This window comes from Oryza brachyantha, chromosome 12 (assembly GCF_000231095.2).
Source record: "Oryza brachyantha chromosome 12, ObraRS2, whole genome shotgun sequence".
Lineage (NCBI taxonomy): Eukaryota > Viridiplantae > Streptophyta > Magnoliopsida > Poales > Poaceae > Oryza > Oryza brachyantha.
Window position 1 is genome coordinate 450,067 of NC_023174.2, and position 135,911 is coordinate 585,977.

At 41.3% G+C, this 135,911-nt stretch overlaps 22 protein-coding genes and 2 non-coding genes across 43 annotated transcripts; 14 read left to right on the forward strand and 10 right to left on the reverse strand.

Annotated features, from left to right (window-relative positions):
- The first annotated feature begins 10,282 nt into the window (after positions 1 to 10,282).
- Positions 10,283 to 14,235, forward strand: LOC102710162 (F-box/LRR-repeat protein 3-like). The gene is made up of 7 exons (XM_040529709.1): positions 10,283 to 10,979; positions 11,475 to 11,603; positions 12,188 to 12,292; positions 12,367 to 12,890; positions 13,005 to 13,299; positions 13,383 to 13,631; positions 13,798 to 14,235. Exons 1-7 carry the CDS (start codon positions 10,320 to 10,322, stop codon positions 13,855 to 13,857), a joined length of 2,022 nt encoding a protein of 673 aa, XP_040385643.1. The 5' UTR covers positions 10,283 to 10,319; the 3' UTR covers positions 13,858 to 14,235.
- Positions 14,236 to 14,937: 702 nt separating this feature from the next.
- On the forward strand, positions 14,938 to 17,785 carry LOC121056072 (probable protein phosphatase 2C 73). Its single transcript, XM_040529911.1, has 5 exons — positions 14,938 to 15,248; positions 15,706 to 16,047; positions 16,246 to 16,363; positions 16,451 to 16,674; positions 16,944 to 17,785. The coding sequence occupies exons 1-5, from the start codon at positions 15,087 to 15,089 to the stop codon at positions 17,358 to 17,360; spliced, it is 1,263 nt and encodes a 420-aa protein (XP_040385845.1). The 5' UTR covers positions 14,938 to 15,086; the 3' UTR covers positions 17,361 to 17,785.
- Positions 17,786 to 18,367: 582 nt separating this feature from the next.
- On the forward strand, positions 18,368 to 21,260 carry LOC102701318 (cation/H(+) antiporter 15-like). The gene has a single exon (XM_040529642.1). The coding sequence runs from the start codon at positions 18,603 to 18,605 to the stop codon at positions 21,015 to 21,017; it is 2,415 nt and encodes an 804-aa protein (XP_040385576.1). The 5' UTR covers positions 18,368 to 18,602; the 3' UTR covers positions 21,018 to 21,260.
- A 1,386-nt stretch (positions 21,261 to 22,646) lies between these two features.
- Positions 22,647 to 27,135, forward strand: LOC102701039 (probable staphylococcal-like nuclease CAN3). Its single transcript, XM_006663671.3, has 9 exons — positions 22,647 to 22,922; positions 23,873 to 23,928; positions 24,732 to 24,846; positions 25,048 to 25,158; positions 25,278 to 25,465; positions 25,902 to 25,958; positions 26,039 to 26,198; positions 26,297 to 26,365; positions 26,636 to 27,135. The coding sequence occupies exons 1-9, from the start codon at positions 22,710 to 22,712 to the stop codon at positions 26,753 to 26,755; spliced, it is 1,089 nt and encodes a 362-aa protein (XP_006663734.2). The 5' UTR covers positions 22,647 to 22,709; the 3' UTR covers positions 26,756 to 27,135.
- A 1,049-nt stretch (positions 27,136 to 28,184) lies between these two features.
- On the reverse strand, positions 28,185 to 29,972 carry LOC121056071. Its single transcript, XM_040529909.1, has one exon. The coding sequence runs from the start codon at positions 29,970 to 29,972 to the stop codon at positions 28,524 to 28,526; it is 1,449 nt and encodes a 482-aa protein (XP_040385843.1). The 3' UTR covers positions 28,185 to 28,523.
- Positions 29,973 to 31,005: 1,033 nt separating this feature from the next.
- On the reverse strand, positions 31,006 to 33,775 carry LOC107305529. The gene is made up of 2 exons (XM_015843572.2): positions 33,477 to 33,775; positions 31,006 to 33,285 (listed from the first exon to the last, which is right to left on the reverse strand). The coding sequence occupies exon 2, from the start codon at positions 33,254 to 33,256 to the stop codon at positions 31,694 to 31,696; it is 1,563 nt and encodes a 520-aa protein (XP_015699058.2). The 5' UTR covers positions 33,257 to 33,285; positions 33,477 to 33,775; the 3' UTR covers positions 31,006 to 31,693.
- Positions 33,749 to 36,123, forward strand: LOC102699838 (pentatricopeptide repeat-containing protein At3g09040, mitochondrial-like). The gene has a single exon (XM_006665089.2). It carries the CDS (start codon positions 33,770 to 33,772, stop codon positions 36,098 to 36,100), a length of 2,331 nt encoding a protein of 776 aa, XP_006665152.2. The 5' UTR covers positions 33,749 to 33,769; the 3' UTR covers positions 36,101 to 36,123.
- A 362-nt stretch (positions 36,124 to 36,485) lies between these two features.
- On the reverse strand, positions 36,486 to 42,382 carry LOC102703546 (double-stranded RNA-binding protein 7-like). Of its 5 annotated transcripts, none has more exons than XM_040529496.1 (5): positions 41,734 to 42,336; positions 41,121 to 41,490; positions 39,945 to 40,204; positions 37,552 to 37,765; positions 36,486 to 37,433 (listed from the first exon to the last, which is right to left on the reverse strand). In XM_040529496.1, the coding sequence occupies exons 3-5, from the start codon at positions 39,990 to 39,992 to the stop codon at positions 36,607 to 36,609; spliced, it is 1,089 nt and encodes a 362-aa protein (XP_040385430.1). In that variant the 5' UTR covers positions 39,993 to 40,204; positions 41,121 to 41,490; positions 41,734 to 42,336; the 3' UTR covers positions 36,486 to 36,606. The 5 variants fall into 5 exon arrangements, with proteins under 5 accessions (XP_040385430.1, XP_040385429.1, XP_040385427.1 ...); XM_040529495.1 differs by having other exon boundaries at positions 41,121 to 41,493; XM_040529493.1 differs by lacking the exon at positions 41,121 to 41,490 and having other exon boundaries at positions 41,734 to 42,341.
- Positions 42,383 to 47,911: 5,529 nt separating this feature from the next.
- LOC102700397 (regulatory-associated protein of TOR 1) lies at positions 47,912 to 57,893 on the reverse strand. Of its 2 annotated transcripts, none has more exons than XM_040529264.1 (23): positions 57,222 to 57,892; positions 55,419 to 55,521; positions 54,727 to 54,809; positions 54,494 to 54,652; positions 54,288 to 54,404; positions 53,961 to 54,118; positions 53,700 to 53,854; positions 53,459 to 53,603; positions 53,304 to 53,382; positions 52,836 to 52,937; positions 52,440 to 52,523; positions 52,230 to 52,340; positions 51,788 to 52,141; positions 51,531 to 51,711; positions 50,801 to 51,418; positions 50,363 to 50,689; positions 50,139 to 50,259; positions 49,917 to 50,041; positions 49,692 to 49,831; positions 49,502 to 49,603; positions 49,336 to 49,421; positions 49,076 to 49,160; positions 47,912 to 48,968 (listed from the first exon to the last, which is right to left on the reverse strand). In XM_040529264.1, the coding sequence occupies exons 1-23, from the start codon at positions 57,510 to 57,512 to the stop codon at positions 48,627 to 48,629; spliced, it is 4,068 nt and encodes a 1,355-aa protein (XP_040385198.1). In that variant the 5' UTR covers positions 57,513 to 57,892; the 3' UTR covers positions 47,912 to 48,626. The 2 variants fall into 2 exon arrangements, with proteins under 2 accessions (XP_040385198.1, XP_040385197.1); XM_040529263.1 differs by having other exon boundaries at positions 47,956 to 48,968; positions 50,139 to 50,262; positions 57,222 to 57,893.
- Positions 57,894 to 60,308: 2,415 nt separating this feature from the next.
- LOC102700676 lies at positions 60,309 to 67,055 on the reverse strand. 6 transcript variants are annotated; one of them, XM_040529684.1, is made up of 11 exons: positions 66,859 to 67,055; positions 66,389 to 66,471; positions 66,065 to 66,203; positions 65,467 to 65,665; positions 64,939 to 65,067; positions 64,787 to 64,836; positions 64,609 to 64,706; positions 64,244 to 64,531; positions 63,118 to 64,161; positions 62,832 to 63,013; positions 60,309 to 60,766 (listed from the first exon to the last, which is right to left on the reverse strand). In XM_040529684.1, exons 2-9 carry the CDS (start codon positions 66,446 to 66,448, stop codon positions 63,679 to 63,681), a joined length of 1,446 nt encoding a protein of 481 aa, XP_040385618.1. In that variant the 5' UTR covers positions 66,449 to 66,471; positions 66,859 to 67,055; the 3' UTR covers positions 60,309 to 60,766; positions 62,832 to 63,013; positions 63,118 to 63,678. The 6 variants fall into 6 exon arrangements, with proteins under 6 accessions (XP_040385618.1, XP_040385617.1, XP_040385619.1 ...); XM_040529683.1 differs by lacking the exon at positions 60,309 to 60,766 and adding an exon at positions 62,273 to 62,349; XM_040529685.1 differs by lacking the exon at positions 60,309 to 60,766 and adding an exon at positions 62,323 to 62,339.
- Positions 67,056 to 67,698: 643 nt separating this feature from the next.
- LOC102701135 (RNA-directed DNA methylation 4-like) lies at positions 67,699 to 72,209 on the reverse strand. Its single transcript, XM_006664800.3, has 10 exons — positions 72,023 to 72,209; positions 71,820 to 71,909; positions 71,490 to 71,584; positions 71,095 to 71,166; positions 70,350 to 70,391; positions 69,210 to 69,358; positions 69,005 to 69,123; positions 68,360 to 68,441; positions 68,220 to 68,290; positions 67,699 to 68,133 (listed from the first exon to the last, which is right to left on the reverse strand). The coding sequence occupies exons 1-10, from the start codon at positions 72,111 to 72,113 to the stop codon at positions 67,979 to 67,981; spliced, it is 966 nt and encodes a 321-aa protein (XP_006664863.2). The 5' UTR covers positions 72,114 to 72,209; the 3' UTR covers positions 67,699 to 67,978.
- On the forward strand, positions 71,903 to 75,199 carry LOC102701411 (PLASTID TRANSCRIPTIONALLY ACTIVE protein 6, chloroplastic-like). Its single transcript, XM_006664801.3, has 6 exons — positions 71,903 to 72,842; positions 73,064 to 73,132; positions 73,222 to 73,326; positions 74,039 to 74,158; positions 74,679 to 74,768; positions 74,846 to 75,199. Exons 1-6 carry the CDS (start codon positions 72,273 to 72,275, stop codon positions 74,960 to 74,962), a joined length of 1,071 nt encoding a protein of 356 aa, XP_006664864.2. The 5' UTR covers positions 71,903 to 72,272; the 3' UTR covers positions 74,963 to 75,199.
- Positions 75,200 to 80,355: 5,156 nt separating this feature from the next.
- TRNAP-CGG lies at positions 80,356 to 80,427 on the reverse strand. Its single transcript has one exon. It is a non-coding gene; the product is annotated as a tRNA-Pro (tRNA).
- A 2,634-nt stretch (positions 80,428 to 83,061) lies between these two features.
- LOC102701688 lies at positions 83,062 to 85,726 on the forward strand. 2 transcript variants are annotated; one of them, XM_006664802.2, is made up of 4 exons: positions 83,062 to 83,250; positions 84,232 to 84,354; positions 85,084 to 85,287; positions 85,360 to 85,726. In XM_006664802.2, exons 1-4 carry the CDS (start codon positions 83,158 to 83,160, stop codon positions 85,453 to 85,455), a joined length of 516 nt encoding a protein of 171 aa, XP_006664865.1. In that variant the 5' UTR covers positions 83,062 to 83,157; the 3' UTR covers positions 85,456 to 85,726. The 2 variants fall into 2 exon arrangements, with proteins under 2 accessions (XP_006664865.1, XP_006664866.1); XM_006664803.1 differs by having other exon boundaries at positions 83,195 to 83,250; positions 84,222 to 84,354.
- Positions 85,727 to 86,656: 930 nt separating this feature from the next.
- On the reverse strand, positions 86,657 to 88,359 carry LOC102703832 (BTB/POZ domain-containing protein At3g56230-like). The gene is made up of 3 exons (XM_006664810.3): positions 88,007 to 88,359; positions 87,405 to 87,572; positions 86,657 to 87,323 (listed from the first exon to the last, which is right to left on the reverse strand). The coding sequence occupies exons 1-3, from the start codon at positions 88,190 to 88,192 to the stop codon at positions 86,880 to 86,882; spliced, it is 798 nt and encodes a 265-aa protein (XP_006664873.1). The 5' UTR covers positions 88,193 to 88,359; the 3' UTR covers positions 86,657 to 86,879.
- A 3,276-nt stretch (positions 88,360 to 91,635) lies between these two features.
- On the reverse strand, positions 91,636 to 92,376 carry LOC102702156. Its single transcript, XM_006664804.2, has 2 exons — positions 92,185 to 92,376; positions 91,636 to 92,055 (listed from the first exon to the last, which is right to left on the reverse strand). The coding sequence occupies exons 1-2, from the start codon at positions 92,243 to 92,245 to the stop codon at positions 91,802 to 91,804; spliced, it is 315 nt and encodes a 104-aa protein (XP_006664867.1). The 5' UTR covers positions 92,246 to 92,376; the 3' UTR covers positions 91,636 to 91,801.
- A 1,144-nt stretch (positions 92,377 to 93,520) lies between these two features.
- LOC102702436 (uncharacterized protein PB18E9.04c-like) lies at positions 93,521 to 96,333 on the forward strand. Of its 2 annotated transcripts, none has more exons than XM_015843432.2 (4): positions 93,521 to 93,808; positions 93,939 to 94,080; positions 95,149 to 95,218; positions 95,896 to 96,333. In XM_015843432.2, exons 1-4 carry the CDS (start codon positions 93,592 to 93,594, stop codon positions 96,037 to 96,039), a joined length of 573 nt encoding a protein of 190 aa, XP_015698918.1. In that variant the 5' UTR covers positions 93,521 to 93,591; the 3' UTR covers positions 96,040 to 96,333. The 2 variants fall into 2 exon arrangements, with proteins under 2 accessions (XP_015698918.1, XP_006664868.1); XM_006664805.3 differs by having other exon boundaries at positions 95,152 to 95,218.
- A 2,269-nt stretch (positions 96,334 to 98,602) lies between these two features.
- Positions 98,603 to 100,353, forward strand: LOC102702716 (cationic peroxidase 1-like). Its single transcript, XM_006664806.3, has 4 exons — positions 98,603 to 98,827; positions 98,911 to 99,102; positions 99,412 to 99,577; positions 99,781 to 100,353. Exons 1-4 carry the CDS (start codon positions 98,618 to 98,620, stop codon positions 100,164 to 100,166), a joined length of 954 nt encoding a protein of 317 aa, XP_006664869.3. The 5' UTR covers positions 98,603 to 98,617; the 3' UTR covers positions 100,167 to 100,353.
- Positions 100,354 to 100,717: 364 nt separating this feature from the next.
- LOC102704113 (biogenesis of lysosome-related organelles complex 1 subunit 1-like) lies at positions 100,718 to 101,956 on the reverse strand. Its single transcript, XM_006664811.3, has 3 exons — positions 101,705 to 101,956; positions 101,390 to 101,595; positions 100,718 to 101,152 (listed from the first exon to the last, which is right to left on the reverse strand). The coding sequence occupies exons 1-3, from the start codon at positions 101,805 to 101,807 to the stop codon at positions 101,063 to 101,065; spliced, it is 399 nt and encodes a 132-aa protein (XP_006664874.2). The 5' UTR covers positions 101,808 to 101,956; the 3' UTR covers positions 100,718 to 101,062.
- Positions 101,957 to 109,821: 7,865 nt separating this feature from the next.
- LOC102702998 (peroxidase 4-like) lies at positions 109,822 to 112,258 on the forward strand. The gene is made up of 4 exons (XM_006664807.3): positions 109,822 to 110,135; positions 110,205 to 110,396; positions 110,478 to 110,643; positions 111,705 to 112,258. Exons 1-4 carry the CDS (start codon positions 109,914 to 109,916, stop codon positions 112,094 to 112,096), a joined length of 972 nt encoding a protein of 323 aa, XP_006664870.2. The 5' UTR covers positions 109,822 to 109,913; the 3' UTR covers positions 112,097 to 112,258.
- A 373-nt stretch (positions 112,259 to 112,631) lies between these two features.
- On the forward strand, positions 112,632 to 112,713 carry TRNAS-UGA. The gene has a single exon. It is a non-coding gene; the product is annotated as a tRNA-Ser (tRNA).
- A 1,826-nt stretch (positions 112,714 to 114,539) lies between these two features.
- LOC102703271 lies at positions 114,540 to 117,013 on the forward strand. Its single transcript, XM_015843430.2, has 6 exons — positions 114,540 to 114,766; positions 114,966 to 115,082; positions 115,785 to 116,014; positions 116,208 to 116,405; positions 116,487 to 116,546; positions 116,668 to 117,013. Exons 2-6 carry the CDS (start codon positions 114,995 to 114,997, stop codon positions 116,824 to 116,826), a joined length of 735 nt encoding a protein of 244 aa, XP_015698916.2. The 5' UTR covers positions 114,540 to 114,766; positions 114,966 to 114,994; the 3' UTR covers positions 116,827 to 117,013.
- A 9,563-nt stretch (positions 117,014 to 126,576) lies between these two features.
- On the forward strand, positions 126,577 to 133,652 carry LOC102711575. Of its 8 annotated transcripts, none has more exons than XM_040529752.1 (15): positions 126,577 to 127,867; positions 128,216 to 128,459; positions 128,541 to 128,705; positions 129,375 to 129,473; positions 129,670 to 129,756; positions 129,836 to 129,904; positions 129,994 to 130,090; positions 130,177 to 130,282; positions 130,604 to 130,820; positions 130,954 to 131,067; positions 131,698 to 131,829; positions 132,164 to 132,244; positions 132,820 to 132,936; positions 133,085 to 133,153; positions 133,237 to 133,652. In XM_040529752.1, exons 2-15 carry the CDS (start codon positions 128,343 to 128,345, stop codon positions 133,243 to 133,245), a joined length of 1,479 nt encoding a protein of 492 aa, XP_040385686.1. In that variant the 5' UTR covers positions 126,577 to 127,867; positions 128,216 to 128,342; the 3' UTR covers positions 133,246 to 133,652. The 8 variants fall into 8 exon arrangements, with proteins under 8 accessions (XP_040385686.1, XP_040385687.1, XP_040385683.1 ...); XM_040529753.1 differs by having other exon boundaries at positions 133,085 to 133,147; XM_040529749.1 differs by having other exon boundaries at positions 133,085 to 133,652.
- Positions 133,653 to 133,985: 333 nt separating this feature from the next.
- Positions 133,986 to 135,447, forward strand: LOC121056037. The gene is made up of 3 exons (XM_040529758.1): positions 133,986 to 134,760; positions 134,885 to 134,947; positions 135,042 to 135,447. Exons 1-3 carry the CDS (start codon positions 134,112 to 134,114, stop codon positions 135,053 to 135,055), a joined length of 726 nt encoding a protein of 241 aa, XP_040385692.1. The 5' UTR covers positions 133,986 to 134,111; the 3' UTR covers positions 135,056 to 135,447.
- The last annotated feature ends 464 nt before the right edge of the window (positions 135,448 to 135,911 follow it).

Genomic DNA, 135,911 nt, shown 5'->3' on the forward strand with positions numbered 1-135,911 from the left:
CTATACAAAACCATGCAATTTTAGCCCCATGGCAGTATGTATTCCTGGTTTCGCTAATGTGGCATCCTAGTCAGCAAAAATAATTTTAAAAAGGTATGCAGAGCGGACGCCGGTGGACGTGGCCGGCTGGTTCACGGCTAGGCGGTCTCGTTCTCCCGTGACATCTCCTCGAGCGACTTGCCCTTGGGCTCTGGCACTAGGAAGGTGAGCAGGAAGTCGAGCAGGCTACAGCCGGCAAGCGCGAACAGCGAGTTGCGCACGCCGATGCCCGGTAGGTAGCCGTGCACAGCCTTGGCCGGCCTGAAGTTGGCGAAGAAGAAGGTGAGCACCTGCACGGCGAGCACTGAGGCTGGCAGGTGCTCCACATCGAGCTCTGGCACGAGCTCCATGAAGCCTTCACGTTGCGGCTCGACGTCGCCTGCGAGGCAGCGCATGCCGTCGAACGCGCTCTCGTCATCGTCGACGTGGTAGTACTTGGCCTCAGGCCTCGACGAACTTGATGCCCGGACTGCTACGCCGCGCGCCCCGCCGACACGCTCGCCACCGTCGTCGACGACGTCTTCACGGGGCTCGTCTTCGCCGACCAGATCCGCAACGCCCTCGCCTCCGCGGACCCTTGCGCGCCGCTCGACCCCAGCCAGAAGCTCGTCATCTTGCTGCCCTGCGTCTGCTTCAACTCCTCCGACAACAACAATTTTACCACAAACTACAGAGTAACCAAGTCTGTAACGAGCTTGCTCAATCAGATTAGTCATACGTTTTATTGCATTGAGTTGATTTGCTTTGAGCTCTGTCCGTCGCCGCCACCCTAACCCACCGCCCGCCGCCGTGCACCGGACGAGCTGCATGCCGAAGAATGTTGCATGCTGAATAACGCTGTGCATCGGACACCGTGCATGGCGCCCGTGGCGGCGAGCAGCAGCTGGCTATGGCACGTCATCACGACCGGCCTGAGCAGCTCCACCGTGACGAGTGACATGGCGAGCGGGTCCGCGCTGAGCTGCTCCACGAACCACCCGCCGGGGACGACGAGCGCGTCGTAGCACCACGGGTTGGCTGCGGTGAAATCAGCCGGAGCTAGGCAGTCGGACGCTGCCGGTCATCGACGTGACGCTGGAGTTAAGAAGAAGAGAGAGGAGACGAAGGGAGAGAAAGAGAGAGAGAAAATTTAAAAAAATCTGACACGTGGGTTCCACCGGATGCCACGTCAGCAAAACCGGTCAAGAAATAGGTTAATACTGCTGAGGGACCTATTTTAAACAGATTTTATAAGTTTAGGATACACATTTCTGGTATTGCGAGTAAGAGACGAAAAACAAACTCGTATTTAAGTTTAGGGACATCTGGTGGACTTTTTCCAAGCCATTAACCACCCTCTATCTACCCCAGTCCAGTTGGCCTCCCTCTACCCTTTGGGCGGAATTTATATTACTTTTTAACAATTCTTTTCTTAGGAAATTTATATCTCCTCAACCATAAGTTCGTTTTGGTCAGTTCAACTTTTAAATCCCTTCCAAAAATATTTCCTATCCTAGCGAACTATTAGTTAACTATAATAGTATTTATTTTACGTCTTGTTGCGTTGTTTCTTATTTGGGATTAGCGATTGTCGTTAGGTTTTTTCATTTCATACCCCGAGACTCATAATCCTCGTCAACCAAAGACCAAGGCAAGTTACCCTTTAATCATGTTGCTCCTACTTTTTTTTTTCTTTTAAATGCTTTTAAAGACCAAGTGGCCCATGATGGCCGGTTGTGTGTCGGTGATGGCTGAGTTTTGGAGTTGGCAAAGTGAGATGGTCGGACCTGGAGCTGAAATAACTAGTTAATCATGAGACTTGGTTAATGTTTTATTTTTGAGAAAAAAAGTTGGTTTATGTTTCTTAAAAGTAAGAAGAAATTAATGTGAAGAGTTGTTTATAATTATATGGAACATATTTCATCTACCGTAGTTGTTGAAAGCAATTCGTAGACGGATTAATTGTGATTTATTAAACATATTGGTTTATTTTATTAGCTATAACCTTATATTGCCTCAGTTCAGTCCGATCTATCGAGGTTATTCTTAATAAAATAGATTAGATACTTAACGGATAGATCACTTACTAACCGGTTATATCTTGTTAATTTGTTCATATTTATCATCATTATTATCTAGAGTTGATTGTCCATTACTATGTTCTTGGATTGAATCGGCTAATTACCAAATCAACCATCGTCCCAAAGGCCGAATGACTGATTAGATTTAACTTGGTTTATTCGTTATTCATTGCAAGGTCAATTCAACTAGCACGTCTTGAACCCAAACTTTTAGGACCTGCACTAAAATCAAGCAAATCTTTTAGATCTATCGTGTGTGAAGTATAAATTTTGCATCAATACCCCCATATGGGAGCTGGTAAGCTCTAGCTCCATCATCGTTGCTGAGACGGGAAGAAAGGTGAAAGGTAGAGAAAGAAGAGATACAATATGTAGTAGGGATCACTATTTTTTATATTTTCTATCCCATATAAGTAACTCGCCACGTCAAGTGAAAACATAGCTAATCTACCGTACGATATGTTACCGAGAACCACCTTATAAATTGCTGAGAGGGAGGAAAAGTGAATAAATTTTCGTAGTCGAGGGAGCCTCTTTATCTGGTTTTATAGTTAAGAGATAAGATCTTTTAGGTCTCTCTAAATTATTTTGTTGTTGATGTTCTAATTTTTTATTTAGAAATCCAACGGTATCACCTATCAACTGCAACTGATTACTAAAAATAACGACCCTCAGTTTCATCTCGGATGCAAATTTGAAGCGCTGGTTTGCTACTCTCCATGTAATATACTATGTACAGATGACAGCTAAAGTTGACCGGTACTCCAATCGATGTTTAAGTACTAGAGCTTGTACAAAAAGTCAACTTAACATGTTCAACGCCGTAGCATGTTCGTACGTACGGCATGACTGAATGATGGACCGACAAATGAAAAGTCAATATACTTATATGATGATATGCTCAGCATATGACCATTCATCTCATTTAAAAATTTTGGACAAATTTGCACAAATACAAGTTAGCATTAAAATACATTTGGTAATAATTTAGTTAAAAAATATAGTGATACTTATGTATTTTTTCTACTAAAGGGGTAACGACATTATAGTGAATATATAATCTAGCTTCTATACTACTCGTTGAATAAGAGAGGGAGAAAGCAATATGTACTCGCCATCTTTTTCTCTTTCGACTGAATGTGCTTGTCTTGCATACATCATCTAATTATAACACTATATATGTATCATGTTTATTTTTTTTTACATTTGACTATATGTTTTATCTAAAAACTTATATAATTATCATTTATTTTATTGTAATTAGATTTATTACTAAATATATTTTAATTATAACTTAAATTTTTATATGCTGTATTATTTTTAATGAGACGGATGGTTAAATATGTGATACAGCTATGCGTACAAAATCGTACGACAAGATGTTTTTTCCTCTCACGCCGTCTGATCAGATCGTACAGTAATAGTACGATAAAAATCATATGCATAGCAGTTGTGGTTCCGAAATGCGGTAATCTGTTCAAACTCACGACCCATTCCGTCCAGGATGCATCTAATTGTAGATAAGTATAAGATTGACCAAATTGTTTAAACTACCAATTAAAACTTGCAATCATGGCGTTATCAACGACGTCAATTACGTACTAGTGTTCTACCTTGGTTCGTACGGCCCGGACGAGCCTCGCTACTGTCTACCGCTGATTATTGAATTATTAATTACTAAAAGTAAGTCCAGCTAGCTTGCATAAAAAATGACGTTTAAAGCTATCTGGGGAAGGCATTATGTCTGCACGGAACTCCACTGTAATTGCTATGCACACCTCACCACTAATCAATTAATCGTCATTTGCGACTCTCTCTCTCTCTATCTATCTATATACTCAATATGGTGTCAACTGGAGTAGTATAGATTACAGGTAGGTAGGTAATATCTGAAAGCAATGTCCCAGTTGGAGTACCCTCAGTCGCACATGGCCTAGAAAATCCGCTGCTGCATGCATTTATATATAAATATATTTTGTACATGCTACTGTACTTTTTAACATGAAATACAGTGAAGTTACAAGTCTGCCATTAGCCTTCGTCTTTCCTCGCTACACAACCAGACATCCGTAACGTTATATACGTGTATATTTTATATTTTTACGACTAAATACTCCCCCTGTTTTTCGTTGACTTTTCAACCTATCTTCATCTTATTTAAAAATTTTATATAATTATTGATTATTTTGTTATGATTTGATTTAGTACTAAAGTAACATTAAGTATGATTTGTAATTTTGCATCTTTAGACAAAAATTTTGAATAAGACTATGAATCAAACGTAAATTTAAAAGTTGATGGAGTCAATAAAAAAATCGGAGGAATATATAATTGAGCTGAAGGGCTCGTAATTCCATTTTTAATTTTCTAAAGTTGAAACTAGCAAAATTTGTTGATTTCCCATACAATGAAGTAAACGAAACCTTGATGAAATTCTGACATCAAACCAATATATGCAGATCAAAACTAGTCAAATTCATTAGACTAAATTAGAGGGATGATTGTTTGGAAAAAGCTAAAGGCATATATGCAAACCAAAAATAATTTACGAATAAAACTTTTATATATGTATTCTTAGTGATCTAAAAGCTAATGCTAAAAATAAACTTTGTTTTAAAACCTCAAAATCAACTCCAAATTTAAAGTTAAAATTTTAAATTTTGGCGTATTAGCATAAGCGAAAAGACGAGGCAAGAGTATACATAGGGCACGTCCTCAAGTAACCGACGAGACAATTTTTTTCCATTTTCATGCGCACGCTTACTGAACTGCTAAACAGTGTATTTTTTAGCATGTGAAAGTTGATTAAAAAAATAAAATTAATTCATTTTTAAAGTTTGTATAAAAGTTAATACATAATTAATCATATGCTAATGACCGTGTTTTACATGCACCGATGTGACTAATTAGCACCCGTAGGTGCGAACGAGCCTGTAGTAATTACAGTAGATTAGGATCCAAGTAGGCAGTCATTAGGCAGAAGCAGCCTTCCCAGGGAGAGAGCGGTACGGGAGGATTTTTTTTTTTTTTTTGGGAAACAAACAAAAGCAATCAGCTTTGAGGTTCTCTACCTCTTTTCTTTCTTTTTTTGGTTTTGGGGTTTACTTCCATTCCATCATTCCATGTGCTTCCTTGCTTGCTATCTCCCCCAGTGCAGACGGTGGTTCCGTTCAGGGACGGGTGTATCCGGTACTAAACGGAACGGAATCATGTCCTTTCTAGGTACGGTATGCCACTAACAACCTAACCTGCTCTATCAATTAGTTTTTCTTTCTTTCCCTGACCGGCTAGTGCTTTTATCTTTCGCTAGGTGTCCCACTAAGTGTCTTTTTTTTTTAATGTCCCGATCTTATTACTTATTCCATAAGATCGTGGGCCGGTGGACACATCTCTTTTTCTCGACTTCAACTTATGTAAAACCAAAATTATAATAAACGGTACAAATTCTCTATTTTTTGGAGCATAGTTGTAAAAAAGGATAATTGAGCATAATTACTTCTTAAAAAATAAATAGTGGCGTGGAGATGGTTTTTTGTTGCTCCACTACTTCACTCCACGTTAAAAGACCCATTAACCTTTAATTTTTTTTAATATAATTACGTAAAACTAACATTGACCTATCCCTAACACACCTCCATGTCTTTTCCCTCCGGTAACTCAGCTAATCCCCACCCACCCAAAATTGAGAGCACTGGGGCGGACAGTAGCACACACAGGGTGAGGGCGAGCGACACGCGAGCAATGACTCGTAGATTGTACGGCATGCATGCGGTGGCCATGTGACGCGTCAATGAGCAATGCGTCGGACGGCCAGGCGGTTCGCATGGTGGCAGAGGTGACACCCACCGGCAAAGGCAACGTCAATCAGCTAGATCTATAGGAGTACTATTGTCCACCTCCTTACAAATCCTTTCTCATAGGAGTTCTGAAGCGTATAAAGCTAGACAAAACCTTGTGAGTTAACCTCTAACTCTCACATGAGTTAACGCACACTGGAGTGGGAGTTTGGAGCTACAAGTTGGAATTTGAAGTCCTACCAAATGAGCCGTATTTAGTACTATGTATCCATAGTACTTACACTTAAATTTTAAATAAATCAATTAAATTTATGAAAACCATAATTTTATCAATTAAATTTGAAAACACCTAAAAATTTGTCAATATCACATCATATATAGATAATGAAATAAAGACGATGGCAACATGAGCAAGGACAAAGCTATGGAACATCAAAATTCACACTGAGCATCCAAATCCATCATCCAAGGGTAGAGACATATATGGTAGAGTGGAGTCGTCATGGTGTTATAGCATGTGATTCGCTCACTTATTTATGTGATTGTCAGTGGTTCAAATAAGAGAGCTTTTATGAAAGGGCAGTAACCCATTGATTGCATTGCCTGAGTAGTATTTTCTACATACTGAGTTTATATATTTGGTTCGATACAGAGATCAGATAAAAAAATATTTTTAATTTTTTAAGTAAAAGAGAGGACTTTTGGTGCAAGCAATAAGATTCTCCTCCACTGATCACTATAACGTACGCCCGCTGCGTTGTGCTCCACTTGAAACGCCTTCACTTTCATGTCCTCTGCCTTTTCTTTTTCTTTCTTAATAATTTATGATATGCAGATGGTATCTCCCCTAGTGGAGTAGAGAGACCACAGTAGCTAGAGATTAAGTGGTGGTGGCATGTGAGCGAGTGCTTATCAGGACAGGTGTGTACCGAGGAGGAGGAGGAGCATCCAGTACCAAACGGAACGGAATCATGTCCTTTCTATAGGTACGGTATGCCACTAAACCTAACCTACTTTATCAGTTTATTTTTATTACATCCCGCATGCCTGACCCGCCGGCCGGTTAGACTGTGTTTAATTTTTTTTAAATAATGTAGATTGTGTTTAAGTACTTTTGCGACATCTCCTCTCTCGTTTTTAAGTGCTAAACAGTCCGATTTTTACAAGAAAAATATATAAAAGTTACTTTACAAAATCACGTTAATTCATTTTCTGAGATTATTTTGTAGCTGCTTTCTTCAGTTCTATAATTCTTGTTATTTTAAATAATGATGTGATTAAACTTTTAAAACTTTGACTACTAATAACTTAAAATATTTAGTTTCAAAATAGTAGGACAGTATATATATATATATATATATATGAGTAATTTAATGATTTTTTTAGAAAATCACAGTTACAAATAGATTTAGAGAAAAAGTGTCAGAACAAAAAAAAATCGAAAGGAGTAATACTTATTTAACATGCGCTAGTTCATGGTGCTTTTTTGGAAGGTATGGTTTCCTACCCTACCCTCCGTGAACGAACACAACCAATTTCACTTCCACCGTGACATTCATAATTTGGTATGGCACAGATCTACCCATTTCATCTTTAAAGCCTTTTATTACAGCCCTTCAACTATGACCTAAAAAAGAAAATTTTCACGTTGATCTTTTTATTGCTTTAATAACTAATAGCCACTGGTAGTTCACAATGATACTTTCTTGTTAATATTTTATAATTCTACACTACTAATTTACTAACTTTTCTAAAGATATAGTCTTAGTAGGAACGGAGCGAGTAAAATGGATGGATGAGTTTAGGTATGAGCATACATACCAAAGGTACAAGTATCGCTTTTCAAGATGCTCGGGCTAGTGGCTACCTGCATGATCGGCTTATTCCTTGTTGTCACATTCATGCTTTCTATCGAAGTGGAGAGACAAATACCTAATATGCTGAGACTCTTTTCACCTCCATGATTAATTGGATACCTGTCTAAAATTAATTTTGAAGCAAACTATCTCAACACCTATGACTAGTGATGAAATTCAGACAAACAATTATCTTGACTTTAAGTTGCGTATCACCAAATTCATAAATCACAACCAATTTTGTATTTTACAGTTAATATTTACAAGTTTTTTTTGTCTTCCAATATTGTTTTCGACTGACGAGAGAAGACCACAAATTCTTAAAAAAAAAATTCGCAGCTTGGATAGCGAGCCAAGTTAGGCCTACTGTGGTCTAAATATACCCCAAATCACCTTTTTTTAAAAAAAAAGAATTTTTAGACTCGGTATGGGCATGAGCGTCATATGAATGTGTATGCAGAAATGAATATCTATAATGTAAAAAGTGGCACGAAATTAAAATGGACTCAGTTAAAAATAGTCTGAACAAACATCAAATAACACGTATATTTATGAATAATAAAATAAATTTAAGACTCTCTCTATTTTTTTATTTGGCGTAATTAACTTTTGGACATATATTTAACAATGCATCTTATTTAAAAATTTGACGTCATTAACTTTGGATATATGTTTAACAGTGCATCTTATTCAAATATTATATAATTATTCATTAATTTGTTATGATTTGATTTATTACGAAAAGAACTTTAAGAATAAATTATTATTTTTATATTTGCATAAAAATTTTGAATAAGATAATGATCAAATGTTTATCGAAAACCAACAAAGTTAAATTTTAAAAACCGAAGAGGGTATATAAATTAACGATGAATAAAAAGACTAATATGCCTTAGTTAAATAAGAGGTGTCTGCAGGAGAAAAAAAGAAAAAAACAAAAATGAGATTATTCTTACTTGTGCACCAGTGAAAAATGTCGAGATCCATTAGGGGTGTAAGGAGTACTTCCTCTCCCTCCGTCCAAGATATAAGAATATGTAGAATTTAAATTATGCTCAATAATATAAGAATGTCCCAGTCTAACTACTCATCTTAACTAATCATAACTTTTAATTTTTCCTAACTACTACTACATCTCAACTAATAATAACTCTCTATTCTCTCATACTTAATCTCTTAAAAAACAATTTTACACTGGCTGACGAAATTTGAGGCGTATAACCGTATAAGTATAGTATTAGATGAATACATGTAAGTAGAGCACCCAGTGAAATCATGACATGGAGGAGTACTGGAGTATCTATGTTTTTCTTTTCTTTTTTTATAAAAAAGAAAAGATTGGTGAGAGTAGTCCGAAAAATGAATGATGCGTCTCCATCTCCACCGAACCGAACCGTCCCCGGGGTGCACGGGACCAGTCAACAACTCAAGCAAAAGGGCAAAAACTTTTGTTACCATTATTTGTCAATAGAGGCAGGTTGGGGCCCAGGCGTCGGTGGGTGGGTTGAAAAGATGGATGGGTAAGTTTAGCAAGGAGAGGCGTTTCGTACGAGTCCGCACTGGCAAGCTGTACGATCCGTTCCTTGATCATCTCCTCCCCCGCATCACCCCCTCCCCACTTGACTCGTCTCCTCTGACCTGTACTCCCTCCGTACCGTACCTTCCCCTGATCACAATGACCATTTCACCCCCCACTTGCCCACCTATATTTCTCCGTCCTTTTTGTTAAGGGTAGCGTTATATAGATGTTCAGTATTTATAGCTGATTAACATTAATAAGGATTATACCATCTAATTATTATAAATCTTTAAGTTGTCTAGTATATATTTTTCCGAATAATGTTGTTGGTACAAACTTTCTGAACAAATCTACAAGATTATCACATGATTTTATTTACAGTAAAATACATGGTCGGTCCTTAAATTTATGCTACGGTTACCACTTAGATCCATAAACTTAAAAAATTGTATGTTTAAGCCTATGAACTTGTTTCAATGTGCCATCCAGGTCCATAAACTTATTTTAAATGTATCATCTAAGTTCATGATTTTAGACGATAAAACGAGTTCACAGATCTATACATGTATTTTCTAAGTTTATGGACCTAAGTGGTACCGTATAATTTACTCTCTTATTTATAATATCTATATTTCTCTACTTTGGTGTAAATCGTGTGGGAACAATAATTTAGAAGAAATATGTTTTGCTATGTTGCTCTTTATATGATATGTATTTATTTGTGCAATCCAAGCAAAATTATCTTCGTAGATAAAAGTTGGTTTTGTGACAGTATCAATATCACGTGACTGTTATATATAATTTATAATTCTGTTCACGTGGAACTTTTTATAATATAATTATTTCGACACTTTTTAGAACGCCATTTGCTTGTACCGTACCTCTGACTCTGAGTGAGGAAGGGAGGGGCAAATGCGGTAACTCACCCAGATTCTTCCCCGGGACACTCTCGTTTCTCCTGCTCCTCCTCCTTCCTCTTCCATCTCCATCTCCATCCATACAGCGCCCACCGTTACTAGACTCCCCTTCCCTTCCCTTCCCTTGTTGCATGGCCGCCCGCGACGCCAAGCGCCGCCGCCTCAACCTCGCCCTCTCCCCGCCCCCGCCCCTCCACGACCTCGCCGACGAGCTCCTCTTCCTCATCCTCGACAGCCTCGCTGCCGACGACCCACGCGCCCTCAAGTCCTTCGCCCTCGTATCCCGCGCCTGCCACGCCGCCGAGTCGCGCCACCGCCGCCTCCTCCGCCCCTTCCGCCCCGACCTCCTCCCCTCCGCGCTCGCTCGCTACCCTCATGTCTCCCGCCTCGATCTCTCCCTCTGCCCACGCGTCCCCGACGCCGCCCTCGCCGCGCTCTCCGCCGCGCCCTCCCTCTCCACCGTTGACCTCTCCCGCTCCAGGGGCTTCGGCGCCGCCGGCCTCGCCGCGCTCGTCGCCGCATGCCCGAATCTCACGGACCTCGACCTGTCCAATGGCCTCGACCTCGGCGACGCCGCGGCGGCGGAGGTGGCCAAGGCGCGCCGCCTTCATAGGCTCTCGCTCTCGCGATGCAAGCGCCTCACGGACATGGGGCTCGGCTGCATCGCCGTCGGCTGCCCGGACCTGAGGGACCTCTCTCTCAGGTGGTGCATCGGGGTCACACATCTCGGCCTCGACCTCCTCGCCCTCAAGTGCAAGAAGCTCAACGTCCTGGATCTCTCCTACACCATGGTATTCCTTTACTTCTCCATTTCTCCGCTCCATTTTTTTCTATTTTTATTTCTTCCTGTACCTAGACGACAGAGAAACGTCCTCTACTCCCATCTATATATATGTTCTCTTGACTTGAAAGGTCATTTTTTTGTGAAACATTACAGTTTTTTTGGTCTTGGTTGTTGTTACTTTGTGAATCTACGGAGTAGCTGTTTCGTGATCCCTGGAGCTGACATGAATTTTACCTCAAAAATAAATTTGGCATACGACGGTACAAGCGCTTAGGAAATTGGACTGTTCTTGATCTGCAGATGCTCTTATCTGTAACAAAAATGATATTTGCCTCACCTTTTCAACTGTCAGACTCTGTAGTAGTAGTATTAGCTAGTACTCCTGCTTCTAGCTCCAGTTATTTTTTTTAACAGCATTTTTTTGGTTATAGGGTAATTATTTCCCTTAATTTTGCTGACATGCCAACCACACTCGTCCGACTAATAAAAAATGGCCGTGCAGATCGTAAAAAAGTGCTTCCCAGCCATCATGAAGCTACAGAATCTACAAGTGTTACTACTGGTGGGATGTAACGGAATCGATGATGATGCCCTTTCTAGTCTTGATCAACAGTGCAGCAGATCACTACAGGTAATCATCAAGTCTTATCTTTTTCACCGTGAGCGCTTTGTTATATCACCTAAATTTGATTCTAATTACTATCCTTGTTTAATATCTCCTGCTTGAGTATTTTCAGTTAGCTTCTTCAACTATGTAGTGTTATGTGAATGTTGTAGTTTTCCAAGCATGTATGTGCCTAATATATTGTTTTATACATGCCAATACTATAAGGATATTGCTACTGAAACAAGTTGGACTATAGGTTCAGATCCTTTCTCTCTGGCATGGAAAACGGGGTGGCTCATTACTTCATGATCAATTAAATGTTAGCTATAAAAAACTTGAAAAATGGATTAATATAATTCTTCATAGCAAATTTCCTATAGAATTTTTTTTCCGAAAAACACACCGTTTAGTAGCTTGGAAAGCGTGCACTCGGAAAACGAGGGAGTTAGTAGCTTGGGAAGCGTGCACTCGGAAAACGAGGGAGTAGACATAGAGATGGGAACCATGGCTGCCAAACGTATCTGAAATGTGATATCCTTCAATAATCAACAGTAAGAGTATCGGAGGTTCTGGTCACTGAGATTGAAATTATATATGTACTCTTTCAGGTGCTTGATATGTCAAACTCTTGCAATATTACTCATGTTGGTATTATGTCCGTTGTGAAGGCAATGCCAAATCTGTTGGAACTGAATCTATCATACTGCTCTCCTGTAAGTATCCACTGTTTATTTGCATCACCTGGATATTGCTTGAGTGCAGTTTATTCATACTGTTCTTGCGGCAGGTTACTCCTCCTATGTCGAGCAGCTTCGAACTGATCTGTAAATTGCGGACCTTGAAGCTTGATGGTTGCCAATTCATGGCTGATGGACTAAAATTGATTGGAAAATCCTGTATTTCTTTGAGGGAGTTAAGTTTGAGCAAATGTTCTGGAGTGACAGATACAGATCTGTCTTTTGTTGTGTCAAGACTGAAAAATTTGCTGAAGCTGGATGTTACTTGTTGTCACAAAATCACTGATGTTTCATTAGCTGCCATCACAACCTCATGCCCCTCCCTCATCTCTCTGAGAATGGAGTCCTGTAGCCTTCTTTCTAGCAAAGGATTACAACTGATTGGAAAACGATGTACTCGCTTGGAGGAGTTGGACCTTACTGATACCGATTTGGATGATGAAGGTTTGAAAGCTCTCTCTCGATGCAGCAAACTTTCAAGCCTAAAAATTGGCATATGCTTGAGGATAACTGATGAGGGCCTTAGCCATATTAGCAAGTCCTGTCCAGATCTCCGAGATATCGATTTGTACAGGTTATTACTTGCACATCGTGTTGTTGTTTCTCTTCCCTTTTGTGCTAGGACTAACTAATAGCTTTTGTTTCCCTTCCCTTTTGTGCTAGGACTAACTAATAGCTTTTGTTTCAGGTCTGGGGCCATCAGTGATGAAGGGGTTACTTGTATGGCTCAAGGATGCCCAATGTTAGAGTCTATCAATTTGTCCTACTGCACAAAAATAACAGACTGCTCATTGAGATCACTTTCAAAATGCATAAAGCTGAATACATTGGAGATTCGTGGCTGCCCCATGGTTTCCTCTGCTGGTCTCGCAGAAATAGCGACAGGATGCAGGCTACTTTCCAAGCTTGATATCAAGAAATGCTTTAAGATCAATGACTTGGGAATGATATTCCTTTCCCAATTCTCTCACAACCTCCGGCAGGTATTAGCCCTTTCTGATGTAAATGAAACAATTGCGATACCATGTTTCACAATTGTGTTAATAACATCTCCTCGTAACCACAGATAAACTTATCGTATTGTTCGGTCACCGACATTGGACTTATCTCCCTTTCAAGCATATGTGGCCTGCAGAACGTGACCATTGTGCATTTATCGGGTGTTACACCAAATGGACTCATAGCTGCTCTTATGGTCTTTGGTTTGAGAAAAGTGAAGCTTCATGAAGCATTCAAAGCCATGGTTCCTCTGCAAATGCTCAAAGTTGTTGAGGCCCGTGGTTGTATTTTCCAGTGGGTTAATAAGCCCTACCAGGTATTATACTATATTTCTTTTCTGGTTATACAAAGTAAGAAGCTAGGTTTACTTGTGTAGAAGAATTAAAATACAAAGCGGTTTACTAGTATATTTTGGCCATCTTCATTAGCTAGGATGCTGTTTATTAGAAAGCAGTGTCTGATAACAGGCATGGTCTTGGCAGGTTGCGCTAGAACCGTGTGACGTATGGAAGCAGCAATCACAAGATTTGCTTGTACAATGAAAGGTTTCAAAGATATAAGTTGTGGAGAACCAGGGCATGTTTTGTGGTTCAATGCAAGGCTACTATCCTGCAATCCTACAGAATGAGCTTCAGAGTTTCTGTGCCATTAGATGATACAGACTGAGTAGCGGATCGAATTACTGACGGTAGCTTGGACAGAAAACTGATGTACATTGTTATTTTGCATTTTTGCTTGTTTGCCGGTGAACAAGAGAGAGGTTATATTTGTGTTGTTGTATAGCACAAGCATGAATGGAAGTGATCATTTTTGGGTCTTGTAGCATATGTGCTATGCCTTGTAGTGCCTTTTTGATACACAAGTTGATTATTGGAACATTGCATTTTCAATATAATTGGTGATATAGCATTTTTCATCTCCTTAGTGTTTATGTGCAATCATGGAATTGAAGTGGTGGGTCAAAATCTCAATACTTCCTTGCCTGACTTTACCACTTTATATTAGTTTGCTCTGAAGGTTAACTAGTAGTTGAGACATGGTAGCGGCCTGGGATGGCTCTTCAGCCATGGTCAGGCAACACTGGTTGTTACTACTCCAGCAGAAAGATGAAGTGATTTATATCATGGCCAAATGCATAAAATGGTTATTGTCTTTTGGGCGATGTCGCCGCTGTGACAAACGGCAAGTGTTCCCAAGGACAGATGAGAGTTGCTCTTCAAAGTCATTGAAGAGGGAGAATGGGAGCTAGGGCTAAGGAGGCGACTCATCATCAACTGTGCCTGTGAGCTGAGCTGAGAAAATAATTGCAAGTAACCAACGTCCCAATCGAACAGTTGCCATAATGAGCAGCGTCCCTCCAACCCGTCGTGGCCTTTGCGTTGGCTTCAGTTCAGGGATCCCTCCATGCTCTCTCTCTCTCTCTCTTTGCCCTCCCTCCATCACTGGATGTGCATGTGTGTGATCAGAGTCTACAAACTCGATCTTCAGAGAGAAACTTGGCATTCTATATGAGTTACCTGTACTGTACGACAGGCATGCATGTTACTCCTATCCTATATGAGCCACCACACCAAGAAGATGCAGCGGCATGTCCATCCGTCCCCATTAATGGAGATGGGGTGCCTGATCCCCAACGCACAACATCACCATCAATGATAAAAACAAAGCTACTTCAACCAGCGGCATTAAACTCCCTCTCAGATGCAGCTACTCACCATACTAATCCTAGTCCTAGTCGAGGAAGGAGGAGGAGCTACCTCTCGCACCAGCAATGGGGATCTGCTGTAGCAAGGCCAAGGACGAGCTTGAGGACGAGGGCTTCCCATGGAAGCACGACGCCTTCTTCCACGACCAGCTTTGGACCGCTGGCGTCTCCATGCACACCAAGCAAGGCTGGAAGGGCGCCAACCAGGACGCCATGACTACCTGCCAGGTAAACTAGCTCTCCACTGCTTGGATTCATCGGAAGAACAACTCCTCTACTCTGCTTGCATCTTCACTCTCTCTCTCTCAATGCTTCTTCTGCTTAGCTTCTTGTCTGTACAATGTTTTTTTTCCATTTCTGTACTATAATGTATACGAGCTGTCCATGGAAGGAATACGACTACAAAAAGTTCTCATTTTTGTTTTCCACTACAAACTGATTTTTCAGAACATGATATGGGCATCATACACTAGATCCATCTCTGCTTTGCTGAAACTGAAATTTTCCAATACGAACTGTACCTGCATTTCTGTAATAACCTGTATTTAGTTCAGATGTACCTCAATTTCCCTAGCCTAGCACCTCCAATGCAAGTACATTACCCTTTTCCTCTTGATGTGCATCATTCACTTAGGATATAAGATAATCTTCAATCTTGATGTGCTACCTGTGTCAAGTTGCTTAGGACTTTGCTGGGCGAAAGGGCCAGATCTTTTGTGGAGTTTTTGATGGACATGGACCTCTTGGAAGGGAAGTTGCACGCCATGTCCGCGACACACTTCCAATGAAACTGTCCTCCTCTTTGGCACTGAAAACTGAACAAGATCCCTCCAGCAACATAGATAAGGATTCCCTGGATAAGTCAAATTGCACCTCATTCAGTGATACAAGCGATGAAAAACAATTGTTACACACCTGGAAGAACATATTTGTCAAGACATTTGAGGATGTGGATGAGGATCTGAGGCAACATTCTAGAATTGACTGCATTTGTAGTGGCACAACTGCTGTCACTGTCGTTAGACAGGTACGGACGCAGTTTTTTAGCATTAGGCTTTTTAATGTTCTATAACTACACTGTTCTTGCTAAGCTTCTGAAACCATCAGATGCAGTAAACTAAACTTGCCGAATTTTCTGTGTATGTTACTGTTGTGCATTTCATGGCCGAAGACAGAATTCTTAAATAATTCTGTTTAAATTCACAAATACTCTTCTTATTCATAGGGTGATCACCTGATGATTGCAAATTTGGGCGATTCGCGTGCTGTTCTATGCACCCGGGACAGCAAGGACCGCCCAATTCCAGTCCAACTCACCACTGACTTGAAACCAGATCTTCCAAGTAAGCCTCCCTGAATTTTTCTCATATCCAGAAATGTCTGAATTCACACATTCATTTGTCATTTATATGGGCTTGTGAATGTTACAGGTGAAGCTGAGAGGATCCTAAATTGCAAAGGCCGGGTTTTCGCAATGGATGACGAGCCGGACGTACCTAGGCTGTGGCTACCAGACCAAGACGCGCCAGGCCTCGCCATGGCAAGGGCCTTTGGTGACTTCTGCTTGAAGAGCCATGGGCTGATTTGTACACCAGAAGTCTATTACAGGAAGCTATCTGACAAAGATGAATTCTTGGTGCTTGCTACTGATGGCGTAAGAAAGATTTTTATCTGACATATCATTTCTACCAAAAGTAGCGACCGCCATCAAAATTGTCTTTGATTTAACCTCCAAGCATTCATTCACTGCCATTATCAAGAGTAACAAAACATTCTTTTTCTTGTATCACTAGTACAGCTACTACAAATGAAATGAGCACAAAATTAATAGCACAAAGCTATATGGTTGCAGCCAGAAAAAGCGACTGTTAACTGAAAAATGAATCCTTTTGCCTCAAATCGATCGAATTGTTGTTGGTGCAGATATGGGACGTTCTATCCAACAAGGAGGTGATCAAGATCGTGTCATCGGCCACTGACCATTCCAAGGCGGCCAAGCAGCTCGTGGAGCGGGCGGTGCGCGCGTGGCGGCGCAAGTTCCCGACGTCGATGGTCGACGACTGCGCCGTCGTCTGCCTCTTCCTGAAGCCATCTTCGTCGGAGGAGAGCACGCCGGGGGACGGCAAGCCTCAGGCCGTGTCGTTCACGGGCAGCTTCCGCAAGGTCCTGGGAGGCGGCGCCGGCGGCGAGGCGGATGATGGGACGAACAACGTGTGGAGAGCTCTGGAGGGGGTGGCCAGGGTGAACTCGGTGGTGAGGCTGCCGCGGATGGGCGCCGTGCTGAGCTGGCGGCGGCGGTCGACGTCGCTGGAGGAAGATGACGAGACGAGGATCGATTGATTGGTGACAGTCGCTTTCGTTGCTGGAAATGAAAACGTCATCCAGTTCCAGTGGATTTGGTTGCATGCTTTAAATGGCTAAATTTAGAATGGCGCTTTAGACGTTGATTGACGTATAAATGTATGTCGCATTCAGGTTATTGAATAGTAGTGGTGATTACTGAATAGGGACCGATACTGCTGCTGCTGCTGCTGGGTTAGTTTCTTGCTTAACATGATTGCATTTGTTCTTGTGTGATTGTGGCATGCATGCAGACCCAAGAATGATTGGCTAGCTGCTTCTGTTTGATGGATGTGGTGGCTTGTTTGGTTTAATTTATTGTGATTCTCCCTTCCTTCCTTAATGGTGTACTCTACCAAGAATTAAATGGATATAAACTGAACTGTTGGTTCATAACGTCATATGATAGCAGATACCCATGAGTTGATGGCCTGAAAAAAAATCATGGATGTGATCAGATATATATTTTCAATTTTTTTTTGAGCGCCATATATTTTGTATATTGGAAACTAATCCTATCTTGACCAATCCAAACAGCCCCATAATTTAAGTTTCATTCCATTTTTTCTAAGATAATAGCTTTTTTAACATCCTTGAAAAAATATCTTGAGATATCATATTTTTCAGTGTAAAATTTAGTAACTTAAGAGCTTAAAGATACAATACTACAATATACCTTGAGATACTAAAATTTTTGGTACTGCAAAAAAGCTCTTTTTAGAATTAGGTTTGATCCCTTTCGATGGAACTGATAGCGTCCAAGTGACGTGCATGCGGCCGGCCCATAATAGTTGGGCTGGAACACAAAGATAGGAGTAGGTTGCATGCGGCCCATATAGCATACGTGAGACCCACAGTTATTGAGCCTACAATTGGTTTGTATGGAATGTCACAAACATGGCATGCTGAGCGGTGGGCCCAATTGCTCAAACGCGTCTCTTCCTCTTCCACGCGATGCGATGCGATGGAGGGAGCCATTAACAATGGCGGTCTTCGTTTCCCGGACAACCAACGAACGAGTTCATACTTCTCTACTTGCCCTCTCATCCGCACAGCTAAATATAGCCATGTCCTCCTCATCGTCTCCATCTCCATGCACCAACATGCATGCACGCCTGCACTGCAATGGCTTCCCTCATGCTGCACCCTGCAATGCTCCTCTGCTAGATTATGGCGCCAACAATTAATGCCACCACCAACAATTAATTAACAAGAATTGAACAGTAGTACCGAGGTTGATCCATGGAGACGGCTGCAAACATGTCGGCGGGGGCGGCGACGGTGAAGCCGCTGGCGGCGGCGTGCTACGACAACAACCTCGTGAACTCGCAGGGCATGTTCCTCGGAGACCAGCCGCTGCGCTTCTCCCTCCCGCTCCTCCTCGTCCAGGTCTCCCTCATCCTCACCCTCTCCGCCGCCGCCCACCACGTCCTCCGCCGCCTCGGCCAGTGCCGCTTCGTCACCCACATGCTCGTCGGCATCTTCCTCGGCCCCTCCGTCCTCGGCCGCAACCCCCAGCTCCGCGGCGCGCTCTTCTCCGAGCGCGGCACCTACATCCTCGAGAGCGTCTCCCTCGTTGCCCTCATCCTCTTCCTCTTCTCCATGGCCGTCAAGACCGATCTCACGCTGCTCCGCCGCCCCACCGCACGCGCACTCGCCGTCGGCCTCGCAGGCTGCCTCGTCCCGCTCGCCGTCACCCTCCCCGTCTTCCACGCGCTCAGCCCCTCCCTCCCCGCTGACCTGCGCGGCTCCTCGCTCCTCACCGAGCTCGCCGTCCGCCTCTCGCTCTCCTCCTTCCCCGTCGTCGCCGATGCGCTCTCGGAGCTCGACCTCCTCAACTCTGAGCTCGGCCGCGTCGCGCTCACCGCCTCGCTCATCACCGACGTCACCTCGTGGTTCCTCCGCGCCTGCTTCGCCGCCGCATTCCTCATCACGGAGGCCAAGTCGCCGGTTTTCACGGCCAAGGTGCTCGCCTCCTTCGCCACTTTCGTCCTCTTCGTCGCCTTCGTCGCGCGCCCCGCCGGCCGCTACATCGCGCAAAAGCGCACGCCGGCGGGGGACCTCCTCTCGGAGGGCTCCTTCGTGGTGGTGGTCATCGCGGCGCTGCTGTCAGCGCTGGTCACCGACGTGATTGGGTTCAAGTTCATGATCGGGCCCATGATGCTCGGCCTGGCGCTCCCCGGCGGCATGCCCATCGGCGCCACCATGACGGAGCGCCTCGACTCCTTCTTCATCGCGCTCTTCCTGCCTGTCTACATGGCGCTGGCCGGGTACCGCACCGACCTGGCGGAGCTGGGCCTGGCCGGCGGCGAGCACGAGGAGAAGTTCTGCGCGCTGGAGCTGTTCGTGGCGCTCTGCGTCGCCGGCAAGATGGTGGGGTGCGTCGCCGCGGGGCTCTTCTTCGCCATGCCGTTCCGGGAGGCCACGGTGCTGGCGCTGATGCTCAACATCCGCGGCATCGTGGAGGTGGCCGCCATCAATAATTGGGGGGACACCATGAAGGCGACGGCGGAGCACTACTCGACGCTGACTCTGTCCATGGTGGTCATCACGGCGGTGGTGACGCCGCTGATCAAGCTGCTGTACGACCCGTCGGGGAGGTTCGCGCGCGCGAAGCGGCGGACGCTGGAGGGCGCGCCGCCCAACGCGGAGATACGCGTGCTGCCCTGCCTCTTCCTCGAGGACCACGCTGCGCCGCTGCTCGACCTCCTCGAGGCGTCGGGGTCCTCGCATGACGCCCCCATGTCGCTCATCGTGCTCCACCTCACCGAGCTCATCGGCCACGCCGCGTCCGTGCTCAAGCCCCACAAGAAGTCACGGAGCGGCAGCGGCGGCAACCCGACGCCGTCCGACCGCATCGTGAACGCGTTCCGGTACTTCGAGCAGCAGGCGACGCCCGGGGCGGTGACGGTGAGCCCGTACGTGGCGGCGTCGCCGTACAGCAGCATGCACCACGACGTGTGCCTCCTGGCGCACAGCCGGAAGGCCAACCTCATCCTGCTTCCGTTCCACAAGTCGTCGGACGGCGCGCGGAGCACGGCGAACAACGCGATCCGCGCCGTCAACCGGTCGGTGCTGCAGTACGCGCCGTGCTCGGTGGCCATCCTGGTGGACCACGGGCTGGCGGCCGGGTCAGCGTGCGCGACGGCGTCGAACAGCACGCTGCAGAGGGTGGCCATGTACTTCCTGGGCGGGGCGGACGACCGCGAGGCGCTGGCGTACGTGGCGCGGATGGTGGAGGGCGGCGGCGTGGCGGTGACGGTGGTGCGGCTGAAGCTGCGGAACTGGGTGGGGATGGGAGGGCGCGACGAGGTGAGGGACGAGGAGGCGCTGCAGGCGTTCTGGCTGAGGTACAGCAGCAGGGACGGCGGCGAGCGGGTGGCGTACGTGGAGCAGACGGTGGAGGACGGGGAGGGGACGGCGTCGGTGGTGCGCGCCATGAGCGACAAGTTCGACCTGGTGGTGGTGGGGCGGCGAGGCGGAGGGGAGGGCGACGACCTGGAGGGGTCGGCGCTGACGAGCGGGCTGTCGGAGTGGAGCGAGTGCCCGGAGCTGGGAGTGCTGGGCGACATGCTGGCCTCCGCCGAGTTCGCCTCCAAGGTCTCCATCCTCGTCGTCCAGCAGCAGCAGCACGCCGGCACCGCCGTCGATCCCTGACCCTCTCTCTCACTTACTCTGCTGCACTGCTGCACTCATCTTCTTTGCTTTGCATCATCTTGCTTAATTTGATACAGGATAGTCTCTATGTCAATCACTTTGACTCCTAATTAGGTATTTGTACAAGTAAGCATGTAATCAAAAATCAATGTTCGTGTATAGTGAAGTGTATCACTCAACTTCTCATTTTGACGTTCAGATTCTTTATAATTTTATCTCAATAGAAAAAATCCTATACAAAGGGCTTCCTGATTGGTTACCAGTTGGCATTGCCCACTGCTGCATTAACGTTCCAAAATGAACGGTCCTTCAGTTTTATTCTAAATAAAATCCTAAGTGAAAGTTCTCTTAACTTTGATTAAATTATATAAAAAAGTTAACATCTATAATACTAAATAAATATTATGTTTCATTATGTATTTTAATGAAACTAATTTAATGAAAATGTAGCTTACATTTCATTTTGGGAAAGGGACTGCAGGTGCAAAAGAAGACGTCGGAAATGCACAAAGCAACCTGTAACCTGCCTAACCCCCAAGTCCTAATCCTGATCAGTCCGTGACGTACGTGCTAGAGACAAAGATGACGATATATGACATTTGGAACCATCGACAACTTGGACCTTAATCATGGGGAAAGGAGGTCCATTACATTTCATAATAAGTGGCTACAGAGAATGGGGCTACCTGCATCAACAAGCTAACAACCTTATATTTTCCCTTCAACTTATACTTCTCAGCTAAAATTTAATATTTTACTTTTATATTTAAAGTTAAATTTTAATATTTTATTGCTCTTAAATCGATATATATATAAAAGTTTTACTTATAAATTATTTTTTATCGTAAATATAGTGTTCCGTATTTTTCTTTAAAAAACCAAATGATAACCACGTGAAAACTGATTGCAATTTTGACATTTTGGTCATTTTTAAAACTTATTTTATAAATAGACATCTGAAAAAAACTTATGGCACAAATTGACTTTTTGACCGCACCAACGTAGCAATCGTGGAATAGGACGTCGCTGGTATGGTTGGCACTATCCTCGGGCCACGCGAGCATAACATAATAACTTGGAGGACAGTGCCAACGATATCGACACCATCCTATTCAACGCTGGGATGGTTAAAATGATTCATTCGTACAATAAGTTTTCATATAATTTATTCACAGAATAAGTTTTAAAAAGACCAAAATATTAAAATTCCGGTGAAAACCGAAGCCTACTTCAACTGAGAAGGAAGCAATTGAGTTTTTTCTTATGCTCATCAGAGATGGAGGATTATGGAGGTGTATGTATCATAAACATATCCAATGGTGAACATTCTCATTGAAGTACGCAATATGTTAATACTAGCGAGTATTTGAAAGCTGATGGTTAATATTTATCTTTATTGAATCCATGCACACACAGATAGGTGGTCAATGAGTCAATCCTATACTATAATATTATTATTTTTTTGACAGCTATACTATAATATTATGGATAATCTATCTGAATCAAAGCCTAGTTCTCCTCCTTTTCTTCCCACTTGTAGCAGGTCGGTGGGACCCTCACCACCTTTCTCTTTGCTTGCCTTTTTTCAGTCCGAAACTTCCCCCGTGTCATACTGTCACAGCTCAAGAGAGAGAAGTGAAGCAGGTGCTATAGCTGCAACTGAGCAAGAAGAAAGCAGCAGCAGCAGCAGCCATGGGAAACATCCTCCGTTGCTTCAAGGGAGAAGACAGCGGCGGCGATCACTACCCCTACTACAAGCCGACCTCCAGGCCCCACTACCCGCCTCCTCCTCCTGCAGCCCCAGCTCGACACCAGCAGCCTCTCGGCCCCCATGGCGTCACCCCGTCCACCGTCGGCGTCGCCGCCCTGGCTCACGACCTCCTCAACTTCGAATCCACATCCATGGTAACATATATTTGCATACATGCAGCTAGCGACGACTCTCTCTCTCTCTCTCTCTCTTAAATTTCCTCTTTGGGGTTTAGGATGCAACTGTTCTACTGTAGGTCTGTGCATCATGCATTGGCATCCTAATTAGAGGTTATCCAATTACTTCCTTTGGTGTCTTCGATGACAAAATCTGGGTTTGGTATATGAAACTCATATTTGTAGAATTATAGGTGTTAACAGCATCACTCATGTAACTTTTCTCAGCCTTGAACCTTTCTGCAATTGAAAGCTTAATTCTTTCCCAAATAGAAATTAGAAGGAGATGCACAGAAATCTCCCCCTGTTGCCTCCAGCAAATTCCCTTTGATCTTGAGTTAACCTGTTTTTCTAAGCCCCCCTGGACCAACATGTTGTTAGTGAAGCTAGAAAAACACTTGCAACATTCTTTCTTTTATTGGATATATTCTGTTATATGTGATTGGTTCAGTCATTTTTGTAGAGGGTGTAGTGTATTGTAAATCGACCTGATTATGAGCACATTTTTGTCTTTTTGCCCTCTGTTTGTTTTGGCACAATAATGAATATTTGGATTGAGAAAAATATGCCGCATTGCAACAGTACCATTCTACTCCCTCCGATTTTTAATAGTTGATGCCATCTTTTAGATATATGTTTAACCATATTCTAAAAATAATCATGTAATTATCATTTATTTTTTTATAATTTGGTTTATCATTAAAGATACTTTAAACATGACTTAAATGTTTACAAATTTGCACAAATTCTTTAAATAAGACGAATGATCAAACACACACCTAAAAGTCAATGACACTAGTTATTAAAAACCAGAGGGAATAATAAGCACCTGCAAATATTCTCGTTGCACATCATGCGAAGTTCAATCATTCGTTTTATCTTTTTTACACTAACATGTATAAAGTAAGTTTTCCTTGTCCACACTATAGGTTCCTGATGGCCTCAGCCAGCACGTTGCATCATCCAGGAAAGCACAGGTTAAATGGTAGGGATCGGCTCTAAAAGTCTTTGTAGAGTTGATGTTTTTTAAAGATTTAGTACATTTGGTATACCTACTGATATCACGATTGCTTTGGGCCCTCTAACAGTAAAATTAACTGAATCAAGGTTCATGACTGTAAAATAAATGATTGGGTACTGTTGTACTAGCTTAAGTTGGGGTTTGTTCCCAAAAATAAATTTATGAATGTAAGATTGAATGATCTTGATTTGCTATCCTAGGATAGGTTGTTCCATACTTGTTCATATACAGACAAATCCTTGTTTAAAGATAAAAAAGAACAATTAACATATGCAACCAATTTGATGTCCTAGTAAGGTATTTTTTTTTAAGAAAGTTAGTAAGGTATATTTCTCCAGGTTACCTTAGGTGTCCAGGCTTGCTTGAAACAGACAGTAGGATAAGAGTACTCAATGGTTGGAAATTGTAACTCTGAAAAATCTTTACCAAACGAAATGTACAGTTACACATTTTTACATGGCAGTTAAAATTGATTGAGATACACTCTATTCTTGGCTACATTTCTGTGACATTCTTCAGAAGACTGAGGTTAAATTGAAAACCAGCCATGTTGGGGTAGTGGAAGAGATATTTTTTTAGTAGGAGAGTTTCAAGTAACATATAATTATTTATAATCTACTGGTAGTAATAACCAGTTTGTCACAAGAAAAAGCATTTGGAAAATCTTTAAATTGGCAGCTGGTAAATGATACTAATGCAACTTGAATTTCCAGTAAACAAACTTCCAAGGGAAAGTTTGATATGATATTTTAATTGCACAATAATAGGTACAAAAATATGTTGGAGGCGTATAAGAATACAACGCCACCACCAAAAACACCAGTCGATGCTGCTCACCTAATTGCAAGGGCCCTTCATATGATCCAGAGATCTGATTTGGAGGTAACTCTGTATTTCGATTTGTAGATTTTAAACAGTTCAATCTGAGAGGGAACTCAGAACAGTTCATTGATCAACGGTCATTTTTTACAAACTGATATTATCAGACAAAGAAATTTCTCTGCAATTTGCATTATATTTCTATTGCTTAAATTGGCTACAGACACTCTACTCACTCAATCTAGAAACTATGTTTCTCCGCAGGGTATTCTTGAATTTTACAACTTCCCAATCCCATCGCTCCCCACAGCATCGTCAAACCACCAGCCATCCTCACTACCAGAGGGTGTGCAATTTGTGCTAAATACTTTGCCGGTACATTGTGATAAACTATTACAACTATTCTGAATAATAGGCAAAGAATTGGACATCACACATTGAATAAAGACTTACATCATCGTTGGCAAATGCTCACATATCACTGATGCTATCAGGTTTATGACAAGTGCATTGGAGATGGTGATGGATTTACTGCATATGTTTCGACAACAGGTCCAAGGGAATCTGCAAATGTGCCGCTAGAAGTGCATGAGATGGTGATAGCAAGAACTCAAGCACGCCAATGTAGGGATTACCAGAGTGCTGATGCTCTTCTAAGCAGCCTGGATGAAGCTGGATACAAGTAAGGAATGCTCAGTAGTTAATATCATAAAATCCACATATCAATTCAACAGGGAATGTTTGTGTGTGTCATATTTTCTAATTTTCCATACAAGAGTTATTATCATATTGTGTGAACATTGTCTTATCATTGACTAATTAGCAGGAATAGTTAGTATAACAGGCACAGAAAAACAACACAACTTAAAAATGAAGTTGTTTTTTGATAATTAAAAAAAAGAGCAATCCTTGACATGTGAAAACACCCTCATTATCCCCACTCAGACAATTAAGCATTTACACATTTCCCAAACAAAAGCGTGAAGGATTTTTATAGCAACTAATCATGATTAAATGCAACAATAATTATCAGTTTGATTTGGTTTAATCATATATATGTAGTAGTTTTGTTTGGAGGTCACAGGAAAACATAGCTTAGTGATAACTTTGATGAGCAGGATAATATCTTGTTCAGATGATGAGGTCCTTGCGAGGAAATACAGAATCAGAATGAGGTATCTACATTGCACCTCTATATTGAATAAAAATTTGTTGCACTACTATGAGTTCGTGATCTTTCATATATTAATTAAAGGGGAATCGATGCACCGGAGCTTAAGATGCCATATGGGAAGGAATCACGGAATGCATTGGTAAAACTAATTGGTGGGAAGAGCGTCAAAATTTATGTATATGACCTGGACCAGTTTGGACGCTATGTTGGTGACATATATTACAATAACGTGTTCATTCAGGTGAAACATAACCTGCTCAGTGTTCAGTAGCTCCACATGTATGATGATTTTACTGCTTCAACTCTGATGATAGAAATTGTGCGCCTTGAGTATTTCAGGAGCAAATGCTGAAGAATGGCCATGCATGGCACTTCAAGACTTATGATAAACGACCAGAGTTTGCAAGAGTAAGAGATTCTACTATATTCTGTTGTTACTTGTTTCACTCTTTAATTAAACTAGAATACATTTTTTTGACATGAACTTTGTCGAATCATGCTTCCATAGTTCCTAAAAAAACAATAGCTTTATATTTGTGAACATAGCCTTTTTGTTGTTGAAAAGGATATATATATAGATATATAGATATACTATCTAAATTCTATGTTGCAACTTATGTTGTTAAATATTATGGGTAATAAAGAGCTGTTCACATGGCTCCTTGCTATAATGTGCAGTGGGAGAGAGAGGCAAGAGGTGCAAACCGAGGCCTTTGGGCGTCAGGGAATCCTGAGAAGCCATGGGATTGGAGAAGAGACCAACGCAATGCAAGGCAGGAAGCCATTCAGGTGTACTGAAGGTCTATTGAGACTCCAGCTCTCATTTCCCTAGAAATGGCCCCGTAAAAAATCCCTAGAAATGTGCATATATATATATATATATATATATATATATATATAGTCCTGTAATGTGGTTAAAATGTTGAGTAGTTTGTTGGCAATATAATGAATGTGTGTCAAAAAAAAGTGTATGTATGGTTTATGTTGCACTTAAGAGATTATCCAGGAGTCAGTTTGTTGTGTGTATTAACCTGAGAATGTAGAGATGAAACGTGGTCAATGGAAGACGTTTGCTCAGATATAAGAACAAGGTGTAATCTCTGCCGCGGACAGTGCGCAGTGGCAGCGAAACTTGCTCATATCCGAGGGTAAGACAACCCGTACAAAAATTATACCATATGCATTTTGTCTCACCAAATTTTCTATATTAATATGAATTTCAACTAGATAATTATTGATAATAAATTTTACTAATTACAAAGAGTGTATTTATCTGAAATATTATTAAAACTTTTATATCTAAATACATTTTTTCTCATTTCTCTTATATTGCAAACATTAAAGTCAAGTCATTTCTTTTTTATATGCACAAGGTTAACAAAATGTAGTATTAATCATTTGCATAACTAGAATACTAGAAAACACCACTAATTAACCAAACATTTTATAAGCATAAAAAATCACATCTATTGTCTCAGCAGGTGCTTCCTAATCCAAGTCGAATATTGTACTAACCAACCTCAACGTCAGCAACTATTTTTCTGGAAGGTTAATTCGCTAGACTACAAGTGTGTTCCAAGGATTTGTCACAAAACGAGCTACAAATAGCTGACTTAGTAGTTCCGGACTTGTTATTTCACCGCAGAAAAATATACTCTTTTACTCTAGAGAGATTACATGGTGGCATCACAATACCAAATTCAGATCTAACATGTAAGCTTCATCTAAACCTATCCCTTGAAGCACAGATCAAAAAATACAGCAAACTCAAAAACAACTGATATGAGAGAATTCCTGTACCGAACATCACACATTTTCACTGCAGTGCATATCAGAGTTATACCTAACATTATTTGCTTAACTTTCAAGGATAACTATGTTTTTTTGGTCTTTTACATGATACTGTCACGATTCTATTGTATGGGGACGAGAAGCAGTTTGTTAATATCATTGTATGTTGTCAAGCCGACACCGCGGACCCACGCTCGTCGGACCCCGCTACCACCCAGATCTTGATTTGGAGGGGAGGGAAAAAAATAAGGGGAGGGTAAAGGGGAAAGTGAAAAGGGAGGGGGGAGGGAGTGGATATTAGTTTTCTGTAGCCGAGGAGTTAGATATAAAAGTTTGGTTTTATATGTAAATATATGAAATACAGAGACTGACTTAAAAAATTGAGGACTACTCCATGAGACTTTATGCATCGTGAAACAACAACTTTTTGGTGGATAAGTGGTCCAATCCTAAGCGAGCACAAGGCTACTCGCTTAAGTTACACTGCATTGTTCAGTTCATGCCCTAAGTTGACATGTCTAGGCCCAAACTAACTCCGTGCACGTTTGCTTTGTATTATAGGGTCCAAAACAAATGGGAAAGAAAACGCTAAAAAGGAGATTAACAATTGGGCTGACAGATTTTACCGCTCACTTGACGCGCCAACTGTGGGCGTAAAAAACCTTTCCGGTGAACGGCATGACATGAGGCTGGATGATTCTAAATGTTGAGTAAAGTATGCACTAAACTTATTGGATTAATTCAGTCAATAATGAGGATGCATGCGCGATGATCTCTAATTCTCTATATCGACGAGGAGCCCATCGCCACAACAATATTCATCGTTTCCCTCGATTCTGATCGGCAGCGGCGGTGCATCAACGGCGACGACGCAGCCTTCTCTCTCCAGAGGTGCCATTGCCGCCGGTTTGGAAGACACCTCCTCCTCCTTGCCGTTGCCGCCTTTCACCTCCCTCAGGTACAACACATTCTCCTCCACGTCGTACAGGTTCGCCGTCCTCACCTCCTGCGCCAGCGCGCACGGCGCGCAGCATAGCCACTTGCCGTAGTCCGCCGCCGTGGCCCGTCCGCCGCACATGGACCAGCGATCGGCCGGCAGCCTGAAGCGCCTCCGCATCTGGGCGCGCCAGAACCCGCCGTACATGAGGCCTAGCACGGAAAGCAACGCGCCCGTGGCGCCGACGACGAACCGCAGCGTGTCGTCGTGGACGTTCAGCGCCGCGACCGCGAACACCAGCACCGGCGCCGCGCAGAGCAGCGCGAACGTGAAGACGTGCACGTACATGTTGCCGAGACCCAGCCGCTCCATGTTCCACCCGAACACGCAGAACGTGCACGACAGCGACAGCGCCGTCACCGTCGGGTCGTCGCCGAGGTCGAACAGCCCGCCGGCCCACGCCGGCTTCGCGACCGCCACCCCGTTGTTGTCACATTTCGCCGTCATCGCCATCTCGTTCATCTCCTCAGCCTGCAGCTCCGCAGCCTCGTCGTCGGTGCTCGTCGGGATCAGCACAATCTTTCGGCCGAGCGGACCGTAGACCATGTACAAGCCGGCGACGATGGGGGCGCCGAGGCCCAGCGCCATGCAGAGATTGACGGCCAAGTCCGGGCGCGTGTCGGTGCGGAAGAACCAGAAGAGCGCGCAGTAGCCGTACTGCGCGAAGCACGTGGCGTGGAGCAGCATCACGACGAACGCCACGTGGAGGCGCTCGCTCTGCAAGCCGGCGGCGCCGTTCTTGCAGTACAGGGACCGGAGCTCGGCGACGTCGGCGGCGCGCCATCGGAGGAGGATCGCGAGATGGTGGCAGAGCCTGGGGTGCTGGTAGATGCACATGATGGTGAAGAGCGCGTTGAGCACCTGGTTGGCCACCTCGGTCCAGCGGCGGCGGCGCGAGGCGTCGGGCACGGCGGAGTTGAGCGCCCCGGTCATGAGCAGGAAGACGAAGGCGACGCCACCGGCGACGAATGCGAGCCAGACGAGCAGAGCCGCGTTCATAGGGTGTCTGGCCCATGCGACGCACTTGGCGCGAAGGGCGCGCCAGTCCACAGAGCGGGCGAACTCCGGTAAGCGGCGGGAAGCTGCAGGTTTTGTGGCGCGGAGGGAGGCGAGCCGGGTGAGGAACCATGGTGGCGCCGCCTTGAAGGGCGCGGCCCGGAGGAAGTCAAGGAGCCTCTCCTTCTCCTTGAGCTGCTCATCACCCTCTTCACGTTCTTGTGATTCCATGTTGAATTTGCAGTTTCTCTTGTGCACTGAAGAGTTGCAGAAAATATGGTACTCTACTGTAATAGCTAGTTACAGTTGCAGCAGAGGGAGATTGATCGAGTAGCAGAATAAGAACAGTATGTAGCAAGCTCGAAATCAGAATCTTGCAGCTGATCGACAATATATGTGCTTATGCAACAATAGGCAGCTGATCGACAATATATGTGCATATGCAACATATGCATATTTTTTTTGCAACAATATGCATATGTTGAGTAGTGTATCCATCAGCTCTTGTCAAAATTGGCAGGTCGGGTTGCTGCTATCTGCTGACTCTCCTGTTTCTTCTGTAGTATGTGCCTACCCGCTGGATTGGACTGACCGAGGTGGCTTAGTGATCAGTCAAAACAGTTTAGCTTTGGTGCTTTATATTGATACAGTGGACAAAAAACGACTACATGATATCGTTTGAAAATGACTGGAAGAATTAGTCCAACAGTATGGGCGTCCAGCCGTCCACAATATGTTTTTTCCTCGACCATTTTTCAGGAAACAACAACTAAGCGTTGGCTCGCCATGACTGAATAGAGGGAACTATGGCTGTATCATGATCGCGAATTCTCACAAGTCACAACTGAATATAACAGAACAACTGAACTGGTCATCTGTTGGCGTGCTCCGGTTAACACTCTCACGATGACATGATCCCATCTGTATTGTTCAAAGCGAAATGTGCTATACTAGTGGAGTTCGTCCGTTCCACGTCATCAGTGCAGATTTTACTCCATTTGTCTAGAAAGAATTTTTTTTTGCTTAATCTGCCAGGTCCAAAGCAACAGACTATAAACAGTTCTGATCCGTTAAGTAACCATACATGACAAGATGCCATAGCTGAATTTCATGAACTCTATTTTTAAGATAATAAATTTCATAAACTCTTGTTTCTCAAACATAGCACATCTTACTTTTGGCTGTAAAAACACCAAAAGTCTCCTTGAGGTTACCAAAAGTTCATCTAGTGAAGAAATTGTGCAGTCTCAAGCTTGCTGTGACAGCAAATACTATCACTGTACACATGGTCAATAACGATGTTCTGCTATTCATTGTTGGTGCTATACAACATCAGAGGAACAAGTAGCTCATATCTTAGTTCACCAAATTACAATTACACAAGCTACAGTGGAGAAACAGAAACTCTGAAACAGGCCTGATTAGATTTCGTAAGTGCAGTTGCAGTCGCAAATTTGCAAAGGTCCTCTGCAGCGGCAATTATTGTCTCAAGAAAGAAGCACTACCATTTGCATATCATATCTCCCCTGTACTTGCAAACTGAAACTTCAGTAAGTCATACTGAACATTACAGATGGATTCTAACTGAAACCACAAGATGCTTGTAGCACCATGGCAAGTTAGTTTTGCTGAAACACAAGCTACACTGAAAAACTGAAACAAGCAGATATAGGGGCATTAGAACTTCACTTCACTTCACTTTTTCCAAGTTGCAATTGCATCTGGGGAAGTATTACAAGTACACAAATCCTTTGAATCCTGTATACCAGTATGTATGCCTATGTACACCCAAATTCCAAAGAATGAGCTTCCTCTCAATCAGAACCGACAAAAAATGGAGAAAGAAGAGGAATTCAGTGATCTATCTATGGCATCTACATCCTTTTGTATGTATTTGCAGTGCCTCTCTAACGAATGAATCCCCTGGAGTAGAGAAGAATGAGCAGGGAAACCTAAGTGACAACATTTATCAGTCTCTTCACCCTGTCCACTGTCCAGCTTCCTTCAGACAAACTGGGCAGCCTATCCTCCTCCTGCTCCGTCACCGCAAGAAGCGAACCCTTCATCTCGTCATGAAAGACACTGAATTCGTCAGATTTATCAGCTTCAACGACTTGCTCCACCACAACCTGCACAGCCGGTGGAACCATCTCCTCACGAACAATCACCACATGATCACCTGATCCGTCTGATGCCGCCATGATCATTGCCTCTGGTGGTGCATGGAATTGGACATGGTGTGACGCCAACAACAATGGATGCCTCTTCTCCTGTTCAACATCATCAGCAACAACAGGGAGCTTCTTGTAGAAGGTCTCGCCGTCGATGTGGTAGAGGCTCGCCGTGCGCACCTCCTGCGCCAGCGCACACGGCCAGCAGAATAGCCACCGAGCGTAGTCCGTCACCGACGGCGAGCCGCAGCACGTCCTGCTGGCCGGAAGCCCAAACCTCTCCCTCATCTGGATCCTCCAGTAGCCACCGTAGAGCAGCCCGCATACGCAGAGCAGCGCCCCGGCGCCGCCGACCATGTCGCCAATGACCACGTCGTGGATGTGGAGCGCCGACACGCCGAGCACCCACAGCGGCGCGAAGCATAGCAGCACGAACGTGGCGGTGTGCACGAACATGCTGCCGAAGCCGAGCCGCTCCATGTTCCACCCGAAGACGCAGAAGGTGCACGAGAGGGAGAGACACCCTGCCGTCGCGTCGCCGCCGCAGTCGAACATGCCGCCGGCCCACTCCGGCTCGACCACCGCGTTCCCTGTATCGGTGAGGTGTTGGGTCACCGAGCCGGCCTCGGGGCACGCGAGGTCGCATAGGTTGTTTTTCCCGAGCGGGCTGCACACGGTGTACACGACGGCGACGACCGGCGCGACGACGCCGAGCGCAAAAAACCCGTTCTCCAGGAGCTCCGGCCGCGTCTTCTTGGTGTATCCCCAGTACAGGCCGCAGAGCACGTACTGGCAGGCGACGGTGAGGTGAAGCAGCGCGACCACGACGGCCATGTGGGCGCGCTCCCGGGGGTGCGGGCCGGCGCCGTCCTTGCAGTAGGCGGCGCGGAGCTCGGAGGCGTCGGCGGGGCGCCAGCGGCAGAGCAGGAAGAGGTGGTGGCAGAGTACGGGGTGCTGGTAGAGGCTCATGAGCGTGAAGAGCGCGTTGAGCACCTGGTTGTTGATCTCGATCCAGTGGTTCCTCGACGCCGGCGTGGGGAATGCCCCGTCGAGCAGGCCGAGGAGGAGGAGCACGAGCATGGCGCCGGAGACGCCGACGCAGAGAAGCCACAGAAGCAGCGCGATGTTCATTGGGTTGGTGATCCACTCCTTGCACGTCGAACGCACAGAGCTCCAGTCGATGGCGATTCCGTAGTCGGCATTGCGGCGCCACAGTTTGAGCTGGCTGAGCCAGTGCGGGGTGTCGGCGAGCGCCGGTGCCAGGGCGTTGTAGTTGCTGAGCATCGGGGCTCCGCCATTTTCTGCGGTTTGTTCATCATCGTCATCACAGGCAACAAGAACCATTGCAGATTTGCAATGTCCCTCCCCTCCACCTGAATTTCAAGAGAAAAAGAAAGAGGAAAATTTCAGCAAGATTCAACATATATAATGCAAGAATCTGGATATGGGAAAAGAAAGAGAGGATCTTTTTTTCATAGGAAACGAAAAGAGACGATTTTCTCCATGGGATTGGGATGGCAGGAAAGAAGGGGAGGAGTAGAGAATTCAGAAAGCGAAGGCTTACCAGAAAGAAAGCAGACGAAGGCTTACCAGAAGGTCTGTTTTTCAGTTGAAAAGAGGGATCTTGTAGTTGTTTGTTGTTTGGTCAGTGATGATAGGAAGCAAGCAACAAAATGAAATCAAAGGTGTATGTGGATCTCCGAAAGGTTTGGGTCTTTTTTTTCTTTTAACTGGACTTTTGAGTCCGTCGTCCTGGGTTGGCTTGACTTGAGAGAGACGGTCAGACCTGGGCGATTGATGTCTTCCAGTTAATTAGGAAGGCAACAAGCAACACTGGTCCTGTGTTAGCAAGCATGCATGTTTCCTCCGATCCTCCTCCGCCGCCACCTCCTCCTCCATTCTCCACGCCGCCTCCACCTGTTCATCACCCGCGCGCTCTCCATAGCCACCAACACTACGGTGGGATCACATCTCCACGCGCAACCCATCAAACTACCCATGTCCATGTCCGCTACTCACATCTCCACCATGAACCACCTCCTCATCTTCTACTCCCGCCGCGGCCTTCTTCACCCTGCGCTCCAGCTGTTCGACGAAATGCCGCACAGGAACCTCGTTTCCTGGACAGTCATCATCTCCGCCTCCGAGCGCAATGGCGCGCCTCACCTGGGGCTCCGTCTCTTCGTCTCCATGATCAGGAGCGGCCTCTGTCCCAACGAGTTCGCGCTCGCTACCACGCTCACTGCCTGTTGTCACTCCATGCCCCATGCCTCCAATAAGCTCCTTTTTGGCCTTTCTCTCCATGGCATTGCCGTCAAAGCTGGCGTGGATGGGAATCCTTTCGTAGGGAGTTCGTTGCTGCTCATGTATGCAAAGCATGGCCATATTGTTGCTGCGGAGCGTGCATTCTTACATATCCAGAACAGAGATTTGACGTGTTGGAATGCCATGCTGGAGGGCTATGTTCTGAATGATTTTGCGCATCATGCCATGAGGACAATGCTTCTGATGCATCATTCTGGGCTCAAAGCTGATCGGTTCACCTATATCTCTGTCATAAAGTCTTGTTCGATCAGCGGGGAGAGGGATTTTGGGCGACAACTTCATGGTCTTGTCATCCAAAGAATGTTGAACTCAGATACCTCAGTTATGAATTCGCTTGTTGATATGTATTTCACAGCCGGACAGAAGGAAGTTGCTGTTGCCGTCTTTCATAAGATTCAACAAAAGGACACTGTTTCTTGGAATACAATGATTTCAGGTTTTGCGCATGATGAAGACGAGCAGGCAGCCATTCGTTACTTGATCGATATGTCACGATCTGGATGTAAACCAAATCAGGTTACTTACTCTGTCCTGTTGAGGCTGACTGGTGCTAAAGAGAATGTCTCATTGGGCCTTCAGTTCTTTGCCCTTGCCTACCGCCATGGCTATACTGACAATGTTCTTGTAGCAAATGCAGCAATCAACATGCTGTCCAGATGTGGATTGCTCAATTGTGCGTATGGCTTCTTTTGTGGTCTCACTTTCAGGAACATTGTGACATGGAACGAGATGATTGCAGGTTATGGTCTTTTCGGTTGCTCTGAAGATGCAATAAGTCTCTTCCGCAGTTTGGTTTGTTTTGGACCAAGACCTGATGAGTTCACCTATTCAGCTGTTTTGTCTTCTTTCCAAGAAGCTCAAGGTGCAAGGGACCATGAGTTAATCCACACACTTATTCTGAAACAAGGTTTTACTTCCTGTCAGTTCGTGTCTACTTCGCTGATCAAGGCATATGCAGCAGCACTTGGGTCAGTTCAGAGTTCACAGAAAATCATCGAAGACGCCGGCAAGATGGATCTAGTGTCATGGGGGGTCATCATCTCTGCATTCCTGAAGCATGGCCTGAACGATGAGGTCCTTTTCTTTTTCAACTTGTTTAGAGGTGACTCCACGAACAAGCCTGATGAGTTCATCCTGGCAACCGTCCTAAATGCCTGTGCAAATGCTGCATTGATCAGGCACTGCAGTTGCATCCATTCTCTTGTTCTCCGAACAGGTCATGCCAAGCACTTTTGTGTCGCCAGTGCTGTTGTTGATGCCTACGCAAAGTGCGGTGAGATTACCTCTGCAGAAAAAGCTTTCAACGCTGTTTCATCAACAAGTGAGGATGCCATCCTGTACAACACCATGCTGACAGCTTATGCCAACCATGGTTTGATCCAAGAAGCCCTTAGCCTCTACGAAGGGATGACTAAAGCTCAACTGAATCCAACACCAGCCACATCCGTCGCCATTCTTTCAGCTTGCAGCCATCTGGGGCTAGTCGAGCAGGGGAAGCTTGTGTTCAGCTCAATGTTGTCTGCGCATCCAGCAAGAGCCAACTACGCCTGCCTGGTTGATCTCCTGGCACGAAAGGGTCTCCTCGACGAAGCGAAGAATGTGATCGAGGCAATGCCTTTCCAGCCTTGGCCTGCAGTTTGGAGGTCGCTGGTGAACGGCTGCCGGATACATGGGAACAAACAGCTCGGCGTGGTTGCGGCGGAGAAGATCCTGAGAATGGCGCCGAGCAGCGATGGCGCGTATGTTTCGCTGTCAAACGTGTACGCTGATGATGGCGAATGGCAGCTTGCAGAGGAGACGAGGAGGAAGATGGTCCAGAATCAGGTTCAGAAGGTGCAAGGTTACAGCAGGATTGAGATATAGGAATATCCTACTTGTAAATAGATCTACTACTGTCTTTTGAAAATTAACAGCCACGTTAGACTGGTAGAGGTAACACAAACTTGTGGACTATGGTGTTGTATGAATATGAATTTCTTCCAGAATGTTTGGGGGAAGGCAAGTAATCCTGGAAAGAGGTTTAGACATGCCGTAGTTCAGAATGCTAGTGTTGTCCACACAGGAAACTGATGTATTTTTAGACACAACTGGAGACTTTCTTGACATGAGATACTGACATCAATTAGTAACTATAGTGATCAGGAAATACGGATCAGAAACCTCAAATCATTACTTTCCAAAGCAGGCTCTCTAAAGTGATAGGCAAGAAGTTTCATCCATTTATATAATCGAGCATGCAATTGCCTACTGTAGCTACCAATGGCAAATATGAATGAACTAACTATTCTCAGCCACATACATCTTCCTATTCTTCAGATGTCTCTATACTGGTAGGCCATTGCATTTTGATTCAGCAACTTATTCTTCGCTCATATTAATTGAGGATCTGAATCCATTCCTGTCATATCTCCAAATACCTTGTTTGTCTCCGGAGAAGCAACATCTGAACTTTGGCTCTTGTGTTCATACAAAGATTCACTATCCTCAAATTTAAGCTCCTTTATGCTTGCAGCTTCCCCATTAGGTTGTGCCCTCAGTGTCTCCTTAACGATCCTAGCATCCTCGTCAGGTTTTATCATTGCAGTGTCACTATCTGGCTCATGCTTTACACTTCTATCTTGGTTATTATGTTGAGCAATTGCAGCATCTCTGGCTGGCTCCAATTCTACTCTTCCAGCTTTTTTATAAGGTTGCAACATTGTAGAGTCGATGGATGGCTCCAGCTTTACACTTATGGCTTCCTCATTAGGTTGCACCGTTGAAGTATCTCTGGAAGAATCCTGTTCTACTCTTCTAGCTTTCTCTTCAGGTTGCAGCATTGCAGCGTCACTGGGTTCCTTACTAGGTTGCACAATTTCAATATCTCTAGGTGGCTCCAGTTCTACTCTTTTAGCGTCCTCATAAGGTTGCAGGAACAGAGTGTCGCTGGATGGCTCCTGTGTTATTACTGTTGCCTGCATTAGGACATCAGGATCATGAGCATCTCCAGCCAATATAGTTTCATCCTTTTCCACATCAACAGCTTGGCCATTCTTCTTCATGAACTTCCTCTTGTTCCATTTCTTCTTGAAACCACCTTTCTTGGCTTTAAGTGGTTTTGGGGTTTCACTTGGCCTTTTCTCTGCCTCCTTACCTTGCCTTTTACCAGGAACTACAACATGTTTTGTATCACCATTTGCACAACTCTCTGATTGACCTGCACCAAGCAATGACCAAGCAATGCTCATTCATAACACCCAAAAGGAACATTTTAAAAAGTGAATAGCCTGGATTGGTTGAGAAAAATGGGTCCTTAGTAAAGAATAGAATGATACCTTGGATTGCAAGAAGAGCAGTTCGGGCAGCTTTTATCTCTGCCTCTTTCTTTGTTCTGGCTGCAGCACCAATATATTGTATTCCACCAATCTCTACAGTGCATATGAAAGGAGCTAAGCCTGAGGCTTGTTTGGTGCAAATATAAGATGGAATAGCATAATTCATCTTCTGGGCATACTCCTGAAGAAGATTCTTGCAGAGCCCAGTTTCTTGCTGGAAACATAGTAAGATGTGTCAAAAACGCAGAGAGATCTGGGTAAGAGATTATAAAACTATTCTAAATTTTAGTCAGCTTAATCCTAAGAACTAAAGAACATCCAAATTTTCTAACTTACCAGGTGCACTTTGAGGTTTGGATGGGCCACAAACTGGGGTAGTATGAGTTCAAAATCTCTTAAAAGGACTAATTTTCGTTATATCCATAAAAACACCTCTGTGGAATCACAAACTTGAAAAGAATACAAAAAAATTGTAACAGGAGACAACAATAAAACCGTCTGCAATCTCTTCTTGCTCACTAGGTCTTAACTATAGCCAACAATCTACAAACCTGAAAGCTCTGAGTATTTCTGGAGTTATCAGGTAACTCATCCCATTTATCCCCAGTTTATAGTCCATAGTTTTGCCACTGTTTTTATAATTCTTATGCTGTTTTTCATATTCCTGAGAACTCAAAACTAATCACTGTATTGAAACGAAAAAAAGGAACATTCCAACGCTTTCTACTAAACATCTATTGCAGCAGCAGGTCCCAATAGCCCTTGCTTGCACAATGCTCCAATCAGCTGCCTCAACACCGGTGCGTCACGCATGAATAGTGGCTCGAACAGCAACTCTTGTGCCTGTGTGGCACCAACACCAGCCCACAGCAAGTCTACAAGCTCTGACAATGCTGCTGGATCCCACCGCAGGCCACGCCTTACCGCGTCCTGCAATACCTCCCTCACCGTGACCATGTCCCTAACAGACATGCATCCGGCGACTACCACACTAAATGTTTTTACATCCGGTGGGCACCCGGCGTGCTCCATGCAGGCCATCATCCTCCGTGCTCCGGCAAGGTCACCTTTCCTGCATAGTGCGCTGATGTACACGTTGTACACACCAACATCCGGCACCAGCCCTCTCAGGAGCATCTCATCAAACACCTCCTCCACGGAATCGAACTCTGCGCTCTCGCTGAAAGCTTGCATTATCAACTTGAAGTACGCAAGTGAAGGCGCCACCCTGTCAGAACCCATCTTATTCTTCACGACTTCATATGCCTCCACTATCATTCCCTCTCGCAGAAGAGCGCCAAAGATGCCATGGTAGTCAGATCTGCTTGGGTAAATGCCCCAATGGCACATCTTCTCCAAGAATGCTTCCGCATCCTGAGCAGGAGCGTACTGGCACAGGGAGGAAAGGACAGCACGGCAACTGGCTGGGTCAGGGTCAAGGAGGAGGGAGGGCATGCAGCAAAGGATGTCGGCAGCGGCAGCGGGACAACGGGCTCTGCAGAGTGTGGAGGTGAGGATGCGGAAGGTAGTGACATCAGGGGAGACTGACGGGGCAGCGAGCAGGACGACTTTGGAAGCAATGCGGAGGAACACCGGGGAAGAACAGATAGCAGCAAGGAGGGAGTTGAGGGCACAGACAGTGCGGAGGGTGGAGAAGAGGGTGGTCGCAGCAGCAAGACGGCGGTGGCGTGCAAGCATTGCCAGGAGGCGGTGGTGGTCATCTTCTCGGCGCATTTCCCTCAGATTTAGTTGCTGACTTCCTGTGTTGCACAGGCCAGTCTCTTGCTGGAAAACATATTAAGATGTGTCAAGAAAGCACAGAATTCCAGGTAAGAGATTATAACACTATGCTAATTTAGTCGGCCTAATTCCTAGAGACTCGACTAAAAGAGCATCCAAATTATCTAAATCTTGGGCTTGGAAATGATTACGGAACTTATTATGTGTACTTTGATGTATGCATTATTCATGGTTCACAAACCAGAGAAGCGTGAGTTCAGAAGTTCTTTAATGCTTAATTTCCTGCTATAAGATTTATGAGCTTGAAAAGATACCAACAGATCATGATGGTAGATAATAATAATAAGACTCTGGTGACTGACAGCAAAGCTTTCACAATCCCTTCTATGTGAATACTCTCTCTTCTTGCTCTCTAGGACCTAACTGGCTAACTTGATCCAACCAAACAGAAAATTGAAAGCCCCAAATAGTTCTGGAGTTATCCGGTGACTATCTCATTCTTGAAATTCGCAAGAATTGAGCACTGTATTGAAATAAGAAGACTATTCTAACGTTTTTACTAATCTTCTACTACACTGGCAGGCCCCCCAGGCCCCAGCTAGTCCATTATGTTGAGTTAAACAAAAACACCGATAGATCATAGAGTGACTTACAACTGCTGGAATGTTTGCATTGGTTGGTATGGACTTGACGATTTCCATGAGGGCAACTTCAGCAGCAGACTGTTCGGCAGCCTTTCTGTTGAAGAATCCGGGCAGGGAGTCATACTTGGTGTTGTTAATCACCACTGTGGACTTGAAGATGGGCTCATGGGAAGGTCCCTCCTTGAGAGTATGATACTCTGGAGTCTGGAGACCGGCCTTCTGCGCATATTCTTGCAGACGGCTCTTGAAGACGTAGCAGTTCTCAACCCCTGGGCCAAACCAAGCATACCACAACTCAAAAGCAGCATCATTACAGTGCCAGGAAGAGCTCCCTATCACACAAGTAAGTTTTGGTAACAAATGTATAAATAGTAATTTTATCCCAGGTGCATCGTCTATGATCTATGACCCATGAAAAAAAAAACCGGGGGGGGGGGGGGGGGGGGGGGGGAGGGGGGGAATAGTTGAGGAATCAAATCAAACCTGTGGTTAGCATTCCAACAAGAATGAACAGTGGAGAGAGGGTGGGGAGGAAAGTAACTTAGGGTCTGTTTGGTTACATGTATATCCCTAGCCTGGTCCGTAGGTTACATCCAGGTTGCTCTCAGCCTGGCTGAAGTGATCCAAGTTGCTCTGTTTGGTTGTTTGTATGGGTTTATCCTGGATGGCCTGGGATAATGTTTGGTTGGTTGTATCTATGAATGCTGTAGCTAAGAGATGGTGTTTGGTTACATGTCTGGATCAAGAGTGCACTTACCTCTTCTTAGAAATGATGAGGTTGCCACGTGATTCACTCCATATTTAAAAAAAAAGCGTGATTGTTTGTCAAATATATTATTTTTTAAAACTTTAACATGCATTTCCCATATAATCTTGGGCATATCATATCTAAGTTTTTATGACAGCTAGGCTAAGTCTTTGACATGGGTAGGTCTACCCAGTAATTTTTTCTCTATATATCTTTTCTTTTTTGAGATGAATAGTACATGGTGTTTAGACAATTTGAATATGCACCAGGAGATGAGGGAGCTTCAGAAAGATGCCGTAAACATCAAAAGTATCACATCTGACAATTAGGTGAAATTAGCTAATTGGCAAAGTTCGTGAGGTAATTGCTTAGTTTTAGAGCATTCTAAATATATGGTTTTCTATTGTTAATGCCTAGAATTGTCAATGAGTTTGTACCATGTTTTACTGTAGGCTGTGCAGCTGCCTCTTATATGGATGCTGCATGGCTAAATTTGTGAAGTATCTGAAAATTCTTATGGCATCTTCACCTTTTAAGGGAACATACTGCAAATTACAGTTACCCATTACAGCTACAGTTACCCATTACAGCTGATGAAATTGTTGACTTCTCATAAGAAAGCACTTTCTGCTAGCGTTGTTGACTTCTGTTTGCCTACTGTACCAATGAACTCCACTGCCACTTTGAGTGCATTAATAGATGCCAGCTTCATCAGGCTTGTCGACGACCATGTTGGCTCCCCTCCAGCCAAATCAGAAACTCCCCGGAATACAAATCTCACCATAACCACTGCTGCACTCTCCTCATCTACTGTTGACACACCAAATTTATTAATTGACTAGCTGAATGTTCATTCATTTGCTAAATATTTAAATGAATTATGCATGTCCCAATGTTATCAGTGAATGTATATATAAAATTTTTGATGCAACATGACTAGTTTTGTGTTCTTGCTGGAATACTGGATTTACTGACAATCAGATTCCAACTGCTTTGAATTGTTACTTCTTGAGGTGAGAAACAGGAGCAGATAATATAGTTGGATGATACCTTCCATTTCCAAGCCCCCGTATAAGCAACAAATTAGGTGGGAAACAGTCGCAGCTATGATTGCGATGAAGATCCAGTTGCTGATGCAGCTATGGCGGCGACGGCTGGCCGAGTCACGGGCTGCAGCAGGAGCAGGTCCAAGGAGACGCCGATGGCAACAACTTCGTGAGGAGGTTGGAGGCGAAGGCGGCGGCCGGCCGACTCAGGCGGCAGCAGGGGCAGGATGGATCTAGCGCCGGCGGGAGGAGATTCGAGGCGGAGCTGGCCCAGCCGAGCCACAGGCGAGGGCGGCGGGACGAGCTTGGACGAGGCGGCGGGGGGAGGAGGTTGGTGGCGATGGCGGCTGCCGGCCGACTCACAGGCGGCAGCGGGGGCAGGCTGGATCCGGCGCCGGCGGGAGGATATTCGAGGCGGCGCTGGCCCGGGCGACCCGCAGGCGATGGCGACGGCGACGGGACGAGCTTGGCCGAGGCGGCGTGTCCGGAGGAGGTTCGAGGCGACGGCGTCCCGGCCCGAGCCGTGGTGGAGGATGGCTGAGTCGGCGGCGCCCCGGGCTCCCGGCTGGAGGAGGAAACTGCCGTGGCAGGAGGCGGCGGCGCCCCGGCTAGAGGGTTGGGGTTGGGTTGGGGTGCTGGGGAAAATGGCGAAATTTAACTATTTACCACGGTTAAAAATACAACCTCTCTAGATGTTATTATTATGTCAGCTCTTACTTACTAATTACTATTGGAGAGAAACTTCCTCAATAATTTGCCACTATCAACTCACATGGCCAGCGTGGATAAGGGCAAAAAAAGTCCGTCTTACCTCCTATGAGCCCCATAAGTCAGAGAGTGCTTAGATTAGCATTTATTTTATCTGATTAGTTGCTTAGTTTGTGTTTGGTTTTAGGAATAAGATGCTTTGGGATAGAGTCAACCCATCTATAACCCTATTTGTTTGGTGGATGGGTGGGATGGATTGAATCCAGGAGAGAAATATTCCTCTTAGAGCCAGGTCCAACCTATCTCACTGAAACGGTGGGACGGATCTCTCCCAGGACGACCATGACGTACAGAGGGGGTGTATATTTTATTTATTAAATTTATTTAAAATATATTATTTGTATAAATATACATCCAATTACTTTAGGTTATTCATATATTAATCATAGTATTTAATACTTTATTTTGGATATGATTGGTAACCTTTATCCCATCTCATTCCTTCGACCAAACAAAAAACAGGTCCAACACATCCCATCTCATCCCGACCACCAAACAAGAAACAGGATCCAACTCATCCATCCAACCAAACAAGAAAATGAAACCAACTCATCATATAATCTAGGGATGGATCCAACCCAACCCACCTCGTCCACGAACCAAACGCATCCTTAAGTTAGATGCATATCCGTTGTGTGATCATTGATGTATCTGTCAGCCTGATTGAAGGCTACAATTTCTTTCCTGGTAATCACATATTTAAGTAATGCAATAGTATGGAAAAGCTGCCAAGTTTGCACCACCAAACAAGATAGTGATTAGTGTTCATTCCTCTGTTTCGCGTGAGTTTTTGTGTGTATGTGTTGGCTGTAATCCCGCCCGACGTTATCTGCGTTATCTCTCCGGCGTAATTCTAACAAGGATGAGGCGCGCAAGCTGCTCAGCTCCAAGCACCTCTTCTTCCACGAGATGTGTGCCTACCACAACTCCGACACCGTTTCAGCCAACGCTGCACATGCGCCGCACGACGCCGCCCCCGGCGAGGCGATCGCCTGCTTCCACCACACGCTGCCCGCATCGATGGCCACTGCCTCATCCGCCGCCCACCAGGCCGCAGTGGCAGCGATGACTCCTTTCCCTGGCATGAAGGACTCCTCCGCTCAGCGGAGGATGGCGATGAGACAACAACGTCCTAGTAGCAACGAGGTCAACGACGATGACATTGAGGTGGGCCCAGCGATGAAATCCGTCATATCTACAGCGGCAACCGCATGCACCACCACCAGTAGCATCACAACGGCCAGCACAAGCGTCACCATGGCGACGACGTCTCATCAGTGGCCGCGGGGGACGACGAGAATGGCGACGGGAAGCGCGCGAGGGAGTCTTCAGCAGCAGTATCATGCAACGACGAGGGCCCCTCCACGGTGCAGCAACTCCAGAGCGAGCTACCGGTGAACTTGTTATTTCAAACTCTAGACCGCGGCGGCGACGGGAAGAGGGAGAAGCAACGGCCTTCTTAGCGGCGAGGAGAAAGAGAGACGGGAAACTTGTGGGGCCCACAAGGGGTAAAACGGACTTTCTGTGCCCTTATCCACGCTGGCCATGTGAGTTGGCATGTCACGTGTGCGATAATAGCAAATTGTTAAGAAAGTTTCTCTCCAATGGCAATTACGTAAGAGCTAAGATAAGAATGACATTTGAAGAGGTTGCATTTTTAATAGTGGCAAATAGTTAAATTCCTTGGGAAAAGGGATGAGGAGGCAGGGCACCTCCACACACGGGTGCAAGGCTTGCATTAGCGGATGCAGTCGCGATGCATCATTCGTACCAGGCCGAGGCGAGATGCTCGAACCCACTGTTTCCGCTCAGCCTGGCCACGCGAGGTAATTTGCATGAGTCCAACCTGATTCTGACCCTCTACAGATAACCAAATAATTGATTTTCTGTATATCTTATGCGAGCCAGGATGGTATAGGCTACCAAACACACCCTTAGAGCATCCCTAATAACTCATCCATCTCATCCTCCATCCTAGAAATAGAGGATGAAGAGTAAAAATTGAGCTCCAGCAGAACATCTATCTCATCATCTATTTTTGAATGTCATCCATATTAGGAGAGAGAAACTCAATATTTAGATGTTCTCTCTCCAATCCTCCAAATAGATATAGAGAATGTCATATATAGATGATCTGCTGGAGTACAAAGGGATATGAAGGATGAAAATGTTTTATATGATCATCCAAATGAAGATATGGATGACCAAATTTAGATGAGCTGTTGAGGATGCTCTTAGGGTCTGTTTGGTTGTCTGTACATCCGTATCTTTCATCCAGGTTGCTCTCAGCCTGGCTAGAGTAATACAATTGGCTCTATTTGGTTGCTTGTATCAGTAAGTCTTGGCTGATCTAAGATATTGTTTAGTTGGTTGTATCTCTAAATGTTGTATCCAAAAGATGGTGTTTGGTTGGATGTTTTGGATCTGGGTTGACTAACCTCTTGTCATGAATGGTAAGGTTACCTCAATGAAAAATTGTTCAAGTCCTCACTACTGTGCAGTGAACAAATTGCCAAATCAAATTTAATTTACCATGGCGTGCTGGGGGGAGTGATTTGTATGTAGAACAATCACATAAGCATGTAGCAATAGCATTCATATGCAAAGCACACGTGTAGAATAGAACAATACCACAATGTGCGGGGGAGTGGTCTCGGTTTGCTGGCAATGAGACGAGGTGGCGCGGGGTTCTTCCGACGACAGGGGCATAGTGTCTTCCATATCCGGGGGCGGCGGCAGCGGGGGCATGGCGATAGGAGGAGGGAGGCAGCAGGGGGAGAAATGAGGCGTCGTGGATGGTGGACGGAGGAGGTCTGTGGAGGCAGCTCTGTGGCGCTGGGTGATGCGCGAGGACAGAGGAGGTGCCGACAGCTGCAGGAGGAAGGAGTCGACGCCGGGTAAGGACAGTGGACGAACCCTAGCTCTCTTGGAGAAAAAGAAATTTATGATTATACCATTGTCAACACTAGGCTTCGCCACTATGTCATTACCAATATAGAACACGCCAAAATACCATCGTAATCGCATCGAAATTGTTCTTCTACCATTATGATAGTTCTGGCCTATTAACCTCTCTCTAGCCACAAGTAAAGATATACACCTTAATTTTCATTGAGGAGTGGTGCATTTAGCATATTTATTTTTTTTCTAACCGGCATGTGGCAATCTACTGCTATTACAATAATTAAAAAACAACTTTACAATACAGCAAGAACATGGATCATCGAGTTTGATTAACTTTAGCAAGATGCATAATAATAATAATAATAATAATAATAATAATAATAATAATAATAATAATAATAATAATAATAATAATAATAATAATAATAATAATAATAATAATAAGGATAAGTCTGCCCAGTCTGTCGCCTTCCGGCCACGTCAGAGGGAAGGAGCGATGTGAGAGACAAACATGCAAAGAAAAGAAAGAATAAAGAAACAAATAGATGGATGGACTAGTGATTGATCGATATCTATTGAATAAAATGTGAATGTGGGTAGTTTGGTCTTTTCACATGGCTAGAGGTGCAAAAGTAATTGGATTAAAAGAAACAACTTCTTGATGGTAAAAAAATAATTCTGATATGATTACTATGGTATTTTGGTGTGTTCTATGTCACCAATGGCATAGTCACGAAGCTTAATGTTGACAATGGTATAATCTCAAATTTTTCCTTGGAGAAACGAGGGACATGGGCGAAATGAGGAGTGGTAAGTCTAGAAAATAAACTCAGGAAAAAAACCTTAAATCCTGGTTTAAAATTTAATTAAATTTTAGCTTATAAACATAAGCATAAACGAAAATGATAGGATTGTTTGGCTTTTTCATGAAATCAAACAACATATTTACAAATAAAAAATAATTTATAAATAAAATATTTATATGCATATTCTTTGCGGTCTAATAGTCAATGCTGAAAAATAAATGTGAAAAGCCTTAAAATCAATTCTAAATTTAAGGTGAAAATTTATATTTTGGCTGGTAAGCATAAACACTGACAAAAAAATAGGACGAGCTTATATAGTAACATACGCATAACTCCTATTAAATGATCACTTCATTTTGTTTGATAGCTTGAAAGAAATAACTAGTCTTTGGAATTGTGCCGCTTGGAATTTCGTGAAAAAGTTTACCTTTGAAATTATACCACTTAAGAATTTCAGGAAAAATCTGAAACGTTTAGAGAGGTTGAGATTACGAAGGGAAACTACCGCCCCATGAGCATCCCTAATCTCCTTTGCCGACTATTATCAAGAACCTAATATAGTTGTCGACAAAAAAACATAAAGGCAAAATTAGCTACAGGGCATCGAAAAAATACGTAATTAGCCAGTGGACACTGTAAGATCAGTAATTTGCTGCAGAAATTAGCCGGTAGACACTCTGACCATTATTTTATTTATTTCTAAATCAAAAAAATTTAAAAATAACAAGATTGTCCTCAATGGCCGGGTCGCCGCTGCTGCCACCGGTTCACTGGCCCTGTAGACTAAGGTTCGAGTGTGGTATGACGCCTAGACCGACCGGGTCTAATTCGATCAGACTCAGTCGGCATAACGGGTTGGCCACCGAGAGCAATCTCATCATTTTTAAAATTTTTAACTTAGAAATAAATAAAATAATGGCTAGAGTGTCTACTAGCTAATTACCATATTTTTGTAAAGCTACAGCAAATTCATGATCTCACGGTGTCCACCGGCTAATTACGCGTTTTTTCGATGCCCTATAGCAAATTTTGCCAAACATAAAATATTTATTGTTGCGACTCTCAACAGAAAACTACTGATGTTTACATTTGCTCCTACAGTTCTGCGCCTAAACGGATCCCTTATTACAAACCAAACAGGCAAACATACACATCTTACTCACTCGACCAATGCCATGCTCCCAAGTCACAGGTTACACCTTATAGCACAACTGCAAAAAGCATACTACAGTAGTTGAAACTCCAATCACCACATTGTAAAGCATCGAACTTTCCTCAGCTAAGGAACCCCCGATTGAATCATTTGTATATTTCGTCACTGCCAATTGACAAACGCTTCCAGCTTCTTTGATGTTCCAGACTAGAACATCATCACCAGCATTTTCCTGGTCCTTCAACAACTGAACCACCGCGTCCAAATTCCAAAGTTCACAAGTTTGTCTGCCCCCACAAACTTCTGCTACATAATTCACTCCATCATAATCGACAAGAAAGATGCCACGCGTTGATACTTATTCACAGCTTCACTGAACTATTTCCATTGACATCCCAAGATCATTACAGTAAAATATTTACAGATCACAAAGCTTCAACCTTCCCAAATCTCATCATTCTACCTTAGCATCTTCAATTGTGTGGATAACTGGATATGTAGAGCTACCTAATTCTTGAACTGTTCTATGGCGCCAGATAGACCCAAGGGCAACCTCAACATCTTCGAACGCATTGCATCTAAGAAACAAGGCTATCAACTGTACAACTGCAATTCATATATATACAAGAGGATAATGAGGCCCTACCTTGACTGCACTGGACGACTGTCCAATTCTTACAATGCAAGTTTTGAAGAGGGCATTGATTCATCAAGCCATCTAATACTGTGTTAGCTGGACAAATGCATCTATCTATTGAACAACATCTACGAGAAAACATGTGCATGCATTCTCCCTAGGCCCATATAAACAACCGCTCGCCCAGGCAATCCCCACTAACCTGATTTTATCATATGGAAGCACTTCCAAACCTTTTTACACTTGGGAAAGGAAGCTGACTAAGGAGAACAACAATCCAAATAGGATGGCTATTTACACTTTGGTTAACTTGGTTATGATTATTTGGGAAGCCTCCGAGTGGAATGATGGGGCCAGGACAAGATGTCACTCACAACCTTCTGCAAGGGAGGCTAACGAATCTTGTTTTGTATCTTACAAATAGCAGGTCAGACCAGAGATGTGGATGCCCAAGAAGCAATGCGCACCAGAAGCTGCGGCACTTCTATAACACCACCACCACCACCATGTCACTGACCAGGCTTCATATCATCTTGTACCTTTTAGCTGGACCATGGTGTGGATTCATTGCTTGGTCAAACATGAGGCCTATTGAACACATCATCATTGCATGGAACAACATATAAATCTCATCTCACTTGGTAATTGTCCTCGGCGTAGATAGAGACAAGAGCATTATCGCCAGCACCGGCAGCAAGGAGTGATTTGTATGGGTGGAAAGAAAGGCAGTTGACACTACCTATTCGCTGACCCATAAAAGATGGCTGGTAGCGAATTATTGTCAGTTGTTCTCCTTCAAGACTAAACACTTTTATCATCTGCTTGGCTGAGCCGCTTGCAATAACTGGGGCATGCCTATGAACAGCTAGTGCTGTTAGTGAGCCTCTGTGAGCTTCAATGGTGAGGTAGGGTTCAGATGCCCTTCTAACATCAAGGAACTGAATGTCTCCGGCTTGAGACGCACTTACAATCTGTAATAGCATAAATAGCAACAAGGGAGCTTTGTAAAGCTCAAAAAATCCCAATAAAATTCTAAAATATTCGTTGCTGCATAAAGAACATTGTGATACGGATTTACCTTGTATGGATCAAATCCAGGTTGAAATCCTATACCAACAACTTTTTCTGATCTTGGAGCATGTGGTCTTGCTGTATATACTAGCCTACAGCAATGCAAAAAATTGAACTTAGAAAGTAGCACAAATGTGTGTACAAATAAGCATACATGTGTTGGAGGCGGAGGATGCAACATGAATCAGAATCTCTGCCATGGAACATATGGTTGATATCTCATCAAATGGCATGCCAGCTAAAGGATGCAGACAATTTTCTACTTACCTATCAGGTGTTCTCACGTCAAATATCCTGACTGATGCATCAAAAAGACCAGCTGCGAATTGACCACATTGAACCTGAGATGCAGACTGAAAAAAGAAGCTAAAACCATTATTTTGATTTCTTGACTACTCAAGAATAGCACATATGCACAGTAACAAGAACTCACAAGAGCTGAAATGCCGCTATCACAGGTTGACTGAATGGTGTTGACAAGTTGTTCCTTGTCAAGATCCCATACAAGGATAGAAGACATGTCACCAGATGCATACTGTTTTCAGCAAAAGGAGTAAGTTTACGTATTCCAATATGATTAATGAGACATTACAAAACATCGGGAAAAGGCTTTAGAGTATCACCAGATAGCCTGACTGCTGCTGCCAATCAAATACAATACTGCGACCAGCACTTCGAGAGCCTTGAACTGACGAAAAAGCAGTTACAAGTTTTTGCCCACCCTTTTGAGTATAGTTTCTCCATATGCGGACATTTCCATCACCTACAATATGAAAAAATTACATATCAAAATGGCACAAAATGAATGGAAACGGAAAAACATAAAAGATAAGGGATAAGGGATATACTTGAACCAACTAACAGCAAGCTATTATCAAGTTCATTGATCAGCAAAAGTTTAGATAGGCCTCTGTCAGATAACTTGTGGTTTTCAAAAGTATTCACTGGCAGTGCATCGTCATAGTTCCATACTCTGAAATGAGAGACCAAACTTTCACACATCTGCAACACTGCATCTGAAGCACAATTTTTAAAAATTTTATCAAGAGACTCCAGTATAATTTGTTTACCTTATTTGCTCATTTTCATCAGCAGCAACAACAATAGGAGAAAATGGCAACAATAATGATGCTTTTGTACCCAACTCAAACCTCGTATCCCAACTAGCAATTTGGCTGGTCATCTTGCAAGCTGCTAATTCCACCCACACAGAAAAAGAGGACACATAAAATTAATCAAATAAATAAGTAGAGAACTCCAATATAATTCAAAGTAATGGTGTCCGACCACTTACAGGATCTTTGGCATTTAGCAATGCAATCCATTGCAATTCGTTCTCGCTCCTCTCTTCTAGCATTTGCTTCCTCGTTATCATCAGAACCAGTTAGAAGTGGCCTCGAAAAGTGACCACAACTCCATTTGTAAATTGTTGATTGTGGTAGTATATCAAGCCCCATATTACTGGGTGCTGCAGTGGAGCTTAAAATCGGATCAGCTAAGCCATCAGGTGAGTTCAAAAGATGTGGTCTGAACTCCATCGAGCACACTCGGCGCAATCCTGTGAAGTACTCGTGCTGTGGGGGACTAACAGGAGGAGTCCTAAAGGCCATCGAGAAATTTCCTACAAAATTTTGAAAGAGCTGAATTCAATAACCATTTACCACCACACTAGTGCACAGAAAAAAAGTATGCATACTCCAAGCGCGTAGCAAGGATAGAATTGTTAACCTACCAGAGTTCATGTCAAACCAGGAAGAGGAGCGTGCCATTCCAAAGTTTGATGGAGCAGGCGCAGCTGCAGATGTCTCGCCTAAGTGTGCACCTCCAGAGCTAAGTCTACTATTTCTCATGACCACTTGCTCAACACCTATGAGGGACAGTGCCCTTCGTCCAATACTTGCAATTCTTGGATAAGGATCTTTAGCAACATTGCACATAGTTGCTATAAATTGGGAATATATCCCATTATCAACAGGCCTTGACCTTGTGTAGCTGAGACCACCATTACTTGCATTTTCTCTCAGTAATATGCCTGAGTCAGAGTGTTGGGAAGAATCATCTGACTGTGGAGAACCATGCATGATGCTATTCGTCGCAATCGGGCTGCTCGTAGAGATTCTTCCATCACGACCAGTGGCACTGTTATCACTGCCAATCCTTAAAACGGGACCAATATGTGAGGCAAGACCACTGCTACCTTGTATAAAGCTGCTGGGACTGTAAACATTGCTTGAATTAATATTAGCCAATGATGGTAATGACTTCAGGAGTGAATTGGTTTGAGGCTTCCAGTACTCAGCAGCAACAGATTTGATATGTTTGTTGTGCCCCATTGCAAAGCGAGTAAGCGCTGGAAGACATCAGATCAACTAAAAATTATTGCCACAAAATTAAGAGGAATCTATACGCTCAACACTTTACTACACGAGTGTAAGTACAATGTATTTGCCAAATTCACGTACCTACAGCAACCTCGGATCTAACAAGAGGGCTACCATCTGAAGAGATCTGTAGAAGGCTTCGGACAACATTTATTTCAGCTCTCACCTTTTCATCATCATCAGAATCGTCATCAGCTCCATTCAGTGATGGAGATCCAATATCCACAAGATTTCCAAGTGCAAAAACAGCAGAAGCTCTAACCTGGTAAGATCAAATATTTAACACTTATATTGTGAAGCAAGTATAAGGAAGAATTAGCGCAAAATAACAGCCATACTTCGGGTTGAGGCTCTGACAATAAGCATATAACAATTTCTGGTGCATTTGATTGCAGACCAAGTAACTGAGCCTCAGGATAATCTTCCCAAAGTTTGCCAAGGCATAGACAAAGCCATTGCAAAAGCAAAGGCTCTGTCTGTGCATCATTCGGATTTTCAGGTTGCAGATGTCTCAGGCAAACATCTATAAGCCCTGCATTAACACAAGCCTCTTGCCCAACCCTATGCCCATCCACAATAACTGCTAAAACAAAAGCAGCCATTGCACGCTGCTCTGGGTAAGCATCCAAACTGTCAAGAAACCTGATAAAGTATCCATGCCCTCCATCTTTCACCAAGTCAACCTGGCACGACTGTCATTTGAAAAACAGGGCAACTAAGTAAATACCTAAATCTTGAGAAATAAAAAGAACCGTGAGAGATTTCAATGTCTAGTGCTACCTTATCGAGAGAGAGAATTTTTGTCCATATGAACACAAGAATTTGGCGCAACTCCATTGCACTTGTCTGAAGCAGTTTCAGTACATAAGGGAAGATACCGACGGACAAAGCCTAAAAATGTTCCCGAATTTGAAGTATGAATAAGATAATATATGATTACAATCTACCCGAAAAAAGGACACGTGGAACGTGGAACAGTCAACTCCATACCAAATCAACTGCCCAAGGTCCCATGTCAAGAAATCTTCCAAGCAGAACAAGTGCTCTAAATCTGTGAGACTGACTAAGCAAAACCTACACAAAACACAAGTGTATTAAAGCAAAGAAAAGTGATTGATAATTAAAGCAAACCCATGTAACATTTCCAGCACAAATACTAAAAGGAGCTACGAGATGAGCAACCATGGATTTTGCAATATCATATTGAAATGTAGGATTACACAATGGTATAAATAGAACCAAGATGGCATAAGTGTGTCACACAATAAAGCCTCTTGGATGTCCACCCAATTCTTTTTGCCATCATTTAGAGAGTCAGTTGCCACTCAAATAACAACAAAAAAAACCAATAGCATCGTGAATAATTGGTTGGAAAAAATGCCTTGCCTGAAGAACAATAGGCAATTGTTCAGGGGGTTTCTTGTCTTCAGAGCCATGATCAAGCCACACTTCAAATGCTGTCAACTGCTCCGTGAAAAATGGACTCGGCTGGTTCCAGTATAGAAATAAATAAAGTGATGATACTGAAATGATAATTCTCAAACAGCATAATAATGCTAACAAGATGTCCATGTTTTCCCAAAGTACTCCCTCCATATTTTTTTATATGATACCGTTGACTTTTACGTTTACGTTTGACTATTCGTCTTATTGAAAAAATATATATAATTATTCACTATATTGTTATAATTTGATTTTTATTATTATAGGAAATTTAAGTATGACTTATAATTTTGCATATTTGAATAAAATTTTTGAATAAGACGAACAGTGAGACGTATATTCAAAAGTCAACAGAGTTATATTAAAAAAACATGGAGGGAGTACTAAAAAAGCAAAGGCAGGTAACAGCACCTGAAACTCTTCACTGGGATCAGCAATCAATTGAGGAAGCTTAGAAAGGCAGATCTCTGCAGCCATATCCCATGCATCCCTAAAATTTAGCAAATTTAAGAAAATGCAGAAGAGGTAGCTAAAATAGATAAAGAATGACTACAGCCATCAATTACCACATATGGTGCTGATGAGTTGGTGGCAACAAAGGGTATGAAATTGGGGAACAATTTGCAGACCGCATGATTCTCTCAGCAAGTAAGAAGTTGCGAAAGAGACTAGCAACCAAAAGATCCTGCCTGAAAAGTCTTTGGAATAGATCTGCATAGTGAACATTGAACCGTTACAGATCAAAAAAATAAATGAGAAAAGCAATTCATCACTGGCATTACTTGTAATTAAAATAAATATCAGTACCTTGAGGAAGAACATTCCATGCGATAGTGTCTGTGATAGCAGTGAAAATCCAGTTCAACTCCCCTAGAAGAGTTTTACGGTCATTTTGCCTTCCAGGAATTTGGTCAATAAGATTGTGTTCCATAGAATCACGGAGTAGCGATCGCTTACAAAACCTGAATAATTTATATACATGAATACAGACCACTATTGATGCAGATACAGCATTAGAAGCATGAGAAACTCTATGCTATGAGAACCAAACATGAGAAGGGGACAAACCAGTGCAGCGCCATTTTGATGGGCGTGGTGAGGCAAGCTGTGAACACATCAGCAGGAAATTCCGCACTCTGTGGGAGAGTTTGATGTGCCTCACAGGCAGCAAGGAGAATGCAATCCTTCAATGAAGATGAAGAAGAGCTAGAACTCCAGTCTAGACGCTAAAGTGAACATGAATGATCATAGTAAATATTAAACAGCCCAGCAACAGAAACAGATAGGAATTATCATTATCACTTTCAACTTCAAATATATGAGGCATGTATAAAAATTATAAGGTGTTTTCAGCCATGAATCAAGATGAGTTGGACTGTTTAATATTTACCATACCTCCAGAAAAGCTTTCACGATCATTCCAGCTGCTGAGCAGTCAAAAACATATATAGAAGGTGTTTTCAGCCATGAATCGAGATCGGTAATGGGAAGCGGAATATACTGTGTGTAACTCTGCACCAAGAAGTAAAAAATAGCACTTCATCAAAAGAACACATGGACAAACAATGTAGCAACTTATGCAGCATCTTTGCAACATTCACCTTGTTAAATACCCAAATCTCCCCATTAGCTGTAGGCTTTGGTACACCATGACCATTGTAATGAAAAAGAACTCTTTCTGTTCTAGCAAATTTGCGGCAAGTATTACAAAGCTTCTTAACTTCCTCAACTGTTGGATCCAGCTGAATCTTGTAACGAGCCTGCAAACATCATTCAGACATGACATAAGTAATGATATCATAATAGTCTATAAACAGGAAAAAAAGCGCCTCACCTTTGGCTGCCATCGCTCATATTGTGAGTGTAATGTTTTCCCAATAGTTTCAAGGGCTTTTGGAGGTGCCATAGAAAATGGATCTGAGGATAAATCAATGAAAGAGCTATGAGCTGAACTGAACTGAAAGCAATTGTACAAATGCATTAGGAATACAAAGATGAGTCACCATTCTTATTTCAGATAAGCTTCCTCAGTCTAGATTCTAGAATGAATAAACAAATAATAATTTTTATTGATCAAGTTATTGTCCTCTACATTAATGGTACTTATAGTGCAGACCAGAAAAGTTTAATCCTCTACAACCAATCATCAAGTTTTCATAGATCAAAGTTTTTGTATATCTATAATCAGCTAAAGAACACAGAGCAAAAATAATACTCTTTGGGGTATAAGCAAAGAGAAAATTAACAGTAGTTCTACAAAATAGGATGTGTCAGACACTTAAGACTGTGTTTGCTGTAATAACCTCTGGTTACAGAAAGGAGAAAAAAAAACTTGCTGGTGTTTAGAACAGTCAAGAAAAGATATAGCTTAAATGAGTTCTAAACAACATGCCAAGTAGAGAGAAGAAATAACAATAATAATGGAATTGCAATCCATAACCATGAAATAAATCTGTCAACTGCTGGCAATTGTAAATTTTCCAGCTGACTGAAATTCAAAGAATATATATCTGGCCAAATGTTTACCTATCCAGCACTCCTTCCTTGCACAAGGGGAAATCTTGATAACATCAGGTGGATCAACGCTAATGTTTAAACACAACACAAGAGCCACACAACCAGTTTTCATCTGCACTACAAAAACATTATTAGTAAATAGCATAAAGGCAATAGCATCCAACAGTACAAAGAAAAATAAAAGACAAGAAATAATTCCTACTGACATGAATCGTTGACATTGGCACTATTTAAGTTTAAACTTGGCTTTTTCTTGGGAATATATAAATACTTGAAAATACAGCATCATATATGTATAGCCATACAACTTTCATTATTATGGATTTATATATACCTGAAAATATGATATACTATTGAAGTAATTTGTGGTTAAAGGGAAAAGGCCATAGTCAGCAGTGTCATTTATTCCAGAACATGGGGAGTACAATCAAAAGTATAGAACATCCAAAAGAAGAATTCAAAAGACCACAAAGGTATTGGCACAGTCCATTTGAAAAGTAAGGTTATTTACTGATTAGCTACTTTAGGAGAAAACAAACAGACCACAGCCATGGAACAATTAATTGATACATAGGTTCTTAGACAGGTCATAATAATTTAGCATATTCTTTTCATGAAGCACATGCCACAAACTGGTTATTAAACTTCAACATTATGCTCTACTCTAGAAGAATAAAAATAAGATACAAAACCTACCAGGGACATCAGTCATCTGGAGGGGACAGAAATAGCTTATTCTACACGAGTGTTCTTTTATCGGTACTAAGCAATTTTTTTTTTTACAATTGCCAAAAAAATATAGGGGAACCAAATCATCTACATTTTACAAAAGTGAAATTTGTTGTACCCGAAAGCAAACATCTCATAACACTGCCACTCAAGATCTCAAGGTTCTTAATTATCATCTGTTTTCCACTGTGCACTCCTTCCCATCCATCATCATACTTCCATTGCAATTTACATTCCTTAATTACTGCATGTTCACACGCTAGCGCAACATGTGGTGGAAATCTCGTAAGCCTCTAATAACACCATTGTGTTGGTTAGCCAACAGCAACATGGTGATTATGCTAACATAATTCAGAATTTGTCCATTGCCCCACTCACCATTTTTCACACATTAACTTAAACACCATCCACCAAAATCAGTTGACACCATTTTTTGTCTTTGCACAACATGGTGCCAAACAGCCAATCACCTGAATAGGGATTCAATCATCTCATTTGAAAGTAATCACAACTACATAATCCACCCCGCTTAAGAAAGACTCAATGGCCATCCTAAAACTGACTACCTGAAGGCGAACAATACGGTGGCACTGATAAGAAAGACAGGATGCTTCCTTGAACTTTCTATGTGAAACATAGATAAGACAAGTTGTGTATTGCCATGCTGCATTTAATCATGCAGAAGAATGGTGCAACGTCACAGCAACATTTGTCATATGTCCCAGTTGTGTCAATTAACAATATAATTAATTTGATAAAATGAGCGCATGGTTTGAGCCCTGCACCTCAGCCCCTACAAATTCAGAGATGGCTGTACTGCTTACATACCACTACTAGATATGGTAGTTTCATCCATTGCATGAGTTGAGAATCCCAAATTACAGCTGAAAGTATCGTCATGATCAAATTATAATAATACTATACGAAACAAAATTGATAAAACATACTTAAATTTGTTAGTACGACACCTACTTAACCCAACCAGCAGCTGCCCCTAAACGCGTTGGAAATTACCACCCTATATGAATCCTCCAAAACAGCGGGAGCAGGCAGAACCGCAAGAGAAGGTGCATCATCCATTACCCGGTCTTTGGGCCGCCATTTGGAGACGAGCCCGCTGGTGGACGGGCCGGCCGCAGCGGCGGTGGCGGCGGCGGCCTCGCCGAACCCATCATGTCGCTGCTCGCACAGCACGACGACCTGGGGCAGGAGGGCCACGGGCGCCGGCGGGTCGTCGTTCCTGGGCGGCGGGTCCGGGCCATTGTCGAGGACGGGAAGCTGGCCGTCGAGGTGGTTGGTGTGGTGATTGGGCAGGGGCACGGAGGTGGAGGAGGAGTGGACGAGCCTGGACGCCATGAGATCTCCCAATGCCATCTACGCTTGCTGCCTCACCTGGTGGCGGCCATGAGGAGGGAGGAGGTGGGGGCCGGGGTCGAATCGAGTCCGCCAGACAAGGGAGCGAGGCCGCGCGGGCGGCCGCTGAGGCAGGAGGGGGAGGGGTTTAGGGTTAGGGTTTGGGAGGAGGGGAAGAAGCGGCGATGGATGAAGGGCGAGGCGAGGAGCGAAGAGGAAGATGGGACAGCCAAAATATAAAAATCGGAAATTGGATTCTCTCTTCTTCCTCTCGCTCCCCCTTTTTTTTTTCTTCTTTCTTTTGCGATGCGAGCAGAGAAGAAGATGAGATGCGCAGGCTCGTGGCCGTGCGCCTCTTCTCTCTGTCTTTTCTCCCTTTTTTTTTTCTTCTTCTTCTTTTTCTTGTTCTGTTTCTGTTTTTTTTTCTATCTTGTATCACTATTTACCTATATGTTTTTTCAGTGATGATGATTAAGCAGTTAAGCACAAGGACAAATGGAAGTTTGCAACTAAAAAGGTTGCTCCTTCAGGTCCTAAAGCTAAGTGGCTCCTTTAGCTAGTTTGTTTACGAGGATGTGGCATGCATAGCATGACTCAACTGCCTTGATATCATCTTTGCTCAACATGTTGCTAGTAAAAGTAAATTATACTGAGTCTATTCTAAAATATAACACCCACATATTTTTCTTTATTATAAGAATAAGCAAAACGATGTATTAATGATTAATAAATAATTTATGGATAAAACATTTATATACGTGTTTCTAGCAATCTAAAAGCAAATGCTAAAAAAAGCGTCATGGTAAAACTCCATAATCCACTCTAGTTTTAAGTTTTAAAATTTAAATTTTGACTTGTAAGCATAAGTGTAAGTAAAAAGATGGAGTTTGAGTAATTTTTTTAGTGGGAATTAAGGTTAAGAAAAATAGATTAGGATGGTCGAGAGACATTGAAAATTTTAAAGGGGCAATTGTGTTTTTGACTATATTTTAAAATCTAGCTACCTGTTTGACCTTATTTTCTCAACTTTGTTTATTTGACCCAACTTTTTGAAAATAAAACTAACGTTTAACCATATTTTGTGAAGTTAGTTAACGGTGTTAGAATTAGGGTAAAATGCCTTGCCTATTTAAACTCTACTTAAGATTTTGTCCATTTAACGAATTTGACAAAATTTTAATTGAACCTTGATAAATTTAGCATATATCTTGGCACAAACAAAACTTTGAGAAATTAGGGTCCTATTTAAACTCTACTTACTTAAGATTTTGTCCATTTAACGAATTTGACAAAATTTTAATTGAACCTTGATAATTTTAGCATATATCTTGGCACAAACAAAACTTTGAGAAATTAGGGTCAAATAAGTAAGGGTATAAATGGTATTTGGTCTTCAGTTTAACATTGTTAAGTTAACTTTACATAATAGGGTTAGACACAACTTTATATTTGAACATTATGGTCAAATGAGAAAAGTTAAGAAAACAAAGTCAAAAATTGGTATTTAAACTACAAAATCGGGACAAAAGCTCAATTATTTCTAATTTTAAATATGAAGTGGTTGATGAGACATATAGTAGCGTGGATATTATTAGATATGCTTATATGGTAGAATAAGATTTAAATCTTAAAAGTGTTTACATTTTGAAACGGATGGAATAATATTTATGTTGCTTGACTTTCTTCTTGAAAAAAAAAGAAAAGAAGTGATCTATCAATTTATAAATTCCAAAAATTCAATCTTTGAAGGTCTGTTTAGAACGTCAGAATTTCACTTACAAGAATTATGGAGAACTTTATCTATGAGGCATAAAAATCAGAGTGCGTTTCGGGAGGATAAGTGAAGAAGGCTATTGTGCGATAAAGCAGGCTTATGAAAGAAAAAGATGGTTATTACACAACTGATATAAATTATGTAGGGACAGCACCTTATAGAAATATATATTGCATATAATGATGGAAAATTTCGAGTTTAAGTATTTTTTTTAGAATTGTACTTTTCCAATAATAATGATAATGATACCGCAATAAGGCCTCTTTACATTCAAAATCTTTTACCACATTCTTTTGAAAACTGTTGAATGTGTCAAAATGTTTTAATACAATCTATAAGTGAGATATGCGTTTTAATTATGTCAATTCCTTTTTCATTAATCGGATTGCATGGTGAACTCTAGAAAAAGTGTCGTTCTCTTATTTGATTTAATTAATCGCATCACCAATTATAATTGCAAAATGTACAACGGAAAAAAAATCATCTAGCCTACTAGGCATAAAAATTAGTGTCAGGTGATGGTGATCGAAATCTCTATGCACACAAAAGCTCAGTGAAAGGGAAAACGTTCACACGCAAGACGCAACAGCGGGTCCAAAGGATATGAATACTTTATTAAGAAAATAAAAGGTGTGTATAATAATGAAAAAAATGAATGGAAGCATATTCCAAAATTCTATATTTTTTGTAATAATGACACCGCAATAAATCCTCTTTACTTTCAGTTTTTTACTGCATATTCTTGAAAACTTTTGAATGAAATGGTTCACTGCAATTTGGAAATGAGATATGCAATTCGGTCACGTCAAACCATTTTTTATTCACTGGACTGCTTGGTGAACTACAAATTAATGCGGTAATTGTAATGGTATATTTTCTAATAGACAAGGTTAGAAAATAAACAATAAGAAAAAAAATCTCAAAATCAACTCTAAATTTAATGTTATATATTTAAATTTTAGTTTATAAGTATAAACAGAAAAAAAAAGATAGGGTGTACGTCATTTGTCATATCCACAATTTCATTAATCAATAATATCGACAACTAATATATTTTGCATCTAATGCCACTTGCAAAGAGAGGGATTAGATTTCCAGTAAACGTGCACAGTAGTGAAGTCCACTCATCTTTCTACTCATAACAACAAATCAGATAAAAAAAAAAAGAGTGGACAAACAAAAACACGACAAAAAGGAAAGGTTGATTTGAGTTTGGCTGTCATTGCAGTGCATGCACCGAGCTAATGCCTCCTTGATTATCAACTTGGCAGTAGTGCACCCCTCCAATTTTGTTGCTTCCCCATGCAATAGGAATAAAATAATACAACTTATATCGTGTACCTATTGAACCTGTGAGCGATTCGTTTGTTCTTTGATGCATAAAAATATTTAGGTAGGGCTGCATGATCTAGCAACACAATCCATTAAAAATATTTATTCTTGTTAAGTTATATCAAGAAGATGAGAGCTCCCGGGCCTTGGCAGGCCAACAACCGCATGCCTGAAATAGATTTTTCAACAAAGTTTGCTTAGGAAATTGCAGAGAAACAACAAATCAACGTAAAAGAGACTTTGCACTCGCATGATCTGGAGAGCTTCAGAAACAAGCATAGTATATAGTATCACAAAACAATCATTAACAACAGATACTCCGTTGTTGTTTGAGGCTGGTAACTCTAAAATATGATGTCAACTGGCATGTAAGGATTTTTTTTAGTCCATGCATTTTTTTAATATTTCTTTTCAAAAACAAATACTAAAACTTATTTCCAAATCTACATGGTTTGATTACGTCTTCCCGTCTAACGTGAAAAATGACTATATTACACCATAATATATCGTAATATGTTAACATGACAATATTTTTGACCATATCGGTTTAGCTAGCATGACAAAATCCTTGGCACGCTAGCCCGGCCAGATTTGTATAGCCGACCGATGCATTTTAGAAATAATGTTAAGGATGGATTGTTTTTTAAAAAGATATTAAAAATATACTAGAAATGTAAAAGAAATTGCATTTCAGCCGAGTGAGCTGTCATCTTGGTAGCAAAGGAAAAATGACAGGTGCTAGTTGGCTCCCGACATTGCCTCACAACTTTATAGCAGCAGGTGAGGTACCCACCACATTCGCTGTGCTCCAATGTTACCTGGGAATGGGGATCCATACGTAGTAGTATTATCCATACGAGTCCTGATGAAATATGATTCCTGGGAGCCATACTATTTGGTTTCTGGCCACTGCCAACCAATGTCAGGTTGACACCCACTCACTCGCCTTTACTCGACTATATATGTGCATCATCATCCAGACGAATCCAAATGGGTCGATTGTCACTATGTCAGCCACTGTCAATTGTTGTTCTATGTACAGATTGGTGTCAATCTCACCAGTAAACAGAACTTTGAGCCTGAATTGTTTCCTGCTGATTTTTAGCAAGACTCTGCTTATTGTTTCTTTCCTACTTAAGAAAAAATTGGAACGCATTGGTGTAGTTTGCAAATTGGGAAAGAGAACAAGCCCTAACTGCGCATCACACTCAGGTACAGTGCTTGAGCCAACAAACAAATGCCTCAGTTTGTCTTGTTTGTAAATTAATTAATGAATGGGTCATTAGAGGATATTTCATTTGAGATACCTGCACCGTGCACTTTGTATTTCAGCCACTCTGGGTTGAATTTTCAGTCCTTAATGGGCAAATATGCAGTTTCACAGAATCTGGTTATTCTGCAAAACCAAGCTCAGTTAATTAACAAAAAAATCCCAACCAGCTGTGCTGAATCATCAGTATGATGGTTGGTGGCTGTGAACTTTTGTTTGGAGCAAGCACAATGTCAGAGTAGTCAGGACGAGGGGGTGGGGTGCACACAGAGCAACAATTGCAGAAGCAAAGAGGAGCAAAGCTAGCTGTTTACAGGTAGGCTGTTTCAGAACAGGATTATGGGTGGTGTGGTCATAGCCATAGGACTTGTACCTTTTGGCGCATGTGCCCCAGCCCCTCCCTCCCTGCTCTTCTCTCCTTTCTTCTGTGTGTGTGTGTCAAACACTCAAAACTGTCAGTATACTAGGAACTCTGCAGCAAACTGGCGGCCTTTGTAAGAGTACAGTGATGAGACTTGTCATCCACCATAAAGAAATGTACTAGTGTTTCTTCTAATAAGAAAAATAGAAGTGCACACATGCTCAATTAAAAATTTACACCTTTTCTTTTCTTTTCTTTTCCTTTCATGTGACTGTATAAACCGGTAAACATACACACCGAAGTCAGTAGCCATGTGATGGAATTGAAAATTATCCCAGAAGTCAGAAGCAACATTATAGATGGAGATCTAAAATAAAATTTCCGCTATTCGCTTTAATTTCACATGCCACTTCATAGCATAAAGGAAACAACTGCACATGAATATGACCAATTTCTGCCTAGCTTGTAATGCGCAGTTAAATTATGTACCTTGTAGTTTCATGCTTGGCATGCTCTAACCAAGGCAGCATGAACAGTATGTACAGTAGCAACACCTATATATCTTTAATAATATATGTGCATAGTTAGTTTTGAGTGAATTACCCAATAGAGCTTTTTTACTCCTCTGCTGCAATAAGATGGACCATGGTTCTTTCCTTATTTCTCAACCTCCTTTGCTACTGCCCCATTGTCATTCATTTGTCAACAGACCATGGACACCCTTCAGAATGGAGACTTCCCATGGGGCCTAGCAGGAGCTTTTCTGAACACTATTGGACCATTCCCTGCAGAAATAATTGCAGTTCAATGCATAGATGAATACTTTGCATTTCATCAGGTGGAAAAAAGTTGCCGAGTAATATAAGAAGGTTTAGAAACTCAATATTACCAGTGGACATGTCAAAGGTTAATCCGGTGAGGAGGAACTGCAACGGCAGTAATCAGGAATCGGGATGAAGGAGAGCCTAACCATTGCGTATAGAACTCTGAAGTTCTACAGACCATAAAAACAGTAGATAATGCCATTTCACGTGTTTAGAATCTGCAATAGGATGGCATATGAAAAGTTCTGTACATCACAATTCTCAGGCTGCTGTGTACCCATGATTCATGAATCATACGTAAATCGTAATACACTTTTACAACCCCAATCAAAATCAGACCTAGCAGACAAATCACCTGATTGGGATAGGAATACCATGAGACGTGAGAGATGGCCAAACAGACAATTCCCTTGAGTTAAATGAAAGAGAGAAAAGCTTCCAACATTGCCCTTTTCAGCTTTCAAATTCTGTTGATATGTAAAAACTGTTCATAAGCTTCTGCAAACCAAACAAAAAAGTGGCCCAGAAGCAGTTTCAAGATGGGTTTGGACACAAGCACACAACTCTGTACATCCAACAACAGAAGTCTATGATTACAAATATCTATCAGGGCAAAACTAACATTTTTATTCATCTTTCTTGGCCATCTCATGCCTCCGTTTCTGAGCAACCTCAACAAGCAGAGTCAGCAGGGCTTCACATACCTGCGATGTGTCTGCCTGATCCTTAGGTTCCTCTTTGAGTGAGGAATAAACCATCCACGCATGGTCTAACTTCCGCTCTGGGCGGACCACCACTGATCCAGGAACTTCAGCATCCTTCCTTGTCACAAGACCATCACTCTTCTCACCATACCTTGCTACCAGCAGTTGTGAGCATGCTGCCATTGCAGCTGAAAGTGGCATTACAACTGGGATCCTGGTAGGATTTCCATCAGCTGCAGCTGGGAGCTCCAAGTGTGCAACATGAGAGAGGGCTGTAACCACACTGGGGGTGATGCTTGCCTCTGTGTGGAATGAGACAATGGGAATCTCAGGAGGCAATGGATTCTGCTGCAGGAATGCTTTCCTCTTCTCATATGTCAGATCTTCCAGAGCCTGAAGATCACCCTGAAGAAAAAAAGGCAATGGACATCAGTGTCATCCATTCTGTAGGCTGACAAGGTAGCAAACAAGTCATCAAGACAAATACCTTAAGGACTTTGGATACCAAAATCTCCATGAGTTTACGCAACCTGACGTAGTCACCGAGCTGGCCTTCTCGCAAGATATCTGAAGCAACTGGGCTTCCTCCATATGGGCTTTGAGCTAAAGCCAAACCTGCAACCTTGTCCTTCAACTGTGGCCAGTAAATGGAGAGTGCTGCTGCTGCATCTACACCACCCTTGCTATGACCAAGAAGTAGAACACGCTTCTTTGATCCCCAGTATATTTCTTCTATGTACTCCTTTATCTCCCTTGCATTTTTACTTACTGAAGACTGCATGATGCATTGTGTCTTACTTGATGAAAAGAATATCAAGAGTAGGTCATACAAAGATTAATATATGGAAGTACCTCACTGTGGATCTTGGCAATGTGACAAGCAAGACCCATCTTGGAGAAGTATGATTTTGTCTTGACGAAGTAAAGAGGTCCATGGTTACTAAACAAACCTGTAAACAGTATAAAAACAAACGTCATCACAAGAATTTGCCAAAATGCAGATTCACAAATAAGGTTGCAGCAAACTAGCCTGGAACCAACAAATAGACCACTGAATCAGGCAGCTTATGTTCATTTTTTCTGACAAGGAAGGGAACAACCACATGAGATAAAAAAGAAAGAACGATGGCCTATATAAGATCTTCTAAGAATCTGGTGGCTCTAACTTGTTATCTTGCTGACCTCACAGACTCGAGAATTTCTAAGAATCTGGTTGATCCATCCTCAGTTGGAGGTAAGCTTTGATCCCGCTGCAGCCATCCAATATCATCTGCTGAGCCACGAACTGTTTTCCGAGCACTCTCTACAAGACTACAAGAAGGATATCAAATACTAGAAACTTATTTAAAAAGAAAACACTTCATCCACAGACATCAAGTTCCATATTGCAATTTAATCCAAATTGAGCATCAAAATGACACCTGTTCTCCATGCACACATATTGACTCGATGGTTGGCATGGTACAAAAAAATTGGAAGTGTGTGTGCTAAAAAAAAGAATTAGTTCTGAATTCTGGTGCAATTGTCTGCATGGACAAAATAGATCCACCATGTGGCAATTGCATAACAAGTGAACTTAACAGTTCATATAGTGAAACATGCATAATGTTATGATATGTGTAGCTCGTGTCACGCTATCACCTAAATGTTAAATTAGAATTCACAGGACAAGATCAAAAGACAAATGCAAAAGCAGTCTGTACTCTGTACCCTTGAAATAGCGAAGCTCCATTCTGGAAGACACGCAAAGGTGCCATCTGTCCTGTGATTTCCTGAGATGAACTCCCACTATAATCTATTTCACCAGGAGATGAGTCAGCTGACTGTTGAGAAGAAGCCTGGAGAGAAGATCCGCCAGCGGTCAGTGCAGGTGGCAGCGTCGCTAGCTCTTGTCCTTCCTCAGAAATACCTGTGCAATAAATCAAGGAGGTGAAGCAAAATTACTGCGTGAGTAAATTTTGTCATAAAATTTGTTAAACAGTAGAGGTATATCCTGTCCTTCCATGTAACTCTATATATACCCCCCCCCCCCCCCCCCCAAAAAAAAAAGGCTCAATACAATTGTCCATATTGGCATACATCTCTCTCGTACTGTTTAACATAGTAGTAGAGAAGATAAGGAAAACGGGGCATTTAACTTTTTACCACTCTTACAAATGGCACATAACAGATTTGCCATCTGCTGTTGCCATTTGTAAGAGTGGTAAAAAGTTAATTATTCTCTAAACAAATCAGTCCCATTCGGATATTCGTATAACAGAATTGACACAAGAGAGTCATTTGGCAAAGTAAGGAGAAGCTAATTAACCTGTGTAACCAGAGACTGGGAGACACTGGGTAAGATATGAAGCTGTTTGGGCCAGATAAGACGCAGCTTGGTTTAAAGCTGGGACGGAGAGGAAGAGCTGTGAATCTTCAGTCCTGTCGGCTGAATAACTATCATCAACCTAGATATATATCAATAGTCATTAACAAAATTGACATCGTGCATTTCTGGCTGGCAACAATCAAAGAACTGTAACAATTTTTTTTAGACAAAACGCATAGGATAGGTTAGTAAACAGGGAAATATTTTTTTTTTGTCGGGGCTAAACAGGAAAAAATACAAGAGGGGGAAGAAAATGGCACATACCAATGATGCAGAAGCAGATAAGTCGCCTTGCGTGTGCGTTGAAGGTAGGGATTCCTCCATGCTCGACTCTTAAACCTAGAAATCTGTAAGTGAAGTGCAACAGCTAGTGAACACGCAATTCCTTTTTTTGATTACACGGTCACCACAAATTGTATGCAACAGCTAGTGAAAGATTAGTTTTTAGAAGGCAACGGAATGCCAAAAAAAGAACAAAATAAAGGCTATACAAAGATGGATTGGAAACGTGTCAGCATGGAGGGCATTCTCCCCCCTCAAAGATGGGCATTACCGATACGTAACTTAAGTCTTAAGGTATCCCATCTGATCTCTTCGGGAATCAAGAGAGGAAAAGAAAAAAGGAGTTATCTTTGGATTCGACGAACGCTAGCGGAAGTCCCGATTTCATTTCCATGTTACTCACACGTGGGCATATATGTCGATTCATCAAAGGAGGAGGAGGAAGTAGTTACTAAGTTACGGGAAGAAATTGATGAAAGACGGGCAGGCAGCGGGCGATGCAGGCGCTGTGCTCCCCGGTCCCGCCCCGGGGAGATCGAAGCGCTTCCTTCGGTTCTCCGGGTCGCCGCTTCAGCTTCAGGCCAGGCCTTCTCTTGTCTTCTGATCTCGTCTCTGTTAGTATTTCTTTTCAGGCTGTCCCACGACTCTGGGCGGGGTGTGCTTTTCTCATGTTCGCCAGTTGGGTTGTTATCTCAAGCAGAAAACGTATTAGATTAGTTTATAATTAATCATTAAAAAATTAGAAAAATTGATTAATCTGAATTTTTAAATTAATTTTCATATATAACTTTTTTATAAAATATACCGTTTAATAATTTGAGAAAAAAAAGAGAATATAGGTTAGTAGCATGTTTTGCTAAATACGGCCTTCTTCACTTCATAAATACTACCGTTTCTCCGTATTTAATAGATCACCTCATCGATTTTTGTCACACATCATTTATCGTATTTAAAAATTTAATAAAAAATACATAAAAGATTACGTTATAATTAAAATATATTTAATGATAAATCAAATCATAATAAAAATAAATAATAATTATATATAATTTTGCAAGTAAGACAAATGTTCCGTCGAAACTGGAGTCAACGCCGACTTCTGAACCGAACAAGCGAGCTGCCAATGCGCAAACATTGGCAGGGAGCGCACCGGCTTGTAATCAGATGAGCAAAACCAACATCAATGGAGTGCATACATCAAGGGCACTGAGGTTTTTATTCGCGAAAGGCACTATGCATCTTTGATTTAAAAAAAAGGCACTATGCATCCGCATCACATGACAATCTTATCCTGTAAACTGCCTTCAAGGATGGCACTTTCGAATTCCTCATCAATTTCTTTTCAAGATTCTCGGCAAAAAAATTCTTTTCAAGATTTAATGGTTACTACCATGTAATTTTGCTTCTTCAGTGATTATATCAAATCAACAAGTGCAAATCTGACAACGGGGATTGGGACTACAATTCGTCAGTACACCAACATAAAAAAAGGTTATCTCAATCTATCACATTGGCCAAACAGGCACATCACGGCCAGCTCATACACTAAGCCCATGTATGTGCACCCAACAATTATCTCCCGTCCTCATCATTTTCTTCTTCCACCTCTTCCTTCTCGTACTCAGGATCAGAACCGTCTACATCTGAAAAAGGATTTTCGCTATTGGAACCATCATCCTCACCCTCCGACAACTCTTCAGGATAATCATACAATGGGTTATCTTCGGCTGTGTATTCAAGACAGACAAGTTAAGAAATCCTGATAAAGGAAGCTCATTGGTTAACCATGGAAGCAAAATGGTTGTACGGTTACCATTAGAATCATCTGTATCATAAGGATCATCATCATCATAACATACGTCACAATCGTCATCCACTTGTAACCTGAAGATGTGAAAATAATGTTCAGAAAAGATCCCCACAGAAGAATGCAACAAACATCGATCAGATTACAGTGGGTATGGAGCTGAAGATGTGCCCCCCATTGTTGTATCATCCACCTCCTTGACAGTATATATGTCGTAAACATCTGAATCTGCTCATCAGTAAAAACGGGCCCATCAAAACTAGTGCTGAAGCAAAATTTCTTGCAATGTTTGAGCCATATGCACAGAACTAATTCATACGTAACTCATTCATGACTTTGGCATGAACTATAAAATGACAAAAAAATGTTTCCTCCCGCTGGAATCTGTAACCCATACAAAAACTGCTATTCTGTTCAATCTGTGTTAGCACAGATGTGGCAGAATTTATTTCACATTAATCACATCCTACTTCATTCTCAAAACAGAACTGAATTCACCACCTTCAAGAACAGGGAAGGATGACTATGTTCTACACTTCCCAAAAACAGGGCGAAGCTAGAGCGAAATAGAGGAGGGTGCCACTGATTTATTTTGTAGTGCTACGGGTGTCTGAATTTGGATCGGAGTTATGAATATATGGTGAAAATTAATAAACTTTGGCTAAATTTTTTTCCGAGGGGGGGGGGGGGTCCTGGGAACCCCCCTTCGTACATGCAGCTTTGCCAGTGCCCAAAAATAAGTTCAACCGGAACATTAAATTTTGAACTTCTCAAGGAAAGAAGTTACAGACCTTCCGATGGTGCCAGCGAAATAATATCTGATTCAATTTCTTCAGCAGCCGATGGCAAGCTTTCCCGTATAAGTGGAAGAAAATTGCACAAAATTGCACCCTCTTCAAAAGAGGTAATCCTGAAGAGAAAACATTGTAAGCACCATGAAACAGTGCAACATTTCGTTTTTGGAAGAACTAATAAATCTCACAAAGAAAAACTTGCCTTGGTTCTGATGGATGCTTATCTTCATCAGAATCTACTTGCACGGCATCATAAAGATGACATATTTCTCGCAGTGATTCATCAACTTCATGCCTGTCTCCTTTCCGACTTCTCCATATTTGTGCAAAGCGAGCATTTCTTCCAAGATCCTGTAAAAAAATAATGAACAAAAACTTGAATAAAAATGTGTGAAACAGTATAAGAAGGCATAGCACATCTCTTCGCTGGATGTGGATCAAATGATTCATCCAAAAAAATTCTAGTGACAAAAAAGATACTAATAATAGTGTAGTCAGCCAGTCACCAAGTCCTAAATATGCAATATGATTCTCCAAGGCTCATGCCAATGCTTAACAGAGTTGGCTCAAAGAGAGTAACTTGGAATTGGCTAGATCCTTTAGAATTTAGATACTAGTTGATCACAGATTGAAAGAATCCATATTTTGACTATGCCAATCCACTTGCAACTTTCACATATACCACTCAAATAATGTGACCACCATATTAGCCACTCACTACCAACCACATACACATCAAGTGTTCATAACCATAAATACTGGTAGCAGAATTGTTCACTTAGCCTGCCTTATGCCATCTAGTCATCTGTGGACCTAGCTTGTCATTTATTTGATTGTTTCTTGCAGGAGGACCATTTTCTATTTTTCATTAGATAGCTATTGATTGTTCCTACATAATAATGCAGTATTGGACCTTGACCTGCCAATTCTATGTGGATATAAACCCACGTAACCATACAGGAATTGAGAAGTGAAAAACTGGAAATAGAATAGCAAAAATTTTAGCATCATCTTGGGATGTATCTCCAGTACTAATGTCTAATAAAATACTCATCACTTAGAGTGAAATGCAACTGATCTTAACAGTTAACACCAGAGCAAACAATTCAACCACAACACATACCAACAAAACAAAAATGTTTCATGTACTAACAATTATGCATAACATGTGTAAAGCTTGTTCTCTAAGATAATATAACAAACCCTGTTTCTCCTATATTGATTCTATTTTTCAGTCAATCCATAAAATATTTCCTTCATCTACTCTGTCCACCAAATTCATATTAGCTAGTACCACTACAAACTTAAGCGATGAAGTTGATTATAGTAAGAAAAAAGCCACCTCATGCCTCTGTCTGGCTGCTGATCTTAGCTGGTCTTGTTTCTGTTCGCAGAAAAGAGAACAATTTCAGCATATGAACAAGTACATAACAGCCTTCCTTATTCAAAAATCTTCAACAACAAGATGCATAAAACTTACAGTACTTGCCACTACAGAAGGGTCTTTCAAATACTCTCTCCAGTTATAATATATCTGTTGTTTTAGACATAATCTCACATAGCTTGGACGTAATCTCACATACCAAGGAGTCATTAACTTGGGGGCATATTTTCTATTCTACCCATATTAAATATCACAAGTGCTATATGTAGACAGTAAAGAAGTGGGATCAATTGGTTTAGTGCATGCCTCTTGAGTCTTGAAGTAGATGACCCTGGTTCAATTCCAGGTGGTGCTTTACTATTTTGCTTTTTGCACTCATGTCTTGCATGGCTACCATGCAGCGCTAGTTGCTGATTGACTGCAATCGAAGCACTCATATTGGAAACACCACCACCATTAAGGCATTAAGTATACATGAGCAAACTTGACCTAAACCTCTACTAACAAGCTCAAACAACAGGAATTATTGTCCATTGTACATGATGCTTGACAGCTCGAGCGACAAGTAATATCAAACTGGAAGGAGTATTCAAGGAAAAAACTAAAATAAATGTTCAACTAGTAATAATATTTTCATGGGAACATCTGAAGACATGGCAAAAAATATAACAATTAGTAAATACTAGGAAAAAGTTTGACTTACTTTATCTTGCTTAGTTCTGTTGTTCCACTCCTTTGTCTTGCTCTTTATATCTTTGGCATCCAAATCAAAATGCTACAAAGTAAAATAGAGTAATGATGGTCAACATTCTTCAACTTTATATGGTAGTATTGAAGGTAAAATTATTTTAAAAGAAAGTTGCATGACATCGGTCTCCATAATTCCATTAAGAAATTGAGTTCAAGATCAATACTGAGCTCTATTGTCTACATAACTCCCTGAAAAGTAAAAATAACAGGAGACATACTCGGACACCAAAGAGCAATGACACATCAACTGAACTCAAAACACACAAAGAAATGATTATGTCATGCGAGGAAACCAAATTGTGAAAGACTAGACAAATTTAACGAGTAAAGAAAGAAAAGGATTATTACCAGAAGAGAGTGCAAAACATCCTGAACAGCCTCAGAATGATGTACGGTCTCAATGTGCTGTACCAGAAGTTTCTTAACTCGTGGTTCTTCTGAAGCTGTAAGCATGGAAACTATGAATATTATATTTATCTGTGATGTTAAAGAATAAAAGTGCAACTCTTGCTAGCAGTATGATGGTGTCAAGTGTCAAGGAGACTGATTAACTGGTAAGTATAATCCTACTATTGTGTTATTTTCTTTATTAATTTGATTCTAATTTTCTGCTCAGCATCTCACCTATATGTTCTTTTTGAAAGGGGAAAAAAGCGTGTGACAACGAGAAGTGCATACCTTTATTAGGACCGGGGGATGACTCGGAGACTGAAAGGCTAGAGAAATCGAGCATAGCCTTCTTCACCGGCCTTTCATTGATCTCTAGCCCTAACAAATCAACACACAAAAAACACAATTCCTTGCCTCAAAATCATGTGAATTAATGTAGAGAGATGCGGGAGGGAGGGGAGCAATGAGAGGAAAGGAGAAGGTTTGCTCACAGAAAGCGTCGGGGCGGGTCTGGGAGGGCTTGCGCTTGACACGGACGACGATGGGTTTGTCCCTCCCCTCAGCCTCCGAGGTGGACGCCATCGCCGCCGGCAACCAACGTAGGGTTCTCTTCTCGCCGCTTCTTTTCTTCCGAGGAGGGGGCTTTGCCTTTTGGGAGCTTTAAGATGCGTGCAAATACATCTGGACACCTACGTGGACACATATACTCGCTCTCGACCGCGCCAAAAAAGGAAAAAAAAGATGTCGGAAATGGCGGGCAGCGTGTCCGTCATCCTCTCCGCCTCCGGCTTCCCCTATCCATTCCCCTCTCCACCCCTCTCCAAAACCCTACTAAACCCCTTCTCCTCCAGCTCCAGGTCGAGGTGGAGGTGCACGTGCCGGATCCTCCCCGCCTATGTGTCCCTCCGCGGTGAAAGCCCGCTGCCCCTCCTGCGGCGGCGGCGCGATGTCTCCGCTGCGTACGGCGACGACGACATGGACGACGACTTCGGGGACTTCGACCTCGACGATGGGGACGGCGTGGGGGACGACGAAGACCTCGACAACGAGCAGGACTACGACGTCGACTACGACCGCCTCCTCGCCCCCGTCAAGGCGCCGCCGCAGACGCTGTCCAGGGAGGGAGAGGAGGAGGGGGACATCGCCATGGTCGCCGCCGAGAGCTTCGTCTCCACCCAGGAGTCCGCCTCCGACACCGTGGTCGACTACTCCGTGGACGAGGACGAGTTCCACAAGATTCGGCTGCTCCATTGCGATTTCCTTATCCGCAAGGTGCCCGACCCCGACGACGACGTCTTCGACTTTCGGGAGGTATCTTCCTTCATTGATCGTTCTAATTACATTATTTCATAATTGCTACTAATTTCCTGTGTCAGCAAGCAATGTATGTGAGACATGCTTTCGGCCAAATGTAATAGTTCATCAAACATGGGCATGGATTCTTGAGTCATGACTCTGCTATCCAAACTGACAAAAACTGAATCTTCCAAGTTATTTTGGCTAAATTGTGTGTTCCTCACATTGTGCAACAGATGTACGTCACGCCACCAGACACTGACATCTACTCCATCCCAAGGGTTCTTGCCCCAATGCCACAGAAGGTGCTCCTGTCTTCTGTTTTCTTTTTATGTTTCATGCAAATGTAAATGGGCCTTGAGGTGTTATAATCGTTTTCCCTTTTTCAAAGTAGTATGTGAGGTGCACGAAGAAAAAATTTGGTCGCTACCATGTCAGTGAGCCGCCAGTTGAGCATTTGCGTGATCCTCTCTACAAGACAGAGAGGGAGATCATGAAGGTATGTGTGAGAGTGCTGTTTCCTGTGCTAATTTGTTCTACCACCCTGTTAGGCAATTAATTCTGTGATAATGAAAGATGGACTGCACAGTGCTTTTTAAAACCTGAAAGTTGCCATCTTTTTAAGATTCTGACTTAAGTTTTTGCCTAGTTATTTGCCATACTTGTCGGACTAGGTATAAGATACCTTATTGTTGTTTGGTGAGAAATTTCCCTTAGTGATGGTTTGTGTGACTCCTGATGAAAAATGGATATCTTGTTAGTCATATAAATTGCACATCATGCAAAAATGTTTACTGATAGGTTTATTCAATGTGGTGGTTATTAGAATTTATAGCTCAAATTATGTGATAGGTGATGCACTGTTTGTTGTCCACAAACCCAGATATTGCTAAATAGGAAATAGGTAAGAACTAAAACTACTTGCATGTTTGAACCAGCTAGCGTTGCTTAATCCAGTCAGTGGGCCCTCAATTTCCATCTAGCAAACAGCAATGTGGCAATTCTCTGTTATTCTTGTTTAACATGTCGTCCTGATTTATGCTTGTTTTGTATGTCATAATCAATAGGTGTTCTCATATTAATGCTCACTTTCTACCTTCCATTGTTTTTAGTTTCTACCCAAATGATATTTTGCTCCTACATTAATAACATATCTGCTGGATCTGTGGTTTTCAAAATTTTTACATGTTTCATATTTGTTTATGCTGTAGGTTTTTCTAACAAAACATTACAGAAATAGGCGGTGTAATGATCCAGATTTTTTTCTTGACTTTGAAGAGATTTATGTTATTGACTCAAAAACAAGGTCAATCACGAGAGCAAAAGTTGTGGTAAGACGTTCGAATCTAAATTTCCATTCAAAACTGATTCATTATATATTTGGTTGTGGGAAATCTTTCATCACTAATGTTAGACTATTTAGTCTAGTTTATCTACATGTAAATCCCCTCCAATGTCGACAATGGCAAAAACTTGCAGTTCTCCCTGCTAATCCTCCAGGACCCAAGCAGCTCACCACTACAAAATTAGTGTAGTTAGTAGTGATGATAATTTTTTTTGTTAATTCATTAGTAGTATTTAGCGTTAACTCTAGTAGGTACAAAAAAGATATTAGTATCTGCCCGCTGATTTGAAGGAACTAGGTTATTAAGTTCTGTCCTTTGAAATATTGTATACAACCATTTCGTTCTGTATGTCATGGGTGACTGGGTGAGGTTGTGGCTTTCACATTTCATTCTATTCCTTCTCATTTAGAATTAAAAAAAGAACAATTTATCTATCACATGGTTTCTGCAGAGTAAATTAATTTTAATTGTGTTGAGATTATTGATATTCAGCTGCGTATTACAGGTTAGTGTCCCTGAAGGAAAGAAGAGGGACAGGAGAAACGACTTGCTACTTATACGAGATGGAGGGGAATCGTTCAGAATAATTGACAAGGTACTAGACTTGCTTCACAAATGCCATTATCTTTGTAACAGGAGGCTTCGAGGGCTAATGTGGACTTTTTGTATCAGACGAAAAGGGATGATGCTACCACTGTGATCCAAAGAGAAGAGTGGGCAAAATCAAGGCAAGATGTGGAGAAGCACTTTAGGAAGCTCCGTGATTTTGACTACTCGAATTGGTTTTGAAGAAATAGTAGTTGGAATTATTTAGCAGAGAAATGATTTTTGTTGCTTTTTCAGCTGCTTATATTAGAGCAAGCAACCATGGTGTTCAAGTGAGAGTTGCCATCTTCGACTTCGAGTAGCGTTGTTGTGTGTAATTTAGGTGTTTGTATCAAGTAGAAGTTATGCCACTTAGAGAGCACATCAGTACAAAAAACTGAAAAATATGATCTTGTGAATGCATTACTTGTTGAGTAACCAGCTTACATGTGGCCACTGATCCCCTGTCCATGTAGGAAAAAAATACATATGTTCTTGATAGTACCGGAATATATATGCTTGGATTCATAATTTCGTATGTCAAGTATGTATTTTGCATGCAATGTTATTTTCTAGACTAAACAGATGAATTTATCTACTTGTAAACTGTAATAGATAGTCAGCTAGCTTTGTCCTAGCAGCAATGGACCAACAATACCACTTTATGCGGTCTCCTTGCAGTCTGTTTCCTTCAAGTTGAAACTTAGTCATGATCACTGCTTGCAAGCTTAGAGTGGTCAGACAAACGTCTTTGAACTATACCACCAACCTGGTCTGAAAGAAGAAGAAACAATTGAATCCCATACCAGTTATATTAAGTGATGAACTTAGAACGGCTTCACGAGCTTCTCATGGATCTACCGGTGGATGGAAAACCTATACTGGTTGTGCTGTTGAACCCTAATAATTAGATTGTGATTATTAAGGTGAACCGTTCAAAAGACAACATGAAGTCATCGAGACATGTCAAAAAGAGTGAAATATGTTAGGAAATTGAAAACCTTTAGAGTGATAGTATTGAACTATGTTCAAACGGTTAAAAATTTGGCAAAAATGAGTTCATTAGGGATTATCACGAAATGTGATAGATAGTACATCGCGTGGGATGGTCTTGAGATCTAAGTGAGTCACACCATAGTAGAAACATGTCCTATTTGATTGGAGATATCATGAATTAGAACGGTGAAACAAGCTACTCGGGAGGAGAGTCCCTTGAAAGGGCTTATCTTTTTGGAAATGCTCTTCCCTCATTTTCTATATGGCATGTTGGTTTGTACATTAATATAACCATATGGCATGTTGATTTGTACATTAATATAACCCGTGTGGCTTTCTAAATAGAGATGGTATCCTACAAAGCATCTTAGAAGGAATATATATATATATATAGTCTATGACATGTGGGTGGTCTCTAGATACTAAGTTTTGGAGTATAACTTATATGCTCCACCCAAGGAGATGCTAATGGTAGTAAAGAATTTAGTAAAGCTTTTCCATTCGAAACTGACAATTTAAGCCTTGTGAGTTGTGGAAGTTCAACTTAAGCTCTCCACTGAAACATTGATATATCAAACGACAACAAAACTAATAGCACTTCTTATGAAACATGAAATTTGGTGGGGAATGTTAGATTTAATTGGGCTATGACGATTTAATATATTAAACTCTAAAAGACACACAATAGTGCTAATTAATAATACCACATAAAAAACTAACAAAAAATAAATTTGAGTTAAATGGAATGCAGTTTGAGTGTACCCATTGACAAGTCGAGGTGGTGGGCGGGACGCCACACCGTGCTCATGCGCCGAGCCGGGCCAGACCGGTGAGGGCGAGGCGAAGTGTTAGATGCAACTGTTTTTTTTTAACAACGTAACTAATTGTGTTAACTCCTAAATGTTTGAGAGGTTATGACTGAGTTAATCAAACGTAACCGGTGCTGCATTAACTCTATAACGTGTAAGAGATTATGGTTGAGTTAATCAGATTAACTCTCCTATCCCTCATTCACTCCTAGTTGTTATTGTACTGATTCTTCTCCATCTCTGGTCCGAGGGCCTGCATGGATAGATGTGTGATCAAGTTTTTGGGGTACACGTTCTTCGTGTAACTGCTCCTCGCTACTTTGGTTAGTTCCTGGATGGCTTGAGTGGCACCGGCGGCGCTAGAGTGGAACACCAACAGCAGCACGAGCAGCAATAGGAACAATGACAACACTTGATAGACTATTTTCGGTTTAGGATATGTCATTCTAATTTCTCAAATAATTAACGTGTTCTGCAATACTAGCTATGATCTGGCAAATTATATAAGTGTTTACGTATTTGTTAGGTAATAGCATGAGAGTATCACTTATATCCATAATGTTAATGATGCAATACTTTCTTGTTAATTTCTGGATTAAATTATATGGAGAATTGACTAGATATTCAACAGTAGCAAGTAGAAGGCATGCCACTTGGAGAGCATTTCTATACAAAAGTTGAAAGATGTGATTCCTGTGAGGCTGTGAATGCACTACCTTGTTGAATAGCCAACAAATATGTGGTCCTTTGAGCCTCTCTGCAGAAACGAATCAAACAATGCATGTGCTTGCGATAGTATCTGAATATATATACACTTGGATTCATATGGTTTACTAGGTCAAAGTATGTGTTTGCACGCAATGTTATTTTGTATTAGCGGTAAAGAGTTAAGACTAAAGTAGCAAATCAACTTGTAATCATATAATTAACCAACCAACTTGTGTGTTCAGCGTTGCGGTGTCTTCCTGCTGGCTATTTTGCTTGAGGTTGGAACTTACTCTGAGTTTGAAGAAGAGATGTTCATCACGTAAAACGAGATATTTCATTAGTGAATAATTAACTAAAATATTAACTAGTGCAAACTTAAAAAATAGATTAATATAATTTTAAAGTAACTTTTACATAATTTATTTTATAAAAACACACATTTTAGTTGTTCATGAAACCTGCTTATTGTGAAAAATATTGGAGAGGAGAGAAATCATATGATCTATTATGATCTGTTGTATTCTGTCGTATATTGCACTGACCCTCATGGATATATTTATAGGATACATAGGAGATAGAAACTTGGAGTACAAGATAAATATTCTATCATATATCTTTAGGATTTTATCTTTATCTCTAGAGTTTATATTGGACTCTGTTATCTCTAACCGTATGTGTCCATATCTCTAACATTCCCCCTCAGTCGTAACGGGAGCAAAGCGAATGATTGCGACTGAATTTGAAATCTTGTGTTTCACCACCTTCTTTTCTTTGTTTCTCCATCATCAATTGCATCTCCGATGAATAGTCCTCCACATCGGTGACTGTGTCCCCTTCTGTGTCGTCTTGGTCCTCCACCTTGGTGACTTTGTCCCCTTCTATGTCGTCTCGGTCCTCCACCTTGGTGACTGCATCCCCTTCTGTGTCATCACTTGTCTCTCTCCTCTATTCCTTCCCGCAGTCATAGCGGGAGTGTCATAGACAATAGCGATAACACGAACGCGCTTTTGACTGGAGTTGTCGAGGATGACTTGTTTAATGTCCGTCAAGTAGCCGATTATGTGGTAGCTGTAGTCGTTGTAGACATGGTAGTTGATGTAGCCGCATATAGCCAAAGGCGAAAAAAAATTGAAGACGGAGCTGTTATCATATATGAGGCACCTTGCAGATGTCAAAGGATGTTGTTGTAAGCATCTTTGTATATGTCAGAGGATGTACTTGGGTCATCTTGCAAATGTCAGAGAACGCTGTTGACGTCAGGTCACCAATTTTTTGTTATACTCTGTAGGTCGTGTAGAAGGTCACCCCTGTAGTGATGCCATGTTGATGCAGTCTTTGCCCGTCGTAGATGACGCGGTCGATGTCGTCGTCGATGATGCGTCTTGCAGTGATTCCTGTTAGAGGACGCGAGATGAATGTCCATCGTTGTGCATGAAGCGGCGTCGTGTTGATCCTATCTTGATGTAGACCATTGGCGGTGTTACTTTCATTCATGTTGATAGCGGACGTGAATACTTGGTGAAGATGTCGATCGCTGGATGTAGTGATTGCTTGTTGATTGATCGATATCGCCGCTCCTTTACTTCTGCCGCTAGAATTTGGGGATTTTGTAGCCAGAAGAAACTAATCCAAAAATATAATATAATCTATAGATATAATACTAATTATTAAAAAATAATCTAATCTAGGATAATATATGGGGATTACGTAGCTAATTGAAAGAAATAAAAAAGCAATAGATGCATGCATTCCACTGTGCGGGCTCTCCACTGTGCGGTGATCAAGAAATTGATGATTGAGAGTTGATGATGCATGGCTTCCACCGAGGATAGCTGGCGATGCATGCATGGCTGCCACCAGAGCGAAGGTCTGAGCGATCTTCTCGTCGTTGGCTTGCTCCACGGTTGGATGGCTCGCCGGCGGCGGGTCGCCGCCGACGTGCCGACGGAACTCAAAATAGATGATTTAGGCTCTGATACCATGTAAAAAATATTAGAGAATAGAGAAATCATATGATCTATTGTGATCTGTTGTATTCTGTTGTATATTGCACTAACCCTCATATGTATATTTATAGGGTATATAGGAGATAGAAACTTGTAGTACAAGATAAATATTCTATCGTATATATCTAGGATTTTATCTTTATCTCTAAAGTTTATATTGGACTCTGTTATCTCTAACCGTATATGTCCATATCTCTGACACTTATGGGACTGGAGGGTTTTCACCCTACCATGCCAAATCGAAGTTTGCCTATTCATGATCACCACTTGTAGGCATAGAGTGGTCAGACTCTGTCCTGGGAGATCACATCGCATGTCCAGTAAGCTGCTGCCTCCGTCCCGAAATAAGATTATTTTTTAGGTTTTTTGATATAATGTTTTGACTCTTTGTCATATTTAAATTTTTTTACGATTAATATTTTTATTCTTACTAGATGATAAAATAGGAACAATACTTTATGTGTGACTAATTTTTTAAAATTTTTTACTAATTTTTTAAATAAGACGAACGGTCAAATGTTGGACACGGAAAAACAAAAAATAAAATTATTATGGAATGGAGGCAGTAGCTTTGAGCTGCTCCAAGGGAAAAGGAAACAACTTAAGGCCAGGCATAATTGCTGCTAAACCCAGGCCAGGCCAGGCCAGGATGAGGCGGAATTTGCCACTTGACATACTGACACATGCATGTCGTTCTGAACTTCTGATGCATGCATGCGTGCTGGGAGATCTATCCAATTATCCATCGATTGGGACAAACTGACATTCAGAAGAAGGAATCTTTCATTCCGTCCAGAACTTGATTCTTCAGAACAAAAACTACCAATAGAAATTTAACTGTTCTGTTCGCTTGCTAAGGTTCTTGTTAATCTATTTACTGTGCACTGTATGATGTCAGGGGAGAAAACCATCTCCATCTGTGTGTCTCTCTCTCGATGGGAAGCAAACTGAAAAATGGAGGTCTAAAATGAAATAGTATGTTAACACAAGGATGAATTTAGAGCTGTTTCCAGAGCAAGAACAGTTTTTTAGGATGAGAAAAAAAAAAGAGCAATTTTTTAGATGAAAAAAAAAACTTGGGGTGTTGCGAGAATCGAACTCGCGACCTCTCGCACCCGAAGCGAGAATCATACCACTAGACCAAACACCCTCTTTTGGACAAAGTAGTTTACAAGCTCTATTTGTACCTTATGTCTCTGTACTGTAATTCCAATGTGAATACAGTACTGTCATATGGAGCGTCTTGATCATAGGTAATTAATTTGCCGACTGTTATACATGTCACTTCTAATTGCGAACGATGGAAAATGACATGACAGAAATATAGTTAAAGCGGAATATAGTGCAATGCTAGCCAGGTTGTTACAAAAACAGTCGATAATATATATGGATGCCGATCAAAACTATATACATACAGGTGAGTGAGTGAGGGACAGAGAGTTAGAAACATGCATGTCTCTGTGAGAGAGAGCTGAAGACAGGAGAGATATGATCCAAGAGGTGATTGATGAGATGGGAATGAGAATGAACCCGTGATGAGATGGAGAGCGAGCTAGGTAACAAACAAGAGTGGTGTTTTGGAGGGACGCACAACTCAGAGCTCACGAGAGGCCAATTACAACAAAACACCATGGATGCATGCATGGATATACAATTTGAGTTTATATATATATATATATATATATATATATATATATGGCAGGATCGATGCGTACGATCGATTGATCGTACCTCGCCCGCCTGCAGACGCGTTTGCGTCGCACACAAGCATCCCAACCAGAGACCTGCCAATACCAGTCACTGGATGCTTCTCTAATCTGAACTTTTCATTTGCATGAATATATAGCTAGCTAGGATCTTCGCTATCCTGTAGCAAGAGTATAATGGATTCTTTTGGCAAGAGATGGACTCACATCTATCCTAGCTTCGAGTGATGAGTGATGACCATTAACTCAAAAAGATAAGCTGAAAGACGAATTTGGTGTCGAATTATTAAGAAAAGAAATTAAAGTGTGAGTATGTTGAGAATTTAATACGTACGGATGTTTGGCCGGGGAGCCAAGCAAGCACGCGTGCAAGCAGTCACCATATATATGTTTGACCTATCTGTCGTTTTCGTCAGTTAATCATTTTGCTGTCACCCTGCATTTGACTGAAGAACACTACAGATTGAAACATCAGCGGTAGAATTGTTTTTCTCCTATGGAGACACCACTACACCAGAACACATCAGGTTAGGCATGGTCGATTGATCTCCATGCATAATTAAGATTAATGTACTAGAGTACAAAGTGGTGTGATGGCTAATCTAATTTGTTTCATTCTTTGTTTACATGCTGTGTTGTGTAACAAGGGATGTATTGTTCTGATGGATGTGTGTTAATTAATTTATCATCTGTTTGCTGTTGGTTAATTGGGCGAAAGGTACGTACTTGACGCGGTTTGGACTGAAACCTCTCTCATCACTATGGGATACAGCCGTGTTGACGTACGTTTAATTTAATTTGTACGTATATATAACAAAGAAATTACAATGACGGGAGACGATCACAGGAGAATATATTTTACAGTACTTGAGTAGTACTGAAAGGCAATAAAATTTTAGTGTAAAATTTGGTACATTCTAGTACCTAAATACCAAAAGGTATTAAAATTTTATATTAAAATTTTTGGTATCTTCTGATACATTATAAAAAACTATAAAATCGCTATAAGTACAATATACTAAAAGCTGAGGACTCCCTCCAGGCTCCATCCCAAAATTAGTGATGGCTTTATCATTTATAGACTAAATTATAAGAGGAGAAAGATGATATCAATGTAATGCTTCTTATTAAATGAGGGGTTGTTATAAGTGTGATGGTGGTCGAGGTTAGTATAAAAAAATGAATAGAAGTTATTAATAGGATAAATAGCATAGTTAATTCTTTTAGAACAAATATATTTTAAATGAAAAGTGATCACTTATTTTGAGACCGATGAAGTATTATATATAAGAGGCTATTGTCCCAAATTGGTAAGTTGCTAATTAGTCCATACATAATTGTATTACTGTCATATTATAGTACGTGCTAGAAAGGAAACTGAGTTTTTTTAAAAGATAATGAATCTGTTAAAAAGAAGGAAAGAAACTGCGGATAGTTAGCTGCATAGCTAGCTGAGGGGGAAATTAGCTCTTCAAATTTCTCGAGGGGATGTTATCTCGATTTCACGTGTCATCTAAATAGTTATAAAAATCTTAAAATAAATTAAGTAAACTTTTATATATACAGACACACAAATTCAGTAATGAATTTCTACAAGTTAAACAAAAAGAAGAAATATGAGTATAAATATACATGTACTACTCAAAGTATAATTTAATCTTTTTAATGAACTTGTAGGAGTTGAAGTTGTGCTTGCATTTTGTGCGGTGATTTATAGCATTTTGTCACCTGAACCATGGAGTACACATATGCCCTTACCTAGAGTGGATGATTCTCAATAAAATAGTAAGGAACGTGTGCGTGCAGAAGGAAACGAAGCTAGCTAGAAACGAAAGAAAACAACATATATATGTAGATCGATCGAGTATTAGTTTTGTCTTAATTAGGATCGTCCTATACATATGCAGATGCAGGCAGGCAAGCAGTGCATGTGCATGTGCATGCCAACAATGCAATAATCAGTGAAGAAGTACTGTACTCCCCACTGATCGATCGATCACCATCCTGCAGGCCGCCCGCCCGCGTCTATATATATCCACACCATGCGAGCGAGCTCTTCTAGCTAGCTCTCCATCTCCATCTCTCTATCAACTAACTGTCCATTAATTGCAAACTAGCTGTTCTCTCTCTTGATCTGTTTGTGTGTGTGTAGAGAGAGAGAGAGAGAGAGAGAGATGTCAGGTGGGAAGAAGATGAAGGAGAAGAAAGCAGCTGCAGGTCTAGAAGAGAAGCTCCAGCTTCTACGCTCCGTCACTAAGTCAAATGCGGTATGCAATTTAGTGCTTAATGAACTTGCTAACCATCGATATCATCATCTATATATCGCATTGCATGTTAGGTTTTATGGCTTATTAGATCAATATATATCTTACGTTGGAAAAGGAACAGTTCTGTTTTTTTCCCCTTTGGTCTGTTTGCCTTCTCATACTAGAGTTTCGTGTATATAAAATGCACCAGCTTTGCTGAGCAATGATTCCTAGGCCACGTTCGTATGGAGTGAGGGGGTGGGCTAGTTACCCGATATAAAAAAAATAGTAATAGATTAGTGCATGATTAATTAGTTATTAAAAAATATATAATATATTAATATAATTTTTTTAAAACATAGTAATAGATTAATACATAATTAGTGCTGGTCATAGATCAATCAACCATTGAATCGTGCATTAATCATATGCATACTTAGTTCAAGATGTTATTAGCTAGTTACACAGAAATATTTTTGTATGGTCCTGGGTATGGTACTGAATTATATAATATTTTCTAGCGTAAAATTTGATAACTTTTGTGTTAGAAAATATCATAAATAATATTAAAAGTATGTGACCCTCTGAAACATATTCAATAATTGTAAATACAAATCCCTCATGAGATATACTTAGCTTCTACGTATTGGAAGGACATGAGAAAAACTTTAAGGCTTCCTTTGGGATTGGACGATTAATTTTAATTGAATTTGCAGAGGATTATAATCCTTGGTATTTTATTATTACATTCTGTCATTTGGATCGAAGGAATGAAACTCCCCAAATCCCATGGATTTAGTTTCCTATGCCCAGTCGAAAGGAAAATAATAAACTTATCTTTTAATTTAAAAAAAGCTAACACTTATTAATTAATCATACACTATTGAGTTATCTCGTTTTGTGTGCTACGAAAAGCCCCTCCAAACCTGTACTTTAAATAATGATGGCTGAGTATATGTATGGGTGATGCGTGCATATATGTATGTATGGAGATGCATGCAGGCAAACGAGACATCAATCCTTGTAGATGCGTCCAATTACATCAAAGAGCTCAAGGACAAGCTTCATCAGGAGCCTGAGGATGCACAGCTGGACAGCACTAGTAGTTCCATGCCAATGCCAAGAGTACGTCCACAGTCCACTACACAGATTTTGCTCCTGTCTAACAAAAAGTATCTTTAGGTACTGGTACTTTAAGGTACCAAATCGTTTTTCACCATTGGATCTAAGTACGTAGGATATACACAGTTAGATCCAATAATTAGAAATAATATAGATACCGATAGCTAGAAATATTTTTTATTGGACTGAAGCAAATCTCGTATGTGTATCCATCGTGTTGTGAATTCTTTGTCGATCGCCCTGTTCCCTGAGCAGTAGATAATTTTGAATCATTTATATGATTCGAAATTTACACCACAATATAAACATTTATATGAATTGATTAGTATAAAGAACTAATCTAATAAATTTAGAGTTCAAAAATTGATCATTGATTTGACAAAGTATATTTTGACATCTTTTTAATCTATAATAAACAATATATAAATATTTATATTTTGGGGATAGAGATAATACCACGTATTGTAAGGACACGTATATAGAATATATAAGCATGTGCTATACTGAAAAAGGGGATATGCATGCTAACACGGGCCTTAATTCACTGAGCGTAATATCGGATCACCCTTATCTTAATATAGTTTCCTTTTTAGGAATTACTATGTACAGTGATAGGTAGTCAGCACATGAATTAAATGTAACTTTTTAAATAAGAAAATTCAAATAAACATAGCATTCGATCATGTAATTAATTAAGTGTATATATTTATATTTATACATATATATATGCAGGTGAGTGTTTCATGTGTAGAGGTAGAGAATAAGAAAAAAGGGTTTCGGATCAATGTGTCACTGGAGAAGAGTCAACCTGAGTTGCTGACGTGGGTGCTGGAAGCATTCGAGGAGATTGGGCTTGACGTCCTCGACGCCGACGTGTCCTGCGCACACCACGCCGCCTTTCGCTTTGAAGCGCTTGGAATTGGATCCACCACCCATGTACGTCCCTGCAGTTCGATTGCTACACGACATTAATATTGAAATTAACTATTTGTGATTATATATATGCAGAGCGAGGATGCAGAGAGCATGGATGTGCAAATGGTTCGGCAGGCAGTGTTGCAAGCCATCAAGAAATGCATTGACCACCACAGCAGCGATGACTAGTAATTTTTAAGCATGGCTTTGGATCGATGCAGCACGTATGCATGCATGTGTATGATGAAGGTTGGCTACGTATATATCATCCATCTGATCCAGAATTTGATGGTGCAACTTAATTGTCCTTGGCCGTAGCGCAAGCTTATTGTCAGGATACTATATTTCCCATCTTTTAATAATTTGGTATGGTAAGAAGTCAACATCGATGTATATTAAAAAAGTGTACAAGAGCAACGCTATGTTTGTTGTTTAATTTGTGCAAAGAAATCATTTACGAGCTCGGATGAATTCAATAATCTTGTGTTTGATTTCATCACATTAGTTTCAAACAAATTACTCATCAAAAGTAGTATGTACTATCATTTACACGTTTAATTTGTACATCATCTAAAGTGGAGTATAAAAAAAGAAAAACTTAGAGTTGGAACCCTAGTTATAGGTTGCCGGCTGGGTCGTCTTGGCGGGAAATGTCTTTAAGATCATATGCATGATTAATATTTTCTGATGAACAATTGCTTGCGATTTGATTTTTAAATTGAATTTGGTTTGGAAACAATTAAGGTGTTGGTGCGAGTGTGTGTAACTAATGTGAGTCAGATTGCGATATCTGTGCTCGAAAACAGTTGGTTTGTCTCTAGTTGTGCAAGTGACTTGAGATCAATATCATTCAACAGTGGCGGGATCGTGACTAAGCTTAGGGAGGAGCTGAGGTCCGAACGATCGAGAATGCCGGGTGACGATATTGAATGCAAGTTGACACATGATGGAGGAACACCGTGTGGGATGGAATCGTAACGGGCTTCACATGTTGTATGTGTAAGCGCCGGAAAAATCGGGAAGTAAATCGGATCAAAACTGGATGAGAAAAGGAAATGAATTTGCGAATCGGGTTACTGTAGCGCTGCGAGTGCTGTAGCGCACGTTTGCGATTTGGGAAACTGGATTCTAATTGGAAATAATTTTCGAGGATGAGTCGTATTAGTATAAGGAGTCCTATTCCTATTTGGTGATAGATTTTTCGATATAAATAGAGACCGAGGGGTATGCCCCCGGTGTTCTTTTTGTGAGATTTAGTTGTTGATTCTAGATCGACGATTTTGATAGCAGTGTTGTTGGTGCATTTTGTAAATATCAGTTGATGCAATAAAGTCAAGATCATTCAATCTACGTTTTCGGCTTTTATCTACGGGTGATTTTTTGGATTTCGACGATCTGATCGACGTCATAGTAGTGGCGCGATTCGATAATCTGATCGGTGGCACATGAGCGGCACGATTAAGGTAGCGGCGGCACAGGAGCGACGCGATGAAGGTAGCAAGCCTTCGTCAATTTCTTCGACAGATGTAATCCTTTATTCCATGAAAGATTTTTGGATTTTATTTTTACCTACCATTCACCCCTCTGGTAGATTTGTTTGACCTTGTTCGATCCTACGGGGCCTTGTTGGCGAGCAGAGCGCGGATGATCTGGACGCAGAGGCTGGCGTTCCTGACGGCGAACTCCTCGTACTCCGGCGACAACACCACCTGCTCCGCGTGCTCCACCACCGTCCCCATGGCGCGCTCCTTCAGCGCCAGGCTCGAGCTCAGCTCCGCCACCTCCAGCGTCCGCAGCACGTTCCGGGCCTCCACCCGCGCCGCCAGCCGCGCCTCGCACGCCCGCCGGAGGAACGCCACGTCGTACTTGTCGCCGGCCACCAGCAGCGCGTGCAGGTGCCGCTCCTCCGTGCACGTCAGGGCCCCCGTGTAGAGGAACGCCAGGAGGTGGGAGAGCTCGTCGTAGGTGAGCTCCGGGAGGGAGATGGAGTCGCCGGCGGGGGCCTTGCAGCCGTCGCCGCCGGCGAGGATGTGGCGGAACACCTCCGACCGCGCGGCCTGCATACCATATGGCAAGTGGGCCTTAATTAGGCCCATTGGACTCAAGAGAGGCTAAAAGAAGCCCATGAAGAAACTGACAAGGATGGCCTTGTGGGCTTGGATTGGGGGCCCAGTTCCAGGGCTAACGGCGATGTCGGTGTGGAGGCCGTCCTTCCACGCCGCCGCGAAGCCTTGGTGGAGAAACGAGACCCTCTGCTTGGTCTCCTCCTCCCGGCATCGCACCTGCTCCCACGCTTCTCTTAATCCCTACGTGCATTAATCACACATAAATATATATGATTCTCATCGATGCTGGGTGTTCCATAAACCCGACCAATTATGGATTTGCATTAGCCTTTGATTTTTCATAATTAATCCTTTCTCAAGTTTTAATCACACACAAATATGCTGCTCAAGGAAGCTTAAATCTCATCATTCCAGCTATTGAAATGAAGGAGAATCTCATGTATGTTGTGCACGTTTTTTTTTAATGCAAAGAGAACAGCAGCTGTTGAAGAGCACTAATATACTATAATACAGCTTCAGAAAACGGACTTCAAATAAGAATCAATCATGAACCTTTTGACAATGCCATTCCTACCAAACCTATCATTCTCATACAACTCTCGATCGAGACTTGCGTCTCACCATTAACCAACACAGCCTCCTAATAAAGGAGCAAAATGGGAAGCTAATCTTACCTTGGTTGCGTTGTTGAGCTTTGTCAATCCATGGGACTTCATCGAGCCTTGAGCAGCATCGCTCCCCTGTTCCTCGTCGTTGAAGGAGGAGATGATGGCCTTGGCACCTTCATAGCACGAAGCGCAGATGGTGTTCCTTGGAGGCCTGTACATGGACGCCATGGGGCTGCAAACGCAGCAATCCATTGTTTCCTCTTCTTCTGCTGCTCGTTTCCTTGTGGCTTGGCAATGATGTGAACAGCAAGACTAGCATTGTGTGTTTGAGCTGTGTGAGGCTATAAAAACCAACGCCTTGGATGAGAGGAGGAGGATGATGTGTTGCTATTTCGTTTGCAGGACTAATGAGTGGTGGTTGCTAACTAAGACAGCCAGGGGAATTAAAATTCTCCTTCTCTCTTTACTACAGGTTTGTTCTTCAGAAAAGAAAAAAGGATATGCAAATCATGAATGTGGTAGTTGCATATTTGGCACTTTTTTGTTTCAGTACATTGACTAAACTGACATTACGTCCTTGTGTACAAATGAACTGCAGCATATTGGTGTAAAAGAAAAGAGTCATTGAAGTTGGCTCCTACCAGACTAGTAGAATAACTTGTCAATAAAGTAAGAGCAAGCATGGGATTTCCTTTTAATGGAAGGCAAGGTACTATTGTCTATTTAGGCCAAGGACAACCACCATGTACCGAAAACAGCCTAGCCTGTTCATGGATTGTCGAGGCTAGACTAGAGAATGCACTTAACAAAGGAATTAATGTAATGAATATGAATATAATAACAGTAGCAGAGTATTTAAGTTACTGACCAAAGATTATTGATGTCAAAGAGCTATATCTCTTTATACCTAACGGTTCCTTTGCAGTTTATGAATCTTATAACTTCTTTGTAACGTAAAAAATAGTAGATAAATGTGAAACCTTTTGAAAAACTTTGGCATGAAATTTTGTTGTGTTTCCTAGCAAGAAAAATTTTTCTGTATTGATGTGAATACTATAGTAAGTAGTAACAAGCCAGGGAGGAATATAGTTGCGTGGACAGTACTGTCTTTTCCTCTTAATACACAGGTAAACACCAGAAGAATATAATCTGAATTTAACTCAGACAATATGATGAATTGATGATTATATATAATGCTGGAAGGAATCATGGGGACACGATTGATAAAGACATTCCAACCTCATAAGAGACTTTTAGGAAGAGTTGGAGGCATGGAGGGTGGCAGGCCTAGGCTATGTGTTAACAAGTTAACCACTATCCTCCTACTCACATCACCCAACCCTGTCTTTGATATAAAAAGGCAAAGCTGATATAATAACAAACATAATTGAATATGATCATTCCGATTGTATTTATTTTTGCTATGAGCAAATTAAATCTGAAATTATGTTTCTGCGGATCTGCAATCGCTGTCTCATGATCATGGAGGAGCTAGCAATCTATGACAGTACCCGTTTTTTAGATGGTCGTGCTATTAGTAACATAATGGCTTTATGTAGATTGTAACAGTATAAACATATGCTCATGACTGGTAAATGTTCATGTGCCATGACATGATAAAACTGGTAATTGTTCATTGTTACAGAAGAAGCAACAATACATAGAGAGCATACTACTGGGGAGTGGAACCCAGTTGTTCTCCTGTAGCTTTGTGTTGATAAACTAAGGTGGCGACAACTTGGCATGAGAAACATCGAGGTTTAGGCCTTGATTGGTCTAGTTGATTGCTGTTGTAGCGTCCATGAATGTATCGGGAGCTCTCAATCTCATTAGCATCCTAATAAAAGGATGCTTCCATTTTACCTACTATTCGTTCCGTTCTTCTTCATCAAGAACTAGTTAGCATTTTTGAAATCGAGAGAGAAAGAGAGGGCAAATTCAGCTTTAAATATGGATTTTTTAAAGGTACCCCTTCAGTGCATGTGAGCCGTCTATTAAAGCTAATCCAATGGTTTAGATATATCAATAGGATGGTGATTAAATTGTGTAGTCTATTAAAGCTAATCCAATGGTTTAGATATATCAATAGGATGGTGATTAAATTGTGTAGTCTATTAAAGCTAATCCAATGGTTTAGATATATCAATAGGATGGTGATTAAATTGTGTAGTAGTGTAGTAGAGGGGTAATATGAGCAAAAATTATTGTGCCATTATTGTAATTTCGGAGTGTTTGAAGGGCATAGCGCTAAGACAGGTCCTGTCCTAAGGCAACACAGGATGTCACCGCCGCCGCCGCGACTGCTGCTCCTGCGATCGTGAGGATGGGGAAGGGGAGGGAGCGGGAGCGGAAGAGGGAGGGAAGGTCGCCGTCGGGCGAGCTGTCGCTGCAGCTCGAGCATGTCTCCCTCTTCTCCTTCCTCACCGACCGCCCCCTCGGTGCTGTCGCGGCGGCGCGCACGCCCTTCGAGGAGCTGCTCAAGGGGTCATACGACCCGACACCGCCCCCGCCCCCATTTCCTCTTCCTCTTCAGGCGGAGGCCACGCCGATGGACGCCGACGAGGTCATAGAGGAGAAAGACCGCGGCATCCTCTCTGCCAAATTCAAAATTTGATATCAAGATTCTCTCTGCTGCGTGCGTTTTCTTTCTTCCATCAGATGTGTTCTCTTTCTTTCTAGGCCGTGCGGTTTAGCGGATAGGCCTACTATCTTGGTCCAGTTAGCAAATAAAAGAAAAAGATTAATTTACCCCTCTTTCTATTAAGAAAATAACGAAAATATCCATTAAAATCAACGGTGATAAATACACCTACTACGTCTTTACACTACTACGTATTAATTTAAGTAAAAGGTACCGTAAAAACATCCTTAAATATTGCCTTAACTGTTACATTTGGTGGTCTCAGAATATATTCTGACTGAAAAGCATCGGGGCAGGAGCAGGCCTGAATGTTACATAAATAGGCTGCCTCATGGGCCTTAGCCTACAGTCACTACTACTCATGGGCTGCCTCATGGGAGTATTTGATACAGCCTCCTGTACAGTGTACTTATACTGTCTGTACATGGACCAGGGTGGTTTTATACCCCTCAACACTTAATTATTCCAGTAACTTCTCTTTGTTTGAAAAAGCAGGGGTAGTTTTCGTGGGAGTGTTGACTTGTATTTTCGATCCTAATAACATGGGATCCCTATGCATATCAAACGCATGCCAAACCAGTTTAATTAATTATCCGAACGAACAGGATAATGTTACTACTGGTTCATTTGCAGATAATGCTGATGCATATACACATGGCATTATAAGTGCACGCTGTTAGAGCATCTCCTCCGATAGATATCTAAAATTGATCTTTAAAACCAACTTTTAAGAATTAGATTAGAAAAATATCTTCAACAAATTATCAAATGTGTTCCTAATATGTACTCATGCCAAAAATCGTCTTAATTATATCATAAATTTAAGTCAAAATATGAGTTTCTAATACAATTATTTATTATTAGATGTCTGTTAGAGGAGTGCGTAATTTTTATGCCTAATATTTTTGACAAGTTTTTAATTAGCAAAATATTATTATTCTTTTGGAGATGCTCTGGATATATACCATATGCATATGGAAGAAGCATTGTAGAGTCCAGTGAGAGTGAGACGGATCAACCCACCATCGGAAAACCAGGAGGCGGACGCATTGGATTGGATAATTTATTGATTAATATATACGGATGCATAGGATAAGAGCAGCCTAGCTGGATGGATTAGGACAAATTAACACAAAAAATAAACTAAGCTAGAAATCGATCATCATCATCATCTTTTATTTTGGGTGGTTTCAGGTAGGAAGCAGGAGGCTAACACTACACTACCAGCTCCACCTTTCGTTCTCCTGGCCGTCGGCGTTGGTGGCCGGCGGCAGCTGCGAGTAGAAATCGTAGTCATCCTGCTGCTGCTGCTTCTTGTTGTTGGGAGTGTAGTAGTGATGCGCGAGGGCGGCTCCGCCGAGGACGGCGAGCGTGAGGGCCTGCGCGTGCAGCCTGGCGTGGATCAGCCGCATCTGCGGCGACTTCCGACGACCGTACGCCACCGACGCGCCCACGGCCGTCGCCCATACGCCTCCTGCAGTTGCATGATCGTCTCGTCAGAGAAGAGAATTGATTGATTGATTGATTAGGAGAGATCCATGAAGCAAGGATCGGATTAATCAGGCAGAAATTAAGGGGATGAATTACAGTAGTAGAAGATTACCGATGGTGGCGAGCTTGTGTTCCTCCACCCATGCCTGAACTGACGAGCTCAACCGCTCCATGAAACTAACTAGCTGCTACTCCAGTATATCTTGACTGGTTTATGATTTCTTCGAATTCTGGGTGAATGAAATCAGCTCGATCTCTCTGATGGGAAAACAGATGAAGCTGTGTGGGAGTGAGGGAAGTTTAGTGGTAGGCTATTTATAGGAGAGGACAGATCAGGTATGGCTGCCACTGCCACTGGTTTGGTTTCAGCAGCAACCAGTGTGCTGGGCTGCCTGTTTTTGTCCTGGTTTCCATCATTCTTGTGGGCTGGGCTCCCCCCCCACCCCACCCCAAGGTTTTTATTTATTACTAGGTGCGTGCTTCATTATCCGTTGGCTACCGACCAATGCAAATTGGTTTCTGTTGCTCCTTCACCCTTCACATGTTCCACTCCTGTGGCCGCCGCTCGATGCGTACACAACGAATAGCGAAAACACGGGAATAGGATAACAAATGCAAAGCGCGAATTTAAAATATACAGAATCTTTGTAAGCAATCACACTAAACAAAACAATAAACTTTACGGGGTGATTGTTTTTTTTATGAAAAAACAAATGACATATTTATATAAAAAAATTTATAATAAAACTTATATATATATATATTCTTAGCGATCTACTTTAAGTAAAGGCTGGAAAATAAATTTCGATGAGAAACACCAAAATTAACTCGAAATTAAGGTTAGAAAATTTAAATTTTGTCAAACAAGTATAAGCAAAAGCAAAAAGATGATGACAGACTTATGTCGTTCTTAAATTATAGTCAATTGAAAATTTTGAGCATTGATTTCTCTTGGACTTGGTAAAGGAAAAAGAAAACACAGCATTTGAATGAATGTTTAGGGTATATTTGGTTTGTAGGAATTTAGCCCATTGAAACTGTAAAAGTGCAGAAATACATGCTCATATTAATATATAGAATTTTTTTCAAAAGATTTGAGTGGATAATTTTTTTCACCTTTTTCTTTCATTTACTCTATTATTTTTTTTACTTCAGAATTATTTGTAATGGAGTGAAAAATTTCTTATAAAATAAAAATTTATGGGTTTGGATAATTTGAAGTGGTATGCTCTCCATCATCTCAATTGAGGGGTGATAACTAATTATCCATCATAATCTCTTCAACCAAACAAAATATGGATCACCATATTTATTGAAAAAAATCACCCACCAAACGCACCCTTAATTCCAGGATAGATATTGGGCTTGGGCTGACAAAACAATCGACACGGACTATAGGCCCAAATCCTAGTTGTAGTTTCCGCCTTCTCTGGCTTCTTCTGCAATCTTCTTCTTCTTCTCCGATACCGGCCACCGCACCTTGCTCCCGCCGCCGCCGCTGCCACCCGCAGGTGATGCGATGGATCCGACCACTGCTACCATGACACCACTTTCCTCGGGGAGGCACCGCAGCCCTAAGGCGAAGCGGCGGCGGCACGCGGCGCCGCAGCCTCTGGGAGACGTCACCAACCTCCTCATCCCGACCAACCCTACCACCAGCCCGCTCCCCTCCGACTCCGCCTGCTGCTCCATGTCTTCCTCGCTCACTCCCGTCTCCAAGCCTTCTTCCGCCGCCGGTGAGACTGAGTCTATCTGCTTCCCCCATTGCCGGGCGATTCGGCCGGGGTCACCTAGCATTGTACTAGTGTTAATTTGTGCCCTGCGGTAGCAGTTGGCACTATCTAATCCTCTTCTTCTTCGTTGCAGCGAGTGAGGAGCGTAGCTTCGTTAAATCGACCATCTCCACCGTGTATACAAGCACAAGGCGCAAAACCACCGAGAAGATACCATTCCGTGCCGGAACAGCAAGGAGCTGCCCCCCTCCAGACACCGTAGCAAGGACAAACAGGTGAGGCGACTCCCTTCATTCTTCATCTGCAAGATGGAAATGAAATTTTGCATCATCCCGTACTGCATGCCGTCCGCCTTGCTGTGCAATTTGATTGTGAGGCTTAGACGCTGTAAGCTTCTTGTACTGGAGTCTCGGCTGGTTGCTGCGTTTCGATAATGGGACAATTCTCTTGTTTTAGCATCAACATCAGCTACATCTCCTCTATTGAAAAATGAGACCCAAAATAGATGGACAGTGAGCCACATCATCCGAAAAAAAAAATATTAGCTGTCGGATTCTTAGTAAAAGCTAGTTTGACCGTCAGATGGGAGGGAGATAAATAGAAAAAGGCAGATAGAGCAACTGAGAGATCGAGCTTCGCCTAGAAGCTTCATGTCCACTGTATAGAAGAGAGAGTAAATGAGAGAGAGCACCTCACTACTCCCATGGCCACCTGCTGTCATTTTGCATTTAATTAACCACTATTAATTCCTTTTTTCATACTGCAATATACAGTAAATCGATATCCGAAAAATTATCTATGTTCATACTCAAAAATGTTTATACCGAAGACCTTGCAAAATTTAACAGACACATTCTTAGCTCAAACAAATATTTTCATAATATAGCACATAACACTATAACATGATGTTAGAGTCACTCAAATGCATGAGTTCATATGCTAATTAAAGTGAAGGTGGAACCGTGGAAATAGTCCAGATTTTTATTGTGTCTGACAATGTATTGCTGTTGGAAATGGTACAGTCGCCGCCCATGTTTACAACTATTACTGTCCCTGGTTCAGCATGATTCTGTACTGCTGTTTTCCTTGGACTGTGACTAAAGTAAAAGATAACTGTAATGTTCACAACCACATGCTTGCAAATTTTGTAAAGGGAATTCTGTGTATTGGATCTATGCATTAAAGTGAAGAATATGTACCTTGAGAGTGTAAAGCTCGTTAAAGTCCCTGAGAAAGGGTTGCATGGTTAGTTCATTCAGTAGCCAACTAATAGTTACTACAGACTTACAGTGGGTTCACTTTATTAACTGAAACACTAAGTTGCATTTTTCTGACTTTCCAAGTAGGAAAACCTCCATGGCTCAGGGTACTCGGCCTATTTCATCCTCAGCTCCTTGTCATCGATCTAAAAAGGTCAGTTGCACTTAGAATCATGATAGACACTGTTCTATTAGGTTTGATTCATTGTGCTCTTGCCTCTTGGAATGATCTACACAATGGCTGCTCATTATGTTTTTGCCCAACTTTGCCATTTACTACTACGTAATTACTACTACCTCCGTTTTATAATGTAAGTCTTTCTAGCATTACCTAAATTCATTCGTGGACGAATATATATAATTTGTATATGTGTCTAGATTCATTAGCATCCATATGAATCTAGACAGTGCTAGAAAGACTTACATTATGAAACGGAGGGAGTAGAAGCTAAATAATCTATATAGTTAATTTCTCTTTCACATTCCATTTGTATACCTATCATGCAATTCTCCTGTGATACTGCATATCCAGATATTGTCTTATGAATATTTTGACACATACTGCATTAGTACGCTTTATACAGATATGTTATGATGGTAAGTGTAATATGCTCCTTTTGCCGTTTTAGGGATCATCTAGCTGAGGTACATATGTAGAGTCCAGTGTTCTTGTTTTGCTTCTGAGTTTTGAGTGCAACAGTCACAAATATTACATTAGGTGAGCCGGTGTAAGTTATGAAAACCAGTTAATTTCACAGAAACGCCTCTGAAAGGAGAAAAAAAATAGTTATCATGATGTTTCACTCTTTGATTGCTTGAAATGTTGAACAGGACAAGAGCACAAGGATGCCGATTACGTCTTTCTATAAACCTGTACTGCCAGAAGATTTTGTCAAGAAACAGAGAGCATACTTCGAGGAGATTGATGCCTTTGAACTGCCAGAGGAGGAGGCCTCAGGGACTGACCTGGAGTGAAAACTCGAGTTAAATCAGTGCAGCTAGCTTGTGTGAAATTACTAGAATGTATGACGACACTACCTGTACAGAAGTATAATCGTATAGTTCTACAACAATGTAGTTGTGAGTTATAACCCGTGTAACATAGTCATCACCAGTCATAGCCCTACTGACGTTCGCTTTGTCTGCTTATAGTTGTACAGTATCAGGCACTCCGTACTGACTACTGAAATGTCAAGATGAGACCGGTGTTTTCACCGTTCGGCCTAAATATAGGCTATGATCTTTGTTTTGTCTGGAAGTAACTGAGGGCTTGAGCTATTAATTTTTCTTCAAAGTTACTTCTGATGATTTTTTTTCAGTTTTCTTCACCGCATGACTGATATTTTACTCGAAGCTCTCAGTAGAATTATGCTCGAAGCTTGATGGAACTTCATCTGCCCAGTGCCATCACAGAAGTCATATAGCATGTCGCCATTCAACATGCGCTTTTGCGGCATGCAGTTTGGAGTGTACTCATGATTGATCAAATCAAACAAAACCAAACATCGGTTTCTTTGTAATTTTCTAACTTAAAACAGTGAGACTGATCGCGATACTGCCATTAGGCGCAGAATGAAGACCCCAAGTCATCGAAGAAGATTGTTCTTGTTACAAAGTACCATTTTATCCCCCAAACATGCTGTCTGGAACAATAGGCTTTGTCAAAATCTTTTCGTTTCTTTGCATAGTCCAAGTTAAATAGATACTGAGTGGCTTTGCTGCTGCAATATACAATACTAAAAGGAAAGGCACTGAATATTCTTTGACAGAGATGACGGCCATTTTCTTTGCTTTACTCTGCTTTTGGATTCTGCATGTACTCACCACCAGCCAACTGCTCCCACTCCATTCATCTTACTTCTGTGTATGCATGCAGTTGAGTCAACATGAATCACTGGCTGGCACGCACCATCCATGCAAGGATCGAGCACGATTTTCATAGTGAAAAGTCTTTGGATGCAGCCTGTGAAAGATACAACCATTTCTGCAGTTGTGTACAAATGTAAAATATCGCTTCGAATGAACAGATAAGTAACAGAAGCAGTAGGAAATACCATTGACATCCAGAGAACAAGCTCATTGAATGATGAAATATTCGACAATCAAGAGAAACTTCCAAAGTTTGGGGGATTTGCATACATGGAATGTAGGATTGGCTAATGATACTTCTCTCTCTTCCTAATAGTTAATTATTCCTTTTGTTTTAAAATAAGAGAAAGGGGATCATACTGCTAAAAGTGACTAACTGCGCACTTTGTTGACAAATATTCGGCCAAATGCAGCAGTTCACACCTGATGTTATGACCAAGCTTATCACTCATGCCTCACGTACATATAATATCTAAATGCAGCACTCCAACATGTGAACCACTATATTTATTTGTTGATATTATAGTTAGCATTTTCAATAATCATAAGCTAAACTGTATTTTTAGTGTTTCCAACTTTCAGTAGCGTATGTAATATTAGTAAATATGGACCCAATTCTGGCTGAAATTGACAAATACTCTCGGACTGTTAAATGGATACTCCAGTTTTTTTTTTGATTGACGCCGTTGACTTTTTGATTTTCGTTTGACCCTTCGTCTTATTCAAAATTTTGTCCAAATATATAAAATTATAAATCATACTTAAAGTTTCTTTAGTAATAAACCAAATCATAATAAAATAGTCAATAATTATATAAATTTTTTGAATAAGACAAAGAGTTAAACGTAGATCAAAAAGTCAATGGCGTCAAATAAAAAAATCAGAGTGAGTACCTGTCAAGTACATGCAGCTTATTGACAACCGCAACAGCTATTGTCTAGAGAGTAATACAGAAATTTTCATATCTTAGGTGAATCCTTGCAAGTCTTAAAACATTTTTTCCAATTACTTAAACCACAACAGTTTTGACTAGGTTGTACTACAAACTACAACAACGATATAGGAGAACAAGTCAACCTGGCTAATAAGAAGCACCTTAACAAATTCAGTTATAAAAACATTCACCTACTATCAAGCAGAAAATCAACTTTCTGTCACTCAGAAGTCGGAACATCTCCGATTTAACCTTTCTACAACAAAACACCTCCATTATATAATTCTCCTATAAATTTTGTCGCCAAAATATAGGATTGAAATTCTTTTGTACAGAAAGAGGTCCAAAACTGCATAATCTTGTTTATATTAAAAGGGAAAAAACATATGCACATCCATGGATAATATTTACCTTGAGTTTTCAGAGCTATTCATTTGCTTTCTAAGTTATTCTTCTAGATGATTATGGCTTGGTAGAGGGATCAGTGGATCACAAGACCAAACCACAAAGGGTATCTTGTCATGTTGGCATGCCTCCATCTTATCATATCCACTTGCATGCACTTTCTGACTGTAGAGTTTTCCATTAATTGGCCTGATACATACAAAATGATCAGCCAACAAAATGCAAAGAATTACAAAGTCACTACAACATAAAAATGACCAACCGAGCATGTGCACACAATTCTGCCTATAAATATTCATGCACATTGGACTGGCAGACAGCATCTGCACTCAAAGCCTCAACCAAATGGCTTCCCCTAAATCCCTCGCTTGCAGTCTCATTGCCTTGTGCTTTGCTGCAAACTTGGTTTCAGCTCAGCTTAGCGCAAATTTCTATGACAAGTCATGCCCTAATGCACTGTCCACCATCCGTACAGCGGTGAGATCTGCCATAACAAAGGAGAACCGCATGGGTGCATCATTGCTCCGTCTCCACTTTCATGACTGCTTTGTCAAAGCAAGTGCCCTCAAACCTACAAATATACTCAATTTTTCACTTGTAAGTATTAAGTACTTACCATTGATATTCTGACGATGCAGGGTTGTGATGGCTCGGTGCTGCTAGATGACACTCCAACCTTCACCGGAGAGAAGACCGCTGCCCCGAACAACAACTCCCTGCGTGGATTTGATGTTATAGACAACATCAAGGCACAGATTGAGGGGATCTGCCCACAGGTGGTGTCATGTGCTGACATCCTAGCTGTGGCAGCACGTGACTCTGTTGTTGCGGTAAGGGGAGAAATACAATGGATATTAAACTAAGAGTTAGTTATTACCTGTCTGCAAAAGTTACAAGGAATTTCTGACATGACATCAGTAGCTTAGAAACTGAAATGAATAAAACAAAACAAACACAATTTTGAAGTTCTTGTACCAAAACATACCTTATGAAGGAGTATTACGCAGAAAGTCAACCCAAGTGGCCGAAGATTGTATATAAATTGATTGACATTTATAAAATAATCAACAGTCACCAAATATCTTCCATGCAGCTCAGTACAAACAAAAACTCCTAAAAAGTGATCATTAATTTTACAGCTAGGTGGTCCTACTTGGGTTGTCCAACTGGGACGGCGGGACTCAACAACAGCAAGCCTGGATGCTGCAAACAATGACATTCCCGCGCCGACCCTTGACCTTGGTGATCTCAACAAGTCTTTCTCAAACAAAGGACTAAGTGCAACTGACATGATTGCACTCTCAGGTACTGTACATGTAAACAGAAATTTTTGGTATACATGCCATCTTAAACAAATGGAAAAAAGATATTCAACAGCTAATGCCTGATGAGGTAAGATTATCAAAACAAACCGTACAAGTTGTATGACATTAATACTGTGCAATTTAGTTGTGTTTAGTGTCAAGATAATATTGATCAATTGATCACTAACATAAAAAAAAATCCAGGTGCTCACACCATAGGCCAGGCGAGGTGTGTCAACTTTCGCAACCGCATATACAGTGAAACCAACATCGACAGTTCCCTTGCAACATCTCTGAAATCAAATTGTCCAAACACAACCGGTGACAACAACATATCCCCCCTTGATGCATCGACACCCTATGTTTTTGACAATTTTTACTACAAGAACCTGCTGAAAAAAAAGGGTGTCCTGCATTCTGACCAGCAACTATTTAATGGAGGTTCAGCAGACTCCCAAACTACCACATACTCATCAAACATGGCAACATTCTTCACTGATTTCAGTGCAGCAATGGTGAAGATGAGCAACATCACCCCCCTTACTGGGTCCAGTGGACAGATCAGAAAAAACTGCAGGAAGGTAAACTAAGTCTTAAGTTGTTACTGTCGAAGCCTGAGTGTGTCTGTGTGGAAGAGTGTAATCTTAAGAGAAGGGAGAAGTGTCCCTTTTCTGATGCTGTAGTTGTCTTGAAACTTGTCTGTGTTGCTATTACAGAACACATATGTGAAAGGAATAAAGTGACATCAATAAGGCAATTGGTGTAACAGTTGTATGGCCTTTCATCTTTTCGCCCACAAGTCTTGCAATTGAAAGATCACTAATAAGAATATCTTGGCTCCAAGGCTCTTACTATGGCTTAGTGCCAACACTCAGTTCATTGACAGTAGCTCCTTAAATGCTACAACTCTTAATCGTATTATATCCAAGTCAACAAATTGCATATTAATTGTGTAGAGTTCAGGTCTATGATAAGAAAATCACTAAAATGACCATTAAGAGATGTGGCAACCCATTCTATAGATTTATCATTTAACTAGAAGAAAAATCATGTTTATTTGAAAAGGAAAAATCTGTGCATTACATACTTTCCTACTGTCTGCACTTGATATGCAGATGTGCAAGAGCCTATATCAGAAAAGGGGAAAAGCTAGTAATAAATCATATCATGAATATATCAGCACTTCCAAAGTGAAAAGGTTGACAATGTAATCCAACTGTCAAGAGTATACAATTCGGTATATAGAGCAAGATATACATCAGAACCAATGTTTATTTTCTGAGGTCCAACAAATATACGATGTAGCTTGCAACAGAATACGTTGTTGCCCATGGGAGGTTTCCCAGTAAAAAGATGAGGAAGGTTTTGATTTTCAATTGTGTACAGAAAACCAGTCCTATACAACAGAGTTGACAGCTGAAAGATAAAAAATCTAACTGAGTAGGAACAGGATAAAATCTTGCTAACACCATAGTCACAGGGAGAGTCAGGATTGGTGAATGTTACGGATAGCTGCATTTATACTTTTACAGTCGAAATCCATGACCTTCATCCAGTTCTCAAAATCACCAATTTCCTGTAAAGCAACATGAAAAAAATGGCATATGGTCAACTAAGGAACCTATGCAAATTGCTGAGCACTTTACTATTGAATTTATTATGTTATTCCAGCTGCAGTGCCACAGATGGATACTTTTGGGGAAAATGAACTACACCAAAATAACTGCAATCTAACCAATGGCATCCCATTCTTCAAGATTTGATGATAAAAGAGCATAAATAAGGAGATGATATGAAGTGAAGGTGAGTAGACCTTCAAGACCGAGTTGATTGCGTTGGTGGCAGCAAGCCACTGGTCAGTCTGCTTCCTGTACCGCGCGATTGTAGCAAGCAGTGCGCGGGCTTCAAGCTCTATACGCTTCTCGTTGATGTAGAGCTCCTGAACTCCGCCATCAACCGTGGCCACGAGGAGATCCGCGACCCGCGTGGCGCTCCTCACAGCATCCATCTTTGCTCTCTCTGTATGTGTTGATGGGGATCGGGGAACAAAAGACATTTGAGAAATAAAAGATGGAAATTTGATCAAAGAGTTGGATCGGAGAAATCATTAGGGGATCGGAGGGGTTACCGGTGTTCTTCCGTTGACGGAGGGATTCGTGGTGGTGGCGCTGCATGATGTGGAGCAGCGCCGCTTCCAGCTTCCCGCCCATCGTCTCCGCTGCCCCCTCCATCGCCTCCTCTTGAACCCAAGACCGAAATTGAGGGAGGGGATGAGGGGAGATGGAGGTTGGCGACCGGGGAATCTCCGGCGAGGGACGGCTGCGACGGCGGAGGGGAGAAGACCGAGAAAATTAACAGTATGCCACACCCTATAGATGTGCCTTCCGTAAACTGCCACCCTCGGTGTGACACCTATTAAAATATTACTTTTGATATAAGATTCTCAATAGAATACCATTATAATATTTTTGAAGCTGTTTTTTATTATTTTAGCAATCAAATGATATATAAAAGAGCTAAAATGCACCTGCTCTATTCTCTGGACAGAACAGGCAGCTGCTGAACATTTATGGGTTAAATTCATCGATTTTGTCATTTCTCCGGTGTTGTCATTTCTAGAGTTTAATCTAGCATTATAATCATCTCCTATTTACTCCAAAATTGAATTTTTAGGTTCTATCATACAAATCAATTATGTCGTCCTGTCCACTAACTAAAATCATATCCTAAGCACTAAAATATGAGATGTTCACTAACTAAAAACGTGCTAACTAATCAAGAAATTCATAGCACTAAAATCGGAATAGGGTGTACCTAGAGAACCCTCCTGCTCCCGCTCGCCGTCGCTGTCGGCGTCTGAACGGGCCCTCCTTTGCTGCTCAACGACGGTTGGGGGAGGCGGCGATGGACGGGAGGCCGGGGAAGGCCGCGGTGGCCGGAGAGGGCGTGTTGGCCGCGATGGCCGGGGGAGTCAGCGATGGCGAGGGGAGGCGGCGATGGTCGGGGAAGTCACCGGTGACCTGGAGAGGCGAGGTGGCAATGGTCGTGGGAGGAGAGCAGAGCTCGATCTGTCTGTTGGCAACCGATCTTGCGATGTTTAACTATTTGCCATCCTTACATTTTGATAATTAATTGATGGGTCTATTTGTCGTAGATACATCAAGTGATAAAAAAATAGACGTGACTGTAACGGTAGCAAAAAGAATTGAATGACCCAGTGATCTTGTTTTGGATCTATCCAGAATAGGCCAAGGGCATAATGGTCATTTTGTGTACCTACTGGATAAAAAAATTCAGAAACAACTAAAAATAACCCGGAGTGGCATATTATTGAAAATTTTAGATTGAGAGTGACATTTTAGCGGGTGTCCTGTAAAGGATGGTATTTTATAGAAGTCACGTCTATAGGGTGGCATATTGTTAATTTTCTCGAAGAAAATGAGTTGAGTTCCTACCAAGGAAAACCTCGACTAAATATGATATTTTTTATGGCGCATTGTTAGGATCACCACGGTCATAAAACTATCTTAACTTAGGATGTGTATAAATTTCTATGTCCACATAATCAAATTTGCTAACTAGGAAATAATCAAATTTGCTAACTAGGAAGGGAGGGAAATAGAACAGAAAAACATTATTGCTTTGCATAACAGCCATCAAACATCAACTCTTACCGCTAAAAACCTATCAAGGAAGTAGCGTTGTAAAATCCATATCTTTAGTAGAGAGATGCGATTTGAGTAATGTGATTAGTAGGGAGATCAGGAAGAACTGCAGGATGATTAACTAATGTGATTAAGGGCCAGTGTTCAGTGCAACACACATTTTAAGTTAGTAATTTCCCGGGTGCCCCTCTGTCTTTTGATTTTTTTTTCTTTTTGTTTTTTAATGGATTGCACCCCTAAATGCAACTGCATGCAAAATTGAACGGAAAATTTGGCGATGCAGTTATACTCACAACAAAGATTTGGAAAAGTTCACACAAATAATAGAAATGGTGACTAATTCTCGGTTACATTAGCATAATTTTAGAACTTCATTTTGTAATCCAATTGAATTGGTCAAACTTCAGATTAATTTCAAACCTCATCGATGAAATTAATACATCTTTAAAATGAAGTCACCGATGGGATAAATAGTACTGTGAATATTGTTAGAAATGTTTATTTTGGTACAAGATTTAAATCATAAAATGCTTGCATTTTGAAATAAATAGACTATATTATATAATTTATTGCGAAAGGACATGTAGTCCAGTGGTTACAAGTGTCTTAGTAGCACTTGAGTAGCACTTAAGATCTTGGGTTCGACTTCGAATATTCTGGGATTGTAACGACTTTGTGTTTTCAGTTGTAGGTTCTCAAAAAAATATTATATATATAATTTATTCAAATACTAATCTATTTACCATAAGTTAATATGAATTTTACTGAACTTCGAAGTTCAGTAAAACTGGTTTGCATGGGATACGTTAACATTCCCCCGACGATGTAATTCTGAAATCTAACTAACCTGACAAAGTAAGATGGTACGGAGCGCTAAAAGATTTGTTTGCACGCATGCAGTGGGTCGGGCAGCTGGGTTATCTCTAGGAGTCCAATCTTTTTCGATCGGATGCAACTCCATATCATTTCTTAATTTTATCTCGACAAGAACGCGTGATGGAACTTTATTACCTTTCATGGCCATCCTGATCTTTTGATCGACTGTTGACCAGTCACTTTAATTACATCTTAACAACTCTTTAATTGCTTTTGTAAATGTTAGCCTGTCTGGTCTAAGTACTGTACTGGAGTAGCTTAACTAGCTATAGCACACTGTAGACCCATTGACTTGTTAATGCACTGCAGATGCATGGTCTCTGTCTGTTTTCCTTATGCAGTATGCTAAGGTCGCGTTCTTCCCCCTTCCTTAGATAACTTATTTTTATCCTTTTCCGCGCGTATGCTTTTCGAACAGCTAAACATTGTATTTTTTTAAAAAATTTTATATAAAAAAATTGTTTTAAAAATCATATTAATCTATTTTATGTTTTTAAGTAATTAATCATATACTAATCTATTATTATGTTTTCGGTGTCGGGATAAGTTAACTTACCTCAAACACAAACAAACAAACGTGGCCTAAACATGCATCCATAAGAAGGTCCAGATAGGTCAGCCAAAACCTCCACTAATTGCACTGCTTGCGGTCCAAAAGCAAGCCTCCTACCAGCTGCATAGGAAGCATTCGTCGCCTATCTATCTATCTAGCACTGAATTCAGATTCAGGGGGCGTTTAGTTTGCAAAATTTTTTTTGCAAAAACATCACATCAAGTTTTTGACACCCATTTAAAGTATTAAACATACTCAAATTATAAAATAAATTTCAGATTCCACCTAGAAACCGCGAGGCGAACCTTTTGAGTCTAATAATCCGTCATTAGCATATGTTGGTTACTGTAGTATTTATGGCTAATCACGTTCTAATTAGGCTCAAAAGATTCGTCTCACGATTTCCCGCATAACTGTGTAATTAGTTTTAATATTCATGTATATTTAATATTTCATTTAGATGTCTAAAGATTTGATGTGATGTTTTTACGAAAAGTTTTTACGAGCTAAACGAGACCTCAGTTGGTTAAAAATTCTACAGTACCATGCTACTGTACTATACAAGACGAATTGTCATGGCTGAGCCTGAGCTCACAGTTAATTGGCTAGCTATAGGTAGGTAGTTCAAGATAGGTAAGCTTTCTTGCTAAAGTTCAGCTAGCCGGCCTTCTCTTAAAAAACATCCTGCGAAAACAAAATGAGACATTTGAGCTACTGGAAGCATATATACCTTTCGTTTTTCGCCATTTTCGATTGGTCAAATCAAGATCTGAAATGTCAGTGCCATATATATATGTCAGTTAATTACTTCTTCAATCACATGCATGAATGGTAATATGTTACTTTCAGGCCCAACAAAATGAGACCTGCAGTTTGAAATTGATCTTCAATGAGGTACTAGTAGTACACGCACGTTGAGTCGTTCTAGGTTTGATGAGTACGATCGATCCCCATACCCAATCTTTTCTGTACTGCAGGCTGCATTACTGTAGCTGCTTAATTAATTGCTTTGCCTGCCTAATTGGCTCTCTTAATTAATTCTGGCACTCTACTTTAACAATGTTGTCTTGCTAGTTTCCGTAAATTAATTAATGTACTATATGTCGACCTCACTTATATATTCGTTCAAAGCTTAATTTACCATCCCTTCCTTTACGAGTTGATCGATTAAGAAATTAATTAGTTGATGCCACAACTTATGTCATGATAGCACAGTAGGTTAATTAATTGGGATGGGACAGCTATAATCCTGAAGATAGATATGCGTTTATAGTATGCATATCATATCCTTTTTGTAATCGTGATCCGATGGTACGTAGATAACCGCGCGCCAAATGTTATAGATTAGTTTCGTCCTGATAAATTGTACATAGCAGACTCTCAGAACCAAGTTCTCAATTAAATTCTTATTGGAATTATATGGCTTGGCCCATGAAATAGAGAATAACTGATAAGAAGTTTGTAAGTTTCAAGATGATGATGATTATGATCATGATTATTATTATTATCATCATCATCATTATTATTATTATTAAAATATATAACTTATTATATGTGTTATATCTTTTGTCTACATGATTCCTCTTTCATATGCCACCAAAAAAAAACTTAGAAAGTGAAACATGAACAATCTTAAAATTTATACACAAACTTCAGTTTTACGTAAGAAGGCTAGCTAAAAAAATTTCATGATTATTTAAGCTTCAAATGGGATATAAATAATTGTCAACATGGCATGCCTAAGGATATTTTTTGAGAAAATATCTGATCTAATAGCATTATTAATATAAACAACTGATTAGCTTAATTAATGACATATTATATAGAAGTAAAGGGATAAAAAAATTGTTGAATTAGTGCATATTTAGTGGTACGGAGGTAGATTCTTTCGTAGCAAGTGCCTCAGGAAATCATATATAGCTTAATACTAATAAGCTAATTAACCACATGCTAGTTGGGTTGGAGTTTGTGCTAGCACCGAAGTAGGTTGGTGTTCCGAGGGGTGAGGATGCGCGCACGTGTTATGAGCGTATGTGTTCCGCAAAAACTAAAAGAGTTTGTGATAGCAAATAGCAAGTACTCACGTGTTGCTAGCTTTCATAAGAGGAGCGCTATACGTACGAGCTGTTTACGACGCCCGCACGCTCCTTCCGTCCACCGCCGTTTGTTTCGTACGTAGATCGTACTACTAGCATCGTCTAGTACGTATAGCACTCTTGCTTTCGTAAATAGTTTTCCGGTCCCTGTCATTCGTTTAATTTCTCTTTGGCTTAAAATTGGCCTTAACTACACTAGCTGAGCCGTCTAATTAAACTACTGCTACTATTCGTCTTGAATTGGTTGGTGCTGCTAGCTCCTTCCCCGTTCTTCAGAAAAAGAAAAAAGAACTGAAGAGACAAAAAATGGTGTGCACTTGTGCGTGATGGTTATCGATCAACAAGCTAGCTAGGGCCTAGGGGGCCATCCAGACAGAACCCCAGCAAATCACCCACTGACGTTTCATCTGCTTCTACTGTATTTGGCTCTCCCCTGTCTGTCTAGGACGGAAAAAGGAAAACACTGCCACGTTGATCAACTCTTGTTTCTTGTTAATTAGCTAGGTACTACTCTCTCCGCTTTGCGTTGTAACAAAGTTTTAGCTATACTTACATCTATGGTCTGTTGATCAATATATGTAGGAATTCATATAAATAGATGTAGTAGTAGTTTTCTCATAAGATCGGAGGGAACATTCATGTGCAATATTAATTAAGCTGATATTTATTTCCTGAATTCGCTCATGTAGCTCATGTTCGCATGTCTTGAGTTATATATTACTCCATTTTTTTTGTCTCTTTAGTTTTATAGCATTGGTACTTTCCTGTCTTTAGCTTTATAGGAACCTTCTCTGTTCATCCTCAGGTCATCAGTTCCCTTGGACTAAAAGCAGGATCATGGATATCAGTCCACACAAAAATCAAACCAAACCGATAGATCTTAACCTCTAAAGTGGGTGAGTAATTAGGGTTGTGTGACATGCACTAAAATTAAACAGTACCCCCTCTATTTTTTTATATAACATCGTTGACTTATAAATCTATATTTGACCATTTATCTTATTTTAAATTTTTATCTAAATATACAAAATTATAAGTCATACTTAAAGTCCATATAATAATAAATTATATTAAAACAAAATAATTAATAATTATATATTTTAATAAGACAAATAATTAAACGTGAACCTACACGTCAACACCGTTCTATAAAATAACTGAGTGAGTACTGCTGTACTATACTTTGACCAAACGGCACCTACAAAATCCCACAAGAGTAATAAGGCCCTGTTTAGTTTTCATTTTTTTTTTCTAAAAACATCACATCGAATCTTTGAACACCTATATAAAGCATGAAATATACATAAACATTAAAACTAATTACACATTTATGGCATAAATCGTGAGACAAATCTTTTGAGCCTAATTAGTACATGATTAGTCATAAGTGCTACAGTAATCAACATGTGCTAATGACGGATTAATTAGACTCAAAAGGTTCATCTCGTGGTTTCCAGACGGAATCTAAAATTTGTTTTATAATTAAACTACGTTTAATACTTCAAATGTGTGATCGTACCCTTCAGTGTGACCTCTCTCCTGAAAATTTTTGTCGAGCCTAAATTAAAATACTATATAGTACCTGGTAATGGTTGATGCACCATAAATTAAAATATGGAAATGTACGCTAGCAAACCTAATCAGAATGGACATATATATGCAGGTCAAACTCGTCAGCAAAACAGCTAATTCGAACTCCCATCATGCTCAGGCAGGGACAAAAGCGTCGGTCGGAAGTAAAACCAACTGCGCGATTATTATTTAGTTTGTCCTAGCTACTCCAGTAAACAGAATTTGCTGACAGTATATATATAGTAATTAAGTAGTACCTTGAAAGGTGACTAGTCTACTATGACTGAATTGTCCACCATGGCACCATGAATGACATTTTTTGACCATGAATTAATGTCTCTGTAGCTACCTTCAAGTTTCAACGATAAGCTGACAATGGTGGTTCCATTCCAAGGCCATGTATCTGGTAATGAGCAGCCCTAAATACCCTAGCTAATTAGAAAAGGCCCTATCGAACTATCAATGTCGGTTCTCTTCAATTTTACACCCAAACCAAAGTGAGCCCAAGTGATATGGAATTTTACTGACTCTTTTCTTACCTGTCATCTATCACCTAAATAGTTATTAAAAAAATTAAAAATTAACGAGATAGATTAATATGAGAATCTCACTGTATAAACATACAATTAAGTTCAACTTTTATAAAATGTAACAAAAATAATAAATTTAACTTGTGTTTTCTGCGGTAGTTGCTACCAGCTAGAACAATGACTAGCTCCCTAGTTCAACTTCTAAACCGTGTATGTTGGTCCGGGAACGGCATTTTAAGCATACAGGTGAATGTTTGCCGCCTGTTATTTTTAGTATCACCTAAATAATCAATAAAAATATAAAATAATTAGATATTATAGATTAATAGAGATATATTGTTGCACAAATATATAGGGTTAGATTTGATTTCTATAAGTTATAAAAAGAAGAAAAGAAATTAAATTAAAACCAGTACACAGATTATATTTGTTAAAGCTGATGGAATGCTTAAGCTTTACATAAACATGTAGCCCTGACAGGTCAAGTGTTCTCACCTACCAAATTAGTCATGCTAAAATTAAATTGAAGTACGTGTGTAAGTGCTGTCCTAGACTACAGAGAGCTAGTTAGCATATGGAAGGTGGTGTCGATCGACCGAGTATATGTTGGCCCAGCACTCACACTCCAGAAAGGTTGACAACATAGAAAAATCACGGCAAAGACGACCGACGGGGGAAAAGCTGCAGCTGCAGGCCCTGCATAGTGTGAAGCGTCTGATTCCCCGACGGCTCGCACTTGCATTTGCATAGCAGCATGCATGGACGGCCCGGACAGCAGTTTGCTGATCAACTCGATCAAAAAGTCCAACGGATTAGGTGAAGACATTTGGATGGACGACCATGACGCAATCTAATCATCCACCCATATATACGCTACTTAACTAGCAAGCTCAAGCTGCGATGACTAGAATTTACTCCATAATATATTAAGCTTGTGCAACTATATATAAATACATGCAGATGCACACCACACAGCTGCACACACCAAACAAGCTACTAGCAGCTAGCTAGCTCATTAAGCTTGGCACCTATTCGACCAATTAGTATGGCTAGGCCTTCCTGCAGCATTGGGGTGGGCGTGATGGTGGTGCTGGTGCTGGTGGCGCTGGCCGGTGGGTCGTCGGCGCAGCTGTCGGCGAGCTTCTACTCATACTCGTGCCCCGGAGTGTTGGACGTCGTGAAGGGCGGGATGCAGTCCGCCATCGCCCAGGAGAAGCGCATAGGCGCCTCCATCGTCCGCCTCTTCTTCCACGACTGCTTCGTCCAAGTAACCGGCCTACTTCTATCTATATAGTATTACGAGTTGAAATGATCTGATATGTATGGTACGTGATAGGGGTGCGACGCATCGCTGCTGCTGGATGACACCCCAAGCTTCCAAGGCGAGAAGACGGCGACGCCCAACAACGGCTCCGTCAGAGGGTTCGAGGTCATCGACGCCATCAAGTCGGCGGTGGAGACCATCTGCCCCGCCGTCGTCTCCTGCGCCGACATCCTCGCCATCGCGGCCAGGGACAGCGTCGCCATCGTACGTCCCTCCGACGAATCTATCTATCCAACTAGAGTAATTAAGAAGAAACTGATCGATCGAAATATGGAATGCGTGCAGCTGGGTGGGCCGAGCTGGGACGTGAAGCTTGGGCGGAGGGACTCGCGCACGGCGAGCTTCAGCGGCGCCAACAACAACATCCCGCCGCCCACGTCGGGCCTCGCCAACCTCACCTCCTTCTTCGCCGCGCAGGGCCTCTCCCAGACGGACATGGTCGCCCTCTCCGGTAATTCATTCATTCATTCATTAATGCCTTGCACAGCTTTTCCACACTGATGATTACATCCAAGTCGTCGGTCCATATCGTTTTTCCAAACCATCGTTAACTAACTAATAAATCATAGTATTAAAAACCTGCATCAATCGTACGTAACCAGACATTCAGAACAAAATGAACAAATCATCGACGACGGTTTCGATCCTACAATTCTGCAACAATCAATCTCTTCTACAAGAGAAAAAGGGAATAACTTCGCTTCACACTCTGATTCTGAATACTAGCAAGTAGCTTTAGCATCTGCATACAGCTGGGTAGCACAAAACAGAACAGATAGCAACGTTTTGACTTTAAACCATACTTAGCCTTCACCAGTACGTGCTATAATTGCTACTTTGACGAGATGGTTATTTTACAAAATGATTCAGCTAGTAAAACTTCTTGAGTTCCCCCTTTTCTTCCCTGTTTATTATTTTTTTCAAAAAAAATAAGGAGAAAGAAGCATGTACATCTGTTTAACCTGGAATTTGTTTACTTGTTCCCTAAACAAAACGTAGTTAGCAAAGTCCATCGGTAAGCATTGTTGTCGACGGAATGACATAAAGTTACTTTGTACTCCTAACGGTGTCGGCGTTGTCTGTATGGGTTCTCCATTATTTGCTTCTGAAGAAACCAGTACTTTTTTTTTCTTTTTAAACTTCAGTAATCAGTACAGACAGCTACCGATTGAAAGATCAGTCTGCCATCATATGTCGTAAAATGGATAAATTCCAAAAGCAAGAATATCAATTTCCTCAAAACACAAAAGCTAGAATAAAGCTAATAAACCCTGTCCACCTTACAAGTTAACTACAACCACAGATAATGTATCTTTTTTTCTGATTGCTAGCTAATAATGTTTACCTTTTTTTCCTTTCTTCCAATTAAAACTATAGAATCAAGAACCTTTTTTTTTCTCTAATAAAAATATTCACAATAAGTAAGAAGAGAACATGTAAAAGCTAGCACTCAAACGTTCTAATTACTTTAATACATACAAAATCAAGGAGAATAATTTCATATCGTTTCAGGATCTCACACCATTGGGCAAGCACGCTGCACAAACTTCAGAGCCCACATATACAATGAGACCAACATTGATGGTGGTTTTGCGATGATGAGGCAATCAGGCTGCCCTAGCACCTCAGGCTCAGGTGACAGCAATCTGGCGCCTCTGGATTTTCAGACCCCAACCGTCTTCGAGAACAACTACTACAAGAATCTCGTCGTCCAGAAGGGGCTTCTTCACTCTGATCAGGAGCTCTTCAATGGCGGAGCCACTGATTCTCTGGTCCAGACATATATTAGTAGCCAAAGCACATTCTTTGCGGATTTTGTGACGGGGATGATCAAGATGGGGGACATCTCGCCGTTGACGGGCTCGAATGGGGAGATCAGGACGAACTGCAGGAGGGTAAACTGAGTAGTAATTAAGAGGCAGTAAATGTTTCAATGCAAATGCACATTGTGTTCTCGGAGATAGATATGTTTGCAAAGCTTTAACTATGTACCTTTCTTCATGTGTTGGTGCATCCATACATGTTGTTCGTTTAAAATAATGAAAGTATGTGATTTGTTTAATGCAGAATATCTTCTTAATTAGTCTATGTGATGATAAATGATGGAGATTAGGTTTGGACAAAAGCACGATGGAACTTGTTTGAAAGACTGAAAACGAGTTTGTAACTAAACAATGAACTGCAGGAGTAACATGAAAGGGAAAAGTACATTAATTAAAAGGAAACATGAAAGGCAAAGTCAATATCAGTGGAAATGTAGTGTATGTTTAACTGGAGTAGGAATTGACAAGCTAACAAAGAGTTTGGACTTTTTTATCATAGATCATATCATCAGATGCGCGGGTGATACTCCATGATGGTCGCAGTCGGTTCAGCAAACTGGGGGGAAATAGTTTGCCTGGTATATAATTAATTAATGTAGAAATAGAAAACAAAGTGGTCGATATGTCCGAGTGGTTAAGGAGACAGACTTGAAATCTGTTGGGCTTCGCCCGCGCAGGTTCGAACCCTGCTGTCGACGTTTTTTTTCTTTGCTTTTTTCCCCCTCTTTGACACTTGACGGCTATTTTTTCTTTTCTTTTCTTTTTGTTTTTTTCTCACTCTTTGACACTTAGTGGCATCTATATTGAGATGTTTTATTTGTGTCCCTTATTTATGGGTCAAGTTTCAGGTACAAAACGTTCCTCAGCTAAACATACCAGTCCACAGTGCATCCTCAGTGGTTTGGATAACAATTTCATGCTATATGACATATACATGTCATGTTGACTTAATTTTCATCTATGCGGTGATTACATGGCATCAAAGTCAATAAAAATATTACGTGGGCCACACCTCTCTTCTTCTACCCTCCCTCGGTCTCTCAAAGATGGTTATGACAAAGAGATCATCAATGCAGAGCGCCATCACTACGAAGTAGAGCCGATGGCCTCAACCATCGATGCCAGCAAATGTGATCACAATTGACAGAGAGTTATGTAAAAGCCCACATGGTTGCCAGGGCAAAGCCATGGAGAAGATGCATAGGGGTAAACTATAATTTTGACATTTTGGTCCTTTTGAAAAAGTTATTTTATAAATAGATCCCTAAAAAACCTATTGCACAAATGAATTTTTTTGACCACACCAACGTCATTAGTATTGTCGTTGTATAGGACGACATCAATAACATTGACGCCGTCCTCCTGCCACATGAACACAACATTATGCTTAGAGGATGGCGCCAATGTCATTGACGTCGTCCTATGCAACGGCGACGCCAATGACGTTGTCGCGGTCAAAAAGATATATTTGTGCAATAAGTTTTTTAGAGTCTATTTGTAAAAAGAACCAAAATGTCAAAATTCCAGTAGGAGTAGAGGTGGAGTAGGCGGTGCGAGGTTTGAGGTGCCCCAAGCCTTGCCACCACCGTCGACGCAACTTCACGCGCGAGCAAAGCAAAAGGGTCAAGCTTCATTGGTGGAGGAGACCCCGGATGCATGACTCCGACAAGCTCTACACTCTAAATTTGGTGCGACGCCAATATGTTCCTAAAGCTTGCTGGCGAACGATTACCTCATCCTCGACTTCCCCCGCGACCACAAAAGAAGGGCAAAGGTGTCCATCGAGTTACGTGGGATTACACTATTGAGGAGCAGTTGAGACATCGGTGGGAAGAAGTTATCTGAGGTGACTACTTATTAAAGGGCGGTGGTCCTTGCCAAAAAAATAGTAAGAGACGGTGGTAGCCCTCTGTCATGATATGACGGTGGATGTAATATGATGGAAAAACCGAGAAATATCCACTTAGACGCTATATGAGGATTGTTTTCAGTATCACTAAGTGTCTGTTTGTTTCCCCATAGACTTTTTTTAAGTTTCTGTCACATCGAATGTTTGGACACTAATTAGAAGTATTAAATATAGATTATTAATAAAACCCACCCCATACTCTAGACTATTTCGCGAGAAGAATCTATTGAGCCTAATTAGTCTATGATTAGCAGATGTGAGGCTACAGTAAACATTTGCTAATCGTGACTTAACTAGGCTTAAAAAAATTGCCTAATGAAATAGCCTTTATTTATGCAACTAATACTCCTAATTAATGTCAAATAACCAATGTGACAAGAGAAAAAAAAATCTCTAGATCTCAATAGACACTAAGAGACTCGATTTACACCGTTTTTATAAGTTCTGCCTTTGTGGTCGAGGGTCCTTTTAGTGAACTTTTATTTGACACATTAGTGGGCCTTTAATGGGCTGCAACGTATTTGATTCAGCTGAGCTCAAGACGAGTTCTGTCCAAATCCGGTTCCAACCGACGTAATTAACAAATGGGTCCATCCATCCCCAGTTAATTTCGGCTGGCGTGCGATGCGAGAGTTGTAATCTGTTTCTGGTTTCCTCTCCCTCCACGAATCCCATAACCTCCACGCAACTCACGAATTCCTCTCGTCTCTGCCTCCATCCCTTCTACCCTTACCTTACTATAAATTCAGCAGCAAGATTGTTACTACAAAACAAATCAGAGTAGGAGGAGGAGGGATTGACCGCCGCTTGCTCTTCCCCGCCGGCTGCGCCCTTTTCGATTGGTGAGTTCTTCCTTCCTCTGATTTCGATTTCCGTGGATTGGATTCCCCGTCTTCTCAATTCCCCCATCTGTCGATTCGATTTGGCCGGTATGTCTGTTAGGAGCTATTAATCCCCAATTGCTCTTTCCCTAAAATTTCTACTAGTACTGATTCTGAGGAATGATTATTCTCGCGCGCGTCCTAATTTGCTTTCTGACAGGTCGGTCGGTCGATTGCTATCTCGCTGCCATGCCACACGCGATGGCCTTCAAAGTTGCTTCCTTTCTCCTACTCTTGCTACTCCTCACCTGCGGAGCTGCTCAACACAATGATTTTGGTACTCCCTCGAATCAACATCTTTCCTTCTACGCTCCTCTTCCTGCAGATTGGAACGAACATGTCAAACCATTCTCATGGGGAAAAAAGGACAGATTTTACTTGTGCATAGCAAACCACTACCGTCATTCTAAAATTTATATGAGCAGCTGCTGGAAGGTATTTTATTTGGTCGAAATTCAATTCGTGGTTCAACTGTTAGTCATCCTCGTAGCCTGGTCAAGATTGCCTGCAAATTCTATTCCTTCATGCTTGTTCGCCCATTTTGTTGCCATCTCAATGACAAACCATTATGATCACAATAAATTATTGAGGATAGTTTTTTTGTAAAAAAAAAAAAGAGAAACAGGACAAGAAGCATCTCTGGTTTCTCTCATATAAAGCTAGGTTTGTTTACTACTACTATTTGTTTATGCTAGTTATATGGTATGCATTGAACAATATTACTGTTTTCTTTATGCAACACCGAGTACTGATTATGGGTAGCAAGGCTAGAATTGCAATGTCACATAATATGGTGGTAACTTGCTATTTCATCCTCACAGATAGCAGAATGCACAGCCCTATTAGCAAATGTTTACTTCTTGCCTTTTGAATGTAGACTACAACTTATTTAGACAAACTTGGTTATGTAGCACCAGAAAGTTCACGATTTTAATTTCATTCTATTTTTTTTAATTATTAATTGTTTATTTCTTCCCAGTTGTCCTTGATCTAGAAACAACTGAGGCTGGGGATGCTAGCCCACTGTACAATGAGCGGATTCCTATGATCAAGATACCTGTAAATCTTCTGAGGCAAAGCCCACTATGTTCGGCTTGTGAAAACATGACAAGTGAAGCTATCAACCTTCTTAGTGAGAAACAAATACAAGATAAGATAATGGCAATCCTTCATGACACTTGCTCTCAGACTTTCTCCTTTGAGCAGAAGGTAATCCTTTTGAGCATTTTGACTTGGCTTGTTAGATTTTATATATTGTCTCATATTTTAAAAATATAACCAGTTTGATCAGAAGATATGACACGTTGGAATGTGATATTTGATTCCCTTGATAAAATGCCAAGCAGGAAAGATACCCCCGGAACAATAGTAGTTTTAACATGGTCGCTTTGTATCTCTGCAGTGTCTTGAGATTCTGGACCCCTATGCAACTCTTCTCTTTACAAAAATTACTGAGATCAAGCCAGATGAGTTCTGCAAACAGTATGGTCTCTGCAGGGACATGGCTCTTTTATCTGCTGTGAAAAGTGAAAGCACGTGTGTATTCTGCCATCACATCGTCGATGAAATTGTGTCCAAACTGAAAGACCCTGACGCAGAGGTGATTGCTTTTGCCTTACTCATAATCACCTTAATGAGCATAATCATTTTGCCCCTAACATATTGCGTGCGATGTTTGCAGTTTGAGATAATTCAACTACTACTCAAGGAATGCAACAAGATTGAAGGTCATCAGCAGCAGGTAAAAGCATTTGAAATACTTGTGAAAATGTGCTTTTTTTTCATCTGAGCTAACAGTGCTTCTTCGGTTGATGTACATGAGTAGTTACATGGGTTGACGAAATCGTTTTTCTTGTTGACAGTGCAAGAGGATGGTTCTGCAGTACGTCCCACTGGTTCTAGTGAACGGTGAGAAGTTCCTGGAGAAGAACGATGTGTGCGCAATGATCCAAGCCTGCGATGCAGGCAAAAGGAGGGCATTCAACTTGTTCTCTGCACGGAAGTTGGTGCGTGACGCATGAAGAAGTGTTAGCAGGAAGGTTACACGAATGAAGTTGGTAGGCTTGGAAAAGACAATGAAGTGTTTGCAGCTTGTACATATATATGAATTAATAGGCGCCACCACTCTGTGAAGAGGATAACCCAACGATAATTCATACCTGTGTGCCTTGTACTGCTATCTGGAAGTTAATGTAGGATCGAACAAGATCAAACAAACCTACCAGAGGGGGGTGAATGGTAGGGAAAAACAAAACCCAAAAATCTTTCGCGGAATAAAGGATTACCTCTGTCGAAGAAATTAACGAAGACTTGCTACCTTAATCACGTCGCTCCTGTGTCGCTGCTACCTTGATCGTGCCGCTCATGTGCCGTCGAGCAGATCATCGAATCGCGCCACTCCTATGACGTCGATCGGATCGTCGGAATCCAAAAAATCACCAGTAGATGAAAGTCGAAAACGTAGATTGAATGATCTTGACTTTATTGCATCAACTGGTATTTACAAAGTGCACCAACAGCACTCCTATCAAAATCGTCGATCTAGAATCAACAACTAAGTCTCACAAAAGCACACCGGGGGCATACCCCTCGGTCTCTATTTATATCGAAAAGTCTATCACCAAATAGGAGTAGGACTCCTTATACTAATATGGCCCATCTCTTTGTTTTCCTAATTAAATCCAACATGCCAAAATCAGGCGTGCTACAGTAGTCCGACTGCTACAGTACCCGCCGCGCTACAGTAATCCGGGTTCGCTACAGTAATCAGATCCGGTTGCTACAGTGCCGCGCGCTACAGTAACGACGCTGCTACAGTGTCCGACCCTGTAGCAAATTCCTTTTCTTTTCTCATCCAGTTTTGATCCGATTTACTTTCCGATTTTTCCGGCGCTTACACATACAACATGTGAAGCCCGTTACGATTCCATCCCACACGGTGTTGCTCCACCATATGCCAACTCGTATTCAATATCGTCACCTGGCATTCTCGATCGTCCGGACCTCAGCTCCTCCCTGAGCCTAGTCACGATCCCACCGCCATTGACTGATATTGACTTCAAGTCACCTGCACAACTAGAGACAAACCAACCGTTTCCGAGCACAGATATCGCAACCTGACTCACATTAGTTACACACACTCGCACCAACACCTTAATTGTTTCCAAACCAAATTCAATTTATAAACCAAATGGCAAGCCAATTGTTCATCAGAAAATATTAATCATGCTTATGATCTTACAATCTCCCCCTTGATGAACACATTGGCAAACACTTCAAAATTTGTTTTGTTGTTTTTGTGTAGAAACTCCAAAAAGCATGCAATGCAAAAATCTCTCACTTTTGAAAAGAAAGAAAATCCTTTGAGTATGACAATTATGCACAAATTTTTTTTTTACCTTGTTCTCCCCCTTTTGACAATGAATTCATCAATGAAGGTTTTTTATTTTCATTTTTTCTCGGAGAGCTTTGCAATATACCAATAGTAACTCAAGAACTTGTATTGCAATAACAAGGTAGAAAAAGTGACTAGCTAACTAACAAGCATGTACTAAAGTAAAACCATGAACTTGAGATATGGCAATTAAGATCAAGTCAACATTAAGAATTCATGATTTCAAAGAGTTATAATGCAACATCGGTACAAGCACATAGATTGAAAAATAAATACTGTACATATATACCCATTGTATTTATCACTCTTTCTCAAATTAGCTCTAGCACAAAATTACCAAGAGAATTTTTAACCTTTTTACTTGAGCCTTTTTGCTCAATTTTTTTCTCTCAATTATTCCGGGTACGTCCTTGTCGTCAAGACTGTCCAAGGATTCGGCACCCATTATTTTTGCTCACATCGAATACGTCCTTGTCGTCAAGACTGTCCAAGGATTCGGTATTCATTTTTTTTCTCTCATAGATTTTTTTATTCTCTTGAGCAATTTAAAAAGCTATTGAGGAATAACAAATCAATAAAGCATATATATAAGCATTTAAAAAACAACCCATATGCTAGCATCAAAATTGCATATTTACTTAATTCAAGTATAGAATTTAAGTGTCATGCATCATCTCCCTTAAAAGCAATATCAAAAGCTCATGTATAAACCAAAAATGCAGACAAGCTAGATTACTAATCATATTCTCTAACAAGTATTGCAAGCAAGTACTACAATATACTAAAGGCACGAAACAAAGCTCTTCCTTTTTTTTGATTTTTTTTTGGTTTTAAAACACACCATGCATTAATTAAAACATGTATGCAAAAACAAAATCAAAAGAGGAAAATGCAACACGGAGCCAAAAACTCCCCCTTAATTGATGCCAAAAGGATGAATAACTCCCAATTCTCCCCGAAGAAAAGCAAATCGAGAAGAATCCAATGGTTTCGTGAAAATATCAGCCAATTGCAATGTAGTATCAACAAATTTTAATTCCACATCTCCTTTTTCAACATGATCCCTCAAAAAGTGAAAACGAATATCAATGTGCTTAGTGCGTGAGTGTTGAACAGGATTCTTAGCAATATTAATAGCACTTGTATTATCACAAAAGAGAGGAACTTTCTTAAAAGTAAGACCATAATCTCTCAAGGTTGAGATAAGCCACAAAATTTGGGAGCAACAACTAGCAGCAGCAACATATTCAGATTCAGCAGTTGATTGAGCAACATTAGATTGTTTTTGAGAAGACCATGCAATCAATGAAGTACCAAGAAAATGACATGTACCACTGGTACTCTTCCTATCAATTCTACAGCCTCCAAAATCCGCATCCGAATAACCACTCAAGCATATAGAAGATGAAGTAGAATACCAAATTCCAAATTCAAGAGTGTGTTGTAAGTACCTCATGATGCGTTTAACCGCTTGGTGATGTGAAGCTCTCGGAGAAGCTTGAAATCGAGCGCACAAACACACAGCAAATTGTATATCCGGTCTTGAAGCAGTGAGATAAAGCAATGATCCTATCATACTCCTGTATTCCTTTTGATTAACCGCTTCACCATCTTCATCAGGATCCAACACAGTAGCAGATCCTATAGGTGTAGTCATCGGCTTGCAATTGTCCATCTTGAAACGTCGTAAAAGATCCTTGGTGTATTTTGTTTGATGCACAAACGTACCTTGAGGTGTTTGTTTAATTTGCAATCCCAAAAAATAAGTCAACTCGCCCATCATACTCATTTCAAATTCCCTATGCATCGTTTCAGCAAACTCCACAACCAAAGGGTGAGATGAACAACCAAAGATGATATCATCCACATAAATCTGAACGAACAGTTGATCATCACCATGCTTAAGAACAAAGAGAGTTTTATCAATTTTTCCCATTATAAAACCTTTAGCAAGTAAAAAGTTTTTAAGCCTATCATACCATGCTCTAGGTGCTTGTTTCAAGCCATACAAGGCTTTAGACAAACGAAAAACATGGTTGGGAAAATCAGGATTTTCAAAACCAGGTGGTTGTTTCACATAAACTTTCTCCTGTATATAGCCATTTAGAAAAGCACTTTTAACATCCATTTGAAATAATTTAAAACCTTTTGAAGCAGCAAAAGCCAACAAAAGTCTAATTGCTTCAATTCTAGCAACAGGAGCAAAAGTTTCATCATAATCCAACCCTTCCATTTGAGTAAAACCCTGAGCCACAAGTCTAGCCTTGTTTCTAACAATTAAACCATCCTGATTTTGTTTATTTTTGAAAACCCATTTAGTTCCAATAATATTATGACCAACAGGAGGTTCAACTAAGTACCAAACTTTATTTCTTTCAAAATTCTCAAGTTCTTCATGCATGGCATTAATCCACGATTCATCAGTTAAGGCATGAGTAACATCTTTGGGCTCAAAATTAGCAACAAAAGCAGAGTTCACATGAAAATCATGAGTGATTGCCTTCGACCTTGTAGTACGTTCATCCAAGTTACCTATTATTTGTTCCGGAGGATGTCGTCGTTGAATATGAAGTGGAGCAGTGGCTTCAGATGAATTTTCATGTTCTGTACCCTGTTCTAACGAACTAGAGGTTTCTGGAGGTCCACCACCATCCGCACCTGAAGCACATGTGGAAGATCCTCCGGGCCTGTTTGACCGCTCTTCTGCCTGCGGTCTGACTGACATTGTGCCACCGGTCTGACCAGCTGACAATTCGTCGTCGTCCTCGTCATCACTTTCCTCCACAAATATATCCTCCCCCTGAACCTGTGATATTGTACCTGAAATTTCGTGTCTAGTACCTGGACTAGCCTCATCAAAAGTGACTTCACAAGTCTCAACAATTTTGTTAGTTTCTAAAACAAGTACACGGTAACCTCGAGAATGGGCAGCATATCCTAACATAAGTCCATCACGAGAGCGTGATTCAAATTTATCTAAAAACCCAGACTTTAACACAAAGCACTTACACCCAAAAACACGTAAATGAGAAATCTTAGGTGTATGTCCAAAACGAAGCTCATAAGAAGTCTTTCTAAGTTTTGATCTCAAGAAAACACGATTGGAAATATAGCATGCAGTATTAACCGCTTCAGCCCAAAATTTCCTAGGTGTACTGTACTCATCAAGCATAGTCCTAGCCATCTCAACCAAAGAACGATTTTTTCTTTCAACCACACCATTTTGTTGAGGAACCCGGGGAGACGAAAATTGATGTTCAAGACCTTTTTCATTGCAAAACCTCTCAAAAGAAGCGTTTTTAAACTCTCCACCATTATCGCTTCGGATGGTTCTTAAAGATCCAGGAAGTTGAATGGCCAACCGAAGATACAAACTTTTAAAGTGTTCAAAAGCCTCATCTTTGGTAACCATAAAGAAAACCCAAGAATAACGAGAGAAATCGTCAACTATAACCAACACATACCACTTTCCTCCAACAGATTGCACTCTAGCCGGACCGACAGTGTCCATGTGTAAGAGCTGTCCTGGTGCATCCGTCATCACAGAAAATGTAGGAGTATGCGAGCATACAACCATTTTAGCATGACGACATGGCGAGCAAACCAAATCAACATCTTTTTTAAGTTTAGGCAAACCACGAATAAGATCTGAACCACTAATCCTAGTTAGATGATCAAAGCCAATATGTCCAAGTCTGCGATGCCAGAACATCACATCTTTAGAAAACTTTGCAACAAGACATATAACTTCAGAAGAAATACTACTTTCAAAATCAGCTTTAAAAACTCTTCCATATCGAGAAATATTAAGCACAACATCTCCAGAAAAATCAAAAATTTTACTTCCACTTTTCTTAAACAGAACATCAAAATTCTCATCCACAATTTGAGAAACGGAGAGCAAATTGTACTTTAGATTTTCAACCAAAGCGACATCATTCAATGTAAATTTGTCACTTACCTTGACAGATCCAGTTGCAGTGATCGTACTAGTAGAAGCATCACCGAAGATGATTGAATCCTTCCTTGATGCCCTCATGAGAGAGGAGAACCAACTTTTATCACCGGTCATATGTCGCGAACAACCGGAGTCCACAATCCACACGTTCTCCTTCCTCGCCAAAAATGCCTATGCATAAGCAGATGCCGAAGTCTCAGTACTGGGGTTAGATAATAAACATTTAGGAATCCAGTACTGAGACACACGACCAGATCTAACAGGAACATAACCAGTAGAAAATTCAAAATGTTTCCTTTTAGAAAAATGCTCCCAAGGCTGGTTTAACTGCTTAGGAACCTGCGGTCTGACCAAAGCTTTACCACCGTTCTGACGGGGGTTATAACACCGGTTTGACTGCTGGTACTGCTGCAGTCTAACCGCCTGTCTCGAGGTAAAAGCCAATTTTTGCCATCTTTGTTTTGCAAAAGCAATTTTCCGTTCCTTTTTCTGCTTTCTAGCAAGTCTAAAACAGAAACCAACAATATGGCCATCTTTGCCACAAAAGGAACATGTATACTTATCACGATGAGTTGAAGCACAAGTTGATATAGCAGGTTTAGCATTAACAACCGATGTAGTACTAAAGACAGGTTTGGCATTTACAACAGATTTAGTGTTAAAAGCAGGTTTAGCATTCACAACATGTTTAGCACTCACAACTTTTGATGAAGAAGCACTCAAGGAAGACATGATGCCAGCAGATTTAAATACAGTGGTCTTAGGTTCAGGTTCAGTCAAAATTTCACCATTCTGAACAATACTTAAAACAGTAGGAGGATGTCTAGAAAAGTGAACATGAGGATCAAAACCTAAACCACGATTGTGTGTGCTAACTTTAGATTGATCAAGAATCATGTTGAGGTTCCTTTTTCCATCAGAAAATCTTTGCAAAGAACTTTTTAAATAAGAAACCTCTTGAGTTAAACTAGCACAATTTTTGCAAGAAATCACTTCATCTCTTTTAACAACTTCCTCCATTTGTTTAACACACTCCAAAGCATGTTTAAGTTTCATCTCATTAGCAGGACATGTCAAGCAAGGTTTAGCACTAGATTGCTTGATTCTTTTAGAGCTAATCAAGTTAAACATAGAACTAGCAAACACAGCAACTCGACATTTGTTTAAAGCTTTCTTAGCCAAGAACAATTCATCAACCAATCTAGTATTCATTGTAAAGCTAAGAGCAAGACAGGATTCAAGTTTTCTAGATTTCTTGGTTACAGCATCAAGTTTTTTGCAATTATTCTGATTAACTTCTCTTACAGTATTCACTTCAGCAAATAAAACATCACACGATTTGCATTCATCATCATTAGAAGCAAGAGATTTTAATTTACTATTTTCAATATTAAGAGAATCAATAGTAACTTCTTGTTGACTAATTTTTTTCTCAAATTTAGAAATCTTGTAACCAAGTCTAGCAATCACTTCTTGAAAATATTCAACACTAGAAGGACCAGTTACCTCGTTGTCATCGTCAGAATCTTCAAAACTTTTAGCCATGAGACAAACACCAGCAATGTTCATACTCTTGTCTTCTTCTTCATCATCTTCAAACTCAACGTCACTGTTTTCTTGAACAGCTGCAAAAGCTTCATCCAACGCCTTTTGATAATACTTCTTCATCTTCATATTCTTGATTTGTTTCTTATTCTGCTTGGCATCTTTAGATGCATCTTGAGGTTTAGCTTCTTCCTGTTTACCTCTTCCAAGCTTGGGGCACTGAGAACGGATGTGATTCGGTTGACCACATCCAAAGCATCGAATTGGTCCTCCTCTTCTCCTGATCCTGATATTACTCACAGCTCGAGAAATTCTGTTAGCGGCCAAAACCAAGTCCTACTCACTGATCTCTTCCAGTTGATCATCGGACAAGGCGGTAAAAGCAGCAAAGGCTGCCAAAGAAATAGACTCAGAAGAAGATCCAGATGAGGATATTAAAGCAGTAGATTTCAAATCAGTCCTTTTTGAAAGAATATTCATCTCATATGTTTTCAATTTAGTATAAAGAATATCCAAAGTTAAAGCATTCATATCAACAGACTCTTGAATTGAAGTAACTTTAACATCCCAAACTTTCATATCAAGGCCATTCATAAAGTGACGAGCAATCTCAGATTGAGAATAGTTAACATCATAAGAAGCATCAACAGATCTAAGATCACTCAAGATTTTATTGAAACGAGCCAAATAGTCATCCAAGGATTCTCCAAGTTTCATCTCAAATTTTATGTACTCCTTTTTGAAAACATCCTTTCGCAACTCTTTGATATTTGAAGTTCCAGTATGAAAATCATTTAAAGCTTTCCAAATCTTATTAGCAGTTGCAAGATGCGAAACACGATCAAAATCGGAGCGAGAAATCCCATTCAGAATAATATTGCGCGCTTTGCAATTATTTTCAAATTCTAATTTTAGAGCCGGAGTATCAATGCGTTCAGGAATCTCATAAGGTTGATTAACTTTAAGCCAAATATCATAACCCTGAGATGTAATATAAGATTCCATCTTTTTCTTCCAATAGTCAAAATCAGATCCATTAAATATGTGAGGTTTGTTTGAAAACTTTTCAGCCATGGCAAACAAATCTAAAGATCGGTGAAGATCAAATAGAAAACGAGGCTCTGATACCACTTGTAGGATCGAACAAGATCAAACAAACCTACCAGAGGGGGGGTGAATGGTAGGGAAAAACAAAACCCAAAAATCTTTCGCGGAATAAAGGATTACCTCTGTCGAAGAAATTAACGAAGACTTGCTACCTTAATCACGTCGCTCCTGTGTCGCTGCTACCTTGATCGTGCCGCTCATGTGCCGTCGAGCAGATCATCGAATCGCGCCACTCCTATGACGTCGATCGGATCGTCGGAATCCAAAAAATCACCAGTAGATGAAAGTCGAAAACGTAGATTGAATGATCTTGACTTTATTGCATCAACTGGTATTTACAAAGTGCACCAACAGCACTCCTATCAAAATCGTCGATCTAGAATCAACAACTAAGTCTCACAAAAGCACACCGGGGGCATACCCCTCGGTCTCTATTTATATCGAAAAGTCTATCACCAAATAGGAGTAGGACTCCTTATACTAATATGGCCCATCTCTTTGTTTTCCTAATTAAATCCAACATGCCAAAATCAGGCGTGCTACAGTAGTCCGACTGCTACAGTACCCGCCGCGCTACAGTAATCCGGGTTCGCTACAGTAATCAGATCCGGTTGCTACAGTGCCGCGCGCTACAGTAACGACGCTGCTACAGTGTCCGACCCTGTAGCAAATTCCTTTTCTTTTCTCATCCAGTTTTGATCCGATTTACTTTCCGATTTTTCCGGCGCTTACACATACAACATGTGAAGCCCGTTACGATTCCATCCCACACGGTGTTGCTCCACCATGTGCCAACTCGTATTCAATATCGTCACCTGGCATTCTCGATCGTCCGGACCTCAGCTCCTCCCTGAGCCTAGTCACGATCCCACCGCCATTGACTGATATTGACTTCAAGTCACCTGCACAACTAGAGACAAACCAACCGTTTCCGAGCACAGATATCGCAACCTGACTCACATTAGTTACACACACTCGCACCAACACCTTAATTGTTTCCAAACCAAATTCAATTTATAAACCAAATGGCAAGCCAATTGTTCATCAGAAAATATTAATCATGCTTATGATCTTACAGTTAATTGCTACTGAAGTACTGATCGATCAATTACTTCTGTATACTTGCTGCTGGGGGTATAAGTTTTGCATTGAGCGAACTTGCACTCTACCGGGGGAAATTAAATTTATACCGGTGTTGTATAAGTTCTACTACTGAATGTAGGGTGCGATAGTTTGACTTTCCAAGAGAAAAATCAAAACATATTTGCAAATAAGAAATAATTATGTTTTTTAATAATCTAAAAGAAAATGCTAAAAAATAAACTGGCACGAAAATGCGCTAAAATTAACTCTAAATTTAATATGAAAATTTTAAATTTTGGTTTATAAAATATAAGCAGAAACGAAATAACGAGATCGTTATACTACCAGGGGAGAGGGAAGTGCATCTTTATTATTATATTTAAACAAAATTTGATTTGTTTTTAGATAAATTTTACATAGTTTGTTTGCGGTTTGGCGTTTGCATAACTTGGTCATTGTGATGGTCATGGCAAACATCTGGGGAGAAAACGGATAATATGACACTCAGTTCGTGTGACTTTGATGAAATGCCACTCCTACAATAGAATCGGATAAAATGTCACTTTAGGTTGGCTAGATACTTTGTCACTTCAACTAGTTTAAACCATTTTATTTACTATTTTACTGTTTTCTTTTGGTCTATCGTACACGAAATGGCTCAAAAGGCCCCTGAGGCAAATCAACAGATCGGGCTCCCTCTCGTAGGCGTTCCTCGGTTCCTCCCGGCTCCCATCGGGCTCTCTCTCCCTCAAGGTCGCTGGAGATCACCGGTGGCCGGCCCGCCGCCCCACCATCGGGCCCCGGCGCCGCTCAGCGCCGCCGCCAGGAGCCTCCATCCGCCGCGGCTCCATCGGCCGGCCCCGCCGACGCCCGGCGACGCCGCCTCCATCGCCCAGCCGCAGCTGCTGCCTCCACGCTCTCCCCTGTCCTCTCCACCTGCTCTGCTGGCGGCCGGGCACCTCCACCGTCGGCCGCCGCGGCTCCATCGCCGGCCCCGCCGCCACCGTCCGGCGCCTCCACCTCCATTGCCGGCCGCAGCTACTCGCCTTCCCGCTCGCCCTCCCCCTCTCGACCTGCTAACCGAAGGTACTGGGTTGGTCGCTTTATTCTAGTCGGCGACCTGCTAGAAGGTGAGAAATCAGAACTGGAATATGTGGAGATTATATATTGTTTGTATTGACTAATTGCATTAAACCCTAATTGTTTGTACGGACTAATTGCATATGTTGACCTAGATGCAATGAACTGACAGCATGAGTTCAAATTGCAAAGATGTGTCCTTAGGGTAGGGTAAAATACTTCATCGAGTTAGAAGGAGCCAACTTATGGGGGTTTTTTTTTGTTCAATTTGTTTAGGTTTGATTTAGATGAACTATCTAGAGTAGATGCTCAATTGGTGGAGTATGGATCGAGTTCAGCTTCAGCAGTTTCAGCTGTAGCTACTGAACATCTAGATAATTGTACAAGTGTGCCTTTATTTCTTGAGTATGGTTGCAGTCCACAGCAACAATCAATTCAATTTGTTGATTGGGATAACTTGGAGATCAAGGAAAGAGAAGATGACGAGGGAAGGATTCAGGTCATAAGTGATGACCAATTATTTGTGCTTCTAGGCTTAACAAATGAAGATGAAAGGGCAAAGAAGTCTGCACAAGTTGATGAATCAAATGGGGCTGCTGAGACAAGTGGTAATGCATTTATTGAGGGCACTGAGGGTGCAGCCATACCTGTTGATGATGCAATCCCAGGTGAACTTGTTATATTGTATGACAAGAATAACCCTTGTATGGCTAAAGGCACCAAGTACCCCTCAATGAAGGAATTTCGGTTGGCTGTGAGGCAGTTTGCAATCAAGCAGGAATTTGAGCTTCGTATAGAGAAATCTGACCAGAAGAGATTTAGAGTAAAATGTGGAGTTGAGGGATGCCCATGGAGTCTTCTTGGGCATAGGCAGAGTGATAATAAAACAATAATGGTACTAACTGGTTACTATTTACTATATACCATTTACTATTTGCATAGTTCTAATTAGTCACTTTGGGTCCACTACTATTAGACTGAAGATTGGAGTTTGGTGCAGCTCTTATTTTTGGAGATTGGAATTATGTGTTGAAACTTTAGGTCCACTACTATTATGTGTTGAAATTTTGGTGAATGCAATCCAAACTTAAGCTATCAAATTTTGTGTTTGCTGCTTATTTTTTTTGCTAATATTTTGGTGCACTCACTGGTGGCTGAAAAATCTGTTAATTTGGTGGCAGTCTGTTGATTTGGTGCACTCACAACAACATATGAAGTGACATTTTATCCGGTTCTATTGTAGGAGTGGTATTTCATCAAAGCCACGCAAACTGAGTGGCATATTGTCCGTTTTCTCAACACCTTGGTGGGAAAGGAACAAGATTTGCCCGCCGGAGGACGGAGTCAACCGCCTCCGCCTCCGCGCAGGAATGACGACGACGACACCTCACCGCCTCCGCCTCCGGGATGCGGCGGTGGCATCTCTGGTTGCCGTCCTCCCCCACGAGATCCCCCCGCTCATCAGCGCCGCCTCCACCTTCTTCTTCGTAAGCCCAGCTCCATTCCCCCCATCACCTGACCTCTCTTCTCGTTTTGCACCACTTCATCTATGGCCTATGGTTCTGCAGATCCTCAGCGCCTACTTCGCCGTGCTGCCGCTGCGGGATGAGGGGGCCATCTCCCTCGGACTCGCCACCCTCCCGGGCCTCTTCGCTGGCTCCCTCCTCCTCACCCTGCTCGCCGCCCCCGTCGCCTCCCTCGCCTTCTCCCTCCCATCCATCCCCAAGCCCAGGGTCCATACCAAGCTTCCCCATGATTTCCTTCCTCACTTGCAATTTTTTGATTAGTGCCTACGAGCCGACCAGTTAGATTTTTCAGATACAAAAAAAAAAAAATCTTGGTAATACTTGTATGATGGTATCTTTGCAAACTCAGTTCTTACACTTATTATGGTCAATCACAAAAACCTGCATTAGCTTCTCACAAACATGAAAACTTGGTTTTACTCTAGTTCAAATGCAGCCACATTTCTTAAAGGAATGCAATGCTTGCTCAACTCAGTTATGTTAAGGATTGGATTGGTTCTTGGTTTCAGTACCTAGAGTAGTAGATTTAGTTTTCTACATGTGATAAAGGTGTGCTTTGCCTTCTGTATATTTAAGGATTTGCCACTTTTACATGTGGCAATTGACCTATGTGTCTATAGACACATAGGGTGGCAAGTCCTTAAACGTGTTACTGTAGCAGTGGCAAATACTCTTTAAATGCCAAATGCTTTCTTCAGAAAATCCCTTTAATTTACAATTGTCTAGCTAGCTTTTCCTTGACTAAATTACCATTTAGGTCTCCATTTTAATAATTCAGAACATTCTGAAGAACATTATGGGCTACAAATCTTCTGGCATTTATTTATTATCCACTGACGCAAACTAATTTTTATCGTCTATATTCTTTAATTTCAGGCTTTGGTTTTCATACACAGGTTCTTCAGTTTATCCCTTCTCATCTTTTTTATTCTTTGGTTTGCCTCTACCCCTGGGCATTCCCCATCCATCTCCCAGGTAATATACATTGTAACATAGTGGTTTATTTTGCAGTCATGTACAAGAAAGCTATTACATTTCCATGAAATTGTGAGGGCAAAAAATGATTTTTCACTCAGCTGCTTTGTATGTCCATCTGAATTTCTTAATGAAAGGGCAATCATTTGTCACACAAAACAACTTATTTTTTCTGTTTCTTGGTGTAACAATCAAGTCAAACGAAGATGCTTCAAATAAATCTCCTGAATGGGGAAACCACAGTTGGTTCTACATATTAGTGAGAATAAGCCTGTTTCTTTGGGTACGACCATGGCCATGTTCATTTTTTTTTTCTAATTCTCAAACCTATTGTTGATTTGAGTAACTATCTCTATTTGAAGGTTTCCTTGCTTAATCTCATTGCAATATCATCGACATGGGCAAGAGTAATTGATGTCATGGATAGTGAGGTATCATTTCCAGCTGGACCAAAAATTATTGGTAATTACTGACACTGATTACTTTTGCTTCTAATGTCCTTATTTCCATTTTAATTCAGTCAGGTTCAAGATTGTTTGGATTTATTGGGGCCGGTGCTACCCTTGGGCAACTTTTTGGTTCATTATTTGCTGCAACTATGGCATGGCTAGGTCCCTGTACGTATTATTTATTTGAATTAGAAAATTAATTCTCGAATTAATATTTCTAGAATGCATTTTCACATCTCCGAAATGTGCTTCAGTTCTGCTCCTATTTTCATCCCTCTTGATGGAACTTGCTGCACTGTCATCGAAAGGAATCCATAGTGATGCTACTCAAGGCTCGACAGAATTGTCATCTAGTACAATGTATGCATCCTTATCCTTCTGGACATGGTTAACAATATACTGATTTATCTCTGATGATAATTATGACATGGGCAAACTGTATTGTCTATATGGACTAAATTCTGGATATACTTTCACTTTTAAACCTAGGCAACAGTATAGTTTGTGAATTCCTTCTTTTATAATCAACCACAAAACTCTTGAATGGATTTTTTTTAGTTTGAATGTCTCATAGAAATACAGATAAATTGTCTGCTGCTTATTTGATGTGACATTTTGGTGATCCGATGTTTTGATTATGATTAGAATATAAGATGTATCCCAATCTGTTACTAACTGCAGAGCAAAACACAGCCAAAATACAGAGGCTGATGATGAAATATCTTCGCTAGTCAGTTCACAAGGATCACCGTCCCAAGTGTCCCAATCTCAGAAAACCAAACCTGAAAGTTTTGTGATGTTTGAAGGTTTCTGGCTGATTGCACGCTCTTCCTATCTGATGTATATATCTTTATTTTTATGGCTGAGCGCTGTTGTGTCATCCTTTTTTTACTTCCAGGTATGACTCTTCTACATATACTTGTTGGCGTGAATTAGTCTGCATCACTTTGAGCATGTTGCTTCCTTCGTTACATTGTTGGAAAGATCCACCATTTACCAGTTTTACCGATTGCATTCTACCTGATTTCCAGAAAGTGACAATAGTTGCTACAACAATATCAAGCCCCACTGCCAGAAGACGAACCTTTGCACTCATAAATAGCATTATCGCTGTCTTTATTCTTGTGGGGCAGCTCACTTTGACGGTATTTGTCCTCCTCCAGATTATCCTCAATTTTACTATTAAGTACTACTTTTTCCAGTATGAATAAATGTTGACATGGCAAATGGTCCCTGACAGGGCCAATATGACATACGTCATGGTGCAGTACCTTTATACGTTGCAAACCTGAAAATTTTGACTCATTAGACTCTCCTTTTTTTGGTGGGAGTGCTCATTAGGCTCAATGATAAAGCTCAACTTCATGTCTGACACTCATATGTAGTTATTATTTTGTGATATCCTATTCTTTTGAAGACAAGAATTTTAAAGATTTCAATAGTTTTCCCTTCTGAATTCTGATGTAATTCTCATGCACTCATATGTTCTTCAGTTTGACATTTTAGAGCTAATTTGCATTGTAGTCAAAGAAGGGAACAATTCATTACATTGTAGTCAAAATGAGATATTGAGTGTCTACAGCACTACATGTCAAATAATGAAGAACTTATTAACATTGACCCAAAAAAAGAGAGAAAAATATGTCCTAGTCAACTAGTTAGAAATCTGCAATGACTGAGGAAGTCGTGCTAATTTTGTTTTCTTTCATTTCGGGATTAGAGCGTTCTCGAAAATTCTTTACTGATTCCTGTTATGAATTAAACAACTATTTCAGGGCCGTATCCTTACTATAGCCGGTGTAACAGTTGCTATCTGTGCATCCCCACTCATTTCGACGTTAAATATGGTTGCCCTTGCTCAATGGCCAACTTGGCTTGCTGTTGCAGTCACTGAAACAGTTCGAAAGGTACATACGGACTAGGGAGCTCTACTTGAACTTTTTTTTTTTGAGTGAAAGACTGCTTTAATTGAACTATTTATTGTAAAAATTGTTTTTAACCATTAAATGGTAAAGTCACATTCAGATAAATACTGCATATCTAGATGTTAACATTCGTTACCACCTTGGTATTCATATTTGAGAGTCGAGACACATAATTTGAATTTAATAGAGTACTTTGCACATGAAGGATATCTAATGTGAGAAATCAGCACCTATAATATATTTTTATGTAAATTTGGATTTTAGTTCTGCTTCATTCATTTAATTTTCTGTTTTGCCAACCTTTTATTCTTTGCAGGTAACTACTTATGTTTTGACAAGACCTGGAAGGGAATTGTTATTCACAGTTGTCTCACAAGATGAGAAGTACAAAGCCAAGGCAAAATATTATTATGTCCTTACCTAATTTGAGTCTAGTGAAAAATAAGAAACGAAAGAAGACCTTTGTTTGCACGTCATAGATGCAGTTGTATCAGTAGCACACATCATCATGCATCACCAAGAACTAAAAAATTTACTAATCCATGGGTTGCTCGCCAGCTTTCATCAATTTGCATTGATGTGTAGTGTCGTTTGTTCTATCTTTCATTCTGTTAACACACATACTGCATAGGTCAGCAAACTTGTATTTCTTGGAAATATAACACCTGGTGCCAAGTGAGCCATGTGATTGTTCAACGTTGGCTTCGTTTGAATTCACTGATGCATGTCAGAGTTAGCCTTGTCTCATAAAATGGAGAGTGGGTGATTAACAGCAAAATTTGAAGTGGAGTTTCCAGAAAAAAACAGTCTCTCATATAAAGAGTCAGTTTTGCAGTTTCCTTCTTAAATCTTACCATGAATACGAGATTATAATTAAAATCATCTTAAGTACAATTTCAAGAATTTCTGAGTTATTTCTGTTTCAAACTTGATTTTGTAGACTAGTTAACTAATGAATATACTTTTGTATAGGTCTGTATAGATGTTATTGTTCAAAGGCTCGGTGATGCAACTGCCGCTGGAATATACAGTTTGTTGTTCAACAGCCTTGAGAAGAAGACATCCATGGTCACCCTCTATGCATTGCCGGTACAAGTCATGGTTTGAATCATTGTAATTGTATTTTTTAACGACATAGGATTGCTTAGAAAAATATTTGCTGTCAAGCGTGTTCTTTGCACTTGCTAGATCGGTGGATATATCACTGAAGAATTATCTGTATCCCTTTTGATAACAGCTCTGCTTCATCTGGCTTCTCACAGCATTTCATTTGGGCCGGCTCCAGACAAACCTTGCAAAGGTTCAGGTTACTTCTTTTGCATATTAAATTCCTAGAGGTATCTGATTACCTATAGTAAAGGTCGCTGTAGCTTACATTTTCCCTTGTAGTGTTCTTGAGACAAATGCTCGATATGGCGTAGCGCTGCACGTACCCACAGAAATGCATACTGTAACAAGAGTTTAGAAAGAAATATGGCACATCGACTAGTCAGGTTGCCGACATTGCTGATATTCTTTTTGCCTTCTGTAAGTAACAGAAGATTCATGGAGAAATATTTTTGCTTTCAATATAGCATTAGGATTACTACAGGAAGGATACAGCATATACAGAGAAAGAGGGAATGTTATGTAAATAGATTTAGCAGACGAGTATGTGATCTCTGCATCTATTGTTAGGAAGAGTAGTCCTGCAAACAGCAATGTATGTAACTCGTTTTAGTACTAATGAGAAAACAAGGCTGGATTTGTAATGGGCATTTTGCTTCTTTTGATAACTCAATATATCTGCAGGCAAGTACACTTTACTTTCTTGACTCAAGCATGTACAATTTACTGTTAAATTGATGCTACAACAATGGTCGCAGGGCACCTTCTGATCACTTATTGATCATGTTTACGTTTGTTGTGCTGGAGCTGGACCTGCTTCTAGCTTCATAGTGTGTGCAGCTTAGTTTCTGGAACATACACAATGCAAACTCCTTTTTTTTTCTTTTGTCTTTTGTATTTGTTTGCAAATTGAACCCAAGATTGAATGGTGAAGAGTAGGGCAGTGTCCTATATGATGAGCATGATCTTTGTGCTATTTCTTTTAAAATTGCGCGCGAAGAATCACCGCGCGTGTTATAAAAATGAAACGCGCACGCCGGATCATCAACTGAGCCTCTCGTCTCGTGCTTGTCTGAAAATACTACTCCTAAGAGATTTTGACAGCAGTAACACTAGCTAGCTTAGCTGATCGCTGATCCTTCGTCAACGAGAAGACGATGAAGCGCGCCCTCGTCGTCGTCTTGCTCGTCATGGCCGTTTCCATGGCGACGCCGTCGGAAGCGAGGAGGCCGAGGAAGACAGCCATGGCCTCGTTGCTCCGCTTCCCCGGCTTCCCTGGCAGCCGCCAGCGTTTCCCGGGGTTCCCCGGAGCCAGGCCGTCGCCGCGCGCGGCAGCGCCGAAGCCGTCGCCGTCATCGTCGGTGGTCCCCGGGTTGCCATTATCTCCCCCCACGGCAACCGGCTCGCTGCCGCCGCCGTGCGGGAGGTCATCGCAGACGATGCCCGGCAACTTCATCCCTGGCCTGCCGGGCAGCAGCGGCAGCGGCGGCGCGGGGTCGTCGTCGCTGTCGTCGCCGACGGACTGCGTGACGTCGCTGGCGGGGCTGACGACGTGCGCGTCGTTCCTGACGGGGGCGGAGGCGGACACCCCGACGCCGACGAGCGAGTGCTGCGGCGGGCTGGGGATGTTCCTGAACAGCACGGCGGCGGCGGCGGAGGGTGACCGGACGTTGAGGTGCCTGTGCCCGGTGATCCTCGGCGACGTGAACCGGATGCTGCCGAAGCCGGTGGACCCCGTGCGGATGATGTACCTCCCCATCGCCTGCGGCCTCGTCCTCCCGCCTCAAGTCCTCTTCATCTGCTTCAGTGAGTGATCTGATCTGATCGATTAGCTTCTTCTTCACTTGCATGATCATGGTCAGTGATCAGATGCACCCGATCGATCGAGTTTCTGATGAAAAAATGCAATCTTTTGTGATGGAATTGGCAGCCGGGCAGCCAAACCCACCGGTGCTCACGCGTGTTCCTGACTCGTGGTCGACGCTCTCTTCAGGCAGGCACAATTTGCTTTCTTAGTTTTCCCTGTTCATTTACACATTGCTCATCCTGGTTTTTTGGCATTCTAATGCTGTTGTTTTTCCATGCAGCACTGTCGCCCTGATGATTCACGATAATCGGATCAAATACTCAAAGGTTACGGATGATTCAGTACTGTCTCATTTTAAGCTTTCAAAGCTGACATCTGTGTCTGTACTTCAGAAAAACCAGTTAGCCAGTTACCGTACATACTGCTTTATAACTACATAAGGATTGGTTGGTACGTCATGTGTGGTGTAAGAGCATATTTCTTATTTATGGAGAAAAAAATATGTAAGTGCAAGTGTACGTCATTTCATCAAGTATTCTTTCTCCACAAATAAAGAGTGTGAAATCTGGTACAGAATGAAAATTGAGGGATGCAAAAAATATAGGTCAACCGCACAGCAAACTTCCAGGAGGAATGGGATCTTGCTTTATCTAGACCATTTAATTGCTATAAAGAATCAGGTTATTAGGCAAACATAAATTGCAGGCTGCAGCAGTCTCAAACATTGAAATCCAACTATCTGAACATGCATATAAAATACATCGGGCGATGATATGATGTATTTTCATTTTCAGCAATAGTACTACATGTGATCCGACAACAATACTGAAATTACAAGGTACTATGTATGTGTGGGTTTCCCATTTACAGAATTGGTCACCAATAAGAATAAGCAATCTGCAACCAAGAAGCAAGATCATCCAGAGCAATGCCATCTTCTGGCACCTTATTTTACTTATTATTACCAGACACAAACTACATTAGATGTTATTCTGAGGATAGGTGAATCAAAACCTCTTAATCTTCAACATCTAGCAATCTGGCAGCAAAGAAGAATACTACTTGAGGAGCTTGGTTCCGCTTGCCTGTGTTCCATAAGGATTCAATTTGCACACATTTGTTTATTTAGCTCTATCATATGTTTACTGCA

Coding starts and splice junctions, on each gene's coding strand:
- LOC102702156 (XM_006664804.2), bottom strand. CDS start 92,245: ATGGAGCGGTTGAGCTCGTCAGTTCAGGCATGGGTGGAGGAACACAAG. Junction 92,056..92,184: donor ACACAAGCTCGCCACCATCG/GTAATCTTCTAC, acceptor ATGCAACTGCAG/GAGGCGTATGGGCGACGGCC.
- LOC121056071 (XM_040529909.1), bottom strand. CDS start 29,972: ATGGAATCACAAGAACGTGAAGAGGGTGATGAGCAGCTCAAGGAGAAG.
- LOC102710162 (XM_040529709.1), top strand. CDS start 10,320: ATGGCCGCCCGCGACGCCAAGCGCCGCCGCCTCAACCTCGCCCTCTCC. Junction 10,980..11,474: donor TGGATCTCTCCTACACCATG/GTATTCCTTTAC, acceptor ATGGCCGTGCAG/ATCGTAAAAAAGTGCTTCCC. Junction 12,293..12,366: donor ATCTATCATACTGCTCTCCT/GTAAGTATCCAC, acceptor TTCTTGCGGCAG/GTTACTCCTCCTATGTCGAG.
- LOC102700676 (XM_040529684.1), bottom strand. CDS start 66,448: ATGGAGGAATCCCTACCTTCAACGCACACGCAAGGCGACTTATCTGCT. Junction 66,204..66,388: donor TATCTGCTTCTGCATCATTG/GTATGTGCCATT, acceptor ATATATATCTAG/GTTGATGATAGTTATTCAGC. Junction 64,837..64,938: donor GAAATTCTCGAGTCTGTGAG/GTCAGCAAGATA, acceptor CTTCCTTGTCAG/AAAAAATGAACATAAGCTGC.
- LOC102701039 (XM_006663671.3), top strand. CDS start 22,710: ATGGGAAACATCCTCCGTTGCTTCAAGGGAGAAGACAGCGGCGGCGAT. Junction 25,159..25,277: donor TTGTGCTAAATACTTTGCCG/GTACATTGTGAT, acceptor TGATGCTATCAG/GTTTATGACAAGTGCATTGG. Junction 26,199..26,296: donor ACAATAACGTGTTCATTCAG/GTGAAACATAAC, acceptor TGAGTATTTCAG/GAGCAAATGCTGAAGAATGG.
- LOC102703546 (XM_006664809.3), bottom strand. Junction 39,337..39,944: donor ATGCAAACATTCCAGCAGTT/GTAAGTCACTCT, acceptor TATGTTTTCCAG/CAAGAGACTGGCCTGTGCAA.
- LOC102703832 (XM_006664810.3), bottom strand. CDS start 88,192: ATGGATTGCTGCGTTTGCAGCCCCATGGCGTCCATGTACAGGCCTCCA. Junction 87,573..88,006: donor AGCTCAACAACGCAACCAAG/GTAAGATTAGCT, acceptor TAATGCACGTAG/GGATTAAGAGAAGCGTGGGA. Junction 87,324..87,404: donor AAGCCCACAAGGCCATCCTT/GTCAGTTTCTTC, acceptor TATGGTATGCAG/GCCGCGCGGTCGGAGGTGTT.
- LOC102702436 (XM_015843432.2), top strand. CDS start 93,592: ATGGATCCGACCACTGCTACCATGACACCACTTTCCTCGGGGAGGCAC. Junction 94,081..95,148: donor ACCGTAGCAAGGACAAACAG/GTGAGGCGACTC, acceptor TGACTTTCCAAG/TAGGAAAACCTCCATGGCTC. Junction 95,219..95,895: donor CTTGTCATCGATCTAAAAAG/GTCAGTTGCACT, acceptor AATGTTGAACAG/GACAAGAGCACAAGGATGCC.
- LOC102701318 (XM_040529642.1), top strand. CDS start 18,603: ATGGAGACGGCTGCAAACATGTCGGCGGGGGCGGCGACGGTGAAGCCG.
- LOC102700397 (XM_040529263.1), bottom strand. CDS start 57,512: ATGGCATTGGGAGATCTCATGGCGTCCAGGCTCGTCCACTCCTCCTCC. Junction 52,524..52,835: donor AATTGCCTATTGTTCTTCAG/GCAAGGCATTTT, acceptor TGTTTTGTGTAG/GTTTTGCTTAGTCAGTCTCA. Junction 49,604..49,691: donor AGCAGCAGTCAGGCTATCTG/GTGATACTCTAA, acceptor TGCTGAAAACAG/TATGCATCTGGTGACATGTC.
- LOC102702716 (XM_006664806.3), top strand. CDS start 98,618: ATGGCTTCCCCTAAATCCCTCGCTTGCAGTCTCATTGCCTTGTGCTTT. Junction 98,828..98,910: donor TTCATGACTGCTTTGTCAAA/GCAAGTGCCCTC, acceptor CTGACGATGCAG/GGTTGTGATGGCTCGGTGCT. Junction 99,103..99,411: donor CACGTGACTCTGTTGTTGCG/GTAAGGGGAGAA, acceptor TTAATTTTACAG/CTAGGTGGTCCTACTTGGGT.
- LOC102704113 (XM_006664811.3), bottom strand. CDS start 101,807: ATGGAGGGGGCAGCGGAGACGATGGGCGGGAAGCTGGAAGCGGCGCTG. Junction 101,596..101,704: donor CCGTCAACGGAAGAACACCG/GTAACCCCTCCG, acceptor CAACACATACAG/AGAGAGCAAAGATGGATGCT. Junction 101,153..101,389: donor CAATCAACTCGGTCTTGAAG/GTCTACTCACCT, acceptor GTTGCTTTACAG/GAAATTGGTGATTTTGAGAA.
- LOC102701411 (XM_006664801.3), top strand. CDS start 72,273: ATGTCGGAAATGGCGGGCAGCGTGTCCGTCATCCTCTCCGCCTCCGGC. Junction 72,843..73,063: donor ACGTCTTCGACTTTCGGGAG/GTATCTTCCTTC, acceptor ATTGTGCAACAG/ATGTACGTCACGCCACCAGA. Junction 73,133..73,221: donor TTGCCCCAATGCCACAGAAG/GTGCTCCTGTCT, acceptor TTTTCAAAGTAG/TATGTGAGGTGCACGAAGAA.
- LOC121056037 (XM_040529758.1), top strand. CDS start 134,112: ATGAAGCGCGCCCTCGTCGTCGTCTTGCTCGTCATGGCCGTTTCCATG. Junction 134,761..134,884: donor AGTCCTCTTCATCTGCTTCA/GTGAGTGATCTG, acceptor TGGAATTGGCAG/CCGGGCAGCCAAACCCACCG.
- LOC102701688 (XM_006664802.2), top strand. CDS start 83,158: ATGTCAGGTGGGAAGAAGATGAAGGAGAAGAAAGCAGCTGCAGGTCTA. Junction 83,251..84,231: donor CCGTCACTAAGTCAAATGCG/GTATGCAATTTA, acceptor AGATGCATGCAG/GCAAACGAGACATCAATCCT. Junction 84,355..85,083: donor GTTCCATGCCAATGCCAAGA/GTACGTCCACAG, acceptor ATATATATGCAG/GTGAGTGTTTCATGTGTAGA.
- LOC102699838 (XM_006665089.2), top strand. CDS start 33,770: ATGTTTCCTCCGATCCTCCTCCGCCGCCACCTCCTCCTCCATTCTCCA.
- LOC102711575 (XM_040529749.1), top strand. CDS start 128,343: ATGACGACGACGACACCTCACCGCCTCCGCCTCCGGGATGCGGCGGTG. Junction 129,905..129,993: donor TTGATGTCATGGATAGTGAG/GTATCATTTCCA, acceptor ATTTTAATTCAG/TCAGGTTCAAGATTGTTTGG. Junction 131,068..131,697: donor TGGGGCAGCTCACTTTGACG/GTATTTGTCCTC, acceptor CAACTATTTCAG/GGCCGTATCCTTACTATAGC.
- LOC107305529 (XM_015843572.2), bottom strand. CDS start 33,256: ATGGTTCTTGTTGCCTGTGATGACGATGATGAACAAACCGCAGAAAAT.
- LOC102701135 (XM_006664800.3), bottom strand. CDS start 72,113: ATGGCGTCCACCTCGGAGGCTGAGGGGAGGGACAAACCCATCGTCGTC. Junction 69,359..70,349: donor CAGCCAGACAGAGGCATGAG/GTGGCTTTTTTC, acceptor ATTTTTTTACAG/GATCTTGGAAGAAATGCTCG. Junction 68,134..68,219: donor TGATACAGATGATTCTAATG/GTAACCGTACAA, acceptor TTGAATACACAG/CCGAAGATAACCCATTGTAT.
- LOC121056072 (XM_040529911.1), top strand. CDS start 15,087: ATGGGGATCTGCTGTAGCAAGGCCAAGGACGAGCTTGAGGACGAGGGC. Junction 15,249..15,705: donor ACGCCATGACTACCTGCCAG/GTAAACTAGCTC, acceptor CAAGTTGCTTAG/GACTTTGCTGGGCGAAAGGG. Junction 16,048..16,245: donor CTGTCACTGTCGTTAGACAG/GTACGGACGCAG, acceptor TCTTATTCATAG/GGTGATCACCTGATGATTGC.
- LOC102702998 (XM_006664807.3), top strand. CDS start 109,914: ATGGCTAGGCCTTCCTGCAGCATTGGGGTGGGCGTGATGGTGGTGCTG. Junction 110,136..110,204: donor TCCACGACTGCTTCGTCCAA/GTAACCGGCCTA, acceptor GGTACGTGATAG/GGGTGCGACGCATCGCTGCT. Junction 110,644..111,704: donor GGACATGGTCGCCCTCTCCG/GTAATTCATTCA, acceptor ATATCGTTTCAG/GATCTCACACCATTGGGCAA.
- LOC102703271 (XM_015843430.2), top strand. CDS start 114,995: ATGCCACACGCGATGGCCTTCAAAGTTGCTTCCTTTCTCCTACTCTTG. Junction 116,015..116,207: donor CTTTCTCCTTTGAGCAGAAG/GTAATCCTTTTG, acceptor GTATCTCTGCAG/TGTCTTGAGATTCTGGACCC. Junction 116,406..116,486: donor TGAAAGACCCTGACGCAGAG/GTGATTGCTTTT, acceptor CGATGTTTGCAG/TTTGAGATAATTCAACTACT.